Consider the following 144179-nt stretch of genomic DNA (forward strand, 5'->3'; position numbering starts at 1 on the left):
ACCCCAGCTCAAAGAAAACCTCACCTCGACCCTCTCAACGTAGGATATGCAGTAAAACGTATAGCCAAGTCTCAGAAATGGCTATCTTCCGAACCAAGTCTCAGAAATGGCTGGGACTGCCGTAAAAGCCAATAGTGGCTCCACGAAAGATGTACAAAGGCAGTATCCACAAATAACGTACAAGATCTGACAATGCGCTCAAACAGGCGCCAAAAGCATGTGCATAAAGTTGCAAGTGACTCCCACTTGCCAACAAATCACTCTCTCAAGAGTGTATGCAATGCATAACATAACTTGTCTAGGAAAGCATCAACTAGAATGGCATCCCATGTCAAATCTCTGATAAGAGAAGAATCTGTCTGTGTCAAAAGTCACTTGCAGCACTGAAACACCTGTAGCACGAGAACATATATGAACTGACTGCCCAACAGAGTGGATGCTCCCACTCAAACCACAACCATAAATATGGTTGTCTCGCAATCAAAATACATGCTCTCTGACCACATGAGAATCTCCCTGTAATCTGTACCTGTACCTATAACCTGTACCTGTTCCTGTAACCTGTGATCCGGGAATGCTGCTCGAATTCGCTCACACAAGAGCCATGTTACTCAACCACAATAACCTGTGCCTCAAACCACCTGCAAATACCTTGCAGATCTGCAAAAATGCTTCTCACAACAGGAAATTTTAAATCGCTGTTTTGACAGCCAAAACGTCAAAATTTACTGTTTTGAGCACAGACCCAAATACATAGTATTTTATTTTGCTCAGAAGGGCCGAATTAGGTAAATAAGAGTATTCGTTTACCCTATTCTGACGCAGTCAACCAAAAACCCTAAAATGAAGCACATGCAGCACCTCTATCTGTTGTCAAGCTCTCTCAAGCTTCCATGGTTGTGGTCCACTCCAGGTCGCAAGCTCCACTGCGCTCTGATACCAGTTGAAAGAGTGCGATAGCGGGAAGCAGGAGAGAGAGAGAGAGAGAGAGAGAGAGAGAGAGAGAGAGAGAGAGAGAGAGAGAGAGAGAGAGAGAGAGAGAGAGAGAGAGAGAGAGAGAGAGAGAGAGAGAGAGAGAGAGAGAGAGAGAGCAAGAGCACGCACGCACGCACCATAGCCACACACACAAGCTTTGAGGGGGAGAGCCAAGTGCCCCCTTTCTTCTTCTCTCGCAATATGCACTAAGGCACAATACACTTATGACTTCGTGTTAGTGGCTCACTAGTGTATATATGTACACTTAGGGTTAGGTGCAGTTAGTGATGGGCGGCCACATGGCCATTAAACCTAACAGGTGGCAATTCTCTCAACGTCTCATCACTACTGTCTTCTGTGACTTCCGTTCCTTGATCTCCATATAAGGATTTCAGCTCTAGATTTGCCATTTGTTGATCTAAATCAGCCTCTTCAATAGGCGCTTCATCCCACGTTTGGCTTCCTCCTTTGGCCTCTCGTACTAATTCCCATAACTTATCTGGCCAATTCTCGTTAACTTCTGGCACATGCTGAAAATTTGAGTGAGAGGATTCACCTGTGGAATTCTCTACTCGACGGTTATCTTGCTGATGTTCCTGTTCTAGCGTTTCTCTCAGGAGTGTCTCACTGTCTTTTTTTTATTGGCTTACGACTGGCGTTTCATGTGGCTTGACTTGCACTGGCTCAATCACCTCCTCCCTACCATTGGATTCCACTGACTCCATAGGCGGTTGAGGTATGATTCTTTCATGTACCGGCATTGCAAGTATTTGCTGCATAAGAGCTTATGCAGTCTCAATCATTTTCTTGCACATTTCCAATCTAAGATTTTCTAATTCTGCATTGGGATATGTCATCCACTGGCGTTTCTCTACACGAGCTTCATAAGCCTTTAGAATTGCTTCTAATGGCTCGAACTGTTTCTCTGCTAGGACAGACCCTCCAGAAATAGGTTCCTTTGGTTTCTGCTCCTTTGCTTTCTCTGGTGTAGGTATATACTCATTAGTAGTCTTTTCACTGGATGATTCCCTTGATTGTTGTTGTAAGCGCTCTTGAGCTTGTTGTCAACTCAACAGAAACAACCTTTAACCTTTGATGATACTGCACACGAACCTTGTCCTTTATAGCTTTCCTTACAGACTTGCTACGCAAGGGTTTTCTGTAGTCTCTATTCTCGTTTTCTTTCTCAATTTCTTTTTTCTTGTGACTACCTTCACTGGCACTCTTTCATCTGAATCTGAACTACTAGAAGCAGAAGGCAAAACTTCTACTATGTTAACCGTGGCTTTATCTTTCTTATCCGGATGTTGTGGGCAATCTTGGAACAAATGCTTTCTTCCGCAATCACCACAATATCCATGAGGTGCATTCGTGACATGTTGCGTAGTGCTATTAGTCAGTGTTTTCGTTGCCTGGTTGACCACATTTGCTGGACTGTGAGGACAATGTCTCGCTAAGCGATCACCTTGACATTGGAAACATGGACCTAATACTCTCTAAGGTTTTTGTTGCTGCGCATAAGGTCTCTGTGGATAGACAGCTGGTCTATGGTCACCCTGATTAGTAATAAACATTGAAGTCCCCTGACCTACTGCAAACCTTCTCCCTGTGAGGAGCTACTAGCTCTCACGTATGCACCACTAGAGGCTGGTGCACTCTCTTCTGGCTCATAGGATTCTGATATCATATCCTGATTTGTCTCATAAGTCAGTTGATAACCATATCCTTCCTTTTCATAGTACAGCTGAATAGGTACTAAGGCGTGCTCTTTTGGATACTCCTCATTACACACGTATCTCACTAGTGTCTGGTCATCTCCTGGTAAGGGAGGTTAATGTCCCAAAATAGGTCTCGGTCTCTCAGCTCTTGATTGAGCATTGATCATTCCTGACGCGTATCTAGGTGGTGGTGGTCCAGTTCTGTTTAACACATACTGAGGATTAGTCGCTACGTTAGGCTGGTACTGGGGATTGACTTGGTATGGTCGTTCCTTGACTTTCCCTCTAATATAATAGAATTCCTCTGTAGTATGATTTTTATACTTATTCTCTATTGCACACCACTTCTGTCTAGACGTGTGTTGAGGCAATGCAGGACATTGATGTGTTGGATGATCTCCCCCACATGTCATGCATCTTCTCATTTGAGGCACTCTCTGATTTGCAACTGCACATTCTGATTCAACTTCTTCATGAGTTCATCAGCCAGTTTCTTTGTATCCATGGTAGGTTGAGACTGATTCGACCTGACAGACTTGCTATCACTAGACATTGATCTAGAGTCTTGGAAAGGGGTCCCACTATCTTTAGAAGCTTCTCCATAGATTTGACAATTATCTACTAGATATATAGCTTCTCTAGTTGTTTCGTCTAAAGTAGTGCACTTCTTCAAATGAAGGTCTTTTTGAAGATGTTCATTCCTAATGCCTTCAATGAACAACACCACTTGGCTATCTTCTTGCGGTTTTTCCCTCGGTGGGCATCTCTCAATGCATTGCTTAAATCTTAAAGCAGCTTCGCAAACTTTCTCATTATCTTTTTGTCGAAAGGAGTGGATCTGCGACACAGTATTGTGCTTGATATCCCTCATAGAAAACTCTTCCACAAAACCTTGCAGGAAAGCTTCTATGTTCACATAGTCTTCTCTTTTTAAAGGTTGAAACCATGTTAAGGCAGTCCCTTCAGGAGTCAGCCCAAATCCCTCGAACTGAATATGTGGATCCGTTATATTCTCAGCTCGCAATTCTTGTTTGAATGAAGCCGAATGAGCGTGTGGATCACCTGACCCATTATACTTCGATGTCATGCACTTTGCAACTTGAGATGGACGCAATGGTCTCAGCTCAGGAACAAATCTTCTCATTCCAGGAATAGCCATAAATGGTTCTTCCCTCATGATTGGCATTGGAGCTCTATGCGCAGCTCTATGTTCCTCTCTTATAGGAGCTTCTGGCATTGGTCGCTCTCGTGGGTGTGGTATTGATGACCCTGTAACGGCCGTATATCCACCTCTTATCATCAACGATCTTGGTTGGAGGCTCACTCCTGCTCCAGAATCTGAAACCCTCGGTGTTATCGACCCTATCACATGTGCTTCTTCCACCTGACTAGGAATTCGGGTCACCCTATCCATGAAACTTACTTCTTCTTTGACAGGTGACTTCACAGATATTTGGTCTAAGTATATGATAGAAAATGGCTCACCCAAATAGGTTAGCTTTTCCATGTCTGTCAAATGAGCATGCCTATACTCGTGACCATTTGTATCGACCAATATATGTCTGGCTCTGATCTCAAATTGATAGGCATACATGTACATCCGCTTTGGATCCACTAATTCTCATGGATGCACATCTTCCCTCATATAATATGTGGATGCGGCAGGAATAACTAAACGGTATAGCCCAACCTTAGGATCGTCCACCACAATTCTTTCCAATTCCTTGATGGAAATGAATTTGGCTTTGACATCATTCTCTAATGGTGGTCTCTCCAAACCCTCATCATTCTTGTCTTTGGTCTCTATCATTCTAATAGGGTCAACTAGGTTAGGATATTCCGTCTCAATATAGGCAATTCCATCATCATCATAGTAATGATCCTCCCTAAAATACGCATTAACTTGTTCCAGAAAAGTACTCTTTCCCAAGTCTTCTCGCACATAATGAAGATTGTTACTGTCCAAATAGATACGTGCCCCTTTTGGGTTAGTGAACAGATACTGTAGAAGCATCCTTGGTCTCTCCTCGTGAGATCTTGAAGTACCAATTGGCCCCATCTCTCCATGTAAGTCCATGCCTGGGATTCTCTCCATAGAATAGGAATAGTTTATCTCAGATGATGTGTCTGAAACCACTTCCTCGTGAATTGCAGACAAGTGTTCAATCTCTGCCTGATTGACACTCTCTTCCGTGGACACCTGGCTCACTTGGTCTCTAGAAAAGTTTCCCCCCGATCTATATCCCAGTCCTAATCTCAAGTACAAGAACAAGAACAGATCTGGAAACCCAACCTATTATCTGAATTTCTTGATGGTGGCTGCTTCTGACGCTCACTTCTCAGCTTGTCAACGTCGCTCGACTCCTTATCTGTAAGAAGTCAATGATTATCCACTATACGACTTACTGAGTTTTGTTAGTAATCTCTTGCAAGTAATTGGACCGACTTAGTCTACTTTACAGTAATGTTTACACATTTGAGTCCTTCACCTTGTGTGATTCAAGCAATTCCAGTTTCTGTGTTCTCACTTTAGACTTTTCAAGTGGTCTCTGTGTTTTTATACCTTATACATGTACACACCTCAAGCTGCAGGGCAATTTGATTAATTTTGTACAGTGTCAGGGAAAAATCGTAATTTTTTTCTGACCCTTAGCAAAAAATATCAAAATAGCACTTTGACTTCAAATATGTTCTCTATAGGCCCTAAATACCTTGTGGTACAAGTTTGAACAGTTTTGGACAAAACCATGATAAAAGATTAAAAAAGTCGCGATTTTTTCACTTTACTCTCAAAACAAATTCAAAATCAACTTTGACTTGATAGAAGTGCTTGGTGTCTTACAATTAGCTTATGATATAAGTCTGGGCTCAAAAAATGTGTCTGGCTTGTATTAGGCAAAAAATCACGATTTTTTATCCATGTACAGCTTTTATCACTTTTTCTCAAACTTTGCCACTTCCACTGGATTTACCCCTCTTTCACGAGTACATTCACAAAGTTTCACTCCAAATGGATTTATGGCTTGAGTCTTAGCCCAACTTTAGCAAATTCTTGACTGAAAGCCAAAATTTTGACCCTCTCTCTCACCAAAATGTCCAATTTTGAATTTGGCTTAACCAATGTGTTTCTTTAACTCTCTGGAATGAGGATATCAAGGCTTGATCTTAATTAAAACTGTTTTGCAGAGATTTGATAAAAAATTGCATTATTATTTTTTTAACCTTATCTTTTCAATATACAACTTTTTTGCAATTTTACACTTTGTGCAGGTTAAAGACACTATTGCAATTACTATGAGCACCCCCTAGCCAAGCTTTGTTCAAAGGATAGTTTTAACAAGCTATTCTCCAACTTGCCAAACTCCTTTTCTGGCTCTTATATACAATGTATTGACTCAAGCATCTTGAAACTTTGCACACATGCATTACAAGCCTAGTAAAACAATGTGGAATAGTCACAGTTGCAAAAATATGTCTGCTTCACTGCTAAGGTAAAAAATTGCAATTTTTTATCACAGAGGCTAACCAACAATTTCTTCAACTGACTTGTTCTAGCACATTCATATACTCATTGTATGCAATCAGAATATTATTTCACACAAAATACTTGCAAAATACCCAATTTTCTGTCTTTGGAACGTTTTCTTAAATTATGGTCTTGACACCTGATGGTCTCAGTTTTATCTCAAGGCAAGCTCAGCCAAGTTTCTGATTACTTACCCTACTCCTATGAACAAGAAGAAATCGTCTCTAAATGGTTTCTATCTACCTAATCTGTTTTTTTTTTTGTTTTTTTTTAATGTTTTTTGGTTAGCGCAAGTTTCAGTGATCTCGTTGCTTCCAAAGCTTTGCACTAATCAAAAACTCTTTTACTCTACTCTTTCTCCTTACTCTAACACTTCACAAACTTCAAGCAACGAGAACCTCACCGCTATCACTTCTAAAACCAAGGAATCCTCGGTTTCTCTCTAACTCTAACTTCTAACTTTTGACATCTACAACCTATGAACTCACTGTGTTGGATTCAACTATGGTCACTCTAGTTTAGGTCTTCATTCCCCGGCAATGGCGCCAATGTTGGTGGGTCCCGCAACACAATACCTATCACTCTCCTATGACGGATTGGAACCTTCAATCATAAAAATGTCAATCTAGGAAGCAAAGCGACTCAACTAGGGCATGGAGGCACGCCAAGAGGTTGTCAATCTCTTGTTAACCATATAGTCTTTCCTAAATGATCGCTAAACTCATCTCAAGCATCTTATCTGCGTTTTCGCTACTTACACTGATCTCTCGCCAACGAGCGTTTCAACAAGCTAACCTACTCCAAATCAAACCAAACTCAACCGGGACATCCTAGACAACATCAGACACCTACCTCGGACATAATATCTGCAAAATACTGCCTAGAGAAAATCACGATTTTTTTAGTATGAAGAAAATGTAGGTCACCAAAACTGAAACTGGTTTGACCTAAAAGGTGCTCCTAAGCGTCGGGATTCTACAGCTACTTCACACAACCAATTCTGACACTCGGATAGAAAAAAATCTCACCTTGAAGCTTGCGGTTGGAGGTGCTCGATTCATTATGTAATGCTCGCGATGTTGACGTCCACGCGTAGCTCTCGACGTCGCTAACTCGATGGTGCTCTCAGATTTCCAAATGATGGAGCGTGCGGTGCGGTGCAAGCTCATGAAAATACACAGTGCAAGAGAGAGAGTAGTTGACACAGTAATCTTATCTTCTCTTGTTGAATTATGAAAAAAAAAGACGTCCTTTCTAAGACTACAATATATCTTTTATACCCCAAAGACTAGGGTTCTCATATGTACATGGGGTTTTGACTCAAAAACTTATAAAAACTGAGTCACTTTGACCTGACAAGTCTATCTTACAATATGGAAGCACTTCGGCCCCGTAATCCGCTTAAAAAAGCTAAGAGACTAATAAATGAAAAAGTTTAATACATTGGAAAAATATTGTTACAAGGGTTTAAGCTAGAAGGATGTAGGCTAATATTAATATGTTCTATGTTGTCGCTGTTGCAGAACCTTGCAAAAGTATCTTTGTTGATTCTCCATTTCTTTTTTTAATAGAAATAGCATTGTGACATACTATTATTCTATCATACTCGTAACTATTCTTAAAAAATCAATAGTCACTTAGATTTCCCTATCCCAGGACCTTCCTCCACCCTCAGCACCTAAGCCCCTCCCCTCGTTCACCTACAACTGCTGCATGTGCTCCCCCCTCATCGTCCCCTCATCGCGCCCTCCACCCTTGGCACCTCCCCCCAATTGTCCCATCATCGAGTTCTCCATCCTCGGCACCTTAGCCTCTCCCCTCCTCCGCCTACAACAACTATGGCTATCCTTCCGCCTCTCGTTGCCCTTAATGCCAGGTGGAGAGAGAGAGAGAGAGAGAGAGAGAGAGAGAGAGAGAGAGAGAGAGAGAGAGAGAGAGAGAGAGAGAGAGAGAGAGAGAGAGAGAGATTGATGTAAGCTAACAAAGGGGGTATCTTTGACAATTCTCCATATCTTTACCCTTGATTGTGTAACACCGATTCTAGGCTATCTGAAAGGAGAGACATACCACTTGGCGATATGCTATTGAAGGATATAAAGGTGAGGCAGCACTAAAATCAAAATATGTTACGCCCGCAAACCTTATTGCATAGTCAACTTTAAAAAGCAAACAACTTATATATGTCGCAAGCAGAGAAAGCAGGAACACGGTAAAGCTCTGCGTTGGTCATAAACAAGCAAAGACGACAACGGCGCTACAGGGCAACGAGGGGAGGTGAAGGAAAGCTCTAGATTGTGAGAACGTTGTTGAAAGCAGGGTAGAAGTTATGCTGAGCAAAAACATGGTAAAGCTCTATCAAGTAGAAACATTGCTGAAAGTAGGGTAGAAGTCTGTAGTTATTAGTCTACAGTGGATGTGAAATGGGTGGAGGCAGAAATTCAAACATGCCAAAGGATATAAGCAGTCACCATTTATGCTCAGATATAAACAGATACCATGCTTATAAGGAGCTTCAAAAACCTGGTAAGAGACATGATGTGATAGAAGAGGATGCTGTTGAAAGCTCTCCTTCCAGAAGGGATTGGGAGGATGCAACTTGCTCAATCTGCATGGAGTTCCTCACAATACGATGCTTCTTTACTGTTGTTTGCATGATAAGGGCATGGTCATGAAGCATTGAAATGATTTCAATAGGTGAAACAAGAGGACTTCTCTCCAGATGCAGTCACTTTTGCTTCCATTCTTAAAGCTTGTGGCAATATAGGAGCAGTTGCGGAAGGAAGACAAATACATGATCAATTAGCGAGAGAAGGCTTGTTTGAAAACGATAGTGTGCTATCAATTACATTAGTTGATATGTATGACAAGTGTGGTGAGCACACCAAGGCACAACAAGTCTTTAATGAGCTTCCAAGTAGAGATGTAACCACTTGGAATGCTCTGATCATAGGCTATTGCAACATGGCCATGTTGAGGAACATGGAAATTAGAGGATGAGCTAGAAACTCATGTGGTAATAGTTCAAAAGGGTTTGTTAGAAACAATAAATGTGCTTGGGAGTGCATTGGTGGACATGCTTATCAATTGTGGAACACTTGGAATGACTAAAAAGTGTTTGACAATCTTCATGTTCAAGATACAATCTCTTGGACTCATTACGAGATATTGTCAGCATGGACATGTTGAAAGAGCACTTGAATTGTACAAATAGATGGTAGGACAAGGTCTTTCGCCTAATGCAGTGACTTTTGCATGTCTTTTGAAGGCTTGTAGCAACATTGGAGTAGCTAAGCAGGGCGAGTCTTTCTACAACTCAATGAGAAACCACTATGGCATTATTCCAACTCTTGAGGATCACACTTACATGGTTGACCTTTTTGGCCAGGCAGGCTTCTTTGACAAGGTCACGGATGTCATTGAGAGGATGCCATATCTGAATCATCTTGCTTTGTGGTTTGATTTATCAAGTGCTTTGCCAGAAGTGGGGAAATGTGTAGCTTGGAGAAGTAGCTTGGTGGAGAGCGTGCAGTGGCTTATGTCTGTTTGAGTAATGCTTATGCAGCTCCATTGGCATGCATGAAGATGCACACAAGACACTCTCAAAGGCACAGCAAGTCATCAAGTCCTAGACAAGTCTTTGGTTAGAGATGTGGTGTCTTGGAATGCTTTGATTGTAGGATTTTATGAACATGGGTGGTTATAAGGAATCATTTCTTTTCTATAAGCTGATGAAGCGGGAGGGTTTTTTTTATTAGTGTGATAACTTTTCTTTGCATTCTAAAAGTATGTGGTAGTAAAGGAGCATCTGAGTGAGGTGAAAAGATACATCATGATCATGTGGGAGTTGAGGAGATGTTGGGAAAAGATAGTACGCTTGGTACTGCATTGGTGGATATGTATGCCAAGTGTGGTGCCTTAAGGAAGGCTAAGCAAGTTTTTGACGGGCTTCCATGTCAAAATCTAGTGTCATGGAATGCATTCATTGCAAGATATTGCCAACATGGGCATTGTGAGGAGGCCCTGGCTTGCTTTGAATAGATAAATCTTGAGGGCATTTCTTATGATGCAACGACATTTTCTTGCATTTTGAAAGCTTGTGGTGATATAGGAGCAGCTGAGAAGGGTGAAACAATACATGCTGAGGTTTTTAGAAGGGGTCTATTACAAGAAGATGATGTGCTTGGAAATTCATTGGTGGATATGTATGCCAAGTGTGGATTACTTGCAAAAGATCAACAAGTGTTTGATGAGTTTCCATTCCGAAATGTAGTTTCTTGGAATGCATTAATCACCGCATATTGTTATGAGGAGGATTATGAAAGTGTGTTGAAGTCTTTTGAACAGATTAAACACGAAGGTATTTGTCATGATGTAGTGACTCTTATGTGTACCTTGAAAGCCTGTGGTAATACTGGAGCAGTTGAAAAGGGAAAATTTCATGTTGAGATTGCTAGAGAGGGCATTCCAGGAAGCGTAGACATTCTTGGAAGTGCACTCGTTGACATGTAAAGATTTAGTCTCTTGAATTGTATTAATTGTCGGATATTGCCAACATGGATATGGTGAGGAGTCTCTGAGCTGTTTTGAGCAGATGAAACGCAAAGGGCTAGTGCTAGATGCAGTTACGTTAACCTGTGTTTTGAAGGCCTGGAGTAGTATTGGAGCAGTAGAGAAGGGCCAAATGTACATTGAAACTATGAGTAGAAGCTACGACGTTGTCCGATTTTTAGCATCACACTTATATGGTGCATCTCTTTGGTCATGCAAGGCATTTTGATAAGGCTGTCCATTATAAGGAGCTACCTTTTTCGTGTTTTCTTCCAGCGTGGTTCTCATTATTGAGCACTAGTATGCAATGGGGAAATGTGGGGCTCGATAGATTAGCCTTTGAGCATGTAGTACACCTTGTTAAGAAGTCTCTTGTGGCTAACAGTTGTATGGGTAATACTTATGCAAATTCTGCCATGCATGAGGATACCAATAAGCTTGAAGCTATTACAATAGATTTGGAGGCAAGAGAGGCCACTTAATTATTGGTGTTATCAGGTAGTTTGTATTGTAAAGTATTTTACCAGTACACCTACTAAGAAACCTGTGAATAGATGTTGTACAGTTTTGGACATCGTCACATACATGCATACATACTTACACATACATACAACTTTCTGGTAGAATCATGTTCGGATGTTGGCATCACTTGAGATGCCCATGTATCTTGAAATCCAGTTGTATGTAACATTCCGGCGAACATATGCACAATTCGAAGCTTAAAACATGAATATTGCAGGTGTTTCTTCTAAGGATAGAGTGATACAACTTTCAAATTGGTTTTTAGCTGGTGACCTTGGTGACAAATGTATGTAGTACTACCCAAGTCAATGCTCTAGATCATTCTTGTTGCTTGTACATTAATGGTGGCCTCCTTCAACATCATCTCACAGCCTGCTCTCACATATATGACCTCCTCTTTGGACATGATGTAATTTGCAGCTTTGTACTTGACAAACGAATTGACATCTTTCAGAAAGCCGTATCACAGGTCGACACCATGATTCCCTCCATCGAGCAAAGCTTGTATGTTGAGGTCTTGCGATTTCAACAGATGACAAGGGGCTGTGAGACACTGGATGAGCTGCTCCATTTGCCTTCCAAGCCGCTTGCCTCCTTGGCAAGTGGCCCCAAAGTCACTGTCATTCTGAACCATTAGGAACGAAGGACTCTGTGTGCACAAATCGAAGCCTTGCAAGCTCAAACACTCCCTTTCCATCAGCTATGGGTGCTTGCATTCAACATCTCACTCGCCAACTCTTTGCGAGAGAGGGTGCATGACTTCAATGACTCTCGCATTTCTTTTGTAGAATCGAATTATGACTTCAAATACTTTGGCAGATTTCAGCTCGCTCTGCAATCAATCAATGATGCAGATCATGTGTACGTTTTGGATGATTTTATGATACGAGGAAAGAAGATGCTGGAGATTTTGAACATGCCGTAGGGACAAGCAAGTATAGCAATGTCGTGCTTGGAAGTGCAGGCCACATTCTCCCCTTAAGTCAGGAAGACTACAGCTTTCCCAATTACCACAAGGATCGAATTCGAGAAGCTCGCCTTTGCTTGCTAGACCCTATGTGCGGGATCGATGTGGTATAGCATGTCATCCAAGTACACTTCTTGACAAGCTCTTGGTTTCTTCTGGCCATCAAATCCTCTTTCATATGCACCACCTCAATGTAGGCAATTGCGTTCTTGGCCCTACAACTTTGTGTCATAAGCAGCTCCTCTGCTGTGGCTCGTCGACCATCAAATCCTCTTTCATCTGCACTAGCCTTGCCGGCCCTCCCCTCCCCTCCCCTCCCCTCCCCTCCCCTCCTCCCTCTGAACGTCCCAGCCACTTTCGCCCTTGGCTCGGCAAATCACACCACCACAACCTGCTCCTTTTCTACGGCTCGCCAAAAATTTACTTGTTAGTGAAATGGACCGACGAAAATTGTGCCTTGGAATGCAATTCTTTTTGCATATTTAGAATGTTGACCTTGAAAAGCATAGCACTTCAACTCTACGCGTGCCTACTAAAACAAAATCTCTCGTTGAGAAAACAAATGCTCGCCATTGTTATACAAGCTAGCTACATGCTTGTAGAAGGAAGAGGCAATCATGATAAACACGCAACTAACCAAATCCATGGCTTTGGACATTGTGCATGAGATATACTCAGGTGTACGGCATAAGAAGCTCAATGAATATATGTTTGTTGGTAGTGTCCTAGTTTGTGCACATGGAAAGTGTGGTAACGTTTTAGAAGTAGAAAGTGTGATTTTTGGATTGTAGGATGTTGACATTATTGCTAATTTGGAGAAATTGCATGCTACCTAAGGACTACAACAAAGAAAAGGAAAGAAGCACAAGAGAGGAATCCCACAAGCTAAGGGATGATGGAGGAGAGGCAATGACAGCAGACCGGTTTGATAAAGAAGGGACAAGTGCGGTGGTTGGTCGAAGGGATGACATCAGATAATGGATTGAGATTGATTCCTGTTCTAGCAAGGGCTAGTAGAGACATATCTTACCTTGCAATGCTTTCTTCCACGACAACTAGAAGATCATAAATCAATACCAACTCAAAGGTAACGAGTTCTTACTTGTGAGTATATTCTTTTTAAAAGCAAGTGTCTCCAACACTGGAAGAGAAGCATAAGTGCGGCTCTAACACTAGAGACAATGAAAGCGACGGGGGAGGGGCACGCTCCATACGAGATTATTTAAATGTGGAGGAAGCTATGCCAACTCCACACCATACGTTGTATGGCCTTTTCTTTTTTTGATGGGCAAGCTTTCATTGGTGTTGCGAGGGCATTGAAATCTAGGAGCAGACGTGAGAAGAGATGTTACAAAGTCTCGGATGCAAGCTAGGGCACGTTGCAAAAGATACGCCAATAACTTGCTGCACATATATATAACATCAAAAGAAAAAATGGTGTTCTAAGTTCTTCAAAAGTATATATTAGAAAGTATAAGATACTATATACAATGGATAATATCTATATGAAGCCTCGAGGGTAGGCCACAAAATGATTAAAAAAGGTACTTAAAATTTTTGAGCTTCATATGTTTTTTCATTATTTCATGAGTATTTTAATCCATTAAACCATGTACACATAAATTTATCAAGACAAACAAAATATCATTTCCCAAAGTGCTCAAATAAAAACATTTAAAAGTTTATAAATGGAAGTATTTCAACATTTGTGAACAAAGAGTTAAAAGTGTATCTACATCTTAAATCTGTTTATTCGTCGCTCTACATAATAATAAACCCCCTGATTACCCCCCCCCCCCCCTCTTCCCGACGCTCGAAAAAAACAAAATCCTGGTTATGTCCCCCTCTGCCAAGCCTGCCTCGTCTGCCCCTCTTGCGCAAAACTGCCTCCTCCTACCAAGCCTGACCCGGCCCTACCCTCTCCCCTTCCGCCTACCCGGCTGCCAAACACTATCGCCCCCCTACTCCCTCTGATCTACGCCATCACGAGAGAGAGAGAGAGAGAGAGAGAGAGAGAGAGAGCCCTCGCCCCTACGGATCAGAGAGGCGACAAAACACACACACACACACACAGAGCCCTCGTCCCTACGGATCAGAGAGGCGACACACACAGAGAGAGAGAGAGAGAGAGAGAGCTCGCCCCTACGAATCAGAGAGGCGACACACACACACAGAGCACTAGCTAGCTAGCTAAGTCAGTGCCGCCCTCCTTCCGCAAAAAAAACAAGCTAAGTCCGTGCCGCCCCTCCTTCCTCAAAAAAAATGGCCGCCGGATGGGGGCCGCCGCCCTCCCATTCTATTTTTGAAAGAAGAAAAAAGAGCTGCCCTGTACACAGCAAGAAAGCATCTTTATTTGATTTCCAAAGAAAACAAAAACGTGCGCTAAAGATGCTTTCCAAAAAAAACAAAAGCGTGCGCCCCTAGGTACTCGTTTAAAGTTTAAACCATCAAACAATCAGGGCACATTGAAGCGAAGCAAGGGCAAACATGGTGGATGCAGGGCACATCATCCCCTGCTTCCCCGACCAGGTGGCCCTGTGTTGCCTGGCAAGGCTACCTGCGGGGGGCAAGGAGCGAATCCAACTCTGATGTGTGTCCAAGGCCTGGAGAAAGGTCTTGGGGAGGCCCCACGGGCCTCGCCTCATCATCTGCGTGGGTTCAAGGCAGAGACTTGTGACATATGCAAGATGGTTTGTATTTGATCCGGTGCTGCGCCACCTTCAGCCCATACTTGCCCCATCGCCATCTCCTCCTATTAAGCCAGGACATACCTATGTGGACAATGCCGTTCATTAGAGGGTGTTTGCAGCAGGCAGCAGCAATATGCCGCAGTCGACGTGTGTGATAGCCTTGCTTGGCTCACATACCTTTTGCTTGGAAATGGAGGACGCAGATGAAGTGGAGGGCACCAGGTACTTGTGGAGGCAGTGCCCGCCCATGATAGAAGGGAACAGGTGGGATTTCTCAGCAGTGGAGGACGAAACAGGGCACTTCATCTATGTGGCGGGCGGAAGATCCGTGAGTCCTAAGGAAACAATTTGAACTTGTCATGGCACAGAAACGGAAATGAAGAGGACCTTACTTAGGAGTGCAGAGCGGTTCGATGTGAAGAGGTGGCGTTGGGAGAGGTTGCCAGACATGCATAGGGCCCAAGCCTCTGGCAGGCCACGTATGCTATCTGATGGCCGTTTCTGCATTAGTGCAGGAGTCCCCTTTAGGAAGCCTATGACCCCGGCACCCGACGATGGGCTGTCGTGCACTGTCCCCTTATCCTTGATATGGGATTGCATGACACCAGGCCTCGTGTCCCCCTCAAAGATTATTACTATTTCGTCCACTTCTCTGGAGCAGTTCATCAGCTCAAGCGTGTTTCTCTTTCAGATTGGAGCCATCCCGAGACTATCGGAAATGTGCCCATCCCTGCCGACTACAACGATCCAAAGAGAACACACCTTATTGGAATGGGATGTGAACTCTTTGTTTTTTTTCAGGAGTCCCTTCTTATTACCTCACCGTTTGTTCTTCCCCTGCGTTGGATACACCTTCCTATCCCTTTCGACGCGAACTCGATGCGCTTGTATGCTCACTGTGTCTTTGGGGGTCTTCTGCTTACCAAGACCACATCTGACGATGGATATAGTCTACGCATCAGCGTGGCTGACTTAAGAAGCCACTTTCTGTTTTAGTGGGGTTTTTTTGCAATGCTATGATGGAAAGCGATTGGATTAGTGTATGCATAAGTGTCTGAAGTGAAAGCGTCTGTGAGCCACAAAAGACTAATCTATGATGGACTTGAGAAGTCTTTATTAAATTAAGATCGAACTTTGCAATTTTAATGTTGTTCATAAGTGATTGTAAGACATTGTGTTGATGTCATCTTTTGTCTTCTTTTGCCCTGTTATGATGGACTTATGTAGAGGGAGTAGTATTGTTTCGTAGTCGTAGTTAGGTATGTATGCATGGTGAAGTTGATAATCTTGCACTTCCGATTTGGGCAAGCAGTGAAGTTAAGGTCGCATGCTATCGACTTGTCAAGTTTATGTCCTATTTGGTTATGTGTTGCTTCATTCTAGGTTTACTGTACTATTTGTCAGGATGCTTAATTGTCTTGAGTTTGCGCTGCTGTAAAAATTCTGAGTCCCACTTCCCCCTAATTTTTCGATTGCAGTTTTTTAAACGAAAGTGGTGCTCTCAGGTGCATCTCCCCCCCCCCCCCCCCCCCCCCAAACCTTGCACACGTACAGGTACTTGCAATTTTAATGTTGTTCATAATAAGTTATCCTCCATCGGTAATGCACTGCTCCTCTCTAGGTGTCTCAAATGTTATGTATGGATGTCCATATTTCACCTTATCTAAAAAGCCATCTTACTTTAGGTCCCAAATGTAGAAAGATGTAAACGTCGCTGCTTTCACAGGACTCGTGCCAGATCCTGATCTTTCTCGCTACCTGCTCTGCCTCTACTCTGCAGGTTAGTACATGACCTTCACATCAATCTGTTTATGTCCTCTTTTCTGTATTATTTTAAGCAGTTATTAAGTTAAGTGAATCTTCAACATATTGAGTACCATTACAGTGAATTTGTTGTTGAATGTTAGTTGGCACAGGTTTTAGCTGATGACTTCTGTGACTTATTGGATACGATGGCTGTCTCTATTTCGTTTTATTGCCTTACGTTTGCACATGGGTCTTCTGAATGTAAACTGCAATTTTAATCTTGCTGTTAGGGGAAGTATATACCGATCACTTGTGTGAATCACTGAATACCATGGCTGTGCTTAAAATCATCTTACTGCCAGCTGCAAGGAGACTCTGGCTCAGACATCTCGATCAATTATAGGTTCTTGTATACTCTCAGTTTGTTCTGCATGTTTAATGACAGCTTTGAAACTTTGCAAAATCTATATGGTAAGTCAGTTCACCCGCTCGACTCTTTCGATTATTGTTTGCTCTTTTGTTCTAGTTTTCTTTACTAAATGAATGTTCCCTAGTGTGTTTTAGCTTCTACTTTGGCCTCAAACTTCTTACTGCTGGTGGCATGCATAAATAACGTGGTGTGTGCAGCTAGTGTGACTGGTGATATCTGTTTATCCTCTGCTGCTATCTAATTACCTGGTTATAAATTTTGGTTGTATATGTGATGTTTTGTGTGGGCTTGCAAGTTAAACTGCTTATATACAGGCTCATTCAATTGGCAGCATGTATGTCCACTTGAGTGGCCTTTACTTTCATAGTTGTATTCATACTGCATCATGTGTCCAGTCTTGAGAATTCCTATGTTTGTCTATAGCTTACATCAGGTTTTGGGAGTTTGCTCTGTTTTATGTATGGGCCATTGTAGAAATCCAAGTTTCTGTTTGCTATTCAGTTTTAGTTGTATGTTGCTGTATAGGATTAAGTCTTTACAATTTTTTGTCCTCAGCGTGATTAATTTTAAAATTGGATTTTCACGTAGTTCTCTTTTAGAGTTTATTTTAAATAGGCCCCTGCCATTTATTTTGCTCAGTCATGTATAAGGCATTTTCTAGTAGATTTTGTCCATTTGAGATAAATTTAAACTTGCTCTTGCTTGATGTTTTTTTTTTTTCTTTTCCTGTTTGTATTTGTTTTCTATGGTTGTCTCTTGCTACTGTGTGAGTGTCTTGCTTGTTTGTTGTTTGAGTGGCCTCTTTGTGCGTTCTGTGCTAGTGGTTCTTAAGTCAAATATAAGGCCATATCATTCAATGTGTATAGGGGTTAAAGAGGGTCAAGAGACACTCACATAAAATCTCTTGTGCATTGTGTCTTGCTCGAGGATTGCGAGATGCATGGAAAGAGTCGCAAGAGAGGAGAAAAATGAGAGGGGCTAGAGGATGTGAAATTGGCCCGTTGAACTACAAAAGGGCAGTAAAGCCATACTTTCACCCAATAATGTTGTCTAAAACTTTACCTACACTTTAAAGACACAAAGCTAAAAAATTCCACAGGAAGCTAGGATGCTCTTGTACCTAAACTATGACACCCTGTAGGCTCCAAAGATTGGCGCCCCTTGCGGTATTTCTTTAATATTAACAGAAGGAGAATAAATGGCCAAGGTTACAAAGCTGTCCCAAACCTAGTGAGAGTACAACTCACATTCCTGGACCAATTTCGACAACATTTTTGCAGTACGAAGTACCCTGGTCAAAATTCCCATGCTAGAGGTGTCTTCCCACACCTAATTGTGCACTTTTAAGAACTTGGTGAAAAGTCAGTTTCTGTTTTTATGTGTCCAAAACGCTCCAAAATGCGTGTGCACTTTCCCTACAGGGAAGCTACTAGAGCATAATGGCACCAAAAATGATCGAAACCCTAAACATGCAAAATTACACTGCAGGCTGTAATTTCTTGTTTTTGGCTCTGTTTTGTGTTTTAATCACACTTGGAGGTAGCCCTTAAGGTCCTGCACACTATAGGCTACTTGCCCTTTGATTTACTCAAGATTTGATGCGAGAAATCTTGAAAAATCAGCTCTCTCTTCGCGTGTACCTGCTTTGGAATTGGAGCTAGCAATTCCGGTACTTGTTCAAGAGGCTCTTGCCTCAACAATTAAGCATTTCCCCACAACACTGTATGTCACCAGGTGGTGTATTTTTACAGTTGCTTTCTCCTGGATTTATTTATTTAAATAAATAAATACTTTCTTTTCTTTTTCTTTTTCTTGAGCTGTTGTTGCTTTGCCATCCCCCATTGATTCTTGGATTAGGCTTGGACAGTTGCATGGCCAGTTGAGGTAGACCATTGGGACACTGGACTAGTGAGCCTTGAAGTTGGCATTGGTCAGCAAAACTAGCACTGAAGCTTGACAAGCAGTCTTGTGAAAGGGTACTAAGGTACAAGACAAGTTGACTTGTCAAAGTGTACTAGACAAGTTTGGAAGAGACTTGTGAAAGTGTACAAGAATAGTGGGTCAGGACAGTGAGCTTGGCCACTGGGAATATACTTCGAGTGAGCTTGGCCGGAGAAGAAAGTGGCACATTGGCCACCAGTGAAAAAGTCACTGTGCATTGACTACATTACATTTCTGCATGTGGTCAGAGTGTTGAAAGCTAGTCAGAAGACCAGTGGGAATGCAGAGGAAGCAGCTCCTAAAATTTAGGGACTTGCTATTTTTGGACATCGAAATGTTTTCGCGTCATTGTGTTCAGAATGTCCTGAGGACCGATAAGTTACTCTGCTGTGAAGTCTTTTGACCAGCAGGTTGAGATATTTTTAGACCGGAACCAAAAAAGTGGAAATTGCACACATGTGTGCCACTTGGCACAATTTGTGCAAATTTCCAAGTCTGGAGGAGGGGGGAGCGTCGATATTCAGCTGGGAGCTTCATTTTGCAGCCCATGGTGGATTGTTGCAGGTACCAAAGCTATTGACATGCTCTCTTGCCTGCTCTCTATGTACTGGAGGTTGAGCTGGTCTCCCTCTAGGTCACCTACTCCTCTTTTGTCAGTGGTAATGCCCCACTAGTGGGCTAATCAATTGACCTAATGTATGGAAAGTGTGGGAATCATGCTGAATTTGCTGAGGCAAGAGCCTCTTATAATCAGGTATCGGAGTAGCTAATTGCTACTCCCTTACAGGTACTCACAGGTGCTGAAAAACAGCACTGTTTGGCTGCTGTTTTTCAGCTGATTCGGGCCTGTTTTGTGCCCAGAAGCTTACCAGACTTGAGGGGCATCAAGCCCAGATCACAGGGGACAGTCCAGAGACTGTAGAGGTGAACTTACAGGTGAAAACATGGCTGAAAACAGGGCTGTACAGCCAGCTGTGCAGAAATTACAGGTGGGTATTTTTGCTCTAAATTGATCTTACATGTGCCTGGTTGTGTGGGGAACCCCTCCAGGTTGGATACAGGGTCTTTAGGTGCTCCCAAAGTACGGGAACAGTCCGCTGCAGTAAATTACAGCTTGCTGTAATTTACTGTTTTGAGCTCTTTGGAGAGGTATAGGAACAGTGAACAGGACTCCTTAGCAGTATATTGTTTGGGGCAAGTTTTAGTGCAGTTATGTTGTTGAAATTTTGCTAGATTCCTTGTAAGGACAGCTAGGAGCTTAGGAATTCACCAATTGTACTCATCTTTTTAATATAAAAAGAAATACCGAAAGGGGCGCCAGACTTTGGGGCCTACTAGGTGTCGAGCGAGGAAGTGTCAAAGACGGGCAGTCTGTCATTGGCAGTGGGCTATTATACAGGAAAGTTTCTCTCTCTCTCCATCTTTGGATTTGTTCAGTAATGTGTGTATTTAAAGTCTAGGTAATATTGATAGACCACCGCTTTATGTGACCATAGACCGGTTTTATGGTTCCATCGACGGGATTTGAGTGCTTTTCTTAAAGACTCAGACATGGACAGTTTTGGGTGAAAGTATACACACACTTAGAGTATCTTACAGGTGAGAAAGATTACGATATCTTTCTCTGGTTACAGGATTTTCTATTAGGAGAGAGAGATTTGCAGCTATGGCAGACAAAGGAAAGGGTAAACTTCCTCCAGAAGAGAGTTCCTCTTCTACCAGCCGACACCGTAGGGATACAACAGGTGCTCAGGTGTCAGCATCTGCCAGAACAGAACATGTGCCACAAGCAAACTTGCCAGCTGAGCTGAGGAACAGGAGCAGGAAGACCTGTTTCAGGCACAACTTTTAAGCATGGTTGGCACATTTCAAGAGCTTGTGAAGAATCCCAGGATACAAAAATTTTTCAAGTCCAAAAAGGAGTCGTCACAAGCTGAATCGTCTCTGCATGCTGTTAGAAGAAAGCAAGAAGAGATTCTTGACAAGCCAGAGTGTGTTGAAAAGACACCTGCAGTGGCAGCTAGTCCAGTGCTAGAAGCTACATTGGCACAGGATCCTGCAGTGAATGGTCAGGGCAGTAATGTGCAGCAAGTTTTGTCGACCATTTCACCTTTTACTGCTGCCCAACCTGGATACTTTGGAGGTGGGTCTATTTTTCAAGCCATGGCAAGGCAACCCACCAGTTTCCCAGGTTTTATGCCAAGAGGGTCACCAGGGATGATGCCCACAGATGCAGTGAACCCTCGTTATGCAAGTCTAGGGACATTACCAGGCTTCCATACTACTTTCAGTCCAGTATTGACGCCTGCAATCCAGCGTCACCGCGAAACGTTTCACCCCTGAAACGTTTCATATGCGAAACGGGGTGTTTCACCCCGAAATGTTTCAGCCCCAAATCAGAACTTACTGAAATGTCTACCGAAACGTCATTAAATAAACCATTACAATTACAAAAGATACATATATATGCATGTACCAACATAGATACTTTCACAAGATACAACATATATGTGCAGAAAACGGTAGAACCATGCTTAAATTCATTATTCAACACACAATCAAGTAGTCAAGAATTACAATTTCTGAAGCATGATCATAACTTAAAGAAGTTCTTATTTCATAATTCATGTCTCCTGAGTATATCACAAGAGTCAAGAGACAAAAGTTAAAACCACAATGTCCTGGTCAAGAGTCCTCAAGAGTCAAAACTCTAAAACTCGAAAGCCAAAATCCATGCCTTGAAGGATGAAATTAAGATACAACGTATAATCTGAAAAATAAAAAATAGACATTCGTTTGCTTTGAACATCAATCTCCGGACTCCGGAGTTTACTCAGATTCCTCCGAATGAGAAGAGGCCTCACTCTCACACTCAGAAGGAGTGGGAGTAAGCCGCCTAGAGCTCAAAGGACCTGCACCTCGAGACCTGGAACGGCCTCCTCGTGCACGGCCTCTACAAGGATGAGAACTACTTGTGCCAGCATCTGTTGCTCCTTGAAGATTGCGTCTAGTAGTTGAGCGAGTTTGTCGAGAGTATCTCATCATTTCCTCTCGAATGAAATCATAAACATCATCCTCGATAGTGTGTGGTTGAAGACTTGAGACATCAGCAGGGTTAACTTTAATATGTCGATGATCAACTTGCTTTGGAAGCCTCTAGTAGTTGAGCGAGTTTGTCGGGAGTATCTCATCATTTCCTCTCGAATGAAATCATAAACATCATCCTCGATAGTGTGTGGTTGAAGACTTGAGACATCAGCAGGGTTAACTTTAATATGTCGATGATCAACTTGCTTTGGAAGCCACGTCACACCGCCCAAATCATCCAAGCCTCCGGTCTTTTCAAGTACTCGAAGGTTAGCATTTACATACGCCAACTTATCGAGTTGTGGGGTGTTGAGCCTACAAAGAAAGAAAGTGTACATCATCAATGATCATACATCATCAATAAGTACAAAATATGAGTCATGACACTGTACATGATGACACATGAAAAGTTGAGATTCAGAAGATGATTGTTTACCTATTTCGATCTTTTGTATGTATATCCCCCATATACTCCATAGTCGTTCTGCACCGGAGGAGCTTACTTCTTGCGAGAGAACTCGCAAAGCCAAAGATTGCAAGGTGGGATTAAAGCCCCCAAATTTCTCCCACCATGAAACAGGGAGTGCCTGGTTTTCAGCATCCTTTGCTATAGCACGACCAAAGTTACCCCTATTTCCTGATTGTACATTATAAGAAGATCATCAGTTACATAAATATGATCTTTTTTATTTTGATACACACTCTGGCATTATTACCAAATACTACCTCTATATTCCAGAAGATCTTCCTCTAATTGATTTTGTACCACGCCATTAGTCCTATAGATCCTTTCTACATACGAATTCCACCGAGATAAAAGCACACGATCAAATCTTTGTGGCTCACTCCTCCATGCCGGATGTAAGATATGCGCTACACAATGTATGGGACGCCTATACCACCTCCATCTTGTGTCAAATATTTCGAGAATCTCTTCTACCCTACATAGAGAAGATGACAAAAGAAAACATAGTTTTAAGATATACTTGAAAGTGATGAAGTGCATAAATGGATATGTGAGTTTGAATTTTGACCTTTCACGACTGAGTATTGTACAATCATGTATTGCACGCCTCAATCTATCCATAAACTCATAGAGAAGGCCCATGGTAGATCCTTCACTATCACATACGCGCAACACACATACGATTGGAAGAAGGGCTTCTTGAAGAGCATCAGCTTCTCTCCAAAACTCATTGTTATTAATGATGCCATCTACAATTGCCATAGCAGTAATTGAGGTAGACTCTGGCCAATCTATCCATGTCTCGTCGACTACCATGCGCCTGAGGCTATCCTTGCACTTCACCAATCTGGAATATGAACACATAATCTCTATTAGAAGTGAAAGATATTAGAGTTATGAATAGCAACTAGTTCAATTTAAGAACATGGTTACTCACCAACACAATACAATGAAGATGTAGGAAAATTGGGTTTTTGCTGGCTTCTTTAGGACCCACTTGCAATGGTGAGTGAATAAGTTTAGAGCAAATGTCTTACGACGGATAAAGTTGATAAGCAATAAAGCTTTAGTAATTATGCTAGCAACCCATGGAAGCTCTGCAATGTCCTCCATCATTAGGTCAATAGAGTGAGCTGCACAGGGAGTCCACACGATGTGTGCATATTTAGCTTCAATTAACTCTCCCATCAGCTTGCAATTGCTTGCATTGTTAGTGACCACTTGAACAACATTCTGTGGTCCAACCTCCTCAATTGCCTCACTTATGTGGCGGAAAATTAGCTCCCCTACAACCAATTAAGGTATACAATGTACATTAGGTTAAGTAGCGAGTAAGATATCATCTAGATTCTACAGACAACATAGAAAAGGCACGTTACTTTTAGGGTTCAACCATAAATAGTCATACCAGTAATTCGGACACCAGCCTTTGAAACATCGATGGCTCGTAAGAAGGTTGTTCCAGTGCAGCAAGCTACTAGGATATTTAGGAGATGACGCTTCCGCACATCCTTCCATCCATCGGAGATGATGGTACAACCATACAATGCCCATGACTCTCTATGCCCATTCAACATGTCATGTACCATGTCAACTTGACGTGTCAATCTTGTAGTACGAAGAGCCTCAGAGCCGGCAGGAGTAATTGACGCTCCAGCAGTTGCTGCAGCTGAGATAGCATTTACAAATCGCTTGTATGCCCCTGTGCGTGCAACATTGAATACTATGTTGCATTGATAGAAGAATCGCTCCTCAGCAATTTCTGCCTTCTTTTTCAAGCTAGGAGCCCATACCTCTTCCAATGTAGCTATACGTCCAGTGCCACGTGCCCTCTTTTTTCCTCGTGTAGCATGTTGTTCCATTGTTGTAGGAGCTTGAGTATCTTGTGTTGCACTGGTTGAAGGAGTACCGGTGACATCCATATTTGAAGCTTGCATTGTCTCCTAGAGTAACAGTGTCAACATTTGGTAGCAAGGCTCTTCGGTTGCTAGTAGTGGCTGTGGTAGGCACTGTATTCGGTGTAGGCAGAGGACGATGCGAGGATGCAAGCTTGGCTCTCTCTCCATCCACAATGGCTTGTAATTTTTCTTCAGAAATATGTGCTTCAATACTTCCTGAGATGCTAATATACCTTGCTCTTTCACCCCCATGTGCAATCCACAAGTCTTCAGTAACAGCTTTGTATGCCTCTTTTCCCTTACTGCCAACCCAAGCATAGTGTGCCTATAGGCGGGTCACACCTCCTGTCAAGACATCTCCACAAAGCTTACATACTACACGCCTTGAGCTTGACTTACGATATTTTGATATGAAGATTGTAGATTCCCATGGGTCTCGGTCAATAACTGGTTGTTTTCTTGAGTGTGATGCCATGATGATGGAACTAGTAAAAAGCTGCATTAGAAAAAACAGTAAAACTTAGTATATATGAATCGTGATTCATGATTCATGGACCAGGAATCATAACAGGAGACATTAGACTTGAGATAGAGAGACCGAGACATGTCACATGTCACATGTCACATGAGCGCATGAATATATTGTACATGTACGATGTGCCATGAACATCTGAGTCCTGACTGTTGACATAATAAGCACACATGTCACATCAATCATGATACATGTGACTGTTGACAATGCTTGACATCATACATGTGACGTGTGTATTGTATGTGACGTGTGTGTGAGAGGATACAAGAGAGAGAGAATCGAGATAGAGAGAGGGGAATTCTGATTGAAATTTGACAGTGGAGTCGTGGATCCATTGTATACATGGGTGTGTCTGTGTGTATGAGAAGAAAGAGAGGGAGACTTGCCCTTGGTGACTAACCACCCACGCTTCAGCCGATCAGAGAGGCAGGCAACAAGCTACGAATCAAGGCCCAAGTGGCAAGCACACGGCTGCACCAATCTGCTAACGCGCACCAACTTGCAGCCTGTTAAGTTGAAGTTTGAACTAGCGCGCACGTGTGACGTGTCTACGTGTCTGAGGCCTCAAGCTCGCAGCTGTAACGCGAATATTCAAGCTGGCTGCTGTAACGCGAATACCCAATAAGGCAGCAGCACGTTGGAACTTCGAGCTCGCATGCGATTAAACGATTCGTCAATCACGTAACTTCACGTTAGAATATGATGTCCTAATGTCTTTATTATATGGTTATAAAAAGGAGTCGGCTGCAGCAGAACCAATTTAAAAAAATCGATTTTTTCACTAAAGCCAAACGTTTCACCTGGGGGTGTTTCACCCCTGAAACGAAACGTTTCAGCATTTCACGTTTCACCCCCAATGAAACGTGTTTCACGGTGACGCTGCTGCAATCCTAACTACTAAGGCTGGTCACTCTCATCCTAGTGAGCCTGTGACAGCTAAGACTGGTGAGATCAGTGCAGAAAAGGCACCAAAGGATTTACCTTACTTGATGCCGCCAGTCTATGATCACTTGACACCTAAGAATCTGAGGCCTAAAGACTATAAGGAAGGTGGTCAAGCAGTGAAGTTTGATACATTCAGTGGTATGCAGGATAAGTTAAAGGCTTTGACCTTTATCCAGCAGTTTGATGCAACATACTCTGGAGGTAACTTCACAGAGTCTTCCAAGGTGCGGAAGGCAGCTACTTTTCTTAAAGGCAATGCGTTACAGTGGTGGACCTCACTGTTGATGCAAGGACTAGCACCTGCTACTTGGGTCCAATTTAAATAGCAGTTCTCTTTTGCTTGGCTCACAAACACTTTTGAAGTGGATGTCATGACAGCATGGCACAAGTTGATGCAGCTAATTGTGCTAACTTGGAAGAGTACAATAAGAAGTTCTGGGATGCGCTCTTGCCAGTAATTTCTTACAGAACTGTGCCACTGTTAGAGCAGATAGAGAAGTAATGCTGTCGTTTGCCTAAAGAGATCAGAGAGTTCTGCATTAAGACCAATGTTGCAAACATGACTCAGATGATTGAGAATGCAAACATGGCTAATGCATTGCTGCAAGGAGGTTCAGGAGGATTTAAAGGCACTGCAAAGAAGGAACCTCAGGGCAAACAGAAAACAGGGGCAAAGAAGGATTTTCCAGCAAAGAGCTTCTTTGGAAAGAAGCCTTTTGGCAAAAAGAATTTTCAGCTAGGACAGTCTCAGAAGCCATTTGGTCAAGGCAAAGGACAGAAGAGAGTTCTATGGCAAGACTTATGAAGAGAAAAGAGCATTGATGCAAGCTGGAAAATGCTTTATATGCGAGGAAAAAGGGCATATTGCTGCTAAATGTCCACAGAGGCAATCTAAAGATGCGGAGAATAAGGATCAGCCTCCTAAGAAGAAGACAATGCCGAGTGCAGGATTGGTTCCTCACATGGTTGGTGATCAGCCATGTACTGATGCATTTGAATTGTGCAAGATCAGAGATTCTACAGTGCTCATTTTCTTTGATCCTGGAGCTCGTGCAAATTTTATCACTCCGGCATTGACAGCCAAGTGGGGATTCGTCCTGAAGAAATGGGACTTGAAGGACAGGCTGACTTAGCATGCCCTGGGCATTCCGTACCTGTCACTCCCATTCTTGGCAAACTCCGCATGCACATACAGACTTATGTGGACACAGAGGAGTTTTACATTATGCCCTTGGAAGGATGTGATGTCCTGTTAGGCATGCCATGGTGTCATAGAAAGCATGCTGTACTGGATGCCTTCAACAGGAAAATCACACTTGTACATAGGGATAGAACTCTCACCCTTGATGTAAAGCTGAAAGGAGAGTCTATTCCAGTTATATCTGCTTCTGCTATCACTTCTGTAATGAAAAGACATCTTTCTGCGTACTTGGTTTTTGCAAAGCCTGTTAATGAAGTTGAAACTAACTTGTCTGCACTAGATGAAAATAGAAGAAGTTTCTGGATCAATTCAATGAATGTTTTTCAGATTCTTTACCAGGAGAGTTACCTCCTGAGAGGCTGGAAGATCATACTATAGATCTTATTCCCAATAGGCCACCGTACAGGGTTAGTGCAGCCCAGCAGAAAGAGATAATGACACAGGTCAATGAGCTTTTAGAGAAGGGTTTGATACAGCCTAGTAGCTCACCTTTCTGTTCACCTGTGTTATTAGTACAGAAGGAGGACGGTTCATGGCGAATGTGTATTGATTATAGAGCCTTGAACAAGAATACGATCAAGAATAGGTTTCCTATTTTGTGCATAGATGACATTCTTGATCGGTTGCAAGGAGCAGGACTCTTTAGGAGGATAGATTTGAAAAGTGGATACCATCAGATTAGACCTAGGCCTGAGGACATTCACAAGACTGTTTTCAGGATTACATTTGGTCTATACGAGTTTCTAGTGATGCCATTCAGATTGACCAATGCTCCCGCCACTTTCAATAGAATGATGGACAGAACTTTTCGTCCATACAGAACCTTTGTTGGCACATTCTTTGACGACATGATAGTCTTCTCAAAGAATGAAGAGGAGCATAGAGACCATCTTACTACAGTCTTTGGAGAGCTTAAGAGAAATAGGCTGCTCATTAATGGTAAGAAAAGTGAATTCTTCTTGGAAGAGATTCACTTCCTTGGGCACATTGTTTCCAAAGATGGTGTCAGGATGGATCCTGCTAAGATAGAGGCAATCATTTCATGGCCAGATTTGAAAACTGTACATGATGTCCGCACTTTTCTGGGCCTATGCTCTTACTACAAAAGATTTGTAAGGCATTTTGCAGAGATTGCTTCTCCACTTCATGCGCTAGAAAAGAAGGACATCAAATGGAAATGGACAGATAATGAAAGAGCAGCATTTAGATGCTTAAAAGAGAAAATGACTACAGATCCAGAGCTTTTTTTGCCTGATTTGTCTAAGTCATTTGTAGTGCAGTGTGATGCATGTGGCAACAGTATTGGTACTGTGCTAATGCAGAATGGCCGAGTAGTGGCATACGAGAGTAGAGTACTCTCTGACGCACAGAAGAACTACCAGATCTATGAGAAAGAATTGCTGGCTGTTATCCATGCACTTTCCAGCTGGAAGCACTATTTACTCGGTGCTGATTTTGTAGTGCAAACGGATCACCAGACTCTCACATACTTTCTCACACAGACAAAGTTGTCAGAGAAACACATGCGCTGGGCAAATTTTCTGTCAATGTTTCATTTTCAGATAGTGCATGTGGAAGGCAAGAAGAATGTGGTTGCAGATGCTTTGTCTCGCAAACCACAAGTGTCAGCTGTTTCAATTTCATATCACCATGAATTGGAAGATATGAAAGAGCAGTATGCTACTGACGAAGATTTCTCAGGGATTTATGAGTAGCTGATCAGTCATCATCACCATGATCATTATGTCCTAAAAGATAGCTTTATCATGATGCATGGTAAGCTATGTGTTACAAAACAGCTAAGGCCAAAGGTTCTAGTAGAAAGTCATGCGCCACCGTATGCTGGGCATCGTGGAATAGATGCTACTGTGAAAGCAGTAGAGACTTTCTTTTATTGGCCAGCTTTGAGACGTGATGTTGATGCTTATGTCAGATCTTGCCTAGTATGCCAGAAGGTCAAGTATGACAGACAAAAGGCGCCAGGTTTATTGCAACCGTTGCCGATTCCGGATAGGCCATGGGAAAGTATTGCCATGGACTTCATCTTTGATCTTCCAAGAACATCTTTTGGGAATGATGGAATCTGGACAATCATTTGCAGATTCAGCAAGCAGGCACATTTCATTCCCGTCAGAAAGAAGATTAAGCCAAAGCACATGGTAAAGATTTATATGCAGAATATCTTTAAGTACCATGGGATGCCACAGTCTATTGTCAGTGACAGAGACCCAAGGATGACTAGCCTGTTTTGGAAGGCAGTGTTTGAGAATATGAGTACTACTTTCAAGTTCTCATCTTCTTTTCATCTACAGACAGATGGACAGTCTGAGGAAGCTAACTCTATTGTCTTGGATCTGCTTAAATGCTATGTCTCAGAACACAAGGCATCATGGGAGTAGTATTTGCCATCGGTTGAGTATGCTTACAACAATACAATACATTCTTCTACTGGCAAAGCACCTTTTGAGATAGTGGAAGGTGGAAAGAAAGTGCCTCCCACATTGCATACAAAGGACAAGATTTTTGAAGTTGATCGTTATGTGGAAGGATGGGAAGAAGCTTATAAGAAAGTGAAATATGCCTTAGAGAAATCACAGGCTAAACAGAAAAGAGCCGTTGACTTGCATCGTCGAGAGCACTTATTTGAAAAGAATGATTGGGTCTTGGTTCGTTTTGAAAAGGCACGTCTAAGAAAGAGAAAGGGTAAGGAACGGCTGTTTCCTAAGCTGAGTATGCGTTACTATGGCCCTTTTCAAGTGTCAGGCAAGATCAGTGATGTGGCATACAGGCTGAAATTGCCTCAAGATTGGAAGATCCATAATGCATTCCATGTGAGCCTGTTGAGGCCTTTCATTGGAGATGTGCCAGAGGACTTGGTCCAAGAAGAACAGTCTGAGGTTGAGGAGTTAGATGAAATTCTGATTCCTGAACAGATTCTGGCACATAAGGACAGGAAAGTCAAAGGTAAAGTTGCACGAAGATTTTTGGTGAAGTTCAAGAACTATTCACCAATGGATGCCAAATGGATGGATGAGGATGAATTGGCTGATTCACCTCAGATTTTGCAGCTTTACAAAGAAGCTTTCCTTCTGGAATCTACAGTGACATGAAGGCTTTTTGAAGCCATGTACATTATTGTACTTTACTCTTGTATAGTACACTCGCTGTTTATGCTTAATGTACAGAAAATTGACATAAGATGTCATTGAATGAAATTCAGTGCTTTGAAGTTGTACTTGTGACACTCCAATTGAATGAATTATATATATATACTGTGACCTAATAGTACGGAGACATGTGCTATCGCCTTGGTTGCGTCTAGAAGTATATATGAAAAGGCTCCAAGAAAACATATTTGTATATTTATGTGAGGCTTGAACTTGGCATGACACAAATGGTAGTGGGTTTCCTATCATCGCCCGGTGTTATGTGTTAGCAAGTTAAATCATGCGATGACACTTTTCAATAACTTGGGGAAATCTTGTTGTCGTTCTGTGTCATCAGAGGCATGAGTGGCATGCAATCGAGGTCGCTTGCAATTTTTCAAGAGGGGGTGTGTCACCAGGTGGTGTATTTTTACAGTTGCTTTCTCCTGTATTTATTTATTTAAATAAATAAATACTTTCTTTCTTTTTCTTTTTCTTGAGCTGCTGTTGCTTTGCCATCCCCCATTGATTCTTGGATCAGGCTTGGACAATTGCATGGCCAGTTGAGGTAGACCATCGGGACACTGGACTAGTGGTTTGCCTGAGCCTTGAAGCTTGCATTGGTCAGCAAAACTAGCACTGAAGCTTGACAAGCAGTCTTGTGAAAGGGTACTAAGGTACAAGACAAGCTGACCTGTCAAAGTGTACTAGACAAGTGTGGAAGAGACTTGTGAAAGTGTACAAGAACAGTGGGTCAGGACAATGAGCTTGGCCACTGGGAATATGCTGGGCAGTGAGCCTGGCCGGACAAGAAAGTGGCACATTGGCCACTAGTGAAAAAGTCACTGTGCGTTGACTACATTACATTTCTGCATGTGGTCAGAGTGTTGAAAGCTGGTCAGAAGACTAGTGGGAATGCAAAGGAAGCAGCTCCTAAAATTTAGGGACTTGCTATTTTTGGACATCGAAATGTTTTCGCGTCATTGTGTTCAGAATGTCCTGAGGACCAATAAGTTACTCTGCTGTGAGGTCATTTGACCAGCAGGTTGAGATATTTTTAGACCGGAATCGAAAAACTGGAAATTGCACACATGTGTTCCACTTGGCACAATTTCTGCAAATTTCCAAGTCTGGAGGGGAGCGTCGATATTCAGCTGGGAGCTTCATTTTGCAGCCCATGGTGGATTGTTGCAGGTACCAAAGCTATTGACATGCTCTCTTGCCTGCTCTCTATGTACTGGAGGTTGAGCTGGTCTCCCTCTAGGTCACCTACTCCTCTTTTGTTAGTGGTAATGCCCCACTAGTGGGCTAATCAATTGACCTAATGTTTGGAAAGTGTGGGAATCATGCTGAATTTGCTGAGGCAAGAGCCTCTTATGATCAGGTACCGGAGTAGCTAACTGCTACTTCCTAACAGGTACTCACAGGTGCTGAAAAACAGCACTGTTTGGCTGCTGTTTTTCAGCTGATTCGGGCCTGTTTTGTGCCCAGAAGCTTACCAGACTTGAGGGGCATCAAGCCCAGATCACAGGGGACAGTCCAGAGACTGTAGAGGTGAACTTACAGGTGAAAACAGGGCCGTACAGCCAGCTGTGCAGAAATTACAGGTGGGTATTTTTGCTCTAAATTGATCCTACAGGTGCTTGGTTGTGTGGGGAACCCCTCCAGGTTGGATACAAGGTCTTTAGGTGCTCCCAAATTACGGAAACAGTCCGCTGCAGTAAATTACAGCCTGCTGTAATTTACTGTTTTGAGCTCTTTGGAGAGGTACAGGAACATTGAACAAGACTCCTTAGTAGTATATTGTTTGGGGCAAGTTTTAGTGTAGTTATGTTGCCGAAATTTTGCCAGATTCCTTGTAAGGACAGCTAGGAGCTTAGGAATTCACCAATTGTACTCTCTCATCTTTTTAATATAAAAAGAAATACCAAAAGTGGCGCCAGACTTTGGGGCCTACCAGGTGTCGAGCAAGGAAGTGTCAAAGACAGGTAGTCTGTCATTGGCAGTGGGCTATTATACAGGAAAGTTTCTCTCTCTCTCCATCTTTGGATTTGTTCAGTAATGTGTGTATTTAAAGTCCAGGTAATATTGATAGACCACCACTTTATGTGACCATAGACCGATTTACTGTACATTTCAAGAGAGTAGCCCATGACATGAGCATCACAGTGTAATCAGAATAGGGAGGGGTGACCAGTGAGTGCGGAGCATCACTGCACATGAGACAGGGGAGAACGTAAGCTTTCCATTAAAGCTTCAAACCTGAAAATCCACCATTAAATGAAGAAGGAGTTGCTCTTGAGAGCATAAGCAACCCCCAGCTTGAAATCGAAATCTCTTTCTGGGTAAGTGTGTGCTTGCGGTGCCACTTGGCAGCTTTTAAAGCATTTCTTGCAATAGACATTCTAGTCAAAATCTTCTAATCTACAAAGAAATTGGTATCAATCCTTTGGTGAAAATTGATCCGCTCGTCATTTCGGACAAAATGACGTGAACACATTTCATGGCCAAAAATAACAACTCCCTAAATTTTAGAAGATGCTTCCATTGCATTCCCATTGATGATCTGATCATCTTTGTAGACTGTGTAATGAAGCCCATGGAAGCAGAATCTATCATCATAGATGCCTCCTCATCAACCATCATATCAAAGAGAGATCTCCCACCAAAATGGCCAAGAAGAGTATAGCATGGAGTAGGAGCAGAGACTGGCTGTGCAACCGACTGAGAAGCTGTAGTCACCGGCTGAGCAAGGACAAAAGCTGTAGCCACTACTGGAGCAACAGGCGCTACTGGCATGGGAGTAGCTGGTCGTGGACCATGTGCTCGAGAAGTAGAAGTAGGGGCAACTTCTTTGAAAACAAAAGATTTCACCAAAGCCTCAACTGCCTAATCATTAAAACTGTTGCTCTCTGACGAAGACGCTCTTTCGCAGCATACATCTCTGGAGTGATGTGAGCATCTCCATCGCCCAAATACAGATTGTAACCGGCCCGTAGGGCGGTAGGCGTTGGCTTTCACCCGAAATTCTTTACTTTAAACACACACACAGAGCACTTTGCAAAGAGAACCTGCGGCGGGAGTTAACACTTGAATACACACATGGCTCGGAAGCTAGAATGCTCCGAGCAGACGCCGACAACCTGTAGGCCCCAAAATTGGCGCCCCTTTCGGTATTTCTTTATTCTTTAGGAGGGTAAATTACAAGGTAAGGTCCTGGGAATCCTTCACGTGTATCCACCTAGATACCATTTGATTTGGCCAAATTTCGGCAGCATAACAGCCCCAAAACTTGCGCGAAACCAATTCCCCTGCTGGAACTCGCTTGCACTGTCGTATACCCTCTGATTCCTGTCCAAAAACAGTAAATTCAGCACGCTGTATTTACTGGTTTTTGCCCTGTTTTCAGCCCCAAACAGTCCCCTAACTGTCCTTTGCCAGTGGGGCACGATTCCCAATGATCCTGGCGTCCGTATGGCTGAAAAACAGTCAAATTACAACGCATACACAGCGCTGATTTTGCACCTGTACGGTGAGGTTATGACCCTCACCAGTGCCTGCTTTGGAGCAGCAGTTAGCTACCCCTGTTCCTGCTCAAGGAGGCTCTTGCCTCAGCACAAAAGCATGAACCCACACAACTGTACATCAGTCAAATGAGTAGCCCTCTTGTGGGGCATCACATAACTGCACGTAGGGGAGAAAGAGAGCAGTATGTAGCGTGCGGGGCATCACTCCCGTCACCATACTGTGCATAGAGGGCAAGGTAAGCATTCCATAGCTTCTGTACCTGTTGCAATCCGCGTGTGGCTGAAAATGGCGCCCCCTTTGTTGATATGCAGCTCGTTTTTGCCTCCCAGAGTGGCAGAATCGCTCACAAGCTGACACGTCGCCCAGTTTCCGAGTTTGGGCTTTCCCTGCTAAAAATATCTCAACTGGTGCGTCAGTTGACTTCGCGGCAGAGTTGTAAAGTGTTCCCCTAGTCATACCGAAGGTAATGACGCGAACACATTTCGTGGCCCAAAATAGCAGTTCTCTAAATTTTAGGAGATGCTTCCGTTGGGCTCCCACTGGTCCTCTGACCATCTATCCTCATTGGGACCGCATCCAAAAATGCAATGTGGCCCAACTGTCGGATACTTTTTGTTGGTAGTCCCACCTTGACTTTATGCCTTAATTGAGTTCACTTCCTAGTATCCACCAACTTGCTAAGTGCGACGGGGGGACCTATATGATCTTGCTCTGAGCCTAGACATCCTCTTACCATACCAATTCCAGTGCCGACCACTTCCCGTCTGCGGGTGAATCTACCGTTCACATTGGCCATACAATGTCCGACCGTTTGCTACTTCAAAAAGAGGGTCTCAAAATAAATAAAATAAACCCCATTGGAAAGAAACCAACAACCAAGGTTAGCAGTTGCCACATCTCTGTGACATGGTTAATAACTGCCACGTCCTCGTGACATACCCCCCTCTTGAAATCGCAAACGTCCTCGATTGCATACCATAAATACACGCCATTGATGATCTTGTGCTATTAACACTCTTTTATCATCGCATGTATCCGCAAGAAAGGTCGTGACATACATAGATACAAATGACTTAATGAGGCCTTCATACTTTTGCCATTTCCATCTATGGCACTGAATTCATATGTACATTTGATGTACTAGCTCTATCATTACCCCTCCTTTGCACACGTTGGGTTGGGGCATAAGTAGGCTGTAACCCAAAGGCTTCAAGGTAAAGCTGCAATACATTTGGTGACTCTGACAGTTCATGCTCTTCCATCCACTTTGCATCCATAGGCGGATAGTTCTTGAACTTCACCAAATAGCGTCTTGCAACTTGTCCTTTAACTTTTCTGTCCTTATGTGCCAAAACTTGCTCAGGTACCAGGATCTCATCAAGTTCCTCAACTTCTGGCTGATCCTCAACTGGCATATCTTCTGGCACATCACCCACGAAGGGTCTTAGAAGACTCACGTGAAACGCATTATGAATCTTCCATGCATCAGGCAATTTCAGCCTGTAAGCCACATCGCTGATCTTGTCAAGCACTTGAAAAGGCCCATAGTATCGCATGCTGAGCTTAGGAAACAGCCGTTCCTTGCCCTTCATCTTCTTTAACCTGGCCTTTTCGAACCTTAAGAGAACCCAATCACCAGGTGATAGTAGCAATTCACGACGGTGACGATCAGCAGCCTTTTTCTGTCTTGCCTGAGTCTTCTCCAAGGCAACTTTAATCTTCTTATACATCTCATCCATGTTCTCAACATATCGATCTGCCTCAAAGATCTTGTCCTTTGTGTGCAAAATGGGAGGAACCTTTTTGCCGCCTTCAACAATTTCAAAAGGTGCTTTGCCAGTAGACGAATGCACCGTATTATTGTACGCATACTCAAGCATAGGCAAATACTGTTCCCACTTGCCCTTATTATCTGACACATAGCATTTCAACAGATCTAAGACAGTAGAATTGGCCTCTTCTGACTGTCCATCAGTTTGTGGATGAAACGAAGACGAGAACTTGAGCGTAGTACCCATGTTCTCAAACAATCCTCTCCAGAATAAACTGGTCATGCGAGGATCACGATCACTGATAATCGATTGTGGCATACCATGGTACTTAAACACATTGTACATGAACAAGCGTGCCATCTGATCAGATTTTATCTTCTTCCTGACAGGGATAAAATGGGCCTGCTTGCTGAACCTGCAGATAATGGTCCATATACCATCATTCCCTGTTGGCGTCCTTAGAAGATCAAAGATAAAGTCCATAGCAATGCTTTCCCATGGCTTATCCGGAATCGGCAGTGGTTGTAACAACCCTGGTGCCTTTTGTCTGTCAAACTTGACCTTTTGGCAAACTATGCATGCTCGCACAAAGGCATCCACATCTCTCCTCAAGGTAGGCAAATAGAAGAACGTCTCTACCGCTTTAACTGTTGCATCAATGCCACGATGCCCTGCATACGGTGGGACATGACTCTCTTCCATGACCTTATGTCGCAGTGGCCTAGTGACACAAAGTCTGCCATGCATCATCATAAAACCGTCTCTGAGGAGGTAGTGCTCGTGATGTTGCCCCTCTTGTAACTGTTCAAAGATCCTTGCAAAATCTTCATCAGCAGTATATTGTTCCTTCATGTCATCTAACTCATGATGATAAGGAATTGACACAGCTGAAATTTGTGGCTTTCTTGATAACGCATCAGCCACAACATTCTTCTTGCCTTCCACATGCATAATCTGGAAGTGGAACATGGAAAGAATGTTTGCCCATCGCATATGCTTTTCGGATAACTTTGACTGTGTCAAGAAGTATCGCAAGGTCTGATGATCTGTTTGGACAACAAAATCAGCACCTAAGAGGTAGTGCTTCCAGCTAGAAAGCGCATGAATAACGGCCAAGAGTTCTTTCTCATAGACTTGCATAGTCCTCTCTGGCCCTTGCAAAATTCGGCTTTCATATGCTACTACCTGTCCATCTTGCATTAGCACTGCTCCGATGCTACTGCCACACGTGTCACACTGGACCACAAATGACTTCCTGAGATCTGGCAAAACAATAACTGGATCTGAAGTCAACTTTTCCTTTAAGAGACTAAAAGCTGAAATCTCTTTTTGGGTCCATCTGAAAGTGACCTCTTTCTTTTGCAATGCGTGAAGAGGCGATGCTATCTCTGCAAAATTTCTGATAAACCTTCTATAGTAGGAACACAATCCCAAGAAGCTTCTGACATCGTGCACAGTCTTCAAGTTCGACCTTTGCGGGATCCATTCTAACACCATCCTTTGAGACTATGTGGCCCAGAAAGTGGATCTCTTCAAGGAAGAATTCACTTTTCTTAGGATTGACAAGTAACCTGTGACTGCGCAGCTCTTCGATCACAATGGTCAAGTGACGCCTATGCTCCTCTTCATTCTTCGAATACACAATCATGTCATCGAAGAATGTTCCAACAAACTGTTGATGCGAGCGGAAAATCCGGTCCATCATTCTGTTGAACGTGGCAGGAGCATTTGTTAGCCCAAACGGCATCACTAGAAACTCATAAAGACCAAATGTCGTTCTAAACGCAGTCTTGTGCACATCCTCTGGGCTTATACGAATCTGATGGTACCCACTCTTCAGGTCTATCCTGCTGAAAATTGCAGCACCCTCTAAACGATCGAGAATATCATCAATGCGAGGAATAGGAAACCTATTCTTGATGGTATTCTTATTCAACGCACGGTAATCAATACACATGCGCCATGAGCCATCCTTCTTCTGCACTAGGAGCACTGGGGAGCAAAAGGGTGAAGAACTAGGCTGAATCAGCCCCTTCTCTAATAACTCCTCAACCTGGCCCATAATCTCTTTCTACTGCGCCGCACTAACCCTGTAGGGAGGTCTATTTGGTGGGCTATACCCTGGCACCAAATCTATCCGATGGTCCTCAGGTCTCTCTGGCGGTAATTGCGACGGTAATGAATCAGAAAAATAGTCACTAAACTTTTGCAAAAATGCTGACCTTTCTTTATCTAACACAGATAAATTTGACTGATCCCTATCTGAGACATCACGTGCAAAAATCAAGTACACAGAAAGATGATTCTTTATTACAGAAGTGATAGCAGAAGCAGATACAATAGGGACTGACTCTCCTTTAAGCTTTACATCCAAGATGTGAGTTTTGCCCCTATGCTGTACAGTGATCTTTTTGTTGTAGGCATCCAAGACTCCATGCACTCGGAACATCCACGGGATCCCCAACAAGGCGTCACAACCTTCCAGCGGCATGATGTAAAACTCTTCAGTGTCCACATACGACTGAATATGCAGACGCAGTTTTCCAATGATGGGAGTAACACACTCTGAGTGGCCAGGACATGCCAACCCTGCCTCTGCGGTGTACCCCATCTCTTCAGCTTTGATGCCGAGCTTCATAGCTAACTCTGGTGAGATAAAGTTGGCTTTGGCACCTGGATCAAAGAAGATGAGTGCCGTCTGATCCCTAACTTTACCCCATGCCCTGCATAACTCACTGGCATCTGTGCTGGGCCTGTCACCCACCATGTCTGGCACTAAACCTGCCGTGGGTTTAGGATTCTTGCCTTTCTGGTCTTCTTTATCCTCTGAGTCAGCTGGCCTTTTCCTTTGTGGACAATGGATAGAAATATGACCAGGCTGCTCGCATATAAAGCATTTGTTTTCAGCCATTAGGACCTTCTTTTCCTCGAGCGACTTGCGCACAAAAGGCTTCCTTTTCTGTTTCTTTGCCTGCGCTCCAGAAGTCCCAGCTGAATCCTTATCTTTGGTGGCCTGTTCTGACCCCTGTGACGCATCAGGAGCCGTCTTCACAAAGGGCTTCTTCGCTGAATTTTTCTTTTGTTGCCCTCCTTTATCACTGCTCGGAAATCCACTGTCCTCTCCTTTCAACAGGGCAAGACCAGTGTTCGCAACTTCCATAAGCTGAGTAAGGGTAGCCACTCTATTCTTTGTACAATAATCGCGAAGCCCTTTAGGCAACCCACAACAATACTTCTCTATCTGCTCTGTCAGTGGCACAAATCTGTAGGAGGTCACTGAGAGTAATGCTTTACAAAACCTCCTATTGTACTCCAGCAAGCTCTTGCACGAAGCTGCCGTAAGCTGGTGCCAATCTGTCAAGACATCGGCTTCAAATTCATTTGATAGCCAAGCAGATGCAAACATTTGCTTGAAGTAAACCCAAGTGGCGGGTGCCTGTCCTTGCATTAACAATGTCGTCCACCAGGTAAGCGCATTGTCCTTGAAGAAAGTGGCAGCTTTCTTGACCTTCGAGGCCTTTGTAAAATTCCCTCCCGCATAAGCTGTATCAAACTGCTGGAGGAAAGTGAGTGCCTTTGTCTTGTCCTCGAAACCACTGAAGGTACTGAACTTTACTGCTGCACCACCCTCTTTGTAAGCCTTCGGCTTCTCTAGTGCCCCCAAATTGTCATACGGAATGGTCTGCAACATGGGCACTGTACTAGGCATGATCGGCACGTGTTGGCCATTCACATTTTGCGTCAGAGGTGCGATATCTGGCTGCTGTCTAGAAAAACCAGCCATGCCAAAATGACCCTGTGGCACCCCAAACTGGCCCTGGTTGCCGTGGAAACCTTGCTGCATGCCGATAGTACCATACATGGGGTTTGGCATGATGCCTTGCATACCCCCGAACACTGTTCCTGGTATGTACGACTGACTTCCAGACGCATAACCAGCCATACTTTGGAACACTGATCCACCCGCGAAATACCCAGGATGTACCGTGGGTGGTGGAAAAACTGAGTGCATAGCCTGGTATCCAGCTCCCTGTCCATTCAAGACAGCATGCTGGCTCTGAAAGGTGGCGGGCTGAACTGGCATAACCTGTGGAATAGGCGTTCTAGCCACCTGTTCAAGCACGGGAGGAACCTGCTTTGGAGCCCCCGACTCCGCAACATGCGAGTGTTCCCTTTCCTCTTGCGCCTCATGAAGTACCTGGGCTTGAGCTTCAACAAGCTCCTTACGCGGCGTAGGTTGCCTATTTTGATGTTGCACTGGTGGCGCTTGCAAGAATTCCATAAACCTCGGATTTTGCACCAGCTGCGAAAAGACATTCACCGCGGCAACTAACTGAGTCTTAAACGCATCATCCTCGAGTTGCCCTGTCATAAAGCCCTGTACTACTGGAGGGACATTCACGTTGACAGGAGGTACAGACTGACGTGGCCGTGAGCTCTCGCCAATCTCAAAAACCATAGGAATCTCCTGCCTGTCCTTTGGAGAGGAACCCTCTTCCATAATTCCCTTCCCCTTGTCGGTCATAGTGTAATCCCCGCGTTCTTGCAATGTGTGTCTTTACCCTGAACAATCCAGGCTCACTCTTTGAGGAAAAAGTGATTGATATCCCGGCAATGGAACCATGTAACCGGCCCGTAGGGCGGTAGGCGTTGGCTTTCACCCGAAATTCTTTACTTTAAACACACACACAGAGCACTTTGCAAAGAGAACCTGCGACGGGAGTTAACACTTGAATACACACACGGCTCGGAAGCTAGAATGCTCCGAGCAGACGCCGACAACCTGTAGGCCCCAAAATTGGCGCCCCTTTCGGTATTTCTTTATTCTTTAGGAGGGTAAATTACAAGGTAAGGTCCTGGGAATCCTTCACGTGTATCCACCTAGATACCATTTGATTTGGCCAAATTTTGGCAGCATAACAGCCCCAAAACTTGCGCGAAACCAATTCCCCTGCTGGAACTCGCTTGCACTGTCGTATACCCTCTGATTCCTGTCCAAAAACAGTAAATTCAGCACGCTGTATTTACTGGTTTTTGCCCTGTTTTCAGCCCCAAACAGTCCCCTAACTGTCCTTTGCCAGTGGGGCACGATTCCCAATGATCCTGGCGTCCGTATGGCTGAAAAACAGTCAAATTACAACGCATACACAGCGCTGATTTTGCACCTGTACGGTGAGGTTATGACCCTCACCAGTGCCTGCTTTGGAGCAGCAGTTAGCTACCCCTGTTCCTGCTCAAGGAGGCTCTTGCCTCAGCACAAAAGCATGAACCCACACAACTGTACATCAGTCAAATGAGTAGCCCTCTTGTGGGGCATCACATAACTGCACGTAGGGGAGAAAGAGAGCAGTATGTAGCGTGCGGGGCATCACTCCCGTCACCATACTGTGCATAGAGGGCAAGGTAAGCATTCCATAGCTTCTGTACCTGTTGCAATCCGCCTGTGGCTGAAAATGGCGCCCCCTTTGTTGATATGCAGCTCGTTTTTGCCTCCCAGAGTGGCAGAATCGCTCACAAGCTGACACGTCGCCCAGTTTCCGAGTTTGGGCTTTCCCTGCTAAAAATATCTCAACTGGTGCGTCAGTTGACTTCGCGGCAGAGTTGTAAAGTGTTCCCCTAGTCATACCGAAGGTAATGACGCGAACACATTTCGTGGCCCAAAATAGCAGTTCCCTAAATTTTAGGAGATGCTTCCGTTGGGCTCCCACTGGTCCTCTGACCATCTATCCTCATTGGGACCGCATCCAAAAATGCAATGTGGCCCAACTGTCGGATACTTTTTGTTGGTAGTCCCACCTTGACTTTATGCCTTAATTGAGTTCACTTCCTAGTATCCACCAACTTGCTAAGTGCGACGGGGGGACCTATATGATCTTGCTCTGAGCCTAGACATCCTCTTACCATACCAATTCCAGTGCCGACCACTTCCCGTCTGCGGGTGAATCTACCGTTCACATTGGCCATACAATGTCCGACCGTTTGCTACTTCAAAAAGAGGGTCTCAAAATAAATAAAATAAACCCCATTGGAAAGAAACCAACAACCAAGGTTAGCAGTTGCCACATCTCTGTGACATGGTTAATAACTGCCACGTCCTCGTGACACAGATACTCGTCATCCTCATCCAGCAAATCTGAGTGCATCTAAGGAAGATGCAGCAATGGCTCTCCAGTGACAGGTGTAGACATTTAAACTGCCTGAGGCATCTCCTCAAGAAGAGAGCCTTCTTGGTGTGGAACAGAAAGATCTCTGTCGTTGGTATGTTCTGACATAGTTCCCTTTTTGTTGTTGAAGTATCCTGACAATTGTTAGATTCTTTATCTCCAGATGCTTCGCACCCTGCTTACAGGAATTATATACACATGTGCACTGGCCTTTGGTTCTGGGTTAGCCACCGGTACACCTGTTGACAGGGACTCAGGCACACATAGGGTTTGTTTCAGCACTTTGCCCACCCGGACCTGTTTTGGTCCACCTTGGTTACTTTCTGGTCATTTTTCCCCATATTCGTGGAGGTTTTATCATGCTAGGTCGTGGGTGCTTGGGGCTTGCCCGACCTCACCCCTTTTCTCATATATATGAGAGGGGGTGCTCCACTCTCCACTCCATCTTGAACCAGAGCAGTTCATGCCATCTAGAGTTATTGGGCTTGCCAGCCTTTCCCCCTCTCTTGTGTCTCTTGTGTTTTCTCCATTATCTCTTTCCCTCTCCACCTTCGGTTGCTCACTCTGACATGGTATCAGAGTGTAACAGACTTGGACACTCCAAGTCAAGAATCAACCGCAACAGCACCAAATAACCACTTCAAAACAATTCACAGATCACAATAGATTTGGACTGGCCCGGCGGAGTTCCGTGCCTAGAGATATTGGCCCCAAAGACTGGCGCCCCTTTCGGTATTTCTTTTTATATTAATCAATCATCAAAGTACAAAAGAGCGGTTAGGGTTTCACTCTCAGACTCTGCGTCCAGATGCTCTGAGAAGTGAGGCCCTCACCACTAATTTAAAGGTTACAAGGGATGCCCAAAAGGAGAGCCCCAAAAGCTTCAAATCAAAAGCAATTGCTCTCTCTCTCTCACAGAGAGTCAAAACATGAAATCAAAAGCATTCTCTCTCTCTTTCTCATTTAAGTAGAGAAAAAGCGAAATTTGCGTCGCTCATCATTTTCCAAAAAATATAAAAAAAATAAAAAAATAAAAATAATCCGCCTCCGCGATTTCCGGAAATTAGGGTTTTTGGCAAAAATTAGGGTTTGCAAGAATTTTAGGGTTTCTGGCAGAAATTAGGGTTTTTGCTGTCCGCCACGTCATCACTTTGTGACATACCCCCCCTCTGAAAGCATTGTAATGGACCGCGATTACGCCTGCAAAACCGACAAAAGCCATAAACCGTCTTAGCAGACACTGACTGTTAGTACCTACGTACTAGGAACACACATCTAGCACATGTACAAAATCGACAGTCACATCACACGACATCACAGGACATCACCAGACATCACAGGACATCACATGACATTCAACATTCATTCGGATCTTAGACCATGATTTATCGGCAATGTAGCTAGCAATCACATCTAGGTCCAATCGAGACCTCATCGATGTCCGATTGACTAACCCCTATTGCAACCATGTCTATTCGAGATCAATCAGACCAAAATGCTGCAGTCATTTCGGCTATCAGTTCCTGCACTCACAAGAAGTCAAGAAGAAATCAGTATCATAATCAGGAATTCCATTTCATAAAGTCATCCAACAGAATATTGTCAGCTCTCAGTATCCCTGAAGCTCAAAGAGACACCAGTGACTTTAGTATCAAAATCGAGGCATCTGTTGACAAAGGAGTGGAGTGACTCCCCTCTTGTGCATCCCACTGCACCAGATCTTCGGCCAAGTTGAGTTTCTGGGTTCCGTTTGGAGTAGACTATGCTAAACCAAAACATCGAGGTAAAGTTTCACAATCCGAGGAGTATCTGCTAGGTCCTCCTCCTCCATCCACTTCGCATCAAATGCAGGAAAGTTCTTGAACTAAACCAAGAACCGCCTTCGGACTTTACCTTTCTTCGTATCGTTATGTGCCAAAATCTGTTCAGGAACAAGGATCTCCTCGTTTTCTTCCACTTCGGGTTGCTCATCAGGCTCCCCATCATCAAGCACATCACCCTTAACAGGGTTCAAGAGACTCACATGCAATGCATTATGAATCCTCCAAGTATCTGGCAGTTTCAATCGGAAGGAGACATCATTTATCTTTTCAGTAATCTGGAAAGGTCCGTAGTATCACATACTAAGCTTTGGAAAAAGCCTCTCCTTTCCCTTTTTCTTTCTTAGACGTGCCTTCTCAAAAGTAAGAGCACCCAATCATCCTCCTTTAGTTTCCAGTCGTGACGATGGCGATCCGCTGCCTTTTTCTGTCGTTCTTGAGACTTCTGTAAAGTCTTGCGAACCTTGGCAGAAGCCGTATCCAAATCTCGCGAATATTCATCCGCTTCAAATTTCTAATCTTTCGTGCTCAGGAAGGATGGAACCTTCGCAGCAGTTTCAACAATCTCTCATGGCGTCTTCCCCGTCGAAGAGTGTATCGTGTTATTGTAGGCAAATTCCACCAAAGGTAAGTTCTTTTCCCATTGAGTCTTCTGATGCGAGATACAAGACTTCAATAAATCTAAAATCACTTAATTGGCAATCTCAGATTGCCCGTCATTCTGCAAGTGGAACGATGACGAGAACTGCAACCGCGTGCCAATGTTCTCCCAAATTGCCTTCCAAAACAAACTCATAAATCTGGGGTCTCTGTCGGAGACAATCGTCTCAGGCGTGCCATGTAATCGGAAAATCATCTTGATCATTCTGTATTCTCGGGAGATAAAAAAAAATCAAATCCATTTCAATATTTTCCCAGGGGCGGGTGGGTATGGGTAAAGGCTGTAACAATCCTTGTGCCTTATGCCTTTCAAACTTGACCTTCTGGCATACCAAGCAACTGCGCACAAACTCTTCCACATCCTTCTTCAGTCTCCACCAAAAGAAATCTCTGTCTACCCCTTTCATGGTGGTAGCAATGCCGCGGTGACCCGTAAAAGGTGGACAGTGGCAATCAGTCATAACCTTTTCCCTCAACGGCTGTGTAACTCACAACATAGTCTTTTTCATCAAGTAGCCTTCCCGAAGGGAGTATCCAGCTACTGTCTCCCCATCCCGTATCCGTGTGAAAATATCTGCAAAACCTGTATCTGTGGCATACTGATCGACCATATCCTCGAAGCTCCTATGATGTATCGCGGAAATAGCCAGAACCAACGGTTTCCGAGACAAAGCATCTGCCACCACATTCTTCTGTCCCTGCACATGGACAATCTGGAAGTGGAACTGTGACAAGATGTTCACCCACCGCATCTGCTTTTCCGAAAGTTGCTTCTGTGACAAGAAGTAGCGCAAACTTTGATGGTCTGTAAAGACAGTAAAATCCGCTCCGAGTAGGTAATGCCGCCACTGAGTAAGAGCATGGATAACCGCCAAAAGCTCTTTCCCATAGATCTGTGCTGACATCTCCGGCCTAGAGAACAAACGGCTCTCGTGAGCTATGACATGGCCTTCTTGCAGCAAGACCGCGCCCAGACTACGACCACAAGCATCACAATATACTTCAAATGACTTCTGCAATTTCGGCAAAGTCAAAATAGGTCTCGTAGTCAATTTCTCTTTCAATGTCCGAAAGGCAGTCACCTCTGTGGGTCCCCACGAAAAAGGTACTCCTTTCTGTGTCAAGGTATGCAAAGGGGAAGCAACCTCTGCAAACTTTCGTATGAACCGCCTGTAGTACGAACACAGTCCCAAGAAGCTTCTAACTTCATGGACATTCCTCAAATCGGGCCGATCACGGATAGTCTCTATCTTGGCCGGGTCCATTCGCACTCCTGTTGTTGACACAATGTGTCCCAAAAAGTGTATCTCTAGTAGAAAAAATTCACTTTTCTTTGCATTAATCACTAACGTGTGATCTCGTAATGCCTGAAAGACTTGAAGCAGATGATCTTTGTGTTCTGCCTCATTCTTGGAGAAAACAATGATGTCGTCAAAGAAAGTGCCAACAAATAGCCTGTACTCTCGAAAAATCCTGTCCATCATCCGGTTAAATGTCGCAGGAGCATTGGTTAAGCCAAAAGGCATCACCAAAAACTCAAATAACCCAAAAGTCGTCCGAAAAGCTGTCTTGTAGACATCTCCTGGTGCTATCCTGATCTGATGATATCCACTCTTCAAGTCAATCCTGCTAAAGCACGAGGATCCCTGTAACCTGTCGAGTATATCATCGATCCTAGGAATCGGAAATCTGTTCTTGATGGTGATTTCGTTGAGAGTGCTATAATCGATGCACATTCTCCAAGATCCGTCTTTCTTCAAAACCAACAACACTGGAGAGCAATACGGTGAAGTACTAGGCTGGACAAGACCCTTTTCCAAGAGGTCTTTCACTGAGTTCATAATCTTTTCATTCTGTACTCGACTCACACGATAAGGTGGCCGATTCGGTGGCGTGCTTCCAGATATCAGATCAATGGTATGATCTTCAGGCCCTCTCAAAAGCAATGGGCATGAGCGTGGAGAAAAAAAATCTTGGCGTTCTTTTCTTCAGGTCAAAACATATTCAACCTTTATCCATCGTTCAGTTCTCCCAAAAGAATGAGTAAGAAAACTGAAGTTCATCAAGTACAATCTCTAAGCCCTTCATTTATCAAAGTCGCTTTCTCGGCCCGGTAGTCAACCACGGCGTAGTTCTTGTGGTACCAAGGGATCCCGAGTAGAACGTCACTCATGTGCCCGGAACACCCCTGTCATTGCAAACGAAGTTTGCCAATGCTCGGTGTAATGGCTGCCAGTTGAACTACCTCCGCCTGTGGCGTCAGTCTGTCGGGCGTAGTTCCAAATCGAGTCGCCAATTCCAAGTGAAAAGAAGTTGGCCTTGGCTCCTTCAAAAGAGCTTCTTGATCCTTCGCTTTGCCCTGAAAGCGGCAAAGTTTGTACTTTCATTCATTAGATTCGGTGCAGGTCCCACGCCATGTGGTACCAGTTCTGCTTTTCTATCTGCCTTTTCTGCCACATTCCTCAGCTGCTCTCGAACTCTCAGACCTGTCGTCGTTTTTATCATGCTGTTCTTTTTATCAGGGCACTTCGCGGAAATATGTCCATGTTCCCCGCATCCAAAGCACTTCCCCTCTCTGATGAAGCGAGCTCTCTCCTCAGGAGTAAGCTTGGGTCGTGCATCCTTTTTTTTTCTCTGGGTTGCTCTTTTTCATTCTACTTTCATTCCCAGAAGTCTGTCCGGCTCGTTGTGTCAAGGCCTCATCTGTGGGGTAGGTCAGACTGCCAGAGTGAATGGCAAAGCCCCGCTTTGCACGACTCAACTCCTGAATAGAAGCCGACTTCTGTTCCAAGCAGTGATCTCGGATCTCTGTAGGTAGACCCAAGGTAAACCGCTCAATCTGTTCTCTGAATGATATCTTCTTGAATGAAGAGGTGGGTAGAAAAGAGCTCCAGAATCTTTCACAATAAGAATTCACTGTATCGCTCTTGGTCATCCGGAGATGGTTCCAAGCAGCTTGTATATCTCGCTCAAACTCTTGAGTCAACCAAGAAGAAATAAAAAGCCTCTTTAATTTCAGCCATGTAACTGGCACAGTCTTGCTTAATAGAAACGTGGACCACCAAGTACGAGCATTCCCCTTAAAGTAAGAGGCAGCTCTCCGAATCTTGGAGTGCTCTAAATAGCGTCCTCCCGCGAAAGCGATGTCAAACTGCTGTATAAAAGACAAAGCCTTTGAAGCATCTGAGTATCCTGAAAAGTATCAAACTTGATCGAGTGGCCACCTTCCTTAAACTCTCGGACTTTCTTGCTTTTATCTTCGAGAAAGTCATACTGGTTGGCTTTGTAAAAACTCTTCTTGTTCGCATAAAACTTTCCGTCATCGGAATCTGAGCTGTCTGTAGACGAGTCCTCAGTAGAACTGTCAGTCTCTGGGCGAGATGTAGCCTTCTTTGCCTTTTTCTTGCCCGTTTCGAAGCTTTGTGTCTTGCTTCGCTTTTTGCCTTTTTGTGTCTTCTTCGCTCTAATCCGAGGAGCTAGAAGAACTGTTAGAAGAAGAAGAAGAAGAACTGAGTACTCCTTCAAATCGAACACGCTTCTTCCGTTTCTTTGCCTTGTCAAATGTCAACCGACGACCCAAATATCCCAGGAAGTCAGTGCCTTTCTTCTGCTTTTTGCCGTGCTTTTTTGGCTTTCTTTTGCGTGTCAAAAAGCTGAGCAATCCGTGCATCAACCACGTTCTCCAGTTCCTTCTCCGTATATTTCTTGGAGGCAGAAGGTTTCTTGAGAGCAGGTTTCGGGAGTGGTGTTGTGGTTCTCTGCCACTCCATCTGTACCTCTTTCAAAGAGGTCTGGTTCATATATTTTGCCATCTTCGGGTCCTTGGCAAAATTGAGCATCATCTTTGTTGCATCGCTGATCAACTGGCGACGCTCTATCTCTCGCCGCTCCGCCTAAGTAGGCCCAGGCGGGCCATACTCTCTGCCTGAATCTTCGTTGTGATCCCAGCCCGCATCTCCAGATGCAGAGGGAGTCGACTGATCATTGCCTGAAGCCATAGGTGTCGCGGAAAAAAATTCGGGGATCGGATTTCCCGTAGAAGAGAAATCGGCCGTGCTCTGATACCACTGTAACAGACTTGGACACTCCAAGTCAAGAATCAACCGCGACAGCACCAAATAACCACTTCAAAACAATTCACAGATCACAATAGATTTGGACTGGCCCGGCGGAGTTCCGTGCCTAGAGATATTGGCCCCAAAGACTGGCGCCCCTTTCGGTATTTCTTTTTATATTAATCAATCATCAAAGTACAAAAGAGCGGTTAGGGTTTCACTCTCAGACTCCGCGTCCAGATGCTCTGAGAAGTGAGGCCCTCACCACTAATTTAAAGGTTACAAGGGATGCCCAAAAGCAGAGCCCCAAAAGCTTCAAATCAAAAGCAATTGCTCTCTCTCTCTCTCTCTCTCTCACAGAGAGTCAAAACATGAAAGCAAAAGCATTCTCTCTCTCTTTCTCATTTAAGTAGAGAAAAAGCGAAATTTGCGTCGCTCATCATTTTCCAAAAAAAATAAAAAAAATAAAAAAATAAAAATAATCCGCCTCCGCGATTTCCGGAAATTAGGGTTTTTGGCAAAAATTAGGGTTTGCAAGAATTTTAGGGTTTTTGGCAGAAATTAGGGTTTCTGCTGTCCGCCACGTCATCACTTTGTGACACAGAGCCTCTGGCTTGAGGAGAGGCATCGCCACTACTCGGGAGGACATTCCAGAGGATTCTATTGTGAAGACCTGCTCCAACCTCAACTTGCGTTTTCTCTGACACTAGCGTTATGCGTTTTTATGGAGATCTGCGTTTTGTATGAGTAATCCTCTTCTGCAACTTTCCTCTCCATCACCCTCCCTCCCTCTTCCCTATCGCCATTTTTTTTTTGGCACTCCTATGCAATAGCGTTTTTTCACAGCCCTTGAGGCCTTGCGTTTTCTTGCAAGAGGTAGCCCACTTTGACCTTTTGTTTACCTTCCACTTCAGCCCTCCTTATGCCTTGCCCTTGGACCGCCGGAGTCCCCACTCCTCGCCCCTTGGCCTTCCCGCTTGGAAGCTGAACCATCAAGTGACTTTGCCGGTGATTCCTCGACACATCCACTGCTTTTTTTTCAGCTTGTTTTGGTGCATTCACAGTCCTTATCTCTTACTCTCAGCATCCAGTGATACCCTCACGTGGTGGTTGCTCAACCTCTACCCCCGGTGGAGTTTCTAGCACCCTCCTTGCTACGTTTTTTCGGTGTGGACAGCACCTCGACATTGCTTGATCGGCATCCTCTCGCGTTCCCCTTGCCTCTCCCGTCACTTACCCTCTTCTTCACTGTCATCTGGCGATATACCTTGCGCGGTTCTTCACATCTTCTACTTACTTTTGCTTTTGATTACACACTTGGGACTTCTTTGCGGGTTTTTCTTTGTAGATATGGCAACTTCTCCAACCATGCCCATCCTTCCTCCTGGCGAAAAGCTTGACGGCTTCAACTCTGTCGTCTGGAAGATGAAGATCACGGTGATGCTTATGCAGTTTGATCTTTGGGACTAGCTCAACAATCCTGCCAATGCCGTGTGTCCCGGCCTTGCTCCTGCATCTGGCGTTCCTACTTCACCATCATCAACCACCACTTCTTTTGGTGTGGTTACACAGGCTAGCTCATCATCTGTTCCTACTCCTTCTCATGGCACTGCTTCTGGCAGATCAGGTATTGTTGTTACACAGGCTATGGTGGATCAGTGGAATGTGAACCATCATAGAGTTTACTCCTTACTCATCAACTGTGCGGATACCGTGCTGACGTCCTTATGTTCTCACACCACTGCACATGAGGTATGGGGTTTCCTTTGCAACATGTACGGGGTGAAGACACCCGGAAGGATCCTTGCTTTGGAGAAGTCTTTGATGGACCTACAGGCCTCACCATTTCCGACTATCCAGGACTTCCCCGCATGCTTCTGCTCCGTGATGAGCTAGCAGCTTGTGGTCACTAGATTTCTTCCGAGGGCGTGGCAACTCTGTTGCTTCTCAAGCTTCCCGCTGCTTATGATTCCTTGTTCCAGTCTCTTATTACCTCTACTCGCACTACTCCTATCACTCGGGAGGAGCTCTTACCCATTGTGGAGCAGATAGCTTCGCGCATTCAGGACAGAGTCTCCTCAGATGCCTCTACGGGTATTACAGCCTTGGTGTCTACATCCAGTGGGGGTGGTGGTGCTTCAGGACAGTCTGGACCTTGTTCTACACTTTCTAGGCCTGACATCACTTGTACCTACTGTGAAAGAAAGGTCATTATGCAGCAAAATATTATAAAAGATAGCGGGACCGCAAGAAGGATGTAGATCCTGAGGATGGGACAGATTCTCGGCAGATGACTGTCACTGCTGTCTCCGGCTCTTCTGGGGGCATCTCCCTCTAGTTTCCTCTACATTCTTCCTTCCTTCTATAACAGAGATCCTTTTGACTTGTAGTCTGCCGATTTCCTACCTTGGCAGCCTATGCTTTTGTGTCAGAGTGCTCTGCTTCAGGGGGGGTCCTGTCTCTTCCGTTTCTCTCTTCTGCTGACCTTCTCCGATGAGCTCACCGCTTGTCTTCCATCTTTCCCTTATATATATCCTCTTCCGCGACTTGTTCCGTTGGTGGCCTCTCCATCAGCTACCTTGTGCGACTTGATCAGCTTGCCCTAGCTTTGGTCATCATCGAATTGGTGCTAACGGTTCGTCGTGTTGTTTGGCTGGCGCTCTCATCCTTTTCTCTGGGATTTACATCTACTCCAAATTTGCCAGGCGTCTTGCATCTTCCTCAGCGACTCCGCATCTGTCGTTGAGGGGAGGTGTTAGATTCTTCATCTCCAGATGCTTCGCACCCTGCTTACACGCATTATATACACATGTGCAATGGCCCTTGGTTGTGGGTTGGCCACCCGTATACCTGCTGATAGGGACTTCAGTCACACATAGGGTTCGTTTCAGCACTTTGCCCGCCCAGACTTGTTTTGGTCCGCCTTGGCCACTTTTTTGTAATTTTTCCCCATATTCGTGGAGGTTTTATCATGCTAGGTCGTGGGTGCTTGGGGCTTGCCCGACCTCACTCCTTTTCTCATATATATGAGAGGGGGTGCTCCACTCTCCACTCCATCTTGTACCACAGCAGTTCATGCCATCTCGAGTTATTGGGCTTGCCCGCCTTTCCCCCTCTCTTGTGTCTCTTGTGTTTTCTCCATTCTCTTTCCCTCTCCACCTTCTGCTGCTCACTCTGACAACAATAGAACTGTAAACCGACTGGACAAAAGTCACAGGCGGTGATCCCAAAACAATAGAACAACCAACAACATAACAAATCAATTTGCACTACAATAGAGCTAGAGCGCTTTGAGTGGAGACGATTGGCCCTAAAACTTGGCATCCCTTGCAGTATTTCTTTATTCCTTTAACTGACACACACTTGCTCAAGATACAAGGTAGCTCTGCTCTCTAAACTGGAGAAGCAAGCTTTGAATATGTTACAATTGGTCCAAGGCCTCTCTTTTATTTAAGCCAAGCTAGAAAAACAACTCCAAAAAGCCAAAAAGCTTGCTTTCTGGTCGCTTTTGGTCCAAAAACTTGCTTTTCAATTGTTTTTGACCACTTTCGTTGTTGGATAGAGATCTCTAAAAATCTCACAATGTGCTAGGAATTTGACAATGTTGTAGAAGACAAAGTTGATCTCCTCAACAGAAGCTATATTTTGATGCGAACAAAATTTCATTATGACAACTTTCAAAATTAGGGTTAGGGTTAGGTTTCGTCTGCTGAAATTAGGGTTTTTGCTGCCACGGCATCAACTTGTAACATCGATGACCGCCATAGACACCCATTAGCTTTAGGAAGTTCTCTCTCTTCCCTCCATCTCTCTGACCTACTGTCTCTATCCTTTTTTCTTTTTAGTCACCCTCCATGTCACCAGCGTGTGACTAGTATCTATCCTTTTTGTTGATTTCTTTCTTATTATCTATTTACTTTCACTTTTTGGAAACACCCCTCGGGAAATCTAACTGCCCTGCATTGCATAGCTAGTGTGGAACTGTCCAGAGGGAGTCCAGGCCTGAGGGCAAGAGAGCACTAAGGTTGGACCAGGACTATGGTTAGCCAAGTGGGGTCATTGACTAGCCAAAGTGGAATCCTTTGCTACAGAGGCTACATTTCAGTTTTGGATGTGGCCGCAGTGTACAAAGAGGGTCGGATGACCTAGAAAGATACAATGGCAGCATCTCCTAAAATTTAGGGAACTGCTATTTTCGGACCTGAAAATGTGTTGGCGTCATTACCTCCGGAATGACAAAGGGAACATTTTCTTACTTTGCCGTGAAGTCAACTGGGCAACTGGTTGGGATATTTTTAGGCGGCAACCCCGAAACGGGAAAATGCTTGTAAAAGTGCCAAGTGGCACATTCTGGTGCACTTGCCTTATGCAACAAGAAGTGGCGCTGAATTTGAAGAGGGGAGAGCCTCATTTTCAGATTTTGTCACAGGTTAAGAGCTATGGAGTGCTTGCTTTCCCTCTTATGCACAGTGCGGTGCCAGGAGTGATGCCCTGCACGCTACGCACTGCCCTCTCTCTCCCCTTTGGCAGTATGTTATGCCCCTCTAGTGGGCTCTTCATTTGACCAATGTACAGTTGTGTGGGTTCATGCGCGATTGCCGAGGCAAGAGCCTCTTGCACAGGTACTGGATTAGCTAGCGGCTAATCCCCCCGCAGGTACAGGTGAATTCGGAGAGGTTTCACGCCAGAAATCTCGTCCGATTCAAAGGGCAAGTAGCCCTACAGGTGCGGGAGCTCGAGGACTTGCTAGGGATGCGACCGGCACGCGAAACGGAGCCCGAAACAGTGAATTACAGCCTGCTGTGTATTTTTGCAGGTTTAGGGTTTTGGCCCTAAACGGACCCTAATACCCCCAGGAGGTTCGGGGACGCAAGGGGACCACTGTACAGGCGATCTGGCGCATTTTCAGGGCTGAAAACAGAGAATTCAGCGTGCTGCAGTTTCTCGCCAGGTTTTGCAAAGTGCCCGTATGCGTCGGGAAAGTCAGTCAATGCGTGGGAATACTGACCGTGAAGGGTTCTAGTACAGTTATGCTACCGAAATCGGGTTGGAACAGTGGAAATTCAGCCGAGTTTGTGCAGGGCGGCTTGTAGGGAACCACAGCGTTTATTCCCTCTTTTGAACAATAAAGAAATACCGAAAGGGGCGCCTAAGTTAGGGGCCAATCTGGTGTCTGTCTACTCATACAGGTGCAATCTAGCAGCCTGTATCCCTCTCCCCTTTGTTGTGTCTTGAAAGTACAGGTAAAATAGACGACTAATAATGGGTGAAAGCTAAATCAAGGTTTAAAGTAAAGTCTACCGCCCTTTTTGGATTGAACAGGCCGGTTTCATGGTTCCATTGCCGGGATTAAATCACTTTTTCCCATAGAAGTGAGCCTTGGTCAATTTTGGGCTTGAAGACACAGGGGATCATAGACCAGACACAGGGAATTGCAATTATGGCTGACAGACCAGATGATGTGATTGAAGAGGTTTCCTCTTCACAGGGTCAACAGACACATGAAGTGGGTGAGTCCTCAAGACCACCACAGACTGATGATGATATATTCAGGACCCAGTTGGCTACTGCTGTGGCTATGTTCACACAAGTAATGCAGAACCCAAGGTTTTTAGCCTTTCTGCAACCTCCTGTTCCGTCTCAGCAAGTTGGGTCACTGGATCATATTCAAAAGCCTGTTAAGGCTCGAGCACAGGTGATTCATACTGCACAGTCAATGGAAACACCTGTACACTTGACGGAGAACATGCAGTCTCCACAACGTATGCCTAAGGTGCAAGAACAGGTGGCTGAGATGCCAGTCTTTCAAGCTGTACCAGTTCAGCCCGCCACCTTTCAACAGCCTATAGCTGGTTCTAATGGGCAGGGAAGCAACTTACAGGCTATGCAACAGGTCTTCCCACTACCTTCAGTACACCCTGGCTATTTTGGAGGTGGATCGGTATTCCAGAGCATGGCTGGTCATGCACCTGGAAATCAGTTTTATACGCCAGGAACAGTGTTTGGGGGTGCTCAAACGATGATGCCTAACCCCATGTACAGTGTCATGGGTATGCAACCAGGGTTTCAAAGCACTCAGGGCCAGTTCGGGATGCCACAGGCAAATTTTGGTATGGCTGGAATTACAAATCAGCAGCCAAATATGGCATTTCCAGGTCAAGTTAATAGCGGCCAAGGAACACAGATGAACCCTAATAGTGTTCCCATGTTTCAGTCACTTCCATATGACAATTTAACGCCGCTGGAGAGGCCAACTCCGTACAAAGAAGGTGGCAAAGGTGTGTCATTCACGACCTTTACAGGGTTTGATGACAGGAAGAAGGCTCTTTCATTCCTCCAACAGTTTGATAAGGCCTATGCAGGGGGAAACTTTACAGAGGCTTCAAAGGTCCGCAAGGTAGCCACTTTCTTGACAGGGAATGCGGGACAATGGTGGACAACTTTATTGCTTCAAGGGCAAGCTCCGTCCACATGGATTTACTTCAAGCAGATTTTTGCAGCAGCATGGTTATCTGATGACTTTGAAGCAGATGTCATGACAGAATGGCACCAGCTAAATGCTGCCACTTGCAGAAATCTGGATGATTACAATCGGAAGTTTTGGAAAGCTCTACTTCCAGTAACTTCCTATAGGTTTGTGCCATTGACAGAACAGATTGAAAAATACTGTTGTGGCCTACCCAAAGGATTGAGAAAATACTGCACGAAGACAAAAGTCACTACTTTGACGCAGCTCATCGAGGTAGCAAACACTGGCAATGGTTTGCTCAAGGGAGAAGATTGTGAATTTAACACTGGCGTCAAGGCAGGATCAGGCAAGAAAAATTCAGCCAAGAAGCACGTTCCCAATGAGGCTCCTAAAGGGACTCAGGAGTCAGCCAACGCAGGGAAAGACAAAGCTACGGCTGAATCAAAAACAGGACCAGCAAAGAAATGGAAAAGACGTTTTCCTCGCAAGTCAGAAGAGCAAAAGAAGGTCCTGAGGACAGAGAACAAATGCTTTATATGTGAGCAGCCTGGCCACATTGCCTACAACTGTCCTACAAAGAAAAGGCCAGCTGATTCTGATGACAAGGAAGACAAGAAAGGAAAGAAGCCCATGGCTGGTCTAGTGCCAGATATGGTGGGCGACAAGCCAAATTCAGATGCAAGTGAGCTTTGCAGAGCATGGGGAAAGGTTAGGGATCAAACAGTGCTTATCTTCTTTGATCCAGGTGCCAAAGCCAACTTCATTTCCCCAGAATTGGCTTCAAAGTTGGGAATCAGACCTGAAGAGATGGGGTATACAGCAGAGGCAGGTTTGGCATGTCCTGGCCATACAGAGGCTGTGACACCCATCATCGGAAAGTTGCGTCTACATATCCAGTCCTATGTAGATGCTGAAGAATTTTATATCATGCCACTGGACGGATGTGATGTGTTGTTAGGTATTCCTTGGTTGTTTCGTGTACAGGGAATCATGGATGCCTACAACAAAAAGATCACTGTACAGAGCAGGGGAAAGACTCACATTCTGGATGTAAAGCTTAAAGGGGAGTCTATTCCTACTGTATCAGCTTCTGCTATTACTTCTGTAATGAAAAAGCATCTTTCTGCGTACTTGGTTTTTGCACGTGAAGTGTCAGATTGTGATGAATCAAATTTATCTGTGCTAGATAAAGAAAGGTCAATGTTTTTACAACAGTATAGTGACTGTTTTTCCGATTCATTACCGTCTCAATTACCGCCAGAGAGACCCGAGGACCATGCGATAGATTTGGTGCCAGGCTGTAGCCCACCAAATAAGCCTCCGTACAGGGTTAGTGCGGCTCAGCAGAAAGAGATAATGGGCCAAGTACAGGAGTTGTTAGAAAAGGGGCTGATTCAGCCCAGTTCATCTCCATTCTGTTCTCCAGTGTTGTTGGTGCAGAAAAAGGATGGCTCATGGCGTATGTGCATCGACTACCGTGCACTGAACAAGAATACCATCAAGAATAGGTTCCCTATACCTAGAATTGATGATATTATGGACAAATTAGAAGGAGCAGCTATGTTTAGCAGGATAGATCTAAAGAGTGGGTATCATCAGATCCGCATTAGATCAGAGGATGTGCACAAGACTGCTTTTAGAACGACGTTTGGCCTTTACGAATTTTTAGTGATGCCCTTTGGTCTCACAAATGCTCCTGCTACGTTTAATAGGATGATGGACAGAATTTTCCGTCCACACCAGCAGTTTGTTGGTACATTCTTTGATGACATGATAGTCTACTCAAAGAATGAAGAGGAGCATAGGCATCACTTGGCCATTGTGTTCAAAGAGCTACGCAGTCATAGGTTGCTCATCAATGCAAAGAAAAGTGAGTTTTTTCTGGAAGAGATTCACTTTCTGGGACACATTGTCTCAAAGGACGGTGTCAGAATGGATCCTGCAAAAGTCGAAGCGATCAAGTCATGGCCAAATTTGAAGACGGTGCATGATGTCCGAAGCTTTTTGGGACTATGCTCCTATTACAGAAGGTTTATCCGAAATTTCGCTGAGATTGCTTCACCTTTACATGCTCTTCAAAAGAAGGCAGTCACCTTCAGATGGACACAGAAAGAGATTTCAGCTTTTAATCTCTTAAAGGAAAAGATGACTTCAGATCCAGTCATTGTGTTGCCAGATCTTAGGAAGTCATTTGTGGTCCAGTGCGACGCCTACGGTAGTAGCATTGGTGCTGTGCTAATGCAAGATGGCAGGGTAGTAGCCTATGAGAGCAGAATTTTGCAAGGGCCAGAGATGACCATGCAGGTCTATGAGAAAGAGTTACTGGCTGTGATTCATGCGCTCTTAAGTTGGAAACACTACCTGCTAGGTGCAGACTTTGTTGTCCAAACGGACCATCAGACCTTGCGATACTTCTTGACACAGACAAAGTTATCTGAGAAGCATATGCGATGGGCAAATATCTTGTCCATGTTCCATTTTCAGATTGTGCATGTAGAAGGCAAGAAGAACGTTGTGGCTGATGCCTTGTCAAGGAAGCCACAAATTTCAGCTGTGTCGATTCCTTATCATCATGAACTTGATGATATGAGAGAACAGTATACAAATGATGAAGATTTTGCAAGGGTCTTCGAGCAGCTAATGGATAGACAACGTCATGAACACTATCTTCTTAAAGACGGGTTCATGATGATGCATGGAAGATTGTGTGTCACAAAGCCATTGCGACGCAAAGTTATGGAAGAGAGTCATGTCCCACCGTATGCAGGGCATCGTGGTATCGATGCTACAGTTAAAGCGGTTGAGACATTCTTCTATTGGCCTACATTGAGAAGAGATGTGGATGCCTTTGTGCGAGAATGCCTAATATGCCAAAAGGTCAAGTTTGACAGGCAAAAGGCACCAGGGTTATTGCAACCACTACCTATTCCAGATAAACCATGGGAAAGTATTGCTATGGATTTTATCTTTGATCTTCCGAGAACGCAGACAGGAAATGATGGTATTTGGACCATTATTTGCAGATTCAGCAAACAGGCTCATTTTATTCCTGTCAGGAAGAAGATAAAGCCAGATCAGATGGCACGCTTGTTTATGAGCAATATTTTCAAGTATCATGGCATGCCACAGTCGATTGTCAGCGACCGTGATCCACGCATGACAAGTTTGTTGTGGAGAGGCTTGTTTGAGAATATGGGCACTACGCTCAAATTCTCTTCGTCATTTCATCCTCAAACAGATGGGCAGTCAGAAGAGGCAAATTCTACTGTCCTAGATCTGCTGAAGTGCTATGTGTCAGAGCATAAAGGAAAGTGGGAGCAGTATTTGCCATTGGTGGAGTATGCATACAATAATACAGTGCATTCATCAACTGGCAAGGCACCTTTTGAGATAGTTGAAGGTGGCAAGAAAGTTCCTCCCATACTGCATACAAAGGACAAGATATTTGAAGCAGATAAGTATGTTCAAGACATGGATGAAATGTACAAGAAGGTCAAAGTGGCCTTAGAAAGGACTCAGGCAAAGCAAAAGAAAGCAGCTGATCGTCACCGTCGTGAAGTGGTATATTCACTTGGTGATTGGGTGCTTTTACGCTTTGAAAAGGCAAGGTTAAAGAAGATGAAGGGCAAGGAAAGACTGTTTCCAAAGCTCAGCATGCGTTACTATGGGCCTTTTCAAGTATGCGACATAATCAGTGATGTTGCATATAGGCTGAAATTGCCTGACAGTTGGAAGATTCACAATGCGTTTCATGTGAGTCTTCTCAGACCCTATGTGGGTGATGTGCCAGAAGATATGCCAGCTGAAGATCAGCCGGAAGTCGAGGAACTTGACGAGATCTTGGTCCCTGAACAGATTTTGGCACACAAAGAAAGGAAAGTGAAAGGCAAGGTTGCTAGGCGTTACTTGGTAAAGTTCAGAAACTATCCACCAATGGATGCTAAGTGGATGGAAGAAGGTGAACTTGCAGAGTCACCAACTGTGTTATCACTTTACCTGGAAGCCTTCGATTTGCAACCTACCTTGACCCCTTGAGTTTCAAAGCTAAATGGATTGTCAGTGTGACAATGGCTTCTGAAACAAATGATGTACAAGGTATTTAAAGTGAGCTCAAATCAAATACCTGTTACATGAATGTTAGAGCTGTACAGATTGTCAGTTTGGCAATTGCTCTTATGGAATGTCCAAAAGTTTGGTTAGTGCTATAGAAGTGAGTATTTCTTGTCAGTTTGTCAAGGATACAGTGATTGCTTCTATTGAAGAGTACATGTGTAACTGCATTCTTAAACTATCGGTTTGGGTATGCTCGAAAGTGTTACAGGATCCAACGTGTACTATAAGACAGTGGCAAAATGTGCAGCTACCATTTTGTCATTGGAAAGTTAGTGACTCAAAGCAATGGCAGAGTGCGAAGCTACCACTATGTCATTGGGACAGGGTTCACACGCAGGCAATACATGAGTCAACAAGGTGTTGAATACACCAGGGTTGACAATGAGCATGTATGTGTCGTACATGTGTCGACAGGTGTTGAATACATCAATGTTGACTAGGAGCTTGTACGACATAGATGCAAACGAGGACGTTTGAGATTTCAAGAGGGGGGTATGTCACCAGCGTGTGACTAGTATCTATCCTTTTTGTTGATTTCTTTCTTATTATCTATTTACTTTCACTTTTTGGAAACACCCCTCGGGAAATCTAATTGCCCTGCATTGCATAGCTAGTGTGGAACTGTCCAGAGGGAGTCCAGGCCTGAGGGCAAGAGAGCACTAAGGTTGGACAAGGACTATGGTTAGCCAAGTGGGGTCATTGACTAGCCAAAGTGGAATCCTTTGCTACGGAGGCTACATTTCAGTTTTGGATGTGGCCGCAGTGTACAAAGAGGGTCGGATGACCTAGAAAGATACAATGGCAGCATCTCCTAAAATTTAGGGAACTGCTATTTTGGGACCTGAAAATGTGTTGGCGTCATTACCTCCGGAATGACAAAGGGAACATTTTCTTACTCTGCCGTGAAGTCAACTGGGCAACCGGTTGGGATATTTTTAGGCGGCAACCCCGAAACGGGAAAATGCTTGTAAAAGTGCCAAGTGGCACATTCTGGTGCACTTGCCTTATGCAACAAGAAGTGGCGCTGAATTTGAAGAGGGGAGAGCTTCATTTTCAGATTTTGTCACAGGTTAAGAGCTATGGAGTGCTTGCTTTCCCTCTTATGCACAGTGCGGTGCCAGGAGTGATGCCCTGCACGCTACGCACTGCCCTCTCTCTCCCCTTTGGCAGTATGTTATGCCCCTTTAGTGGGCTCTTCATTTGACCAATGTACAGTTGTGTGGGTTCATGCGCGATTGCCGAGGCAAGAGCCTCTTGCACAGGTACTGGATTAGCTAGCGGCTAATCCCCCCGCAGGTACATGTGAATTCGGAGAGGTTTCACGCCAGAAATCTCGTCCGATTCAAAGGGCAAGTAGCCCTACAGGTGCGGGAGCTCGAGGACTTGCTAGGGATGCGACCGGCACGCGAAACGGAGCCCGAAACAGTGAATTACAGCCTGCTGTGTATTTTTGCAGGTTTAGGGTTTTGGCCCTAAACGGACCCTAATACCCCCAGGAGGTTCGGGGACGCAAGGGGACCACTGTACAGGCGATCTGGCGCATTTTCAGGGCTGAAAACAGAGAATTCAGCGTGCTGCAGTTTCTCGCCAGGTTTTGCAAAGTGCCCGTATGCGTCGGGAAAGTCAGTCAATGCGTGGGAATACTGACCGTGAAGGGTTCTAGTACAGTTATGCTGCCGAAATCGGGCTGGAACAGTGGAAATTCAGCCGAGTTTGTGCAGGGCAGCTTGTAGGGAACCACAGCGTTTATTCCCTCTTTTGAACAATAAAGAAATACCGAAAGGGGCGCCTAAGTTAGGGGCCAATCTGGTGTCTGTCTACTCATACAGGTGCAATCTAGCAGCCTGTATCCCTCTCCCCTTTGTTGTGTCTTGAAAGTACAGGTAAAATAGACGACTAATAATGGGTGAAAGCTAAATCAAGGTTTAAAGTAAAGTCTACCGCCCTTTTTGGATTGAACAGGCCGGTTTCACTCCACGTCTTACCTTCCTTAAATCACCACATGAAGTGCGCATGATCATGGAACTATTTTCAAATTTTTTTTGGTAAGATGTAGAGTGTGTAAATCCAAACGAGTGGACCTTCATGATTGCAATTGTCACCAGTTAATGACGTGGCAACTGAAAACCTAATTAGGATTTGTTGAAACCTCAAAAACCCTAATCTTTGAAAGATATAGATTGGAATTTTGTGCCCTAAAAGATAGCTTTTGTTGAGCAGATAACCTTGGTCTTCTGCATCATCATCAAATTCCTAGCAGATTGTGAGATTTGTAGGAAATCTCTGTTGAACGGCGAAAGTGGTATAAAACAACTAAAAATCGAGGTTTTTGATCAAAAGCAACAAAAAAGCAAAGTTTTTGACTTTATTGAAGTTGTTTTTATAGCTTGGCTAGTATAAAAGAGAGGCTTTGGGTCCAATTGGAACATGTTCAGAGCTTGCTTCTCCAATCTAGAGAGCAAAGCCACCATTGTACCTTGAGCACTTGTGTGCTAGTTGATAAATTAAAGAAAATACTGCAAGGGGCACCAATTTTGGGGCCAATCATCTACAAGCACTTGGGGGTCTTGCAAGTGTGTGCGCAAACTATCCTCTATTGTTCTGTCGTTGGTGGTTGTTCAAGTGTTTTGGGGTCACCACGTCCAATCAGTTTACAACAATTCAAGCATGCAATTCAAGCATGTTGCGTGCTTGCTGAGAAATCAGATGAAAGGTTTTCAGTGGAAGGGCGAAAAACTAAGATTTTGCCTCTAGATATTGGTTGATTCTTACATGCTGATGCAAGGAAAAAGGGATATGATGTGGATGGATGTGCTGGTAACATGCTTGCCAATTTGTATGGTAAGTGTGGGAGCATTCATAAAGCTATAAGTGTGTTTGTTGGGTTGTCCAATCATAATGTTGCTCTATCGAATGCATTGCTCTTGGTTTATGTTGAACAAGACGATGTAGTTACACCCTTGTGCTTGCACAAAGTAATGCAGGTTGAGGGGGTGAGTCCTGATGACCAAAAGATATCTATTTGCTTTGCAAGCATGCAAGATCAACCAAAAAGTCTCTCTGGAAATTAGGAGGGCACTACATGCTGATGCTTAAAGGATGGGCTTGATCTAGATGTTTTCTTGGGTAATACTCTCGTGAATATGTATGGCAAGTGTGGGAGCATTGTAGATGCAGAGGATGTCTTTGGTAGCTGGTTGCCTTGACTTTGATGTTGTTTGTTGGACAGCAATGCTTTCTGCATATGGTGAACAGGGGCTTACGCAGAAGGCGTTAAAGTTGGATCTAAAGATGCAAGGCAAGTAGATGATGGGAGATTGGTAAGTTTAGTGCAATTGCAACCAGGCAAAGAAACTGGTACTTCGGTACCTGCAGGCAGATCCATTTTTACTTCTAGCTTCAGGCACGAATCCAAGTGTACTTCTGACAACAGCCTTTATATATGCTTACAAAAGCTACACAAGCACGGCGGATGTGTGGGCCGTATTTAGAGCTTGATGTCGTATCTTGGAGTGCATTCAGAGCTGGTCATGCAAAGATAGAAGTTTTGCATCAAGCTTTCTAACTTGAGTGCATGAAGCGAGCAGGTATTGAGCCTAATGACGCGACATTCTTGTCCCTGCTTTATACTTGCATCCATGCAGGACTTGTAAACCAAGGGGTTGAGTTCTTTGAGCCAATGAACAAAGAGTATGGTATAATGCCAGTGAACTGGATGACGGAACAAAGATTGCAGTGAAGAGGATAGAGGCCTGTGTTGTGAGTAATAAGTGGTTGAAAGAGTTCTATTCAGAGATTGCGGTGTTGAGGAAGGTAAGGCATTGGCATCTTGTTACTTTGTTGGGCTATTGCATTGATGGACGTGAATGGCTTCTTGTGTACGAATACATGTTACTGGGAGCAAAATTAGCCAGCACTTGCTGAGTTGGGTCCATTAAACCTAAAACAATGGCTGAGCATTGCACTCGATGTGGCTTGTGGCATGGATTATTTGTGTGGGCTAGCTCACCATAGGAGCTTCATACACAGATTTCAAGCCCTCCCTCCGACATACTGCTCGGGGATGATTATAGGGAAAAAGGGTCCAGGTGAAGCTGGTTTTAGAGGAGAAGAACTCCATTGAGAGAAGGCTGGCCGCGGTACCTTCAGATTTCTAGCACCAGAGTATGCAGAAAACTCAGGAATCTGTTTAAACTTTAGCTTAGTGCTATTGCTTTAATGGAATGGGGCATGGCAAGGTCTGTGATCTGGAATGGGGCTGACATGATGTGTGTTTGGAATGGTTGAAAGTAACTGGATGGGTGAGGACAAAGTCTGATAGTGTGGTTTTCGGCGTATGAGCAGTAGCAGTGATGACTTCCTAAAGGCCATCCATCTGGAGCTGGAGCTTACGACGGCAGAGGAGAGCCTAAAGAGAATCAATGAGCTTGCAGGGCAGTGTACATCAAGGCAGGCCTGGGAGACCAGATATGCGCCACTCCCTGAATGTGCTGCTGCCGTTGGTGGATCAATGGAAGCCCAAGGCCGTGGAGGGGAGAGATCGACGGCGTCAATATGGGCTCCATTTATCTGGACATGATGCTATCGCATGCGTTCAAGAAGTTTTATGCTTTCAAGGGCGCCCCCTCCTCTTCCCGTTTCTCCTTCTCACTGCCCTTCCGCACGTCCTACCTTGGCTTCGCCAACTCCTTCACCTCAACCTCCATCGAATCTCTGGCAAAGAACAACACCCATTCATTCTGAACGACGGGTTTATGAATAAGCATACATGAATGCGTGTATGTCAACGATTGTCACAGAATTGGAAGCGTACCGACGAAATAACACAACACAATTGAAATAATTGAGAGTAAAGGGATAGAAAAGTAGACGACACAACACATCACTGGGACTGGAAGATGACCAGTCCCTCCTTTTCAGAGTATAATTATTTCTGGGTGTTCTTTACAAGCACACGAAGGTAGACTCTTTAGTGTCTGCTTCTTTATCTCAGATCAACCATCTGTATCTTCTCTCCCTCTTGTACAACAGAGAATGGTTCTCTTTGCTCTTTGACTTTATTTGGAACTCTCAACAACTCTCTCTCTCTCTCTCTCTCTCTCTCTCTCTCTCTCTCTCTCTATATATATATATATATATATATATATATATATATATATAAATATATTCTCATCTTGTGATCAATCTTTGCATCGGTTAATGATTTACTTGCTCTACTAGATGTTCCAGATCTAGGTCAATTGTTCTAGGTCAATTGTTGGCATTTGATGTAAAGATGGAGAGATTTTAGGTCTTCTTTCAAAGATGAGCAATTAGGTTTAAAACCCTAATTTTGCAACATTCCTATGACTTCTAAACAGTTGACCTCAACAGTAAGTCTTAATCTGCAAACAACATATGAGTTAGCATGCTCACTAACAGACATGTCCAGGTGTCTCAAGGTGCATTCACAAACATAAATACAAAATGCTATGCACTATTCTCTTTGAGATTGATTAGTCTCTCAAAGTCTAGAAGCAATCTTCCTTTGGGTGCTTGAACCCTTTCTTCTTTCTATAGCAGAATAATTATTTTTAGATACACTCTGTATCTCCATTATCGTTCAATTAATTCATAAGTCTTGCTATCAAATGCTTCCTTCACGATGTAAACTAGTCATCCAATTCAAAACGTGACACATCAGAAACATTTGTTCTAGAATGTCTTTGGCCAATAAAACATCATTCGTAGTAACTTCAAATATTTACAATATTAGAGTTGTAGAAACCTAAGTTTTTGTAAAATTCCTCAGATTTTTAAACAGTTGGCCTCGATTATAAGGCGTTAACATATCTGCTCATTAAATCTAAATAAGTTTCCAAATCCTTCTTTGTCATCCATCGGGCATTGAGAGGGGAGTAATTCTTAAACTTCACCAGATGCTTTTTGCTTTCAATTCTCGTTCTTGATGATGCACAATCTGTTTAAGAATAAGCAATTCTTTTGTTTCTTCTACTTCTGGTAGATCTTTCTTTCATTGGCTTTGTTGGAGGTGATTTAATATAAGGTTTCAAAAGACTCATGTGAAAGGCATTATGATTATTTCAAGTAGCACGTAAGTCAAGTCTAAAAGAGACTTCATTGATCTTCTCTATGATCTTGAAAGGATCATAACCCGATTTGAAAGTTTTAACTACTTTCGCTTTCTTGCCTTTGTGCTTCTTTAGACGTGCCTTCTCAAATTTGAGAAGTACAAACTGTTCAAATTGTAAATCAACCTCGCATTGATGTTTATCTGCTTCATGTTTTTGTTTCTCTTGGGATCTCTTAATAGTAGCTTTAACCCGTGAATAAGTTGTATCAATATCTCGAACAGATTCATTTGTTGTAAAAATCTGTCATAAGGATAGGTGGTAACTTCGGTTTTCCATAGACAATTTCAAATGGTGTTTTTTGAGGAGGCATGTACGATGTTATTGTATGCAAATTTTACTAAGAAAATATACTTTTTGTTTTCTTTAATTATTTGTAACATAAGACTTCAACAAATCCAAAATTATAGAATTTGTGATTTCACTCTGTCCATTTGTTTAAGGATGATAAGATGAGAAAAAATTTAGTTTGAGTTCTCAAATTCGTGAAAAGAGCTTTTTAAAATAAACTAGTCATTCTTTGATCTCTATCATTGATGATAGACTTTGGCATTCCATGATGCTTAAAAATTTGAGCTAGAAAAACTTTTGCCATATGATCTGCTTGAATTATTTTCTTTACATGTATAAAATGTTCTTGTTTATTAAAACTGTCAACTATAGTCCAAACGGCATTATTCCTAGCTTGTGTGTGAGGAAGATTCATTGCCACACAAATTGCTTGATTGTGATATAAATATCCATCTCGTAAAGAGAAAGATGAAACTGTATGGACCGACTTAGAGAAATCAAAATCTTGGTATAAAGTAAAGGTAACTCTGTAAAATCTTGGTGATATGCAGTGGTTATTGCATTCACTTGAGGTCTTCTAGATAAAGCATTTGCAACAACATTTCTACTTACAATAGTGTGTAGGATCTAAAAGTGAAACATGGACAAAAAATTGGCCCATTGCATCTGCTTCTCTGAAACTCTCTTTTGAGTCAAGAAATATCGCAAACTTTGATGATCTATCTTTATCAGCAAATCATCACCTTGAAGATAATTACCATTAGTTTCTTCTCATAAACAAGTGCATATATCTCATGATCTTTTAGTCTCTTGCTCTCATAAGTAATTGCATGTTTATTCTGAATAAGAGTAGCGCCTAAACAATCTCTAGATGCATCACAATGCACTTCAAAAGATTTTTGTAAATCTAGAATAATCAACATTAGATGTTGACTAGCCAAAAACTTACGATGTTCAAAAGCTTCCTTCTGTCTAGTGCCCCATCTGAAAGTAATGTGCTTCTTTGTGAGATCATAAGGGGTGAAGCAATGTAGGTAAAATTGGAAATAAAGATTCTGTAGTAAGAACATAAGCCAAGAAAATTGCGCACTTTATGTACTAATCGAGTTGTAGGCCATTCAACAATTGCTTTAACTTTAGCTGGATTCATACGAATGAGGTTGGTCCAAATAATGGATCTCCGAGAGGAAGAATTCACTTTTATCTGTAATCTGTTTGTCCTCAATTCTTGAAACACTATGTCCAAGTGCTTCTTATGTTCTTCTTCTGAGTTTGAAAAGATTAGGATATCGTCAAAGAAGAATGCAGTGAACTTAGAATGGGGTATGAAAATTCTATCCATCATTTGACTGAATGTTGTAGGAGCGTTAGTCATACCAAAAGGCATGACTAAAAACTCATACAATCCAAAAGTTGTTTTGAAAGCTGTCTCATGTATACTTTCGGGAGGAATGCGAATTTTGATAATATTTACTCTTCAAGTTGATGCGATTGAAAATGGTAGCTCCTTGCAATTTATCCGTGATGTCATCAATGCTTGGAATAGGAAATCAATTCTTTATGGTGATTTTGTTCAAGGATTGGTAATGTATGCACCTGCAAAAAGATCCATCCTTCTTTTGTACAAGAAGTACTAGTGAACAGTAAGGGGAAGAGCTAGGTTGAATTAAACCCTTCTCTAATAGTTCACAAACCTGTTTGCAAATGTCTTCTTGCTGACTAGTACTAACTCTGTACGGGAGTTGATCGGAGGTGAATTGCCTTGAATCAAATCAATGGTGTGATCTTCAGGTCTTTTAGGAGGTAATTCTCTCGGTAATGCATCGAAAAACAATATTCAAAATGTTTAATGAAAGTGTGACGTTCTTTATTCAAAACTGAAAGTGGATCTTGATCTCTAGAGACATCTTGCCATTTTGCAAAAACCAAGTACGAAGAAACAACTTTCTTTATTTTCCTTTTAACAGTTGCATGGTTGACCAATGGCATATGCCAATCTCTAGCGTTAGCTTGGATAATTACATCTTTCCCTTTGTATGATACATTAACGGTCTTATCCTCATACTTTGGATGAGGTTTAACTCTACAATGCCAAGGCATTCCCAAAATCACATCACATTTACTGATAGGAGCCAAAAGAAAATACTCATGATGGTTGTACTTGCCAAATCGCAAGTTGAGTTTTCCTTTACTAGGTGTAGAATGTGTTGTCATTCTTTCAAATGTAGAATCTGTTCCAATAGGAGTGCCAAATCAGTTTGGAGTGATTCTCAACCGTTTTGCTACATTGGGTGATATAAAATTCTTTGTAGCACCGGGATCAAAGAGTACTAAGACCTTCTAATTGTTCAAGGTACCCTATCCGTTAAGGCGTTTTCGTAATTTATCTGTGGGTAGAGTGTTCCCTTGCACAAGGGAACACCTTCTAATTGTTCAAGGTACCCCATCCTTTAAGCCTTGCCTTAAAAGTGCAAGATTGTTTCTTCTTCAGTTCCATCTTTGAACGCTTGAGAATTGCTTTTGACTTTTCGCTTAAATTTAGTGAGGAAAGATTATCGGATGATGCACTAGAAACTATTGGAGAGTGGTTGGTCTTCTCACTTTCCTCTGAATCCAAAGGTTCTTTTCTCTTCCTTTTCTTTGGATGAGAAGGAGTCTTCTGTTCTCTAGGATCCTTGAATTGTAACATGTGCATCCTGTTGAGACTCTTGCATAACTTGATGTTCTATATCCTGTACTGGGATTTTTTGTACTCCTTATGGAACTTTTTCAGGACGTGCTTGAGGGGTTGTTGCAGTTGCAGTCCTTGCAATGGATGCCTGGCCCTACTCTTTGTGCTCTCCCTGATTGCTGGGTTGCTTGAATTTTCATTTTAGGTTTGTTTCTCCTCACCTCAGACTTGTAAAAAATAAAATCTGCATTCGTCAAGTCTGGTCTTTGTTGCAAAATTAGGGTTTTTAACCTAATTGCTCATCTTTGAAAGAAGACCTAGATTCTCTCCATCTATACATCAAATGCCAACGACTGACCTAGATTTGGAACTCTCATGCCGAAAGCTTTCACCTGAAACCCATATGTGGGGTATTACTCTCTCTCTCTCTCTCTCTCTCTAGAATTGAAAAGCTGCAACTATTCTCTCTCTAGTTCAAAAAGCACAATAAGAACCTCTCCCTAGCTTTTCAAAAGCAGAAAAGCTCGTATGAGTAGTTAAAACAAATTCGTAATTTCTAAAAGGGATTACGGTTTGAAAAAGAAAAGCAAGAACATTAAAAAGACAGACTAAAAAGCAACAAAACAAAAGAAGAAAAGAAAATAAAACTCTGTATACCTTCTAGAAAAAGTTACAAAATCCACTTGCATTGACACAAAGTCCGAGAGATAGATTGCATAGGTCTTTCTACACAGTTGCAGAGAAGAGAATTGCGATATGGTCCTTGGAGCATATAGCATAGCAAGTAAATCATTAACTGAAGCCGTGATTGTTCAAAAGATAAGGATATAGAGAGAGTTATTGTTGGGAGTTCTAGATAAAGTATCTGTTGTATAGGAGAGAACGAATATACAAATCATTGATCTAAGATACAAGAGTGGACATAGAAGTGTCTGCATTCGTGTGCTTAAAAAGAAGAGCCAAAAATAAATGTACTCTAAAAAGGGTAGACTGGCCATCTTCCAGTCCCAGTGTTGTGTTGTGTCGTCTACTTTTCAATCCCTTTACTCTCAGTTAATTTAGTTGTGTTGTCTCGTGTGAAGGTTGCTGCAACTTGTCATTCAATATGCACCATTTCTTTGATTTGTCTCTCTTTTTGTGTGAACTCACTTCGTCAAAGTAGAATCGAATCCTCTCCTTGGTTTTAGACTCGTTCTCATCAAGGTTCATTTTTGGATTGCCCTTAGGCTTGGTTCAGACGAGGCGGCACCTCTGTGGAGCTTTTCAATCTCTGTGGAGCATTTCAAAAGAGTCTTGAGTTGGCAAGAGCTAATTGGTTAAGGGCAGAAACAGTTTACAAAAAGTAGCTTCCGCCTCATAATGCGGCCCACACCGTGTCTAGCAAAACAAAGCAACAATTTCCATATTTAGGGATTGAGCTTTCAACCTATGTTCTAAATTAAAGACTTTGCCGTTGTGTTAGCATGTCCGGTTGTTGACTTAGTGTAGTGTGAATTATATAAGTTTATGTGCAAACTTGGAGGTTGTTTGTCTGAATGTGCCCTTAGTGCTTACTACCCTTTTTGGCAAAGTTAGAATCCAAGATTTATTTATTTTTTATTTCAAAATAGGGTGATTGGTTGCAAATAATCATGCTCATTGTGTCATTTACACAACGTTAGAGGTCCCTCATTTGAGGGCAACGTAGGTGCTACACCAAGAAGAAGCATTGGTACTCTCTCTCTCTCTCTCTCTCTTTGGGGCATAATTACAAAATTAAGTTGGTAGCAAGTTGACGTTTTATTCCCGTCTACTGTACAAAGTAGATGTTAATAAGATGAACAAGTGATAACAATTGCGTCGACAGACCCCTGCACAACTGGCAGCTAGTGGGTACCAGTTTGTAGAAGCTCCACTGTACCGGCAACTGGGAAACAATGGGTAAGTTGTAGGGTACATCAACCAGGGCAACTGGATAATTTGTACAAATTCAACACGTTTGCTTGGTCAAAATGTAAGACATGTGTGCTATGTATCTCAATTGAATAGATAGCTGGAAAGTTTCATACAAGCAAAGTCTTTTTGGCTTGCCTTTTGGGCAGAGTCTTAATGTTTCCTACCTTTTTTGGTTTATTGAGAAATAATTCAAAAGTTCAAAATATTTTCGGGAAAAATCCATTTCTTTCAATGATTTCATTTTCAAGACTTGACAGCTTGTTTGAAGAACTTCTCTCAAAGTTACTTGAGAACTTAGCACTGAGCAGATTTGTGATTGGCTAATGGTCATGATGAGGATGAGGACTATGAAGAGCCAAAGAAAAAAAAGGTCAGTGCATCTCAAGTGACACTGTCACTTGTCTCAGATCCGCAGTATATTCAATTTTCATGTGAAGATCCTTGTGTACCTATCACACACTTCTTTTCATCAGCACTCATTGAATTATGGGGTCTACAAAACATAGCCCGTGCTTCAATCCCAACCCAAAACTTGTCCTTAGAAAAGATATACCAATTCTTGGCATCCTTCCCCACAGACTTTAAGCCATTTTCTGTCGATGATCTTCATGTCCTGCTAGGGTCTAGTGATGTCCCAAGAAAATTTGACACTAAAACCTTTTCGGGCAAAAGTGCTGAGATCACATTAGTGGAAAGTCAGAGGCTGTTAGAGTGTGATCATCCAACGTATGAGGCCAACAGAAAAGTACTTTCCATTTTATCCTACTATTTCCTATTTAGAGAACAACTTACAGAAACCTCATAATGTAAAAAGATCACTTCACTGGATGTGTGTGACGCACTGTACCGCATGGTACACAAGAAGCCTTATGATTTTCGAAGCTCAGGTACAAATACCTGGTCAATGCCTGCAAAAGCTATCGCCTGGAACAACAAAGAAAAGCTAGATTTACATGTTACTCCACACCTGCTATAGCTTGGCTACTGCATAGGGCATCTCCTACTCAAAGGCATGCCCACCAGGGAGCTCAAGAGAAAAGGAAGTCCCAGTCACTTAATCAAGCTCGACTGATGCGCGCAAAAGTGGTGGCCAATCGGCCAGAAACTTTGGCACCACTGCCATATTTAGAGTCGCACCTCACTCCACCGCACACTCGTCCACACCATCTCCGCACACTTCCATTTCATTGCACATCACACACACCCCCACTTCAAACATCACTGCACAATCACACTCACTCGACACTATTCACATTGATCCTAGCCCACCGCATGAGCACATAGTTCACGAATCTTTCACCACATCTGTTTCCATTCCCACCTGCATCACACCATCGGATATAGTTCTAGAATTTTAAAAATCACAAGTTTCCACTACCATCACACCAATCTTCACAACCACACACACTCCACCGACCTTGGGATCCAGACCGCTTATTCCAGAGGGTTGCTCCCATGACACTTCATGTCCACATTTTCTTCCAAGTGCAGGATGCATCACCCCAAAGGATGACTATTTAGCAAGAACAGGTCATGTGATTGCTACGGCACGTGCAGCGATAGCTGCCATTCAGTCCCATTTTGGTATATTAGGACACACTCACAGGGATCACATTGTACTGTATGAATCCCTGCAAGAACAACTACACATGGATTGTGCACAAATCCATGAGCTACAGACTTTAGCATTCGACGCACAACACGTGGTAGCAAGGCAGGAGGCAACCATTCGCAATCTGACGCAGCAATTGGATGCTGAGAGGGCACTACGACTTAGCCTCTCCACCTTATACTCTCACCACACCACCATCCCTCTCCCCTCTCCCCACCACCATCTTTGCAGCCACAACCACTGTACTTGGTGTTGTTGTCGCATGTCTGATCAGTTTAAGTTACTTGAGTTCAATATCTCTTTGTTTTGGGACAGAGTGAGGTAGTGAGGGAGAGGCTTCAGGTGTATATTGCACACAGAGCACCCCACCACTGAGAGAGAGAGCACATCGCACCATATCCACTTTTCATGCTATAGCCTATGTCACTTTTTGTCAGATTAAAGGAGTGTCTTCATGTTATCTAATATGCGCAGATAGTTTCATACTTAACTGAATTGTTAATAAGTTTTGCGGACTATATTTGGCCACATGAAGAAAGCATTTCAAAAAGCATTTCAACCTACTTGAAACTTGCCCTAATTCTGTTTCAATTGGAAAGGGCTGTTTTAAACGTATTTAGAGATCCTGCTTATGCTTAATTGATGAATGGTTTGTCTCATTATTGTTGAGCATATTGACTCCTTAATGGCCTTGAGGTTCGTGTAAAACTTATCTTTCTTGCTTCACGAGCTCCTTAGGTGTTTGAGTGCATAAGAGGTAGATTAAATATGTTGGGGTAGCCTGCCCACTTAACCTTGGTTGTAGACATCATATATAGCTTTCATGATCCTCTCTCTCTCTCTCTCTCTCTCTCTCTCTCTCTCTCTCTCTCTCTCTCTCTCTCTCTCTCTCTCTCTCTCTCTCTCTCTCTCTCTCTCCGTGTTTGCCTACGTCTCCAAAGCAATGTCAAAACTCAGCTCACAGAGCTTCACATGAATGTATGTTCCGGGGGGGGGGGGGGGGGGGGGGTTAATGTGTGGAGGCACATATTCTTACTTGGGTTGTACACGCATTGATGGAAATGTCATCATATTTGGCCAATACTATACTTGATGGAGTTGGTGGTTATCACACACAATCTTTCTTGGGTTGTACATGCATTGATTTTGTTGATGGGGATGTCATCGTATTTGGTCAATACTATGCTTAATGGAGTTGGTGGTTATATTTTCTCGTGGCTGCCTATCATGGAGGAGAGAGAATGAGAGAGAGAGGGTGGGCACGAGAGAGAGGGAGGGAGGGGAGAAAGAGAGTTGAATCTGAAGGCCCCAAGATAGAGCAAGAAAGGGAGAGAGCGCACTCTTGGTAGTGGGAATAGCGATGAGGTGTGCAGGGATCACCAACGGGTGTGTGTAGGGAGCTGGTGGTTATATTTCCTTGTGGTTGCATACACATGATGGAATTGGTGGTTATATTCTTTTGTGGTTGCCTACCATGAGGAGCGAGAATTAGAGAGAGCTGACACACACACACACACACACACACACACACACACACACACACACACACACACACACACACACACACACACACACACACACACACACACACACACACACACACACACATTCTTTCATATCCTGAACTTCATGCTTCTCCTTCATTGTTGAGTCTTGAATTAAACTTTCTTTGGCCTCTATTACATTGTCATCCTGCCACACTAAAGCTTGTAAAGGGGTTGTATCCATAACATCATCAACATTTACTATCACTACTGGAAGTTTTCTTGCAGGTGTCTTGAACTCATCTCATTTGTTATTGACTTCACATGCCTCAACATACGTTTCAATTCTTCATTTTTGTCGGTTAGTTGGTTGTACCAACTCTTCTAGCTCCATCAACTGCTTTGCTTTAACAAATTCTTCCTCTGGTAAAGATGTAGTCTTCAAAGTCAACCATGGCTTTTTAATAGCCTATTGTGTTGGCTAACCAATGGTTTTCCATATCATCTTGCCTGTAATGACTAACTCATATTTTAGCAACCCAAGATCAACTTCAGTCTTTAACATAACATCAAATCCTCAACATTATGTTGCTAGAATGAACTCAACGCTTCCATCCTCTTTTCCGTAATCTATTGCTAGCTTTCAACTTCACATTTTGCACAACCAAACACTGCTAAATTTGAATTAACAAGTATCAATAACTCATCTGTCCACATTCTAAATGCATCTAAAGATTTATTGCTTTTGACTTGCATTTTCTCAACCACTTCACGATGATACCTTAACTCATTCTTCTCCTTCTCGTGTATCTCGTGTTGCTCATGCATAACTTTCTATAGGCATTCTATTTTATCCATCTTCTCTCTTATTGCGCCTTGAAAAATTGAAACTCTTCTTCTCTCATCTTGCAACTTTTTGAGCTCTTCAATCTACATGTCCTATTGGGCAAACAAACTTCCCAACATTCCATAAAGCCAACAAAACCTTCTGATCTGTTGACTCGCTTTTGCCTCTAGATACATCAGCCTCTTGTTGAATTTCTTTTAATAATCTGCATCACATCCTCATCTAAGGCCTTTCCAAACTTGGACTTAACACTTTCTTCTCGGATAAGGGGTGAAAACGCGCTCCCAGTTTTGGTGACTCTTTGACGTCTGCCAAAGTACCCATTGGAAAAAGATTTGGCACATCCTCTAGGGTAACTTGAGGTGTTGGTGTACCTCTCCCCAACTTTGAATCCAATAGAAGATGTTTGATTGGGTTTCCTCTTAGACTTGCTAGCCTTGCAGATGGTGACTGTATATGCTTGTGTCTAGATAGAGCCGCTAAGTAGGGACCTATTATGCGCTTAATAGTAGTGTTCCTCTACCCTTCAATCCATCTAATTCTCTCATGCAGATGGTGAGCCTAACTGATTGCCACTCCCCTTTGTGTTGCATGCAAAGGCGCATATGCTTTTCAACTCATATAATCAAACTTGATTAATATGCAGATCTTTTCCAAATACCACTTAAGTTGCGCTTTTGTTACCATCTCTAGTCCTTTTAAGCTGGTAATAGACTCTCACCTTGGATGTTGGTGGACCAGATTGAGCTTTCATTTCTACAACAAAAACTCCTTCTACCACATGGTGGCCAATGTTATTTTCAAACACATCCTTGCTTGAAAGGCTGTTTGAATTGTAGTGCAAGTGGTATTTGATGCAACCTTCAAATTTGAAAATGGCCTTCCTCGATGTACAATTTGGCCATAATTAGGCCTATAAGTGAGACATACCACTAATCTCTGCATGTTGTTTCCATGTCAGCTTGTCACTTCTCCCGCTTAACTCGTCATGTGGAGGTAGATGGGGTTAAGAGAGCCTTTGAAGAGGCTTTGAGTTGGGACCAAAGCATGTCCTCCCAGAAGTTGCAACAGTGGTCGCGCACCTCGATATGGAGGAATTTGGGAAAGGACGCGCAGTCACCCCACTTGAGGTGAAACTTCTTCATCTTCCTTGAATGCCTTGAAGAGCTCGTCGTCGGGATCGATTATGCTGGTTTCTGGAGGCACTTCGAAGACTACCATCCTTGAAGTAGTGGCTACTGATGGTGTGGAAGATGTTGCCGCCAACGTACTTGAAACCTCCATTTTAGATATAATGGGTAATCGATGCTGATTTCGCTTGTCTCGAGTTGAGAAGATCTGAAGTGTTGCCTGTTTGGGTATTACTTTGATTCTCCCCCCCCTTTTTTTTCCTTCTTTTAAAACTGTGGCTAGATTTGTTGCCTGCCGACACTGCGATGAGCTTGTGAAGCGTGAGGGAGAGAGTGCCGAAGTGTGTGTGAGTGTGTTGTGAGCGAGCACTTGTGTGTGTGTGTAAGGCTACCCCACACACACACACACACACACACAGAGAGAGAGAGAGAGAGAGAGAGAGAGAGAGAGAGAGAGAGAGAGAGAGAGAGAGAGAGAGAGAGAGAGAGAGAGAGAGAGAGAGAGAGAGAGAGAGCCTGTGTGTGTGTGTGGTGTCAGGTAAGGAGGGTGCGAGAGAGAGAGAGAGAGAGAGAGAGAGAGAGAGAGAGAGAGAGAGAGAGAGAGAGAGAGAGAGAGAGAGCGTGTGTTGTGAGTGTGTGTGTGTTTTGTGTGACAACAGTAGCGTGAGGGAGGGTGGGTGAGAGGGAGAGGGTGAGAGAGAGAAAGAGAGAGAGAGAGAGAGAGATCGTGTGGTGTGTGTGTGTGAGGGAGGGTGAATGAGAAAGAGGGGTGTGATTATGTGTGTGTGTGTGTGTGTGTGTGTGAGATAGTTGTGTGGGTTCTGTTAACCGCCAACCATCAATTTAATAAAAAAATAAAAAAATATTATTGGTAATTTTAAATCGATGAGAGTGAGAGAAAGATCGACTCAAGTGTGTAGAGAGATTTGGAAATCGAGGCGAGAGAGAGAGATAGCTTTACTCATTAAAACAAGGTGAGGAACTCATAGTGGTTTGCCTCAATGTGTGTACACGTGTGTGTGTGTGTGTGTGTGTGTGTGTGTGTGTGTGTGAGTGAGAGAGAGAGAGAGAGAGAGAGAGAGAGAGAGAGAGAGAGAGAGAGAGATGGCATGTGTTCAAGAAAGAGGTTCTTTGTGTGTGTCTACGTGTGCATGTGCACACGTGCACTAGGACCCTAGGATGCTCTCTATGTTAGTGAGGAGCTCTATCGCCCTATGGTGCTCTTTATGTTAGTTAACAAGGAACCCTATGGCCCTAAGGTCATAGGGTGGTTAACATGCCTTAGGTAACACATAGAAGAGAATTATGTACTAATGGCTCTCTCCTAGGCCCACAAGGTTCTCTCTGTGTTAGTGAGGAACTCTATGGCCCTATGGTGCTCTTTATGTTAGTTAACAAGGAACCCTATGGCCCTAAGGATAGGGTGGTCAACATGCCTTAGGTAATACATACAAGAGAATTATGTACTAATGGCTCTGCACTAGAACCATGTGGCCCTAGGGCCATGGGGAGGTCTCTAGCAAGAAACTTCAAAAGTGTGGTCTACAATCAACACCTTATGACCATAAGGTCACTAGCAAAAAACTTTGGATTCTGTTTTTACAACTTCAAAAAAGAAAACTAAGCCTCTTAGGCTATAGCATAAAGTTTTTAACACTCCTAATTAGAGTTCTTTAATATTTCTTTGGAGTTTTGGATAAAGCTTCTTTACAAAAGTTGTTGGCATTGATGTGCCGAAGCCCTATGCCAAGTTTGACCTTCATCCGACATGTTTCCAAAAACAAGATTTTTTGCTGTAGGGGTTTTGGCCTTGACCTTTTTGAAGGTTTGATGTTAGGGCTATGTTGGTAGACCTAAGGTCTATTTGCCTGTAAGTTTTGGTCAAGTTTGGTTGCCTATGTTGGGTGTAGGCAATGCCTGCGTGTTTTGCGATGTGTGTGTGCATCCGACCCCTATGTGTGCCCATTTCGACATGCAACCTAATAGAAGTCTTCTTTAGTAAGCAAGGAACATACCTCTCATATCTGGTGTAGAGGGGTGGTCTATGCAGGCCGCATGAAGCTCTCAAAATCCGTATGCAGAAAGCTCTCTCTCTCTCTCTCTCTCTCTCTCTCTCTCTCTCACACACACACACACACACACACACAAAGGAAAACAATAGAAATGAAATCCTAAGAGAGGCTCTAAGTATTCATACCGTGGTTCTCGACTCACCTTTTGAACAAACTTCATAGTTAGTCTTACTTCATGTGTTAAATGATATACGAGTCAAAAAACTCTGAAAACAGACACGGTATGGCCAAAATCAATCATTTTTGCAAAACCTAGCCTTTGTAGTTAAAAAGACGGTTTCCGCGTTTAACCATTTTTGGTCATAACTTGATCATCCAAACTCCGTTTCTGCTTTTGGTTGATCGTGTATCATCTTGTCATCTTGTATATCAAGCTCGTGTGGGTGGTTTTTTTTTTAAATTACTTAAAAAATTCCAAAAAAGATACAAAATAGTTAAAGTAACTAAAAACTCTCTGTATGTACATATGTACAAGTATACTCACACCTAAGGGCTCATTTCTAGCATTTGTCCCTCGTCTTTACTCATCACTAAACTTTAGGACATAAAGTCAAAAAATCAAAAAATTATAGGAAAAATTCAAAAAAGAAAACAACAACGAACATTTTTCAAGAATTTTCATGAGCACAGTGCCCTTTGCCTATTCTATTGATGTCATCGTGGGTCCGCACATGTATGCCTCCTAGTCGGAGTCCTCCTGAACGAAAATGGTCCAAGGGTGTAGTGTGCATGGGAGTAAAACAACGTGTCTGTGCATGGCCATGTAATGTGGCCCTATCATGCAACACAAAAAATGCATGGAAAAAAGTTATACAGTGCAAGAGGCGGGTCTTAAGCAATTGTGCTTAAGGGCTTTGGCTAATGAGGTTATGTTGGTGTTGAGTCAAAGAACGGCTACCATGAAGTAATTTCTGAAGGATGGTGGCACGTTCCTTTATGCTAGGTGGTGGTTGCTTGACTGAATAACATTGTTTATGCCGCCACTGCATGTTGATTGGTTGTATGTGTGGCTTCTTACAAGCCAAATCTGTCGTAGCGTTCTGTTTTGGAACCCATGTCCAAGTTCTGCGTGGTGTGAGGATGACGGGTGGCGGGTGGGGCTTCGACTCCATCGTGCGAGGTTGGTCTTTAGTGTTGTATGCCTGTGTAGATATTTGACGTACCAATTGTTTGGGAATCCAGATGCGATTAGCAAGCATTCGTAGCGTACCTTTGGGAACCCAAATCTATTGTGTTGAGGAAGTCATACGTTGAGTTGATATGCTTGGCGACTTTGATTTAGTTGATTTGACCTTTGGTAGTAAACTTTGGGTGTGAACGGGTTGTGTTGGATTAGATGTAACTGGTTGTGGTTGCTTTCTTACCCATTCATATCTTGGTTTATGAATAGGTGTGTGATGGAGTGGCGTCTGCCTGATAGAAGTAGTAGCATTTATACTTGAGGCAACTGAGGATGTCTTTGACAAGACTTGTACTGAAGGAAGCTCCAAAGTAGGTTGAGCATTTGTGTCCGTTGAAGATAATTTGTCCTGTTTTGACAAATCTTGGGATATATCCGGGTGGTTAGAGATTGCCAACGGAAGTAGATACAAAGTGTCTTCCAGAGAAGAAAAATCAATACTCCGCACTCTGTGTTCAGCTGTGTAGAATACTTGGTTTTCAGCCCAATGTATATAAGCTCTGTATTTCTGTTGCCACGATGTTCCCAATATAAGTTGGTTGTAGGGTGACTCCGATGGTAGAACAAAGAAGTTGTGAGGACACGGAGATCCCTTGACATACACCATTAATGTCACATACCCTACAACTGTACTGACAGTGCCATTGAAGCCTGTAAACTTGCAAATGTAGGGTTGTAGAATCAAGCTCGAAATTTTTTGGTAAAGATTCCAACTCATAGTATTAAGATGGGCACCTGAATCCACTAATGCATGTAATCTGAGTTTACTTTTCCCTAACTCTGTTAGAATATAAGGATCTAGATTGTCTTCATCTTCTACGATTGTGGGTAGCTGACAATGACGTGCTACTTTGTGTCGTCTGAAGCTTTCTAATAGCTATTTTCTTTTTGCCGCTCATTCTTTCGCTTCTGCTTGAGTATAATGCGTAAAGAGGTTTTGCAACTATTGCATACATGTAGATAAACTTCTGTAATATCCACAATGTCCCATGAAAGATTGAACCTGCTTTACATTAATAGGTCTTGGCAATTCAGCAATAACCTTGATGTTATCCATATCAATTGAAATGCCATTTGCCGAAACTATATGTCCCAAGATTTTTCCTTGTCTAGCCATAAATACACACTTCTTTGGATTCAAACATATACGATATGTGCGACATTTGTTGAGCACCTTCTTGAGATGATCGATGTGACAATCTCTTAAGAGCGAATGAACACACAAATCATCCATGTATATTTCCAAGAATATTCTTAGATAATCTTTAAATGCATGAGACATTAGTCGCTAAAATATGGCGGGTGCATTCGTCAACTTAAAAGGCATTACCAAAATGCAAATATCCCCCACTCTGTTGCAAAGGCTGTTTTATGATGGTCTTCTGGCTTGATTGCAAGTTAGTTGTAGCCTAAAAAACCATCCAAAAAACTGTAGGTTTGTTTACCAGCTACCCTTTCCAACACATGATCAGTGATAGGAAGAGGATAGTGATCTCTAATGGTAGCCGCATTTACCTGTTTAAGATTAACACACACTCTCAATTTACCATTTTTCTTTGGTACTACCACAATGGGTGATACCCACTCCGTGTTTTCGATCTCATAGATAATTTCAGCTTCCCTTAGTTTATCAATCTCTTCTTTTATCTTTTTCGCAAAAGTTTCATTATAGGTATAAGGACGTTTTCTGCTTGGCTTTGCATTTGATTTTAGGGGAATTGAATGTTGACAAATCTCTGGATCGACCCCTTTTAAATCTTTGTAATACCATGTAAATATATCCTTATATTCCTTTGATGTCTTTATGAGCAATTCTTCTTCTTCCAGCGATAGATCGGTAGCAATATAAGCCGGTTTAGGTTCTTCTCCTGGCTCTGCCAAATCTATCTTCTTAGCATCCTCAGGTCCATCATAAGATTTTCTCGGTTCACGCTTTCTCATTGGCTGCTCAACAACCAATCGTCTATCTTGGATTGTATATTTCTTGTAATGAGAGGGTACACTTATAGCATCCTTATCTTTATCACTCTCGTCACTACTCTCCACTTCCGTCGTCCATACCTCTTGTAAGGTCTTTTTGAGTTCTCTAAACTTCTTTTTTCGCTCGACTTTCGTCCAAATGGGTTCTTCCTCAACCCTTTTTGGTTTTCCCTTAGTGTCACTCTTGTTTTTGTTTTCTTTGTTTGGTTTTTTTTTTTCTTTTCCCTTCTGTAGAGTGCATAGAGTATAATCCAGATACCTTGTCCTTAATGCAGTCATAAGCTCCAACATATCTTAGATATGTGGTCTTTCCCTTCAATAGAGGCATAGGATTAACTCGTAACCCTTTCTTATCTCTTCTTTCCCGATATCTCTTTTGTCTGCGAGGTTTTTGATTGAAAAAATCATAAAATAACTCTGGAGCAGGTTCTTCGTCACTCCCTTGCGTATCAGATTTCTCATCGTCAGCATTCAGATCGAAGTAGTCAGTCGCATCATGGAACTCGTCATTACAGTCTGGCTCCAAAATATCAACCTCAGCTTGACTTTCATTTAGACTTACTTGTGAATCAGTGCTCGAGTCCAAGTCTCTAATAGAAACTTCATGTGGAATTCTCAAACATTGCACTGACCGTTCTAACTCCTCTAAGGTTTCATTGTTAAGCTCGGTTTCATCCTCTTCAAGAATGGTACTCAACTTGTATAATGAACTTATGTATAGTCCATTCTCATCACAAAACTTTGTAGGAGTCACTTCATTGACACACACATCTAAGGTGGCCAATATCTGTGTCCATTCAAGTGGTTCCATCTACTCTTCTGGAAAGGGATCAGGTACATAGTATGGATCTTCAAAAGATCTTTCCCTTTTGCATTCTTCCCTCGTAAGGATTTCACAATCTGAAGCTCCACACATATCCATAAATGAGCTTTGGAACTGAGCCAAGCAGGCACTTCAGATTCTTCACCTGTAGCGGAATCAAAATCTTCTATTGGCGTTCGGTTCACATCTCGATAGCTGTGATCTCTTAAGTTTATTCTAGTGACATTTCCCACATGCCTTAAGTAGATATAGTCAAAAACCCCAGTCCTGAACCATCTTTAATTGGCGCATGAAGGGTCTCCCCAGAATAATATCATAATTATTCTTGGTACCAAAATCTACAACAGCAAAGGTGTGTTCATATTTAATTCCACATGATGTCACTACGACTTGTTCCAGAATTCCAGATGCTTAAGTCTGGTCTGACGAAGAGCAGGTTTTTCCCACTTTTCCCATATTGCTTTGGTGGCAATGGCAACACCCGCACCACTGTCCAGAATGGCCGTGGTTTTTACACCCTTATATTCTATTGGCAGTGTGGTATTCCCATCTTCTCCTTCATAATAATCTCCCACGTTATTAATAGAAACTAATGGGCATTCTTTTGAGGCGTTTCCCAGTCCTCTATTTCTCGTTCTATGGTCTGTATAGGATGTTGTATACCCATTTTCTCTAAACACTTTCCCAATTCTCTCCACATATGAGGTCTAACTTTAAGCAGTTCGGCTATAGTCATTGTGCATTTCACAGGGGTAGACAGGAATTCCTGTAATCCTTGCGAATCCAAGACTGGCTTGTTAGTTCTCTTTTGGAAAGGTAGTACCATAATGTCCGATCTTTCCTCATACGGTCCCATGTAGGGTGGCAATTCTTTCAATGTCGCATCCCTACTTTCTTCCGTGACTTCTGTTCCTTGATCTCCATATAAGGATTTCAACTCTAGATTTGCCATTTGTTGATCTAAATCAACTTCTTCAATAGGCCCTTCATCCCATGTTTGGGTTCCTTCTTTGGCCTCTCGCACTAATTCCCGTAACTTATTTGGCCAATTCTGGTTCACTTTTGGCACATGCTGAAAATCTGAGTGAGAGGATTCTCTTGTAGAATTCTCTACTCGACACTTATCTTGATGATGTCTCTGTTCTAGCGTTTCTCCCAGGAGTGTCTCACTGTCCTTTATGGATTGGCTTACAATTGGCGTATCGTGTAGCTTGACTTGCATTGGCTCCATCACCTCCTCCCTACCATTGGGTTCTACAGACTCCATAGGAGGTTGATGTATGATTCTCTTATGTATCGGCATTGCATGTATTGGCTGCATAAGAGCTTGTGCCATCTCAATCATTTTCTTTTTTCAATCTAAGCTTTTCTAATTCTGCACTGGGATATGTCATCCATTGATTGTCTAACGTTTGGCGTTTCTCTACAAGAGCTTCGTAAGCCTTTAGAATTGCTTCTAACAGCTCAAACTATTTCTCTGCTAGGACAGACCCTCCAGAACTAGGTTCCTTTGGTTTTTGCTTGTTTGCTATCTCTGGTGTAGGTATAGACTCACTAGTAGTCTTTTCACTTGATGATTCCCTTGATTGGTGCTGTAAGTGCTCTTGAGCTTGTGTCAACTCAGCAGAAATAGCCTTTAACCTTTGATGATACTGCGCACGAATCTTGTCCCTTATAGCTTTCCTTACCGATTTGCTATGTGAGGACTTTCTAGAGTCTCTATTCTCGTTTTCTTTCTCACTTTCCTTTTTCTTTGCTTGGGCTCTAGTGACTACCTTTACTGGCACTTTCCTTTTTCTTTGCTTGGGCTCTAGTGACTACCTTTACTGGCACTTTCTCATCTGAATCCGAACCACTGGAAGCAGAAGGCAAAACTTCTACTATGTTAACTGTGGCTTTATCTTTCTTGTCCGGATGTTGCGGGCAATCTTGGAACAAATGTTTTCTTCCACAATCACCACAATATACTTGAGGTGCATTAGTGACATGTTGCATAGTGCTATTAGGTACTGTTCTCATTGCTTGGTTAACCACATTAGCAGGACTATGAGGGCAATGTCTCGCTAAGTGATCACCTTGACATTGGAAACATGGACCTAATACTCTCTGAGGTTTTTGTTGCTGTGCATAAGTTCTCTGTGGATAGAAAGCTGGTCTATGGTCACCTTGATTTGCAATAAACATTAAGGTCCCCTGACTTACCGCAAACCCTTCTCCTTGTGAGGAGCTATTAGCTCTCACCTGTGTATTACTAGAGGCTGGTGCACTCTCATCTAGCTCATAGCAATCTGGCATCATACCCTGATTTGTCTCATAAGTCGGTTGATAACCGTATCCTTCCTATTCATAGTACGGTTGAATAGGTATTAAGGCATTCTCTTCTGGATATTCCTCATGACTTACGTATCTCACCACTGTCTGGTCATCTCTCGGTAAGGGAGGTTGGTGTCCCAAAACAGGTCTCGGTCTCTTAGCTCCTGGTTGAGTATTGATCATTCCTGGCATGTATCTAGGAGGTGGTGGTCCCGTTCTGTTTAACACATACTGAGGAGGAGTCGCTATGTTAGGCTGGCATTGGGGATTGACTTGGTATGTTCGTTCCTTGCCTTGTCCCCTATTATAATAACATTCCTCTATAGTATGATTCGTATACTTATTTTCTATTGCACACCACTTTTTTCTAGGCAACTGTTGTCGCAATACAGGACATTGATGTGTTGGATGATCTCCTCCACATGTCATGCATCTTCTCATTTGAGGCACTTTCTGATTTTGTAATCGCACATTTTGATTTAACCTCTTCATGATTTCGTCAGCCAGTTTCTTTGTATCCATGGCCGGTTGAGACTGATTCGTCTTGATAGACTTGCTATTGCTAGACATTGATCTAGAGTCTTGGGAAGTAGTCTCACTATCTTTAGAAGCTTCTCCATAGATTTGGCAATTGTCTACTGGATAGACCGCTTCTCTGGTTGCTTCATCTAAAGTAGCGCACTTCTTCAAATGAAGGTCTTTTTTAAGATGTTGATTCCTAATGCCTTCAATGAATAACACCACTTGTCTATCTTCCTGCGGGTTTTCTCTAGGTGGGCATCTCTCAATGTATTGCTTGAATCTTAAAGCCGCTTCGCAAACTTTCTTGTTATCCTTCTGTCAAAAAGAGTGGATCTGTGACACAGTATTGTGCTTGATACCCCTCATAGAAAACTCTTCCACAAAATCTTGCAGCAACGTTTCTATGTTCACATAGTCTTCTCTCTTCAAAGGTTGAAACCATGTTAAGGCAGTGCCTTTAAGAGTCAGCCCAAATCCCTCGAATTGAATATGTGGGTCCGTTATATTCTTAGCTCGCAATACTTGTTTGAATGAAGCCGAATGAGCGTGTGGATCACTCGACCCATTAGACTTTGATGTCATGCACTTTGCAACTTGAGATGGACGCAATGGTCTCAGCTCAGGAGCAAATATTCTCATTCCAGGAATAGCCATAAATGGTTCTTTCCTCATAATTGGCACTAGAGCTTTATGCGCAACTCTATGTTCCTCTCTTATAGGAGCTTCTGGCACTGCACGCTCTCGTGGGTGTGGAATTGATGACCGTGTAACGGCCGTATATCCACCTCTTATCATCGACGGTCTTGGTTGGAGGCTCACTCCTGCTCCAGGATCTGAAACCCTCGGTGTTACTGACCCTGTCACACGTGCTTCTTCTACTATTTGGTCTAAGTATATGATGGAAAATGGTTCACCCATACAAGTTAGCTTTTCCATGTCTATGAAATGTGCATGCTTATACTCGTGACCATTTGTATCGACCAATATATCACTAGTTTCAATCTCAAATTGATAGGAGTACATGTACATCCGTTTAGGATCCACTAGCTCTCGTGGATGCACATCTTCCCTCATATAATATGTGGATGTGGTAGGAGTAGCTAAACGGTATAGCCCAATCTTAGGATCGTCCACCACAATTCTTTCCAATTCTTTGATGGAAATGAATTTGGCTCTGACATCATTCTCTAATGGTGGTCTCTCCAAACCTTCATTATTCTTGTCCTTGGTCTCTATCATTCCTATAGGGTCAACTATGTTAGGATATTCCGTCCTAATGTAGGCAATTCCATCATCATCATAGTAACGATCCCCCCTAAAATACGCATTAACTTGTTCCAGAAAAGTACTCTTTCCCAAGTCTTTGCGCACATAATGAAGATTGTTACTGTCCAAATAGATACATGCTCCTTTTGGGTTGGTGAACAAATACTGTAGAAGCATCCTTAGTCTCTCCTCATGAGATCTAGAGGTACCTATTGGTGCCATCTCACCATGTAAGTCCATGCCTGGGATTCTCTCCATAGAATAGGAATAGTTTATTTCAGATGATGTATCTGAAACAAATTCCTCGTGAATTGCAGACAAGTGTTCAATCTCTGCCTGATTGACACTCTCTTCTGTGGACACCTGACTCACCCGGTCTCTAGACAAGTTTCTCCCCGATCTGTATCTCAATCTTGATCTCAAGTACATGAACAAAAATAGATCTGAAAACCCAACCTATTACCTGAATTCCTTGCTGGTGACTGCTTTTGATGCTCACTTCTCAGCTTGTCAATGTCACTCGACTCCTTATCGGCAAGAAGTCAATCATCCACTATACAACTTGCTGAGTTTTGTTAGTAATCTCTTGCAAGTAATTGGATAGACTTAGTCCACTTCACAGTAATGTTTACACTTTTGATTCCTTCACCCTGTGAGATTCAAACAATTCCAATTTCTGTGTTCTCTCTTTAGCCTTTCCAATTGGTCTCTATGTTTATGCACGTTAGACATGTACACACTTCAAGCTGCAAGACAATTTGATTAATTTTGTACAGTGTCAAGAGAAGATCGCAATTTTCTCCTAATCTTTAGCAAAAAATATCAAAATTGCACTTTGACTTCAAATATGTTCTTTATAGGCCCTAAATACCTTATGGTACTAGTTTAAACAATTTTGGACAAAAATAGGATAAAAGATGGAAAAAAATGCAATTTCTTTCACTTCTCTCCCCAAAAAAATCCAAAATTAACTTTGTCTTGGTAGGAGTGCTTGGTGTCTTACAATAAGCTTATGATATAAGTTTGAGCTCAAAATAATGTGTTTGGCTTGTATTAGGTAAAAAATCATAACTTTTTACACATGTACAGCTTTTACCACTTTTTCTCAAACTTTGCCACTTCCAATGGTGTTACCCCTTTTTCAAGAGTACATTCACAAAGTTTCATCCCAATTGGATTTATGGTTTGAGTCTTAGCCCAAATTTCAGCAAATTGCTGTCTGAAAGCCCAAATTTTGACCCAATCTCTCACCAAAATATCCAACTTTGAATTTAACTTAACCAATTTAACTTAATTTAAAGTTGTTTTTGTAGAGATTTGATAAAAAATCGTGATTTTTTATCTTATCTGTACAAAATACAACTTTTTTTGCAATCTTCCACTTTGAGCAGGTGAAACCCACTATTGCAATTACTAGAAACACCCTCTAGCCAAACTTTGTTCATAGGATAGTTTCAACAAGCTATTTTCCAACTTGCCAAACTCCTTTTCTGGCTCTTACATACAATGGATTGAATCAATCATCTTAAAATTTTACACACATGCATTACAAGCCTAGCAAAACAATGTGGAATAGTCACCGTTGCAAAAATAAGTCTTCTTCACTTTGCTGAGGTAAAAAATTGCGATTTTTTACCACAGAGACTGACCAATAATGATTTCTTCAACTGACTTGTTCTAGCATATTCATATACTCATTTCAAGACTCTGTATGCAATCAGAATTTGATTCACACAAAATACTTGCAAAATACGCAAAATTTTCTATCTTTGGAGCGTTTTTTGAAATTATGGTCTTGTCACCTAATGGTTTTAGTTTGTCTCAAGGCAAGCTCAACCAAGTTTCTGATTACTTACCCTACTCCTATGAACAAAAAGAAATCATCTTGAAGATGTCTCTATCTACCTAATCTATTCTTTTGCGTTTTTACGTTTTCTTTTACGTTTTTTGGTTAGCGCAAGCTTCGATGCTCTCATTGCTTCCAAAGCTTTGCACTAATCCAAAAATTCTTTTACTCTAACACTTCATAAACTTCAAGCAACAAAAACCTCACCGCTATCACTTCTAAAACCAAAGAATCCTCGGTTTCTCTCTGACTCTAACTTCTAACTTTTGACATCTACTACCTATGACTCACTGTGTCGGATTTGACTATGGTCACTCTAGTTTAGGTCTTCGTTCTCTGCAACGACGCCAATTTTGGGGTGTTTTCCCACTACACAATACCTATCACTCTCCTATGACGGATTGGAACCCTCAACCATAGAATGTCAATCCAGGAAGTGAAGTGACTCGACTAGGGCATGGAGGCATGCCAAGAGGTTGTCAATCTCTTGTTGACCATATAGTCTTTCCTAAATGATCTCTAAACTCATCTCAAGCATATAATCTGCGTTTTTGTTACTTACATTGATCTCTCACCAACGAGCGTTTCAACAAGCTAGCCTACTCCGAATCAAACCAAACTCGACCGGGACATCCTAGACAGCATTAGACAGCCTGGAGAAAATCGTGATTTTCTGAGTTTGCAAAAAATGCAGGTCACCGAAATAGAAACTAGTTTGACCTAAAAGGTTCTTTTGAGTGTCGAGATTCTATAGCTGTTGCAAATAACCATTTTTGACACATGGATAGGGAGAAATCTCACCTTGATGCTTGCGGTTGGAGGTGCTCGATTCTTTATGTAATGCTCGCGATGTTGGCGTCCACGTGTAGCTCTTGACGTCACTATCACGATGGTGCTCTCAAATTTGTAAATGGTGGAGCGTGCGGTGCGGTGCAAGCTCTTGAATATACACAATGTAAGAGAGAGAGAGAAGTTGACACAGAAATCTTATCTGCTCCAAAATAATAATGACTTAACGTGTTCTTTCTAAAGTTACAAAAATGTCTTTTATACCCCAAATACTAGGGTTCTCATATGTACATGGGGTTTTGACTCAAACTTATAAAAACGGAGTCACTCTAACTTGACAAGTCTATCTTACAATGTGGAAGCACTTTGGCCCCGTAATCCGCTTAAAAAGCTAAGAGATTATCAACTGAAAAAGTTCAATACAAAGGAAAATATTGTTACAAGGGTTGAGGCTTAGAAGGATGTAAGCATTAATATATTCTTTGTAGCCGCTGTTGTAGAATCTTGCAACAGTTGCTTTGCTCTATGTATGAAGGCAAGCATTTGTGTGGCATGAAGAGCATACATACCTTCCACACATGCCATCTGATGGTAGCTAGCTTCTACCGTACACTCACACAAAATGGAGTGTATAAAATCACAAGGGCTAGCAGACACAACTCCATCATAGCCATGGAGACCACGAAAAGCATCATACACACATCTGAACTGCACATGATATCTATAACAATAAGTCTTGCGCTCTCGCAAGAAGTGCACAAACCATGGCTAATAGTACTTAAAAGCACGCTGATCAGTGCAAATCTCAAGGTGGGCTCTCTGAAAGGACTGGTATAGTTTCACTAGCATCATCTCAAGGAAACAAGCACCATGCTTGATGTACAACTTCCTGCCCACTCTCTATCTCAATGCTTTTTTGTAGTCTAGCAAACCACGACAGTTCTCCTCCCAAAACTGTGGTATAAAATCTCTCATCCTATCATCCAAGTTATGCAAATGACGAGGTGCATGTCCACTATCTTCCCAAAGGTCCTCACCCTTGTCAATACGCTACCTCCTATCACTATCCTCTCGCAAAACAGAACGACAAATGGAGAGGATATGGGATGTAGCACGAGAAATACCTAGAGCTTGAGCACAAGGTTATCTCTTTCACAGGGTTCTAATGATGATGCATCCCTTTCACAAGGTTCTAATGATGAAAAGGAGTTAGAGTTATCTAACTTCCTAAAGCAATTTCAAGATGTTTTCATTGCTGACATCCCTAGAGAGTTGCCTCCAAAAAGAGGGGATGATGATCATACCATAGAGCTTCTACCAAGAAGTTCACCTCCAAATAAACCTTTGTATAGACTCTCTCGGACTCAACAAGAGAAAATTTTTAGGAAGGTAAATTTGAAATGGTAGAAAAAGGCATGGTAAGGCCTAGTTCTTCTCCATTTTGCTCAACAGTTCTATTATGCAAAAGAAAGATGGTATCTACCGCATGTGTGTAGATTACCGGACACTAAATAGAATTAGAATCAAGAATGGATTACCTATACCCAAGATAGAAGATCTATTCATTAAGTTACAAGGATCTTCTTACTTTAGTAGAATTGACCTCAAAAGTGACTATCACCAAATAAGGATAGTCCCTGAAGATATTTCAAAGACCACTTTTCGTACTACATTTGGTCTTTATGAATATCTTGTTATGCCCTTTTGTTTAACAAATGCACCAGCAACTTTCAATGGTATGATGGAAAAAATATTTAGACCTTATAGAAGCTTTACTGGAGTATTCTTTGATGACATAATCATTTACTCCAAATCCCTTGAAGACAACAAGCAGCATCTCCAGATATTTTTTCAATCTTTGAGAGATAATATGCTTTATGTTAATGCAAAGAAAAGTGAATTTTTCTTAAAAGAGATTCAATATTCAGGCCATATTATCTTTGAATCTAGTATCTGTATAGATCCAAAAAGGTTGGAGGAAATAAAAGGATGGCTTCAACCAAGGAATCTACATGAACTAGGGAAGCTTTATTGATATGTGTGCATAATATAGATGCTTCATTGAAAAATTCTCACTTATAGCAAGGCCTCTACATGACTTAACTAAAAAGAACATTATGTATGGACTCCTAAGGAAGAACAAGCTTTTGGGACACTCAAAGGTAAGCATATCTCTCAACGAGTACTTATATTGTTGGATCTCACAAAGCCTTTTGAGGTCCAATGTGATGCTTGTGGCGGTAATCTTGGAGTAGGTTTGCTTCAAGAAGGACATGCCATAGCATATGAAAGCAAAAAATTGCATTCCAATGAGAAAACTTCGGGCATTTATGAAAAAGAGCTTCTAGCTGTCTTACATGTCCTAGAAACATGGAAGCATTATCTCCTAGGTACTCCATCTATTTTGTGTACGAATCATCAAAGTCTCAAATATTTATGATGCAAACCAAGCTATTTGACAAATAATTGAGGTGGGCAAATTTTCTTTCTCAATTTAATTTCCATATTGCTCAAATAGCAAGCAAGCACAATCAAGTGGCCAATCAAGCACAAATAGCAAGCAAGCACAATCAAGTGGCCGATGCACTTTCACGAAGGCAAAAAGTAAATGTGGTAACAATAGCAACTCACAATGATCTATCTTCTATGAAAGAGGAGTATGTTATTGATCTAGATTTTAAAGATGTCATGTCAGCTATTGTATTAGGGAAGAAAGAAGAACCATTTAACCGACAATATGGTTATCTTCTCTATGACAATAGGCTAATTAATGGTGCATGAAGCTATCCATCTTCATGGCATCAATGTGGCTTTTGAACAACACAAAGGTTGTATTGTAATCAAGTCTCTCTGATGGAAGAATTTATAATACATAGTCCTTTTGGAGGGGGGACCGGGTCCAAGTAAATCCGATCCTCAACTGTTGTCAATTTTGATGTTTCTCTCTCTTTCTCTTTCCACAAGTTACTACGTTACATTCATAACCAAGGAAAACAAACATTCGTTCCCAAATATCAAAAGTAATTAGATGAAAGTATATCTTGAGTATTTTTGGATATTTCTATAATTTTGGAAGGGGTGAAGAGGGAGTGGTTTGATGGAAGTGATTATAGGGAGGTATGGAGTGTGTACATGTGTGTGTGGAAGCATAGTTTGAAGCTATGGAGATGAGGGTGAGAAGGGAGAAGGAATTTGCAAGTTTGAGAGACAAAGAGATAGAGGGGTGAGTGTGGTTGTGAGTGTGAAGAAGGAGAGGAGAAGAGTAGAGAATGACTTATGAAGGTAGGATGTGGGTGGACTGGGATCCACCATAAATTCGATAACAATTCATAGCTACCTCCAAAACTCATGAAAAAATTTAAGCACAAAGTTCAGCTCATAAGGCACAACTTTGTAGTTTACGTCATTTTTAAATTTGAAATAGCCAAACATAAAAAATTGAGCAAAATCATGTGTTTTTTCTCTTTACAAAAGTCTTTATGTGACTCCTCTTTGGTTGAACCTCCATGTGGCTCCAAGAGTGACTGCCTCCATGCATCATAGCATGACATAGGCCATTGAAGATACTCTTTGCGCATACATGCATGGATGATGATTATTTATAAAAAATAATATATATACAAGAGGGAAAACAAACAACCTAGTCCATTGACTTGTGATGGAATCTATTAGGGGAAGAGTGGGATATAGAAGAGCCACTTATCTTGGCAGTTTAAGGAATTAGTTTAAGCCTAAGCAAGGTTTGACCACTAGGCTTGAGTCGTGGGCTAGTAGGCTGGAGTGGATTTAAAAAAAACCTTTTTTGCATATTTTCTCCCAAAAAATGATAGAGAATTACCAGATTTGGTTGGAGGTAACTCTCCCACCAAAAAGTGTCCTCTTTTCAATTTTTAAATCTAAAATGGTTTTCCCTCCCCTTATTCCTATCCCATCTCTCTTTTCTCGCTTCCCTCCACCCAACAGTTGAGTAGCCTCTTTATTTCTCTTTCTTGACCTACCAAAAAGCACAGATCTACTCTTCCAAATCCCATTCTCTCTCTAAAATGCCAGCAACCTCTCTGTATCTCCCACCTACTTATGTAGGCTCTACCTTCCCATTTATCTCTCCACCACCACTTTTTCTCCCTCTCCCTTCATAACTACCCTCAACCCAACATTCGCTGCCATCTTGTGCTGACAAAGAGGATATCCTCACTCTACTTTTATACTCTCTCTCTAAAACGGGTTTCTATCTCTCTCCTCCCCTATCTTCCTCTTTCTTGTCAAAGATTTGTACTGATTAGCCTTGTCTCTCTCCATGAGCTCCATCTCTCCCTCTCCAGTACACCTGCAGCAGGTGACTACTCCATGGCCGGTCTCCCCAAATTCACTCTTCTCCCATCTAACTCCTCTTTAGACTATCTAGCTCTCTATGCTTTCTCTTTCTTTTCTCTCTTTTCTTGCACTATATCCTTGCTGTCATGTCCCTTCAAGACATCACCAATGCTCCAACAAAGTTTCGCCTGCATGTGAACATTGATAGGGAGTATGCCACATTGAGGAGTGCACGTATTGCTCCCAATGTGGAAGTCATTTCTCAACTGCAAATGCAAGGCTGCAAGGCACTTGACCTATGGATAGATGGTGGTATCTATCCTACAGATCTTATTACACAACAACTACCCCCATTTCATAACCTCACAACCCTTCTGCGGTTTATAGGAGATGGCTTCAATGGTTTGCTTGGCTACTACAATAGGCTATGGAGTGTAAGTATTCATCAGTCAGGAAGGTGTATGGAACTACAAGCAAAGTATGACAAGCTCCAAGGGACATCCACTTCAGAAATCAAAGAGCTAAGAAAGGAGATTGTTGATCTAATTTCGGAACTCACCAAGCAGACTGCTGACAATGATATGCGCCTCAACAATTACATTAGGGTGACTGAGAACTATATATCCCTACAGATTTCGGCAAGGAACATGCATCATCGCATTGATCATTTAACACATCTTCCAATGGGATGTGCACTCGGGACCCGCAAACGTAAATGTGTGGATGTGCTTGCCAAGAAAGGGGGTGCATTGAAGCATACGATGCGAGTCACAAGGTTAGTACTGATTCTTGCTTGTTTAGATGCTTCATGTATTTCCAAATTTTACTATGCTGACACATGTCGCTTTACAGTGTTCTTGTAGGGTCAATGTTGGGGATGGAGGGTGCTGGCTCAAGTACCAGAATGGGAGTGGGAAGGATGTGCTCAGATCTAATGACATCATCACCATGTTGGAGCAGCTGTCACATGAAAAAGGTCATGAAACCTTAAGACAAAAGTTCTACAAGGAGCTTGTTGGTCTTGCCACACCTCAATTAATGTTGGAGACATGTGATGCAGTAGGGATTAGCCAAAAGGGGTATGAAGCAGTATATAGAGTGATAACTTTGGTGCATCGGGCCAAGGGTTTAATTCGGCCAATGCTTCCCACTCCTTACAGCATTTCTATGGCCAAGATTTTTGCAAACTCAGAAGTTGCAGCATTACTTGGTGGATATAGGTATGTGAATGATTGTATGCCTCTTCCAAATGAAAAGTCCTTTGAGTATAATTAGTTCAATAATGTCTACATTGGTACAATAAAGCTTCAACAAGCAATGGTGCAGTATTATGGTGTGACACGTGAAGAGTGTAATGGAAAATTAATTTTTGTATTGAAGTTAGATAAATGCCAAGTGGTGAAGGGGCAACGTCTTGAAAGGGTGATTTTGACACTAATGAATAGAGCTCTTCAAGGTCAAGAGATGGAGCAGCCGCTAGAAGGGAATGAAGATGATTCTATGCCAACTCGAGGACAAGAATGCTTTGGTGTTCTTCAATCAGAGAAGAATATATGGTGGTTGGCAACCTTCACCCTCTTCAAATAGACACATGAATCGTTGAAGTGGTATCTACATTAAACAAACATTCCATCCACAATAGCCCAAAAATCAGAAGGAAAAATACTACATGTTTTAGGGGTTGGGAGTTTCGAGGTCGAGTGGCACATGGCAGGTGACTTGAAGACTTTGAAATGCATGTTTGGATGCAAGTTGGGTGCCACCACGCTGTTTCCTTGCATTTATTGCTTGCATAGTAGAGTGGAGCCTAATCATCCAAAGAAGGGTAGCAAAGGACGAAAAAGAGCAGGGCGAACAAAAGTAGGCAATGGCAACTCCCCAAACCAGAATGATTTGACCTCCACAAAATCTGCAGCTCACTGGTTTCAAGGAATTTTAAGTTGCGACAGGACCACCCCCCCAGTCGTGACATAGATGACCACAAATGGGACCCAATACTACAAATTCCTTTGACTAGGGTACACATTTGCTCTTTGCATGCTCGCCTTCGCATACTGGACAAGCTTTTGAAACTTCACATTAACGAGAGGCATGAAAGGTGCATTCAAGATTTGGAGGCAGTTCTTAACAGCATAGGTCTACATGGTGGAACGGTTGCTCTCCACAAGGACCCAAAGATCTCAGGATCGTCCCAAAACAATCCAGGTAAAGTTTGTATGGGTGGCCCCAAGGCAAGACATTTTCTATCAAATCATTCCAACTCAAATAGTCACATTGAATGGGAAGCTTGGAAAAAGATATGTGATGTGACCACATACAGAGGAAACGATGCACAAATTGGTTTGAAGAGAGCAAAGGTGTGGGAGGCAGTGGATGGCATGGTGGTCTTATTGGAAAAAGCACAGCTAAATGAAAATGAGGTTAGTTGGAACTTGCCATTGAAAAATTCACTTGATGCATGGTAGATGCCTGGGGTGAGACGCATATCACACATTACATGGTAGGGATAGCTTTTAGCACAAGCATTGACATAATTGTTTGATTATTTGTCTGATTGTGTGCAGTGTTCATGGTTCTGCAACATATTTTTTATGCTCATGCAGGGTACTTTTTGGAGAAGTATGGCTCCCTAGCATTATGGAGCACTCAGGGGATGGAAAGATCTCACTATCAAGCGAAAGGGGCGTACTTCAAGAACACACGACATGATGGCAAAGTGACGAAGAGCAATGCCTTACACGAGATGTTCAATTGGTTCTATAGGAACTTGGGTGGCCGAAAATGGCAGCGTTCTCACGGGAACCGTCACACTTTGTAGAGTAGCGAAGGTGGTTTTCAAAACACATGCAAGAGCGTACAGTGAGTCGGGCACGAGAGATGCACTACATCGATGGGTGCTAACAAGGTGAAGGTGTGGCTCACAATGGGTACCTGTCGCATAGCGGCATTGACTACCAGCGGGCACATGAAAGCCCTTTATTTTAAAGTCAACAGCTTATAACTCAACTATATAAGTGACCTTCTAAAAACTTAAACTCACTTCATTCTCATTGTACTTGAGTGATAGAGAGCTCTCTCACTAGCATCCAGTGCACACCTGCACTTGCATGGCCCACGTTAGACAGACGACACATGTTGCATACCATCCACGTGACATGCAGCGAACATCAGAAGAGGAGGCCGCACGGCAACCGCAGCAAGGGGAAGGCACGATTGGTTTGGCTACCCAGGGCCAAGGGGAGGGCACTGAATGCCCGTGGGATAGCCACCACCCACTTTGAAAGTGCATTTCATATGGGCCACCCACGGAGGAGTAGGCATGGTTCCTCGACCTTGAGCCTAATGCCGAGGGGGAGCACAACTTTGAGAGCGCCCCCAACTTCAAAAACCTAGGTGGGCCCTCTGCTGACTTCCTATTTGCAACCAAGACCCCTTTTATCGTGCCATTATCTGCAACACAAGATCAAGGTGAAACAGTCCCAGCGGAACAGCCAGTAGGAGTAACCATTGACTAGGGGAAAGGGGTGGTACAAGAGGGGGATAAGAATGCAGATCAGGAAACCCCGCCCATCCACATACGTCAAAGAGGTGTAGGAAGGCCACTCCCAGCGAGGTGCGTTGTCTTAGACAGGGTGGTTCACACACTGATGATAGCCCCCCTCGCTCAGATGAAGCTGACACACAGAGGTTGGACATAGAGAGGAAAACGAAGGAGGATGCAAATGCTGCGTATGCTCGAAGATTGCAGCAAGAAGAAGAGAGGAGGAAAACGGAGGTGCAAGGAAACCCAACTACCACAGAGCAAGCTGAGAGAGAGAGAGAAAGTGGCAGCCAGAAAGAAGAATAGTGAGCGGTGCAAGAAGTATCGCAATGACAGCCAGCCATGGGAGCGCCAAGCACCACCCCCACCCCCTCCCTGTTGCTAAACGCAAGTACAAATTTTGATCAGGCACAGTGGCCTTGCAAGAGATCAAGAAATACCAAAAGTTGACAGAGCCCATCATTCCAAGGGCTCCATTTGCAAGGGTGGTTAAGGAGATAATGGAGAACATTGGTGACAACGTCACCAGAGTCCAAGCAAAGGCCTTCATGGCTTTGCAACATGCCACCGAAGACTTGGGAGTGGGTCTTTTTCAAGACAACATTTTGTGTATGGCACATGCCAAGCACGTCACAATAAAACCTGTAGATATGAGCCTAGCCATCAGGATTAGACAAGAGGACTGTCTCCACAAACAGCACTAGAGGATATATTGTAACCACTATAAATGCTTATTGAAATTTTAAGTCTATTTTTCTTGTACCTGTTTTTTGCATCACTTTGTTTAATTAATGATGTTAAGTAACATGTCTATCTAGCATGCCATCATCAAGAGACCCGGGGATATGGCGGCATACACGGGGATCTTGGAGAGAAGTGTTTAGGATAAGTGTCGTACAAGAGACGCGGGGGGCGGGAAAACTGGGCAAAATTTGACGGGCCTGTTTGGGCATGTCGGGGCCTATCTAGCATGCCATCATCAAGAGACCCGGGGATATGGCGGCATACATGAGGATCTTGGAGAGAAGTGTTTAGGATAAGTGTCGTACAAGAGATGCGGGGGATGGGGAAACTGGGCAAAATTTCAGGGGCCTGTTTGGGCATGTCGGAGCCCCGACATGCCCAAATAGGCCCCTGAACTTTTGCCCAGTTTCCCTGCCCCCCCTCGCGTCCAAAATTCACATTCAGGACACTACAATCACGTACAACACCACCTTAATCACATAATTTTGAGCAAAAAACCATTTTACAGCACATCACAAGAGCCAAGAAAATTGTATTCATGAAAGATGGAATGTATACAAGAGTCCTGAGCAAGATTGTATCAAAATTTCTTGGTTACATATGACGTAGGAAAGCACGCAGGGCCTCAATCCTCTCCTCTGACACATCTTCTCTTCCTACTCTCTCTTCTATCTTTGCCAAATCCTCCTCACCACTTCCCAAGGCAAGCGCACATGTTGCAAGGAGGTCTTCATTGTAGTGGCCACCAAAAGTGAGGAATGTTGCTTCCCTACTCACAAGAATACACTTATTGGCATTCAATGTAAGGGGGTCATCATAGAGGCATGCACTAAGGGCCTTGCATTTTGCCAACTCCACCATTGCTTCGCTTGAATAGTCGATGTGGATGACTCGCATGACATCTGAGTTGAAGCATGGGAGGTAGTGCCACAAGGAACTATCGCGTCCAATGGATGTTGACCTTACGCCACCCTTGCGGCCTACGAACTGGTCCACTTGGATGGCAGTCTGCAACACAAAAAGAGTAAATGGAAAGATAGCACAATGCAACCATGCAAGATGCACTAGTGTAGGATGCAAATTACTGAGCTTTCATCATCATTCTCCACAAGGGATGGTCTTGCAATATTGATGCTCCCAAGCCTCTTCGCATCAGCATGTTGCACAGTTAGTTTTCTATGTGGTTGGAAGGCACTTTCTGGTTCCAGGCTGTACTCCTCTTCAACACTCTTTATGGCTACAAGGTCTTAAGGAGCTCATGTGATTGTAGGATATGTAATCAAGCTTGCTTGAGAGAGCACCATCTTGTTGAAGGTCAAGTTTTGTGCATGTGGGGGGATCTGTTGAGGGCCCCGCCTCCACATTGGCAATCTGGGCTAGGGTTGAAAGCGCCTCATCCTCTCTAAAGCCCAATGTCTTGCATAAATCATCCAAGAAAAGGTACTCCACCCCATCTATGATGATAAGGAGAAGCCTCTCCACGTCCAACTTTGGCACGGCCTCCACCACATCATCCCCTTCAATCGTCACATCCATGTCTTCCGGATGGGTCCCCCCCTTGCAACATGACTAGTGCCATAGAGGCCTCTTGCGCATCTGACAAAAGTTCCTCCTTGTCATCACCCACACGCTCAGTTACCATGGCTGCCTCATGCAATTTCTCTTTTTCTTTCTTGGCAGGCCAACTTCCTCGGCCCTCGTGCAATAGCAAGCACATGGTCATATCCCACCTTGAGAACTGGTTGCCCATGTTTCCTTCTACAAGGTCCATGATATCCTCGTCTTTTTCTTCACAAAATCCCCGGCTTGTCAATCCCTTGATAAATCATGCCAAGCAAAACCTAATGTTCTTGTCCTGCCTATAGATATACTTGATGTAGTCCAGAGGAACCCATCTTTCAAGAGAATTGGGAAAGACTACAGTATACTTCTTGACATGCATATGCATGTACTCCAAAACCTCATCGAAAGACTCCATATGAAGTTGTGCCGTGGACACCATGTCGATATGGCAAGAAAACATGGGGGCGTAGACCAAGGGGTCTAGCCCGCACTTCTCTAGCAGCTGGATCAGGGCAGTGTGTGTGCTAGCCATAGCATGTGCATAAGGGTGATGCGGCAAAGGAGGAGAAGGGAGCGATGTGCAAGAGCTTGTGGGTGACTTAAATGAAGTCAATCTAGCTAGAAGTCACTTTTATAGCTACAACTTATGATTTTGAACGTCAAAAATTTTAAAAAATATTAAAACCCTAATTAACTTGAATTCACACACTTAAACTTGGTATCATCAAAAAATTAAATACACCTTGAGAATTTCATGTAGACATTTTGAAATGCTTGAAAATCCTATGCAAAGGAGAACAACTCGTTGAAATATAATTGAAATTCCCAATATGTTTATGTGAAACGGTTACACTTGATAGCAGACCATTACAAAAGGCTAGGTTTGCTTAACAAATATACATCGTGGGAAATGGATTTCCTTGCACAAAATGGTGCTCTCTTTACATTTTCGCACCGGAACGTCATCCACTACAAAAGTGTAGTCTGCCTTTAACCCTAGTCGGAGTGCCAAATACTTTCGCAAGTTTGCCAGTGACCAATTATTGTTGACAGCAAAGTCCTACACTTCGTCACCCTGCATGCACACATGTAACTCCACTTGCTCTGTATTTGTCAAGTCTGAATTCAAAGGCTTCCATTGACCAACATTTTGCTTCCACCTTCTGTAAGGAAAGCTGATGGACAATTATCGTTTGCTAATGTCGTAGCGCACGACAATCTTCTCCTCAACTACACAACACCTTATTGTATCACCGTTGTGTTGCACAACCTTTGAATTCCATGTGCGTGGTAGAAATTGGCTTAAGGCACTCTCTCCTTTTGCAGTCCACATTGTTGGGGTCCGGTGTACCTCGCATGCATGAAACAAATGGACAAACATGTTCAAAGGTAAAAACATAGCAAGTGTGGCCATGTGGGAACCATAGGTGCACTTCATTGCATTTTGAATATCAAAAGCCACCCTCCTTTTGAACTCAACCGATACCTTGTCAGGGATTTGCCATTTAGGGCTAACAAATGACGGTGTGGGAATTGGCTCAACCTTTCCCCATCCACTTCTTGAGGTTGACACAATGTAGGTTTCCCCATAGAAAAATATTTCTCGTTCAAGAAGCTCAGACGTCGATACTCCTGCATACACTAACTTTCCAAACTTTGTGTGCAATGCCTGGAAGGAATCTGTGAGTGCCTCGAAGGGCTCCCATTCAACAAAATCTGATGGAAAGATGTCTGTTGCAATAATAAAAAAACACAATATTGATTAAGATACGCTTAACCTAAAACAAGACAAAAACCTAAGCTCCCATCCTCAAGACCAAAGGATATGGCCCTCCAATAGCCTTGAATTAACTTACAATTTGCTAGATATCGGCAGCGTTATCCTCGGGAAGTTTCAGTTGTGACGCTTTGTACACATGTTGAACCTTCACCATTTTCTTGTCATCCACAGAGTGCTTTAGCTCCAATATTCTTCCTTTCCAATGGTGGATGTGAAGTCCAATGTGGCGACGAGGGACCTTGTGAGCGTCTTTAGTGCTTGGTCGCATAGTGACCCACATCCACTTTGAGAATACCTCTGTAGCCCATTGCCCATCACCACCTTGGCCATGACTACTACTGAAAGAATTAATTATAGATCGAGGCCTATGATTGAGAGATGCCGACATATTGGAGCTACTATAATCTTTGCCCCTTATGATAGAAGGAAGCAAGTCAATGATAGAGAAGAAAGCTATGGAAGCAGTGTAGTTGGAGATGGAAGGGCTGTGGCTGGAGAGCAAAGCTATGGTGCACTAGGTACAGCTAGAGCTTGGAGAGACTTTAGTTGGAGAGGGGGAAGGACTACATTGAAGAGGTATGTATAGAGGGATTGGAAGTACAAAAGAGCTCACCATAGCCAAATCTACTCCAACAAGTGAGAGAGGAGGGAGAGGAGTGAAGAGAGAAGAGGAGGAGTGTGGAATGGAGAGGAAAGAGACCCACAATGTAGAGAGAGAATGAAATTCGTGCTGCAACTTCTAGAGAGTGGAGGAGGGAGATCTTGGAGGCAAGTGAGAGTGGAGAGAGTGGTGCTAACAACCATAAAGATAGAGAGAGAAAGAATCCCGTTTTTTGGATTTGTGGGGGCAAAAAGAGATAGTGGAGGGAAGAGGGTAGTGCCAGATCTGGGGAAAACTAGAGCCTTTTTTCAAAATAAATGGGTAAATACCTTTTGGAAAATAAGTGTTGGCCTTTTTCTTATATTTCTTTTATATATAGGAATAAAAGGGTCCCCTGGTATGTAGGCTTTGACTCCTACTTTTGAGGGCCTGCCCAACCCAATATTTTAGACCACCCGGTGCCTCTCTATTGGCCCTTTCCTTAATCAGCCCTTAGCCACTCTGCCAAGATCAGTGGCCCCTGTTTAGCCCACCCTTCCCCTAATGTAGGATGATGAGCTCATGGCGTCTACAAATAGAAAAATAAAATAGAAAAAATATTAAAATATAAAAGTAAAAAAATAAAATAAAACAAGAAGAGTCCCTCAATTATTGATAGGTGATTGTGAATTCTCTTTATTATGGGAAAAATGAAAGTAAAAGCTAAGGAAACTTTCCTTGTGAGAAATTCTTGAGGGAGTAAAAGTCTTTTTGTGATTTTTGCTAAAGGGATGTCATACCAAACTTAATGGAAGCTGGAGTGAGAATATCCAATGATGAGATATGGGCATGGATGAATATAGCATACATATAAAATAGTATAAAACTATTAAGGGTAATAAAAAGTGCAAAGTAACTTACTTAGGCCTAATAAAATTCACAATATAGCTAGGTCAAGGTAACAAAAAAATATTTACATGCAAAGAATGGGCCATGATAGCTTTTTGGCTTTTTCTTTTTCTTTTTTTTTTTGAAAGTAATTGGTAACACACACACACACTTATGTACAATAGGGAGAGAAGGTGAATTGTTCAAACCTGTGCCTTGGGTAAAATATGTTGTTTCTTTTGAAGATAGCCTACCCAAGACATTGGTTTTATTCCAATGATGAAGGGCCGTAGCTTCTTGTTCCAAAATTGAGAAGCCAAAAAAACGACTATCATTTAGTCCTCTTCCTAGATGATGGTACATTCATGTACCATCAAAAGACCTCTTTTGTAATGCAAGTGGCGGGAGATTGATCTCAAGTTTTTCTTCTTCAAGTGGGTCCTTCTTCTTTTTGGCCTTGGTTTCACTTTCATTTGTACTACACACATGAACCAAGCAACAAGACTTACATGATGTTGTAGATCATGTGGGAAGATGTGACTTAATTAAGGCTATAGCTTGTATCTATTAATCTTCTTAGAGTGTTTCTTTCCATTCAAATCCATGAGTAGTTAGTAGCTAGAATTGAATGCTTTCTTGAAAATGTATGGACCTTGCCATCTAGTTTCACTTGACATCAAAACTTGTTGTCGTGTCGATTTTCATACTTCAGCATTAAATCCCCTTCTTTGATACTCTTGTCTTTCATTGTAGCTTTGAACTTATCTTTTGGTTATGTAGCCTTTCTCCTGTAGCACTCGTAGGCATGCTCTCTTTTCCGCTCTAGCTCTGCTAAAGTGAGAAGTTGATCTACCCATGATTTTTGCACATCTTGCATATCTTTACCCATAAGACGGATGGTTGGAATGTTTAGCTCACTTGGGTGGAAAGCTTCTTGGCCGCACACCAAGTGAAAAGATGTGAACTTTGTTCTATCTTTGTAGGTTGTCTGATACACCCATAAGGCTCCATCAAATCTATAGCCACTAGTATGTAGAGTTTACCATTCTTTGTCCGGGGTAGACGGTTTGTTAGGAAATTGGATATTTTCTTTATAGCACAACGTATTTATTATAAAGAAAAGAGTATTGTATTAAGAGTGTTCTTTATGAGAGAAGAGAAAGTACTTGGATGGAGTCTGCATTAAGAACCTCATCGCTAGTTAGTTTAACATGCAAAATAACTTGTGTAGAGAGAAAGAGAGACATCAAAATCGACAACAATTGAGGACCGGATTTACTTGGAGCCGGTGCCCCTTCCAAAAGAACTTTGTATTATAAATTTTCCCATGAGAGAGACTTGATTACAATACAACCTTTGTGCTCTTCAAAAGCCACTTTGATGCCATGAAGATGGATAACTTTTGTGCTCTTCAAAAGCCACTTTGATGCCATGAAGATGGATAGCCTCATGTACCATTAATTACACTTGATGAGACCTCTATCCCAAGACCTCAAATGAGGTAGATGTAGAGGAAGAAGAAGTATTTCTACCAGAAAGAAGTACTCTTGCTACTTACATATACACATAAGAGCAAAGGTCTTGCCATAGCTAGCATAATAATGTAGTAGAAGAAGAAGAAGAAGAAGAAGAAGAAGAAGAAGTTGTGCATGCTTGTGAGTGTAGCACTTGCTTGGATTTGCACTCCATATACAAGTGTTGTTGAGGTAGACTTCTCCAATTCTCACACTTGAGAATGAGACTTGCATAGTGTGTACACACACACAATGAGAGCCCCTTCTATCATCGAAAATCCTCCTCTCTTACACTAGGTATAGCATACTACAATGCTATTGGCTCTTGCCTTAGACTAGCCAATAAGATTGCTTGATCACTTTGGCAAATGTGTTAGCATTGTGAAATATGTCCTTCATTCTTTCTTGAAGAGGGTGAGACTAGCCACTTAGGCATGTGATGCATAATTCCTATTGGCTCTCAAAGTGGGCTATCCGATGAGGTTCAAACTTGTGCAAAGACAACTATACTCTATGCTTGACATGTGTCCTTTATGCCTTGTAAAGGAGAGGCCTCTCACTCATGTGAGAGTGAAAAGTACACTCTCCTACAAGAGGGGGTTTGAAAATTGCAAGTGGGGGGTGCCACTTGCCCCCACTTGGCTCAAAAATAGCCTTAGGGCCTCATTTAAAAGGCTTTGGAATTAATAAAATCATGCAAATGAATTTCTACAAGTAGGTAACTCAATATTCTCCTAGAGCTAAGGTAATTAAATAATTAAAATAAAATTTACGATTATCTTTTTATTAAATTAATAATAAAATATGGGTAAGCTAGTAGCCCCCTTGCTTAAGCTAGCAGGCCCCCTGCTTAAAATAGTAGCCCTCGTGCTTAAGCTAGTAGGTCCCTTGCTTAAGCTAGTGGGCCCCCTGCTGGCTTGCTTAACCTAGTGGCTTTCTTATAAGACTTTTGCACTATCCTTTGGAGGCATAATGATGCTCACCCTTAGGTCATTTCAAGCATCATCAAATTCTTATTGTTCTTTGTACACCGTCTCTCCTCTTAGCCCTCTCTAGGACTGAGATAAATCTAATAGCACATTTTTATATTCTAACTCTTGTTCTCTTTATCTTCCAATTTTAAATTAATGACCAACTTAAGATGAGAAAATCATTTGACAAAGTTAGATATTAGATTTTATGACATTACCTCTCCCTTGACATCATAGTCGTTCTCAATTATGAGGTAGAGAAGATAAAGTTTGATCATTAGTCCATGAGATCTTAGTGGGTAGAGGATCCCTTTTAACCCGTCGACGTCATTCCACAGTGGGTGACTAATCCACTTGGAGCTTCAGAGACTAAGCTGACTCAAGCATGTCTTTCATGGAGCCACATATCATCTTTTTAGAGTAGATTGGCAAAGTCTACTTGATACTGGGGATAATGTTTATGTCGCAAGTACGATCATTAGTATGCATACTACTTTTAAAAAACATTGAAACATTAAAATGCATAGTCTAGACAAACTTTTGATTTTCATTAAGTACTTACATCGTTGATCCAAGTGAGTCATCATAAGCCTTGACAAGGTTCATGCTATCCTTAAGTTTAATGCCTTGCATCCATTTAGCATCTTCAAAAGGATAAGTCTTACATTTAATAAGATATCAATAGATAATCTTAACATTTCTTAATACCTTGTCTTCATGTTTTAGAATGGTTGCGGGTTGAAGGACCTCTTCTTGACCTTCAAATTTTGGTGGATCTTCAATCATACATTCTTTTGGTGGCGCTCCCTTGTAAGGTTTTAATAAGTTTACATGAAAAGCATTGTGGATGAGCTAGTGATTGGACAACTTCAATTGATAAGCTGTTTCATTTTATGGACATAAGTACTTGGAATGGTCCATATTATCTTTTTGCTAATTTAGCATAATACTTTTGATGACCTATAGGTTGCCCTTCCCGGCTTTTGCTAGATGTATACTTCCATTGAGGCTTAGGAAACTTGAGCAAAACCCAATCATTTGTTTTGAAGATCAAGGCTCTTCTGTGCTTATTAGCAGTAGCCTTTTGTCGCTACTAGGTGATGGATATAACATCTTCAATCTTTTAAAAGGATTCTTTTAGATCTCGGCTATACTCATGAAAGCAGCAAAGATCTTCTCATGTATCTTCAATAATAATGGGCTTTAAGACCTTTTTTCAATAACCTCAAAGAGTGTTTTTCCAATAGAAGTATGAACGGTATTGTTGTATGCATACTCTATAAGAGGTAGGTACTTCTCCCATTGGTTACATTGATTTACTTATGTAACATAAGCTTTTAGTAGATCAAGGATTGTGGAGTTGAGTATGTCACTTTGACCATCTGTTTGTGGGTGATAGGCCGAAGAGAAATTTAGCTTGGTGCCAAATTCTCAAATAGACCCTTCCAAAAATTACTAGTCATTCTAGGATCTCTATCTAAAACTATGGATGTAGGCAATCCATGATACTTAAAGACTTGAGATATGAAGAGAGTTGCCATATGATGTGCTTTAATAGTCTTTTTGACAAGTATAAAATTAGCTTGTTTACTAAACCTATTAACTATTGTCCCTAATCCTGTATTCCCATGGATAAACTTGAGTAATCCAACGATAAAATCCATGGATATACTTTTCCATGGGAATCAGGGATTGGCAATGGTTGAAGCAAACCAGGTTTCTTTCCTCTATCATATTTTGTCTTTTGGCATACAATGCACTGGGAGGGACCTCAAAGGGATTTGTGAGATCCGGTAATATAAGTACTGGTTGAGAGATAAGATTTTCTTTTAGTGTCTCAAAAGGTTGTTTCTCCTTAGGAGTCCATATATACTTAACATTCTTTTTGGCTAAGTCATGTAATGGCCCTGCTATAAAGTGAGAATTTATCAATGAAGCGTCTATAGTATGCACACATATCAATAAAGGTTTGTAATTCATGTGATTTCTTGGTTCAGGCCATCCTTTGTGGATCCATACGGATACTAGATTTAGAGATAATATGGCCTAAATATTGAATCTCTTTTAAGGAAAAGTCACTTTCCTTTGCATTAACGAAAAGTTTATTATCTCTCAAAGACTGAAAAATTGCTTGGAGATGCTGCTTGTGCTCTTCAAGGGATTTGGAGTACTTGTGCTCTTTAAGAATACTCCAGTAAAGTTCCTGTAAGGTCTAAAGATTTTCTCCATCATGCGATTGAAAGTCACTGGTGCATTCATTAAGCCAAAGGGCGTAACAAAATATTCATAGACCAAATGTAGTACAAAAATCGATCTTTGGAATATCTTCTTGGACTATCCTTATTTGGTGACAGTCACTTTGAAGGTCAATTCTACTAAAGTAAGAAGACCTTTGTAGCTTGTCGAATAGATCTTCTATCCTGGGTATAGGAGATCTATCCTTCATTGTAATTCTATTTAGTGCTTGATAGTCTACACACATGCAATAGGTACCATCTTTCTTTTGTACTAATAGAATTGGTGAACAAAATGGAGAAGAACTAGGCCTTACCATGCCTTTTTCTACCGGTTCATTTACTTGCCTCAAAATTTTCTCTTGTTGAGCCTGAGAGACTCCATAAGGAGGTTTATTTGGAGGTGAACTTTCTAGTAGAAGCTCTATGGTATTATAATCATCCCCTCTTTTTGGAGGCAACTCTCTAGGGATGTCATCAATGAAACCATCTTGAATTGCTTTAGAAAGTTAGATAAATCTAACTCCTTTTCATCATTAGCACCTTGTGAAAGAGATGCATCATCATGAGCACCTCGTAAAGGAGATGCATCATTCATAGAATCTTTGACAAAAATCAGGTAAAAAAAAATTAGAACTTTTCATTGATTTGTCAAAAGCTGGACTATGTACAACGAGTATAGTGTGACACATTTCATTTGAATCTATGTACATTTCCTTTTGTTGATACTTGAAAAAGATTCTCGTCTTAGGAAACTTCATATTGGCAGCCATGTGATCTAGCCATGGTGCCCCTAAGATTACATCTTCATGTTTGAGAGTCATCAGAAGTATTGGGAGTGTCACTCCCATGTCTCTCTAATGGTGGAGGTTCTTTATTTGTAGCTTTACCTTTCCTCCTTGGTGAGAATGTATCACCAATTTGTTGTGGAGGATCTTCATGAGTTTTCTCTTCATCACCCAAAGAGGTTCCTTTTTTGAAAGTCTCCCTTGGAGGCCTCATAAGATCTCTCTCTTGTTGGGAAATTGGAAGAATACCATCAGTTTATAGTTGATGTTGGACTTCCGCTTGTAGAGCGGGTTTGCCCATGGCTTGTTGAAGCCTAGACACAAGATAATTCACAAGCCAACATCCATCATTAGTAGCACCATCTCGTGCTAAATCAAAGTTGTCAATATCAACTCTACTCTCTTGATTATTTTCAGCCATGCTAAGCAAACTTAAAGAGTTCTTATCCTATAACTCCAACCTTTATAATCTTGCTTATGACCTCTCTTCTTAACCAAGAAAAGATTAGCCTAATGCTCTGATACCAATGTTAGGAAAATGGATATTTTCTTTATAGCACAGTGGATTCAGTGTAAAGAAAAGAGTATTTCATTAAGAGGATTATTTATGTGAGAAGAGAAAGTGTTTGGATGGAGTCTACATCAAGAACTTTACAACTAGTTAACTTAGCATGCAAAATAACTTGTAAAGAGAGAGAGAGAAACATCAAATTTGACAATAGTTGAGGACCGGATTTACTTGGAGCTAGTCCCCCCTCCAAAAGGACTTTGTATTATAAATTCTCCCATGAGAGAGACTTGCTTACAATACCAATTTTGTGCTCTTCAAAAGCGACATTGATGCCATGAAGATGGATAATTTCATGCACCATTAATTACACTTGATGAGACCTCTATCCCAAGACCTCAAACACGTTCAAAAGTGGAGAGAGCTAGCGGGGATTGAGGCAAATGGAGAAGAAGAAGAAGTACTCTTTCTACTTACATCTACACATAAGAGCTAAGCTCTTGCCATAGCTAGCATAGTAATGTAGTAGGAGAAGAAGAAGAAGTTAAGCATGCTTGTGAGCATAGCACCACTTGCTTGGATTTGCATTCCATGGGCAAGTGTTGTTGAGGTAGGCTTCTCCAATTCTCACACTTGAGAATGAGACTTGCATAATGTGCACGCGCGCGCGTACACACACACACACACACACACACACACACACACACACACACACACACACACACACACACACACACAATAAGAGACCCTAATACATTCAAAAATCCTCCCCTCTTACACTAGGAAAAGCATAATGCGATGCTATTGGCTCTGCTTTAGACTAGCCAATGAGATTGCTTGGACACTTTGGCAAATGTGTTCGCATTGTGACAAGTGTTCTTTATTCTTTCTTGAAGAGGGTGAGACTAGCCTCTTAGGTGTGTCATGCTATTGGCTCTGCTTTAGACTAGCCAATGAGATTGCTTGAACACTTTGGCAAATGTGTTAGCATTGTGACAAGTGATCTTTATTCCTTCTTAAAGAGGGTGAGACTACAGTCTTAGCATGTGATGCATAATTCCTATTGGCTCTCAAAGTGTGCTATCCAATGAGGTTTAAACTTGTGCAAAGGCAACTATGCTCTATGCTTGACATGTGTCCTTTATGCCTTGTAAAGGAGAGTCTTCTGACACATGAGAGAGTGAAAAGTCTACCCCCCTACAAGAGAGGGTTTGAAATTTGCAAGTGGGAGGTGCCACTTGCCCTCACTTGGCTTAAAAAGAGCCCTAGAACCTCATTTAAAATGCTTTGAATCAAATAAAATAAAGCAAATGAATTCCTGCAAATACCTAGCTTAATATTCTCCTAGAGCTAAGGTAATTCAATATTTGAAATAAAAATCACAATTACCTTTTTTCTAAATTCATAATTGAATCTAGGTAAGCTAGTAGCCCCCCTTCTTAAGAGAGCAACCCCCCTGCTTAAGTCAGTAGCCCCCCTGCTTAAGCTAGTAGGCCCATTGCTGACTTGCTCAACCTAGTGGCTTTATTAAAAGAGTTTTGCACTACCCTTTGGAGGCATAAGGAACTTATGCTTATCCTCTAGTGTTGGAGGAACTTCTTTTGAAAAATGATGTACTAGCAAGAAAGAACTCATTACCTTTTTCTTGATAGTCTTTCGTTTTTAAATTGATTTTTGGTAGTGCTATGTGTTTTTTCAAGTTTGTAGGCTCTTAATTTTGTTTGAATCTTGTATTTAGATTTAGGAATAGCGCTTCACCGGTGCATTTTGTAGGACACCCACTAAAGAAGACGCTTGAAGCCTCGATCAGGAGGTGCACGAAGGATCCCTTTTTTTATCCGTCCGATGCGTAGCTCTGTTTTCTCTGTCTTTCTCAAAGTACCGTGCAACCTCTCTCGCTGTGCAAGCCAGGGGCGTGATTGCAAGTCAGCGAAGGTCGGGGAGGGGAGGGTCTTGGGCTTGGGCTTGCAGGCGATTGGGGAAAGGGTGGGGGAGCGCTGGATTATTTTTTTTTCTTTGGGGGTGGGGAGGATCGGAGGAAGAATCTCCCCAAAGTAATGAGTGTCTTTGTAGATGACCGAGTAGTTAGGAATAAGTAGTACGTCGAACTGTTTTTGGAAAAAAATTTGATTTTAGAAGGGCATCTTAGGTAGATGCTGCGTGAAATTGGTTGGCTGGCCGAAAAGGGCTCTCTCTCTCTCTCTCTCTCTCTCTCTCTCTCTTAAAAAGACTGTGCATAGACTGTCGGAAAGTTCTCTCTCCGTCGTTGCTTGTGGTCTCTCTCTCGTCATTGCTTCGCGTTGCATGGTGCCGTAGGCTTTTCATCCAGAGTGTCTCACGCATGCGAGGACTTACAGTCTCTCTCTCTCTCTCTCTCCGCGAGAGCACAACTCTGCATGCGAGTCTGTATGAATCTCTCTCAGAAGCCCTAAAGCAGCCTCCTGAATACGAAGAAAAGACGGAGGCAGAGTAGCAGGTGGTGACGGGAGCACGAGGCAGCAGCCTCATATGTGTACATGCTTTGTTTTTCTAGGGTTCAAGGGAGGGGGGAGAGATAAGATGGGTGCAGGGAGGCGATGAGAGAGAGATAGAGAGAGAGAGAGAGAGACGTGTGTAGGGGCTATGGATATAGTGTTTGTCTGCAAAGGAGGGAGAGAGGAAGAATATTCTTCATTATTAGATTTTCTTTAAAATGCCGCCGTAAAATCGAGTAGGAGACATTATTGTAGGAAATAAAATCGAGATCTAAGTATTCTATGATAAATTGAGATCAAATCAAGAGTCAAGACCATGGCAGATATTGATCTGAGGACTAATTCTAAAGGAGTGAGCATGAATTATACTGCCAATTCAGGCTAAAGGAGAAGATAAGGTTTGAAGTAGAGGAACTTGGCAAGTTGTGACTCGTGAGCATGTGCTCTGCACGATCAGCGTTGTGTTGACGATGGACTCGATTCAATGAGGGCAAATGGTCAGGTGTGTCGGGAGCAGCAGTAGACTCGATCACGTCTCGTCATGATCTGAATACAAAGGCGATCAACAGTATACATACATGTCGCACTGCAGATTGACTTGAACTATTATTGTTTGGCCGGCGACAATGATGCCAACCTAGTTTTATAAATTTGCCCTTGCAGTAGATATCAAAACAATGGCATCTTCTGTGTAGCGTAGATTGGTTAACTTCATGTTGATCAGAGGTTGGCATGAAGGATCACGTTGCATGCATGTTGTGAGGAAGATAAACTGTGTGGGTTTTTGAGAGCAGATCGTTAAGAGGACGGCTGTGGAATCCTCTGCACAACGTTGTGCAATTTCTTGGCAGGCTCCTCTTTCTTGGTGGCAATAGGATGCATTTCCCAGGCGTTATATCACGATGAGAAGCTACTATTTTTGGTTAGCCAATGATATTGATAGATGTCATTGTAAGTGATAAATTATATTATATATTCATAGATATAACCTCCAATGGATAGATGCCAAGTGGCGTGTCTCTCCTTCCAAATAGCCCAGGAACATTCTTATTCTTATACAATTAAGGGTTAAAAAATTGATGGAGCTTGAAGGAATGTATAGCTTCTTTGCATGTTCTTGCTGCAGATATCTGTTTCCGATAACATTTTAAAGGCTGTCGCTCTGCGTAGCGTGAGCAGCAAGGCGACTGTGTTTGCTGCATGATGCAGAGATTAGGTCTTGAACTCAGCTTAGTATATCGCGTGCATTCATGATCAGCAGCAATGCAGGCGTACAAGTCCACATCGTGGTGACGTTATTGCAGTCAGATTTGGCTTTTTGTGTGGTGATTGATGGTGTGGGCAACGAAATTTTTGCATGCAGCGGTAGCTAGAAATGTGGCTTGTAACCCTATGCTTCATATCTTCTAGCAGAACAATATTATGCGAGACAATTGCCCCGATCGAGCTGTATGTAATTATCGGGGCAAGATTATCATCTGGCAAAACTATTGCAGGAGCACAGGAAGCTTTTGCCAGTTTCCATGGGGGGAAAGAAGCTCTTGTCCCAGTCTCTCTCCCTATAGTGTTCAACATTATGAGCTACTCCTTCTCGCACTCAGACGGGACTGCATAGCTAGGTGCTGGTTAGGGCTGGCAGGGGACTATCGGCCGCACCTTGCTAGGTATAGGGTCCCTTCCTAGTTATACTAGGTCATGATGTCTTAAATCACAACGTGGGAATAATTACATTACAGTGGGAATGTGTCAACAGCTTCTTCTCAGTATTGATTGTTTGGCAGGGTATAATTATTGACTGTCTGGAATGCACTATATGATCAGTACTGACTGTTTGGCCTGATTTATTAGGTGAACCGACAAATAATGCACTACCATGACACAGACACTTGCAGGGACATACTGAAGGGGGCCTTCATGTTGCAATTGATGCTCTTGATTTGACCGTGGTTTTTTGATGGTTGCATGCATGTCATGAGGGATGCTCTAATTAATCTCGATATGCATCATTGTGTCTATTACAACATTACGGAGCTAAATTGATATATGAGGCCTCAGATGAATCATAAATGCCAAAGAATTTGGCAGCATTTGAAGAGTTAATGACATTGATCGATGTCACTGTAATTTTGTGGCAACATATATAACAGGAGCTTAATTGATGTATGGGCCCTCAGATGAATCATGGATGTTGCAGAACCTGAAGATCTAGTTGATGCCATATTAATGCATGTCAGACATGAGCAGTCGACAGAGGCCAACCCTATGAAATCAAAGAGGTCTTGTAGAAGACTGTGCGGAATGAATGATAATCCTCTTTTTGTTCACATGCATAAGCGGAGGACCAATTTCTAGAGTCTATACTCGAAACAAACATTGACAGGCAACTATATTGTGGCCTTGCACAAGCTGGTCATGATTTGTACAAGACGTAGAAGACATAGCATTAACCATGGACGCATTCTAATCAAATTGCCTCTATAAGCTGGCGATTGTATTTTTCACTTGTGCTAGTTTTACACGACTGAACTATATAATTGCAGCAGCTAGTGATTACTGAAAGGATAAGCCCACTGTTTCAGATTATAATGCCAATGGCACCAACAAAATTGCTCGAGCTATTCCTGTTTTTTTTGGTGGAACCGGGTGAATGGAGTATGTTACAGACTTGATTTGACAAAGGCTAGGCCAATCCGATCAAATCAAAGAGGTCTTGTATAAGACTCTGTGGAATGTATGATAATCCTCTTTTTGCTCACACGCGTGGGAGCAGGACCAATTTCCAGGCTCAATAATCAAAATGAACATTGACAGGCAACTATGATAACTAAGATCATGAGTGCTTTTGTGTTATCTGTAGTTGATGGGTCATCGAAGATCTGCAACGATGCGGGCGTACAAGTAAGGCCAGGACATTGTGGTGACATTGGCTTTTTGTGTGGTGAATGATCTAGGCAGTTGAATTCCTGTATATACAGTCCTAGCTGGAAATGTGGCTTGTAGCCCTATGTTTCAATATATCTTTTAGTAGGACATTACGCAATGCAAGTGTATGCAAACAGTCAGTACTGTAGTCACAAAAAGGTTTTGCCATCTTGTATGTGGGGAAAGCAACTCTTCAGTATTGACTATCTGACATGCACTGTATATGTATTGATTGTTCGGCATGATTCATGCAAATAGGCCATAACTACAAACTCATGAGCTAAATTGCTCTTCTGTTTATTTTGAGTTATTAGCCGTATTTTATGCACTTCAAGCTTGGCAACATTGTTTGTTGGGAAGATACAGATCATAAGAGTTTCAAATGGATCTTCTTTCAACATGATTTGAATATGAGTCAACAAACATGGATGGATTTACTTGATTTTGGTATTCAATATAAACCAAGAAAAGACAATCTAGTAGTTGATGTTTTGAGTTGTAAAAGCATTCTTGCTGCTACTAGTGTTCCATCTACTACAATTCTTGAGGAAGTTTGTCAACTTATACCTCAAGATCATAACTTCTCAAGAAGTTGTTCCCTTATAAACAAGTGAAAAAATAAAAGGCTTCCATATAGAAGATGGAGATCTGTACTTTAAGAGACCGCTTTGTATTCTTAACACTAGTTCCGAAATTGGACATTCAAGTGTCCTGTTTTCCTACCAGATTTTTGCAGATTTTTGCAATTGTTTTGTGAAGCTAGAAACAAGGTTTCTAGCTCTTGCTCCTACTGTAGGTAGGTCATGAGGCAAATAATATAAAAAATTATTTTCTATGTCAAAATACCTGCTATATTAAGAGATTTAAGATAAGCTCTAAGGTTGAATTTTTCATCAAAATTTGAAGCTGTTTCCTTCAAAATCTCATGAAATGCTTATAACTTTCTAAACAAATTGTATTTTTAATGTTTGTAAATGCAAAGTGATGGATAACACCATCACAACACAAAATGTTAACCTTTAGATTCTAGTTTCCATGCTCATTTTGATTTATAGACAAAAACTTGTAACTCGAAAGATGCAGACAAAGAGGCAAATTTGGACCTTCCAAAGCTCTTCACTACAAGAGGTTGTGTGCTCTTGTGACGCTGTTAGCGACGGAAATACACTGGGTTTTTATAACCCCCGGCGTCGCTAAAACCGTCGCTAATAGCGTCGCTATAAGCGCCGCTATATAGAGACGCTCATAGCGACGGTCATAGCGACGGTTATAGCGACGTTTACACAGAAGTCTATAGCGACGCTCATAGCGACGCTCCAGAGCCATAAATAGCGACGCTCGAGAGAATTTTTTTTTGGTGACAGGGCATTGAATGCCCTGTCACCCATCAACCATATTGTACTTGATTCACTTTTTAAAAAAAGTGCAAGGGTAGATAATAGACCCAAAATAGTCACCCACAAGACGCATTGTTTGCAAGATTGACAAGCGTAAAATTGACAATTGTACACATCATAGGCAAAATGAATTGATTGGCAAATGTAATAATGACAATTGTACAACATCATAGGCATAAAGAATTGATTAGCAAAATGAACTGCGGTGACAAATGTAATAATATACATGGTTCAAAAAGACGTATAAAATCCGTCTCATGATACATAAGCTATGAGAAACCCTAAACTAATGCTATCTAGCTACGGCTAAATTGACGTCGTTTAGTCAGACGTCTCATCGCGTCCAAGCGGCGTATTTGTCGGATTCTGCAAAAAAAGACAATAAGACAGCTTTCAGTAAGTATAAACATATAACGACATTTATAAAACAATACAAAAAATAGAAAAGAGTAAACCCTAATACTAACCATTCCGTCGCGAGAACTGAGAATGTCCATCAGGGCGTTTAAGCCCTTCCTGCCTGCGTACTCGCGCTCGTACGGTGTGGGATCACGTCCTGTCATCGACCACTGTCAAAACATACAAAGAATTCATTATGTTAGAATTAAAAAACTCATAAACCCTAAACTATCGAACATAAAGAGCAATGCGAAAACACTTACAAAATCGGCCTCAAATGATGCCCATCCACCGCTCCCCAAGTGGTGCGAGCTCCCTGCCTCTACTCGCGCTCTGGTTGCATCCTTTTGTTGCTTCCACTTGTCGGGATTCTCGCGCGTTGCTTTCTTCGCATTCTTCCAATCTTCTTTGGCCAGCCAATCTGGCCTGTTCCACTCATGCTTGATTGCTTTTTGCACTTCGGAACGCTTGTGTTTGCAGTATTCGCGCATTCGAATCTTCATCAGGTCTTCATTGAAGCGCTTATCCCGTGTTGGAATGGGAAACTCATCATGAAGTATGCTGATAACTCTGTTTTTTAAATCACTTGGTACTTCACTCCATTTGTTTAGTATGTAGTGTTTAAACAGCTAAGAGCAAAGACCATGCATGCGCGAAATCACCTTCTTGCCGTCATCATCCATGATGATGTCGCCGCTGAAGTCGACGGAGTAAGGCAAGCCCTCTGGCCGGTGACGCGTGAACCTGGGTGTCCCGGCAGGGGTCTCTAGCGGCGTGTCGATGGGGGTACGGACGTCAGGTGTCTCCACCGGCGTCTGGGCCCCGAAGCGAGGAGTGTCGAGTGGGGTGGCTCCTGGCGGAGTAGGTAGAGGTGTGTAGCTACTAGGAACAGTCAGCCGTGCAAAACCTGGCGTAGATGGCGATGCTGTGACTGGAGTGGGGGCGGGCAAAGAAGGGGAGGGTAAAGAGCCTCGTCGAACAGGAGGCGGTGTGGAGGCATCGGTGGCGGAATCTCCACAACAACCGCCACCGCCACCACTAGAGCGCCGGTGTCTAGACGAGTGTGAAGCTCGTCTCGTCGACGCCGAAGCTTCGGAGCGCGCCGAATGCTCCGAAAGAGAGGGAGATGCGGATGGAGTAGGAACGCGCAATGATGCACCAGAGCGATGACGCTCCACGTACCACTGTCTCTGTTGCGGTGACAAAGAAGAAAGAAACTCCTCATCATCCATACCTGCATTAAACACACGAATATTTAAACTTAATATTGAATGAATAGAGTAGACAATGACGCAAAGACCATTAAATACAATGACGTAATGACGCATATAAATACAATGACGCAATGAATTGAGTGATAGAAGAGGCAAGTCGAAAACTCAGAATTTTCAATCAAAAGATGTGAGCGCGAGTAGAAAAGAGCGTTATACACCATGGAAGGTACTTAGAGAGCCAGATCTTTTACAACACGGAGCAAAATTGTTCAAATACAATATTTGTGGCTTTAAGAGATCTCTTTCTCATCCTCGCATAACTTAGCATAACTTCCTATATCTATATAGAGCTCTCCGTTTAAACACATATCCTCTGTTTCATTTTGTAGCTCCTCTGCATGCACCCCATATAGAGAAGTAGCATCTTGATGCTCGTCTGGCACCACCGTAGCGGCTTCTGATTGAGCATCTTCTCTGATCTCCTCCATTGATGCCGTTGTGATTGGCACATGGTAGCCTTCATACGTCCTTGCACTACGAGGGGCTACCTCTATGACATACCACCAGTTTGATGTAGACTTTGTAGGATGAAATATTACCTGCCAGAGCCACATAACTTACATGAGAGCTTTCAAGCATATAACTTGTAAAAGGGGGATGTTAACTATTTACATACTTATTTGTTCACAATGCTCAGGTAGTACGAAAGTGTCTCTTAGGTCAGTCCATTTCTTAGTAGAATCCACCTCAAGAAAACCAGACTCTCCTCTACGCACAGTAGCGTTGCGACCCTCCATGATTATCTTGAACCATTGCACGTCGAACAAGTCGACAAAAAATCCTCTGTAATCGATCCTCAAAATCTCTTGCAGCGTGCCGAAGTAAGTGAGTTCCGCTACCACAGGATCTGCATCAGAGGAACGTCGTCGACTAGACTGTTCACATTTTGCCATGATTCCACAATCTTGAGTAAAACGATTTTTGTCGATTCGTTCCACCCTAAAATGTCGACCTTTACACCATGCTGCTGTGTATGACTTATACTACAACGAACAAAGATTATGAGTGGCCGTTCAAACGTTTAGAAATAAAGTCACTAGCTAGTCGTACATTGCAAACTTACCTTGGTCGCGCAACCCCGAGAGTACTCCCACTCTTCCTCAGTCACTTCGTCACCGCATTGTTGTGCGCTTTTCAATTGGTTGTGCAACCATCTTAAGCTCATGAAGGTTGGTAGGATCTCCAGAACCGTCGGATAGTGCATCGGTGGTCGTCTTCCCCGTCTCCACTCGATTCGTGCCCTTTGTCGCTCTTGCTTTGCATCCTCATATTGTGAAATCCACTTTTGCATCACTGGATTGTGAAGCATGCAAAATCGGTTGATTTTAGCCTCTAGATCTTCCGTCATCTTCTTCTCAACACTGAGATTGCACATGACAATCCCAGATATGCACTCATCATCTATGGTTCGCCATAGCGTGTCCCGGGCTTTATCAAATCCGTCTAGCCACTCTCCAATGTACACTAGGAACTCTAATACCAACCAACCTTTTGCCATGCTACCCTCCGGACGTGCCTTTTGACGCACATATCCCTTAAGCGTTTTCATGAAACGTTCTAAGAAGAACAGCCATCTGGAATGAACTGTGCCAGCTATTTCCACCTCATCAACTATGTGAACAAGAAGATGCACCTGAATGGTTAGCATGGTAGTAGGAAAATGTTTCTCAAACATGCACACAAGCTCCGCAACATTTAGTTTGGCGAATGGTATGGAGTCTACGTTGATCTCCTTTTGTGAGATCCATTGCACCAGCTTTGCAAGTTTGTCGATTGTGTTACGGATGTCGAGAGACAAACATCCCTCAATGGCAACCGGTAAAATAAACTGTAAAGTATGTGCAGCAATGATATTAAAGTCCACATTTTATGCAATGATATTATAGTCCACTATGAACGTACCTGACACATTTTATGCCAATCGTGTGACTTCAAACCGGTAAGCTTTCCTTCTTTAGTAAAACACGTTCGGAGCGAGTGCATTACGCCAGTGGGGGTCCGCAAAGATCGAATGGTCTCTTTTACTTTGCGTTCTTGGGCTCCTGTGAAAATCCATGGTGCTTTAGGGAGTTTTATCGATCCATTAGACGCTGTTTGCGGCCAATATTGCTCCATACGATCCACATTTCTAAGGTCAACTCTGGCTCCCAAAGTATCTTTCTCCTTCTGCTCTAATCATGCTTGTGCAGACATCCTTGGTGGCTCTCTTCCCAAAAAGCCGTCGCGTAACACATGATTCTCTGGAAGATACGCTTGATGACCTTCGTAGATTTGCTTCTTCAGTGAGGGCGCCCTACGTGCATTTAGTCTAGGTCCACATGTGACACATGCTCTGTATCCGCTTGTTTGAAGCCCTGCATGTATACACATGATAATAGATCAACTATGGGAAAAAACAAGATTTACAGTGTCTGAGTGAGGAGTGTCAATAGATCACCTGAGCATTGTGTTAGCCCGGGATAGTCATGCATGGTCCACATTAGAATGCCTCTGATCAAAGCATTCCGTCGTCCTGTGTGTCGGCTCATATCCACCACCTCTATGCCAATCCACAATTGTTGTAGCTCTTCCAATAGTGGATAAAGATACACATCCATATTCTCCACTTTATATCGCCCTGGCACAATCAAGCTTAGCCATAGGTACCCCTTCTTCGTAGTGAACCACGGGGGAATGTTGTAGTTGACGATGACAACGGGCCATACACTGTAAGATGTTGATCTTTGACCAAATGGATATACGCCATCCATAGCCAGGCCTAAGCGCAAATTTCGAGCTTCCCTGGCAAAATCCAACCATGTTCCATCTATATGTTTCCAGGCTGCGCAATCTACAGGAATTCGTAGCACACCATCCGAAGATTTATTCTCCTCATGCCATGATGCTAGGGCGGCCATGGACTTACATTCGAAGAAATGCTTGATGCGAGGAAGCAGAGGAAAATATCGCAAAACCTTTTGTGGAATTTTTGTCCCGTGGAGATCTACTCGATATCTTTCGGAATCACATTTCGGACACTTCTCCATGTCTATGTATTCCCCTCTAAAAAGAATGCAATCATTAGGACAAGCGTGGATAGAATTGTAATCCATCCCCAAGTTTCGCAAAATCTTTCTTGCTTCATCTCGGGAATCTGGCATCACATTTTCAGCTGGTAGTATGTGCTCTTTAAGCAATCTACACAACATAAAAATACGATACAGTCGTGTAAAAATCTATCAGATCATTATACATTTAGAGTTTTATTAAAGTAAACTAATTGTAATAGATCACCTGAAAAGCGCTGTGACGCTAGTGTCACTCCATCCAAACTTTGCCTGCATGTTGAGAAGAACCAGAAGTGCTTTTAATCTAGACATACGTGCTCCATTATACAATGGCGTATCGGCTTCACTTTTCATATCATCATAGATAAGCCTTTCTGAATCCATGATCGTCTCGATCATTTCATCAATCTCGGGCTCAAACATTGCCTCGTTGGGAATGTGCTCTGCATGATCATCCCCCGAGTTGTCAGAGGCTACATCTTGTGGCCTCACATATGCTGCTTGACCAAAGCGCCTGCGAACACGTCTATTGGATTGCAAGATTGCTGCTTGTTGGCCAGCGTCAGAGTTCGACGAGTTATAATTGGCAACAACTTGATCTATAATAGATGGATCGAACTCGCCAAATTCACGAACGTGCTGCAAAGAAACACGTCTTGTCCGTCGCACAGCATGCTTGCATTGATTACAAGGACATAAGACCCTCGTTGAGAGATAGGTGTTTCAGTTGGACGGTCCCACATCCTCGTCACTACTCATAATGAGGATAAAAATCTTATAACCTGGACAACAAATTTTATATTCTATTGGCATCCTTCGTCTTATCTCTCTCTCTCTCTCTCTCTCTCTCTCTCTCCACCTCACATTCTCTAGTCATGTCCAATCCCCGCACACCTCGGTCTAGAGGTGCACGGAGATCAGAACCACCGGGTTATAATCTCGTATTTATTGGTCAATACCTATATTTGTGGGTACAAGAAATCTACAGACCCACGTCTACATAATACTGCATGTAGTAGACAAAACCCCTTTGCCTCTTCTCTAGCTGTAGCACTTCACAGCATCTTAATATCTTTTCACAGTAGATCTTTTCATTGTTCGTCTAACTCTAAACCCTAAACCGTAAGTAATTCTTGCGTGGACTCGATCTAACGTAAATAAGCGTAAATCTAAATAAACGTAAATCTAACTAAAAATAAACCTAAATCTAATTTAACGTAAGTCTACATCTAACCTAATCTTTAACGTCTTTTGGGATAGTTTCCTACGACGTTAAAACTCTCTTCTTCTTGTGTGTGTGTGTGTGGGTAAACCTAAATAAACCTAAGTCTAATCTAATATAACATAAATCTAAATCTAACGTAAATTATGTTATATTAAAAACAAAGAACTAAACTAACAGGGATTATAAGAACCTTAAAACTGATTTAACACATAATTTTTCACATAACTCGGCAAGAGTTGGCATTCTCATCACTAAAGATGTGAGAGTTAACTTCCGGCGGTGACGCTGCCTCATCTCCATCCACATCTGACGACAGCAATTGGCCCTTTGGACCGTTCTTCCTCTTGTTACTAACTTTGAAGTTGCTGCTGAATGACTAGAGGTTGTCTAGATGGTCATTGTCGGGGATGTAGTGACTCTTGCCGCCCTGAAGATCCACCTTCTTCCCTATCTTCTGAAGACATTTCACCAGTACTTTTGGATCGACAGAGCCCACCATGAGTGAAGGCAGCAATACTCTATATTCTATTGAGGGCTTTCTTCACCCGCTTCATGCAGGCATCGCAGTCTATGGAGACCTAAATCTAATCTAATATAACATAAATCTAAATCTAACGTAAATAAACGTAAATCTAACTAAAAATAAACCTAAATCTAATCTAATTTAACTTAAATAAACCTAAATCTAATTTAACGTAAGTCTACATCTAACCTAATCTTTAACGTCTTTTAGGATAGTTTCCTACGACGTTATAACTCTCTTCTTCTTGTGTGTGTGCGCGTGTGTGGATATGTGTGCCAATAAAAAGAGATAAATGGTATAACCTTTCTATCACCCATGCCAAGTATGATAGATTGGTTATGCCATTTTCCTCTTGAATAATAGGTCTTGAGTTCAACTCCTCGTCGGCTAGATCTTTAGGTCTTTTAATTTTAATTATTTTCCTACGACGTTAAATTAGTTTCTCTCTCTTTCTCTCTCAATGTGTGTGCGTTTTTTTGTTTATGCATGTTTTCTCTCTCTTTTCCTCTCTCAATGTGTGCGTTTTTTGTTTATGCATGTTCTCTCTCTCTTTTCCTCTCTCAATGTGTGCGTTTTTTGTTTATGCATGCTCTCTCTCTCTCTTTTCCTCTCTCAATGTGTGTGTGTGCATTCTTTGTTTATGTATGTGTGTGTGCGTTTTTGTTTATGTTTGTACTCTCTCTCTCTCTCTCTCTCTCTCAAAAACACTATGTGTGTGTGTGTGTGTGTGTGTGTGTGTGAGAGAGAGAGAGAGAGAGAGAGAGAGAGAGAGAGAGGGAGAGAGAAAGAGGGGAAGGGAACATGAGAGTGAGGAGAGGGAATGAGCATACCTGGCTCTCCTTCCTCTCCTCGTGTGTGTGTGTGTGTGTGTGTGTGTGTGGAGAAGAAAGAGAGAGAGAGAGAGAGAGAGAGAGAGAGAGAGGGAGAGCGTTACCTGCTCCTTGCTTGAGGGCGCCGAAAAACTCAGATCTGAGATCTGAGTTTTTGGAAGCTCTCTGTTATTTTTTTAGCATAGCCGACGTCGCTATGAGCGTCGCAAATTTACTTGTAAATTTGCGACGCCCATAGCGACGTCGGGATTTTTTTTTTTGAGCGTCGCTGTGTGAGCGTCGCTAATATGAATAGCCTCTTGTAGTGCTTCCCAAATTTTAAGAATCTAACATTTAACTCAAGGACTAAGAAAAAAGGTTTTAACTACCCCAAATGTGTTCATACCATGTATCTTGATGCAATTGGTTGATATTCATAAAAAAGTTTGAGTTCATCAAAAATTCTAATGCTAATGTCTCAAGAACTCAAAAGCAAAAATTTCAATGTTTGCAATTTTTAATTTCTTAGATAAACCATCATTCTTATCTTAAAAAAACATCAAAAATTGTTAAGTTAAGTTCCAAATGGATAAAATGACTCCATATATGATGGTGATAATTGAAAAATATACTAAACATGTGTTTTATTTTTCCAACAAAATTACATCTTATTGATGTACCTCAAATAAAATGGGAGTACATTTCAATGGATTTCATTACACAAGTTCTTACATCCTCAAGCTATGATTCTAGTTATGTGATAGTTGATATGCTTACAAAGATAGCTCATCTTAAAAAAGATAAGCTACTTGGCCAAAAACGTAGCTCATAATTTTATAAAAGGTTGTGGTGCATTTGCTAGAGGGTCCTTTGGATCTAAAGGATGCTCTACATTGGGCCTTCTTGCATCTTTCTCATCTTGATTCTAGCATCTCTTCTTCAAGGCATGTACTCCACCATCAACATGAAGCCGATATTTCTGCTTTGTGCTTATGATGTGGATGAGGCGCCTTAGACGTGAACATTAGAATTAGCGTTCTCATCATCAAAACTAAAGTTATCCATCATTGAGTATATAATGAAGGTGAGCTCTCCTTAACGTCCAAAGCTGTTAGTAGTAGCTCATAAGGGTGTTGGAACCTCAAGTAAGAAAAGATAAATCAATGTCTTCCCTCTACAGTCTTGTTCAAAACAGCCGTTCTTTATGGCATTGGAGAAGGATCTTTGGCCTTGGAAGGACACTGAGCATAAGAGCAATGACAATAAATATATATTTTGGAAATGGTATTTTTTTATTAAGACATCTTGACATGGCAACTCTTGAAGGGCCAAAAATTGCGTTCATTTCTTGCCTAATGTTTGTCCCCAAGTGCCCAATGTAATTGTGGGTTTCTCATTCTTAGGTGAGAATCCCTTCCAATAAATGCTCAAAACATCCCAAGGCTTAGGGCCAACCCGTCATTGGAAAGCTTATCCACTACCACTTATAAACCTTGGTCCCCCTAACGAGATAGATTGGCTTCCATAGTAGTAACTAGATTAGCCACCATGTTCTCTCTACATTTGGAGAGAGACGTTGGTGGCATCCTTATAGCAATCATGCTTTAATCTTGCCTCCGAGCTACCTTGTATAGAGTTGTGGCATAGCCGGCTTGGCCATATGAGTCAAAAGGAATCGGGCCTATGCCTCATAAGTCTCTTGGGAGGGCATTATACTTCCTGACTTTCATACATGACATACTTGTAAGGTGTGCATCTACCTCTTAAAGAGGAAAGACGAAGCCTTTAGTGTCTTCCAAAAGATCCTCGCCATGGTTGAGAACCAGCTAAGCAAGAAGCTAAAGGCCTTGTGCACGGACAACTTGGCGAGAATGTATCCTCTGAGTTTAAGAACTTCTATAGCAAGCGAGGTATTAGGAGATAGTTTACCATGCCGTATACACATGCTTAGAATGGTGTAGCTGAACGTATGAATAGAACTATTCAGAAGAGGGTCACGTCTATGCTATGTATGGAAAATATTCCTTACAACTTTTGGGGAGAGGCTATTATTGTCAAAGTGGGCAATGGAAGGAGAGAGGAAAGAGACAGATGGTACATGCAAGAAAGAGAGAGAGAGAGGAAACAACACTGGTGCTGAAAGGTTGGCAAGCCTGCTAACTCTAGATGGCAAACTCTACATGATGAAAGACAAATGAAAGAGGACACCCCCTCCTATATATAGGAGAATAGGGGGAAAGTTTGGCAAACCACCTTGAAAATAAAACCTAGACCTAATAAATGACCCTCCAATATAAATGGGAGAATATGTGACCAAAACAGGTCTAAAATGGGCAATGTGTTGAACAACATACTTGAGGATGTATCCTCTGAGTTTAAGAACTTCTGTAGCAAGCGAGGTATTAGGAGATAGTTTACCACACCGTATTCACATGCTCAGAATGGTGTAGCTGAACGTATGAATAGAACTATTCAAAAGAGGGTCACGTCTATGATATCTATGGAAAATATTCCTTACAAATTTTGGGGAGAGGTTATTATTGTCAGAGTGGGCAGCGGAAGGAGAGAGGAAAGAGATAGATGGTCTTGGGGTATAAAGCCCAATGTGGTCGCCCAGGTAAGTGGGCGGGCCGCCAGGTATGTACACATGTTCTTTTGTAAAAACCTAATAAGAAATCACTATGCTCTACACATTACAGTAGAGCGAGTTCACCATATCGTCGTGCTCTTCTTCTCGCACTCTCTCTCGCGTCGCACTTCCGCTCGTACTCCTTCAACTGGTATCAGAGCTCAGATCGAGGCTCGGGGCAGCACTGCAGGAGGCTAGAGTCACCAGCTCAGATTGGAGTGAAATTCGACAGGCAAAGACACGGCCCCAAATCTTGTGGGAGAGCTCGTAGGGCTTGGTGTGCTCAGAATTTCATTCCGAGGTCATCTCGGTCACTGTTCGGCTTCGACAAAGTTCTGCGCAGGCCATTTTCGACTACGTGGTCTCAGCGGGTGCAGATCTGACTCTGCAAATTTGGGGTTTTCGGCCTACGACTCCAGGTGCTGAGGATATCGACACTCCCAGAGTGTTGATTTGTGGCTGTCTACACATTGAAGGACGGCTCACAGTTCTTGGAGGCGTGTCACATACGACACGGGCGCATCTACACACAGACTATAGGCGACATCCACTAGTTCATCAGGTAGCTTGTGTTTGCTGCTTGATATTCCAGATTTCATCCTGACATTGCAGGTACTTCCACATGGGATGTATTGTCAAAGATGATGTATGTTTGTTGAGGGTTTGCTGGCTGTGAGTCACGCAGCAAACAACCGCCGCAGCGGTTACAACATACAGTGGGAAATTTGTGGACGTATGACTTTGTGGGAAGTCTATGTACTGTCAGATTTACTGTAGCCTTTGTTGAGGGTCGAGTGAGGTTTTATTGAGCTGGGGGATTCTCGAATGTTGAGATCCTTTAGGTGATACAGGTCTTGGAGCGATCCCTCGAGCACCCTTAGATAGGCAGCTAGGATGTATTGACTGTGAGTTAGACAGTTGGGATTGCATCTTTGCTTTACTGCCGTTGAGGCATTGTCACAGTCTATGCTTATAGGACAGTGACAGGACAGTGAGAGACAGTACAGGTGCAGGACAGGTTTACCCGAAGCTTACAGTGTCAGAGAGACAGTGTTTTTTGAGCTGTTTTTTGGTCTGTTTTTAGTACACCAGATCCATTTTACAAAGGAGACTCTGCCAAAATTTCTGCAGAATTTGAAGATTTCTTGGTTCATTTGACAGGTTGATATTGGTTCAGAGGTCAGTTTACAGGGGAAACTCTGCCGAATTTTTCCCAGAAAAGTAAACTACTGTGAAGCGTAGCTATGGCTGGATCACAGGACACTGCTCTTTACAATATCAAGAAGCTGGATGGAACCAATTTCCCATTGTGGAAGAAGCAGATTTGGCACGTGTTGGTACAAAAGAAGCAGATAAAACCTATAAAGCTCAAGGGGATAAAACCAGAAGATATGGACGAAGATGAATGGAGTGAAATGGATGAATTGGAACTTTCTACCATTATGCTGACTTTGGAAGAAACCGTTTACTTCAATGTAGCAGACGAGATGTCGGCTTATCAAGCATGGTTAAAGCTGAGTGATCTTTATGAGAAGCAGAGTGCAGCTTCACAGGTATACTGGCTTAAGAATATTGTTGACTTGAAGATGAAAGAAGGGACATCTATGTCCAATCATCTGAATGAATTCAACACAATCTATAGTCAGTTGTCAGCTCAAGGTGTCAAGTTTGATGAACCTGTTAGAGCTATGTTCCTGTTGATCACATTGCCAGAAAGTTGGGACACTTTTTGCACAGCTTTGAGTAATTTTGCACCTCTAGATGGTTTGAACATAGCAGGTGTAGAAGGAAGTCTGCTTACTGAAGAAACAATAGAAAGACAATGGACAAAGGCAAAGGAACAGCCTTAGTTGTCAGGAGAAGGACCAAAGAAAAGTACAAAGGTGGAAAGATGAATCAGTCTCGTAACAAGTCCCGCAGCTCTAAAGGCAAGAGTGACATAGAATGCTACCATTGTGGCAAGAAGGGTCACATGAAAAGAGACTGCAGAGAATGGAAAGCAGAAAAAGGCAAAGAGAAAGCTGAAGACCATGGTGAGAACAACAAGTCCTCAGTGAATATTCAAGAAATAAATGTGACAAACACTGTTGCAGAGGATGACAGTCTAGTGTCAGGAGACATCTACTTCTTGAAGAATACGATGGACTGAGCTCTTCTTACAACATCTGATGGAAATGCACTGAGTGTCTGGATAATAGACTCAGGGGCATCACTTCATGTCTCTCCAAACAAGGAGTGGTTTACTTCTTATGTGACCAACCACTAAAGATCATGTTCGGCTAGGCAATGGGCAGACATGTGAGATCTTAGGTGTTGGAGATGTTCAATTGAAGTTTCAGAATGGCTCTTCTTTCACACTGAAGAATGTGAGACATGTTCCCGCAATTACAAAGAGCTTGATCAGCACAGGTTTACTTGATGATGCTGGCTACGTCACCATTTTTGGATAGAATATGTGGAAGATATCCAAGGGTTCTATGACAGTAGCACATGGAGTAAAGTCTGGAGGACTTTACATGATTTATGTATCAAATGTCTCTAAAAATGTAATCAATGTAACCGAGCAGCCGAACGTTTCTTTGTGGCATAGCCGGTTAGGACATATGTCCAAGAAGGGAATGGAAATCTTGCCTCATTCTGGTTATTTGCCTGGATTTTCATTTAATGATTTTGAATTCTGTGAACATTGTCTGTATGGTAAGCAAACACCGCAGCCACATAAGCATAAAAGCAGTAGAAGAGATACACAGTTGGCACTTGTTCATAGTGATTTGTGTGGACCTATGCCTAACCTATCTCTAGGGGGAGCTTCTTACTTTATGACATTTATAGATGATTACTCGAGGAAATTATGGGTTTACTTTCTCAAGCACAAGGATGAAGCGTTTAGTGTTTTCAAAACGTTTGACACTTGTGGAGAATCAGAGTGGCAAGAAGCTTAAATGCTTACGCACTGACAATGGTGGAGAGTATGTTTCAAAGGCCTTTCAGGACTTTTGTGAGTCAAAAGGTATAAAACGTGAACTTACTGCTCCTTACAATCCTCCTCAAAATGGTGTTGCTGAGAGGATGAATAGGACCATACAAGAGAAGGTCAGAAGTATGTTGTCTAATGCACAACTACCAAATGGGTTTTGGGCTGAAGCTGTATCAACAGCTGTTCATCTTGTAAATAGATCTCCTAGCAAGGTTTTACAGAAGGATTCAGTGCCAGAGATGGTATGGTCAGGCAAAATGCCCTCATACAAGCATCTCAGAGTCTTTGGCTGTGAGGCATATACTCACGTTCCAAAGGAATTTAGGAACAAACTTGAGCCAAAGAGTAGAAAGTGCATCTTTCTAGGCTATGGTAATTCTGGTGAGATGGGGTACATACTTTGGGATCCCGAATCCAGAAAGGTTGTCTGCAGCAATGATGTTCACTTTAATGAATCCAAATATCATTCTAAACCAGAGAGGGTTGAGGAGATTAGAAGAGTTGTCTTCCAAGAAGATGGACCTGCACGTGCAAGACAAAATGTTAGGGTTCAAGAGGAGCAAGGACAGGATAGAGTGGAACCACAGGTTGTGGCTGAGCCTGAGCCACCTATTGTGCGTAGATCTGGACGTGTCACGCGACCTCCTGATAGGTTTGTTCCATCTATGAATTATGTCATGTTGACTGATTGCAATGAGCCTTCATGTTACAAGGAAGCAGTGCAAATGAAGGACTCCGGGAATTGGCAATTGGCCATGCAGTCAGAGATGACAGCTCTGCATAAAAACTAGACATGGAAGCTAGTTAAATTACCACGGGGCAAAAAGGCTCTACCCCGTAAATGGGTTTACAGGTATAAGATCACCGCTCATGATAGTCAGCCAAAGTACAAAGCAAGGCTTGTTGCCAAGGGCTTTAAGCAAGAACAAGGCATTGACTTTGATGAAGTCTTCTCTCCGGTGGTCAAGATGACTACATTGAAATGCTTTCTTGCATTGGTTGCCATATTAGATTTGGTGTTGCACCAAATGGATGTCAAGACAACGTTTTTGCATGGTGATTTAGATGTGGAAATTTACATGCAGCAGTCAGAAGGGTTTGTTGAGAAAGGCAAGGAAGATTGGGTATGCCAATTGTTAAAGAGTCTTTATGGCTTAAAACAATCACCGAGGGCATGGTACCATAAATTCCACAAGTTTATGCTTTCTCAAGGCTACAAACGTAGTGAGTTCGATCACTGTCTATATACAAAGAAGGCTAAGGATGGCAGTTGGCTGATCCTTATTTTGTATGTGGATGACATGTTGATTGCTGGCAAGCACTTGGAAGAAATTTCAGCTTTGAAGTCAAAGATGGAAAAATCGTTTGACATGAAAGACATGGGTGACGCAAGTCATATACTTGGTATGCGCATTGAGAGAGACATATCAAAGAAGTTGATTTGGTTATCTCAAACAGAGTATATTGATAAGGTTTTGCAACGTTTCAATATGGAGAAGGGAAAGACATTGAGTGTTCCATTGCCACCATATGTGAAACTTAGCAAACAAGATTGTACTGTGTTTGAGGAAGAACAGGTTGAAATGGATAAGACTCCATATGCGTCTACAGTGGGTAGTTTGATGTATGCAATGATTGCTACTCGCCCAGACATTGCATTTGCAGTGGGAGTAGTAAGTCGATACATGTCAAACCCAGGCAAGAAACATTGGGAGGCAGTGAAAGGAATATTGAGATACCTGAAAGCTACAAAGAGTATGCGTATATGCTATGGGAGTCAGGAGCTAAGTGTAAAGGGTTTTACAGACTCAGATTATGCAGGTGACTTAGACAACCGAAGGTCTACGTCAGGGTATGTCTTTACATTGGCTGGTGGAGCAGTATCATGGCGTTCTAGATTACAAGATTGTGTTACTCAGTCTACTACAGAGGCTGAATATGTTGCAGCATCAGAGGCATGCAAAGAATCAATTTGGCTTAATCGACTAGTAACAAACTTGGGAATCAAAGAAGAGATGCCTGTGTTATATTGTGATAGTCAAAGTGCTATACAATTGGCTCGCAATCCAGTTTATCACTCAAAGACAAAGCATGTGGATGTGAAGTATCATTTCATAAGGGAAATGCTCAAGGATAAGAAACTTCAGCTTGTCAAAGTTCACACCACAGAAAATCCTGCTGATCTACTTACAAAAGGACTTCCCTCAGAGAGCTTTGCGCATTTTTGCAAGTAGTTAGGTGTAGGGTAGTACATCACTTCTCTACATCTCTTGTATATTAGCTTGTATAGTAGCTTCTCTCACACTTAAAGTACCACATTGGACTTTAAGTGGGAGGTTGTTGGGGTATAAAGCCCAATGTGGTCGCCCAGGTAAGTGGACGGGCCGCCAGGTATGTACACATGTTCTTTTGTAAAAACCTAATAAGAACTCACTATGCTCTACACATTACAGTAGAGCGAGTTCACCATATCATCGTGCTCTTCTTCTCGCACTCTCTCTCGCGTCGCACTTCCACTCGTACTCCTTCAGATGGTACACACAAGAGAGAGAGAGAGAGAGAGAGAGAGAGAGAGAGAGAGAGAGAGAGAGAGAGAGAGAGAGAGAGAGAGAGAGAGAGAGAGAGAGAGAGAGAGAGAGAGAGAGAGAGAGAGAGAGAGAGAGAGAGAGAGAGAGAGAGAGAGAGAGACAGGAGACAACGCCGGTGGTGAAAGGCTGGCAAGCCTGCTAACTCCAGATGGTGAACTCTACATGATGAAAGAGGGCAACCCCCTCCTATGTATAGGAGAATAGGGGGAAAGTTGGGCAAACCACCTTGAAAATAAAGCCTATACCTAATAAATGACCCTCCAATATAAATGGGAGAATATGTGACCAAAATAGGTCTAAATGGGCAATGTGTTGCAATCTTTCGATAGAAGAGTCGTCTCCTCAGGGGTATATAAGTTGCAATGTGATCTGCAGTTCCATGGCAGACACACAATATTGTACAAGAAGAGCTAGAGGAGATCCTGGGAAAGTCAACTTAAGGGAGCACTTCCACCATCGGGGTCTGGACAAAATATCCAAGAGAGAGCCTGCAAGTGCAAGTTGTGAAGACATGCAACATAAGAGAACTCTCCTCGTGGGAAAGTAATGGACTGCAGTGAGGTAAAGGACGGTTGAGAGGATGCATTGGAAAGAAGAACCGGTGATGTAGAAGTCATAGCCTTGGAGTAGACTAGCAAAGCAAGGAGCATCTATGAGGTCTTCACCATGCAAGTGGTGCATAAGACGTCCAAATTGCAAGTGGAGGAGCCGTTAGACCGATCAGAAGCAAGGAAGAAGCTCTACCAAGGAGAGGCAGGCATCCAGATGCCAAAGGATACTCACATCTAGGAGACCATGTCCAAAAGAAATGTATGACATGCCAAAAGGCACGGGTCTATCACACAAGAACCAATGAAGGAGGTGGATAGGGCAATCCCAAAAAGAGAGACAAAAATTGAGGGAGAGGGAGGGAGGGTTACTGAGGGAGAAGTAGCGGTGGGAAACACAGTGAGCCACATCCACATATGTACCTGTCCCAAAACAATCCCCGCATCTTCCCGAAGGCAAGAGAGCCATGGGGAGGGAAGATTTTCAATGTCATGGGAGATCCATCCAATATGCTAGAACCTATGTCATTAAGTCCTCATCTCAACGTTGGAGAAGAAGAAGCAAAGCTGAAATGCAATCTAAAAACAAACCATCAAAGCGCCAAACCAGTGCGGGTAGGGGGTAAAGACCTGTGAATCAGGAAAGGAATCTAAAGGAGCAGTGACCAGGAAAAAGGTTAGGTGTTTTCCATGCCAGAAAACAGAGCAAAGGGGGTTGAAAACGCTATTGTATACAGAGTATTCAGCATTCCACACAATGTCAGAAGGCACCGGATGTCGGAGGTTTGGGCAAGAGGACGGGTGGGGCATCAAATAACAAACCGGAAATCAGAGAAACAGTCCCAAAGCTGAGAGGGAAGTCCAACAATTGGTATAGACAGCAATGGAGAGCCTCTGGTGCCAAGGAGATGGAAGCTCCGATGGGGAAGAAGAGGACTCACGTTGAGCAAGGACCAAAACCAAAAAGCACAGGTATTGAAGACCTTTTGTGTGCAAAACATTGGGCTACAAGAAAAAAGGTAGATGTCCCAAAAATGCTGGCAGTGTAGAGGTGTGGGAGAGAGGCGCTATCCAAAGGAGGGGTAGGCAATGGAGAAGAGGCTTGCAGAAGGACATCAACTCCACAAAATGTTGGCTTGAGAAGGGAAAATGCTGGTGGACAAAAAAACGCAGGTGGTTGCGTAAAGATCCTTCGCGATGAAACTCGTCCAAAGAAGCCTAGAAGATGGCGATGCGTGATCAAGCACCCTTGAGCTCTGATACCATGTCAAAGTGGGCAGCGAAAAGAGACAAGAAAGAGACAAATGGTACACATGAGACAGAGAGTGAGAGAGAGGAGACAACGCTGGTGGTGAAAGGCTAGTAAGCCTGCTAACTCTAGATGGCGAACTCTACATGATGAAAGACAAATGAAAGAGGGCACCGCCTCCTATATATAGGAGAATAGGGGGCACGTCGGGCAAACCACCTCAAAAATAAAGCCCAGACCTAATAAATGACCCTCCAATATAAATGGGGGAATATGTGACCAAAATAGGTCTAAAATGGGCAATGTGCTAAACAAACCTAAGTGTGCTTGAGATCCCTGCGCAGCAGGTGTACGGGTGGCCAACCCACAACCAAGGGCCAGTGCACGTGAGTGGTGAGGAGCCTATAGACAGGGTGCAAAGCATCTGGAGATGAATAAATCTAACAATTATGATAGCAGTGCACATCATTAACATGTCACCTAGTGCTCCATTGGATTACAAGATTCTGTAGGAGATGTGGATAGGTGAAAATCCCAGTTATGGTAGATTGCATGTGTTTGGGTGTGACGTGTTTTCATATGTGCCTAAAGAGCTAAGGAAGAAGCTAGACCCCAAGTCACACAAGTGCATTTTCATTGGTTATGGTATATATAGGAAGATGGGTTATTGTCTATGGCACCTGGAATCTCGTAGAGTGATACATAGCTCACAAGTGATATTCAATGAGTCTAAGATGCACAGACAACCAATTAAGGAGGTTAAGTATTGCAGAGTACAATTTGAGGACGTAGTCTCTAGTACAATTACATAGAATGCTCAATCTACTAGTGATGCACCATCCACTAGTACTGCTTTAGTTACAAGTGGTTGGCAACTATATACGAAAGGGGCTTATATCTAAGAAAATTTTGTGGCTAAAGATATGGATCTGCTACTTGTAGAGTTATAAATTTTTTGGAATGAGTTTACCTCTCTAGCTATTGATGTTTTTTCCCTTTCCCCTTGACGATTGGTAGCACACTCATTGGAATACTGGGTGTGCAAGCAGTTAGCATAGGTTGACTTGTGGTGGGAGTTCTTTGAGTTGATGGCCAAGATGGCATTGGTCGCCTTTGTTTTTGGAACCCATATTTGTGTAGTTTTTACATCAAGTAGGAATCACTAGTACATAACCTATGACGAGGTCACGAAAAGGGTGCTCTAGCCACCTGTATCACCAAAAGGATCTCAAACTTGAGAATTCCCCAGCTCAATAAAACCTCACCACGACCCTCTCACGAAGGATATGCAAATATCGCATAGTCAAGCCTCAAAAATGACTATCTTCCAAACCAAATCTCAGAAATGGCTGGGACTGCCAAATAAAACCAAGTATGGCTCCACAAAGACGTACAATGGCAGTATCCACAAGTAACGTACAATACCAAACAATGCGCTCAAAGAGGCGCCCAATGATGCATATACACTGCAGTGCAAGTGACTCCCACCTGCTAGTATATCACTCTACTCCAGCCATCTGTACTTGTGTGAATCACCTGTACCTGTAACTTGTAACCTGTAATCTGTAAACTGTGATATGTAATCACGAAGCTGAAGGTACTCGAAGAAGATCCTCAGTGGGGGCACCAAAAATATGTGGGCGGGACGGAAACACACACAGCGCCTCTATAATCACCCGACGCACACACTTGGAACAATACACACACACACACACACACACACACACACACACACACACACACACACACACACACACACACACACACACACACACACACACACACACTATGGGGCACCACTAGGCTTACCCAACCCACCTGGCCGAGACAGGAAATACACAGATGGAGTGAGAGGAAAGAGACTACCCACTTGCTCACTCAACACACACACACACACACACACACACACACACACACACACACACACACACACACCACTAAATCAGCTCAAAGGAGGAAAATTTCTGATACATTAGATTCAATTGAGCTTGGCCTAACACCAATGGGGCAAGAGCTCACGCAATATGAATGAAATAAGCTAGATACATCATAAATTAGAGATTTTGCTCACAGGAGAAAGTTGCACAGCAAAAACAGCAGGAAAACAGTGAGGAATTTGGCAAAATGGAAAGTGCCATTGCGTCCGGAATGGCCAAAAATCCCACCCTACAATGTTCAAGTGCTCAAATCCGAGCTCGGATGAGCGATTTATGGCCAAAACAGGCTCCAAAATCAGCAAAAACTGATGTAGGAGCTTTTCCTCCTCCTCTCTCCACGTTTTTTCTGGTCTTCTCTCAGGTTTTTTAGTGTCCACACTTTTCTTTATCACTTAGGCACATTTTGGCCTTTTGTTTGGCCTCAAACGGATCCCAAACAGGCCAAAAGAAATGGCCACGCGGTGCATTTCTGTCACCCTTCTGCATCCGTCTGCACCCATGACACTTAACTTTTCTCAATTATGCATCCATTTGTCTACGCGTTGGACCCATAATCACGTGAAGTGGCCTCCAACTATAGTCCTCATGATGACCTTTCTGCATAATTCATCACTAAAATATAGCCCCGCTGTGTCCTCACTTACCCACGTGCAAGATTTGTCCCATTTGACCTCCTGACGCCACTAGATGCCATCTTACGCACATGCTTACCTCATGGTGTGGGCCCGCTGATAGCTTACTCGAGACGTTTTACGCCCACCAACTTCTCATTATTATAGAAAACCACATTGATACTCATAATAATGAAAAACGATGTACTATGTACACACTGTCCTACCTGTACACATGTGGGTCCCACGTAACCACCTGGCTCTGGAGAATGGGCAATTCTTTATTCGATGCACCATGCATGTGTATGTACATATGCGCAATCACTTCTTCCAAAAAACTCCTAACAGCGGCTATCCTATGAAACCATGGGGTGTCTAAAATGACATCTTGAGATAAAAGAGGAGCAACATAAAATTCCTCTGGCTCTACATAACTTTGCACATGAACTTGGAGCTTGCCAATCAGTGGTGTGACCAGCACTTCTTGTCCCATGAATGCACCCTGTTCTTCTAGAGGAGGTCCCATCTTGCTTGCCTTAATTCCCAACTTCTCTGCTAGCTCCCTTGAAATTATGTTGTGTGTTGAACCTTGATCCATTAAAATCAAAGCGTTTTGATCACGGATCTTACCCCACAGATAACACAATTGACTAGCATCAGGAAAATCTTCATGAGAAGTAGCTATGACATTGATTATCTTGGGAGGCTCCCATCATGTGTTGCATTATCGACATTCACGATAGGAGTGACCCGTCGTTCCACATCAAAAGTAGTGATTCTCTCTTTGGTAACACGCCATCTCTTCAGGTGAGAGACGGTTGCTTCCTTGATAGGTCTTCTGGGTAGCTTGCTTCTTCGCACTTGGCTTTGCATTAGAGCTACCATTACCCTTGTATCCCTTTGAAGGAGACTTTGACTTGAAGATCTTGTGAGCCACTCTTGTATAGTGGATCACTACAACAATAGTCTTGGGCCAGAGTGCCTGCACATAAGTGCGCATGTCCTCGGGTAAACTGGGACAGAACTGTTGCATCTTCTTAGTGAAATTGATATTTCTATAGACTATAGCTTTGAAAAATGTGTCCCAAAATTTCTCTATGTAGCTCTAGAGGGACTCACCTTCATGAAATTTGAGGCTAAGACAGGCAGTGAGTACATGATCCTCTGCATCATCATTAAGAAATCGTTTCATGATGGTAGTTCTACATGCCTTCCAAGTCTTTGGAGCTTCTCTTTGGGCATAGAGTGTTGACCACCAATGTCGAGCCAACTTTGTGAGATGCATCGTGACATTACGAAGCTTAGAAGCTTCGGTAAATTCTTCACCTCCAAAAGCCGCATCAAATTGTTGTATAAAAGTGAGAACTTTGTCTACGTTCCCATATGTTCCATCATAGGTTTGGAATGTGATGCTCTTCCCACCTTCTTTAAACTTACGAAGCTTCTTCAATCTATTCCAGGCATGTTGTTTTTATCGTGGATGCCTGTCTTTGCGAGATGATGTAGCTTCACTTGAAGAGAGTTTATCATCCGTCGATGTTGAAGAAGGACTAGAAGGAGGAGAAGGTGATTTTCTCCCCTTCTTATGGAATCGTCCATGTGAGCTACGACCACTTTTGGAAGACCAAGAATCATCACTAGAATCTTTTCTTCACCTCCTGGTACATCTCTCTTTGATGCGATCCTTCCTCCTACCTTGAGAAGGAGGTGCTTCATCCTCCTTTGGTATTTCTCCCTCCTCAAGAGCCTTGCCTTTACGGCTATTATGACCTTGTGGATGCTCCTTGGTAGCACCGTTGTCTAGCATAGGTCCATGCTCCATCATAATTTCTTCCATAGCTTTCGTATGTACAAGTTCCACACTGGAAGGAAGCCTTCGCGTGCTTGTCAACATTAAGTCCTTCATCATCAATAGGTTGTTGACAGAAGACTTAAGATGAGGATTAGCTTGAGCTTCTTGTAACTTGGCGAACAACAGCCTCAGTGCTTGCATGCTTTGTGCACTTTCCTCACCATCATGAAAATTGAAATTTTGTGAAGATAAACATGGCTCTTCCATATTGCTTATCCCACCTACACACTTGTGGCCTTGCCGCTGTGTGGTCTTCTTCAAAAAGAAGAGAGAACCTTATGCTCTAATACCAATGAAACTAAATTGGGAATAAACTCGGTAATTATGCGGAATTCAATTGCCTCTTTAGCAACATAAATAATAGAGGGAGAGAGGAAGCATAAACACAAACACCGTGTTAACCCACAATGGACGTTTGCCTTATTCTCACGTTATTTGAGTCATGGGCCGGGCTTGTCGGTCCCATTAGACACTTTGAGGATCATGGACTATATTTGTGAGGTTTTCTCAATTGTACCATTTTTAGGGTTAGGGTTAGGGATGGCTGCCCAAGTGTGAATGTCCATATGTGAAAGTGGCCAACTCCTACATAAGTCATTGTAATCCTAAAACCTCATTCTCTCAAGTGCTAATACAAAGTGCTCTTGCTCCTCCACTCCTTCTCTACTTGTGTTATTGCATTCTTGTGTGCGTTAGTGTGTGTGTGTGTGAGAGAGAGAGAGAGTGTGTGTATGTGATTGAGCTTGGCGTTGGCACGAGCGACGACGACGAGGTGGTTGAGCGATGACAACTAGCTTCTTCCTCTTTGTGGACATGGGGATCCTTCACGACGATAGCGTAGAGCGGTGAGTGACACACCCTTGTTCTCTTTGAGCTTGCTAGGTTTGCTTGGTTGTACGTTTGGAGCCTTCGTGGCTCACATACGATGTATGCGGAAAGTTCCTTGCATTGACACGTCTGGCAAGCGTACATTTTTTGCGCCGCTGTCGAGGATTTGCCCTGCACCAAGCTCGAGAGAACTCTCTCGCAGCTGCGTGAAGTCCTTTTTTCATTTCTATATGGGTGAAGAATGGCTGTGTGTGGGTGTTGACGATGTGGGAGAAGCATGAAGGTGCGTTTTGTTGTTTATGTGTATGTTTTTTTGTTAATCCGCTTGTGTTCTCATTGTTTTGCCAGCGTTTTTATTATTTTCACTAATCTCTATGTTAATCCGCTTGTGTTTTTTGTTAATCCATATGTTAACTTCTGTGTTTTTCTTAAATTTTGTGTGTTTTTCAATTTTTGTGTTAAACTCTTAAACCTGCGTTTTTACTGTTAAACTTGCATTTTTGTTAACCTATGAGGATTAGGGTTAGTGTTAGTGATTAGGGTTAGCATGCAGGGTTAGGTTTTGGTTGATCCTTGTACGTGATCGCGGCCTGAGAAAGCCTGTTGTACACGCGTGGCTCTAGGTAGTGGGCGGCTGACCCAAGGCCCCAAAAAGACAAGTAAACTCGCGGCTAGCTAGGCAAAAAAAAAAAAAAAAAAGAGTTAAAAAAAAACGCATATTTTTTGTCTCTGAATCGGTCCAAATTTGGTAGGAGTGTTTACCAACCCTAGAAACCTTATGGAAACAAACCGTATTGCGTTTTGACATTTCGGGTGTCAAATACATCAATTTTGGGGCCAAAAAGCAAAAAGCGACCCAAAAAAACACGTCCTCCAAATTTGATCAAATTTAATAGGCGTGTAGTAATTCACGAGTGTGTTTTGACGCACTAAGTCCCAAGTCAATCGGACTAACGGACTAAAATCTATATGCATCTGAGATTGGGCAAATCGTTGCCATCTAGCTCTCGGGTGCTTTCTAAGGCTTCCACTCGTAGAAGTAGGGCAGTTGTCAAAGCACCGTTGGAGCCTATTTTGGTTAGTCTAATAAGCTCTTTGGATAGGTGATGACCCTATTTTAAAGACTAAGTCTTTTTACGCATTTACGACCAAAAAATACAAAGAAGAAAACCAAGTGAAAAAAAAACAACTCAAAAGGCCAATATAGAGGCCTCCAAAGGTACTCGCCAACACTGGGACGGTACCCCACTCACATGTATTTACGCTCTAGCCGAGTGCTAGAGCTTGACCACATAGAGGGTCTTCAAATTACCCGCCTACGTTAGGTTCTGTGCCTTCGGCCGCCGGGACCCAAGGTAGCGTCATTCAAGACCCACGCCTAGCGGCAAGCGACTCTTCATCTGATTATGACGGGATGCAGGGATACCCCACACAAAACCCTGATAATCCTAATCAAGAAACACCTGCTTTGGCTCCACAGCCTAGTGGTAGTGTGTTTAGCCATCTGATAGAGACCTTTAGTCGAGCTACTCGCTCTGACCTTCCGCCCAATGAAGCGAATGAAGGGATGGGGAAGGTGAATTCACCATTCACGTCTTGTGTAGACCCGACACATCCTAGGAGTGTCCAAGTGGATATCTTACCCACTTCCTTTAATGAGGGACCTATTGAGCTACCACCATCCGAAGGGGATCCTACGATAGTAACCACTAGAAACGTGACCACATGGAGTGACATTGCATCCACATCAAGAGGAACCCCTAGTACACCTAATCTGGAGGGGTCATTTCTCAATGAAAATTGGGAATATGACCTTGGCACCGAGACCTTGACGGACCTATACACAGGCTATGCCTATCACGTAGGTTGGTTAGAAGTGGTACGTACTACATCTAGTACCACTAGTCTAGAGGAACAACGTCACGTGATTTGCAATGTCATCCATGGGCTTATACAATCTGAGAGACAAAATAGAGGGATGAACATACCTTCAATAGGTCTTATGCAATTCCTAGACACAGGTAAGAGCAAACAACCAACCCTGTCTCACAGATGGAGACTCCCTCAATGAGTCCCATAGATGAATGCATTTAGTTTGACCTTGAGTGGAAAAGCTGGAGACTGGTATAGGACTTTAAGACCCGAAGAGCGCACTCATTACCCTACTCTCCGAAGATTATTCTTGAAAGAATACATACGAGAGGGTGTGCTTTGGAGCATAGTATCTTAGCTCCAAAAAGCAGAACGTGAGGAAGGAGAGCCAGTGAGAGACTTTATCAGCCGTCCAAAGCATTTAAACTCTCGTTGTACCCCAAATGAGCGGTTCAACAATAATCAACTTCTCGATAGGTTTATCCAAGGGTTGCAACATGAAGAGATCTATAATGGCCTAGTCATTCGAGGCATTACCACGTGGGAAGCCATAACTGCAAATGCAATCCAGTTAGAAGACAACTTAATGATTGCAGGAAAGAAGGTGTCTTTAGAGACACTATCTCCCAATTCACAAGTGTCCGGACATGAGCCCATGACTATCAAGCCAATCGTTAAAGAGTAAAAGATAGCAGACATGACCTTGGAGCATCTCACTAAAGCTATCATGGCTATCCAAGAGGGTATGAAGGATAACTGTCCTCCCCCCAACAGTCATATGTATCCAAAAAGGGAGCAACAATGGTGCTCAGTTTGCTTGGGCCCACATAATACAAGTGAATGTCCAACCTTTAGGGCTAAGTTCAATAGGGTTTGCAATACTTGTGGCAAGTATGGGCATCAATCTAAGGATTGCTTGGTGCTTAAATGTATGCTAGCCAATAGATCACCTGCACCTCAAGTACCTGCAATAATGCCAGTCCCACCAGTGGAGCAATCATCTCAATTAGTAGCGCGGACCCAGAATGCTATTCAGCTTGTGCCATTACCACCTCCAGTGCTAAGACCATAGCCTCCACACCTAAGAGTTACCCCAATGAATTAGTTAGGTTGTGAGTCATCTAGCACATATGACTATAATGAAGAAGTAGACCACATTACTCCATATGGACTTGATACATTTGAGATGGGCCCCCCGTATTACATGGAAGATCCTTATGGACAAGTCAAGCCTGCTGCCTACCAAGTGTTTGCTTTTGCTCTAAGGGGCCAAAATATCAATAGCTTTGTTAGGAGACCACCTCTTCAATGCTACAATTGTGGTGGACCACATCCTGTAGCCAAGTGCCCAAATAGATTACAAAGGCGAACGCTACCCCGACACAAGCAAACCTGAAGAGCACATCTGCAATGCCGATATTCACATGCAATCGATGTGGTATAGATCATTTACTTGCGTAGTGTCCACATAATCCAAATGCACCTAAGATAACACAAGTGAATTTAGTTGAGGTTACCAGTGGGATACGAGAAACACCACCTACTGTATCCGCGAATATAGTCACACGATCAATGCTACAAAATCCCAACTATATTCTAGAAGAGAGAGACACGTCATCAATTCGCCAAGCAAGGAGAAAGAAGACACGAAGAAAGAGGTCGTTAAACGCTTCAAGCTCAAAACCTAGCTCAAAGACTAACATCGGGACCGGAGATGATCCTGTGTATATGAATGACCCCTAGGATGACTCAGATTCGACAGAAACAATGGCGACCAAAATCGTTACCATAAGGGAAACAACCAATGAAGAGCACCATGGGGGAAACTCCAGTGGAAATATGGTTAAGGAAAGCGATAGGGAATCGCAAAACATATGAAAGGAATTTCTAGAGCGAACACATACTGTAATGAAACCCCACGATAAGCCACAAGGGCCAAAAATTGAAAAACACAAAAAGAAGATTGGCACGTATCCTAATCCAACAGAGGAAATTGAACGAGTCCAACATTTAAGGGGTTTGGTGGAAGGGACCCAACAAAAGTTAGAGCCGAAACCCAAGCATATCAAGCTTTCGGACACAATGTTTCCCACACAAGTTCAAGCTCACAAGAACCACAAACCATTACCGATACCTAGTCTCATTCAAGAAGAGAGTGAGGGTAGGACATCGAAGAGTGAGCATACACCTTTCTTATTAGAAAGAATGTTTAGTGAGGGAATGCCTGACCCTATTGAGGAGGTGGAGATTCCGTCTTCACCATTCTCTTGTCACGAACCTACGTCTCAAAAGATGCCATTGAATGTTGCCAAGCTGATGGCTTTCATGTCCTCAGAAATCCAAACCACTATCATGTCCAAATTATACGGAGATCCTGAGCTACTCCTAGCATTTGAAGCATTCCTTAATGGAGAGATGCAGGCTGGATTGCCGTAGTTGGTACATATGAATAGACCTGACTTGGTAGTAAATGATGAGGAACATCTAGCGCCACAACCCGACCTAGAGGGACATGAGTCTGTAGTTGAAGTACCTGTCAATGAGTTGGGCCAATACTTTGAAGGTGATGAGTCTAATGCAACTCTACCCATCACTACCAAGGGATTAACTGTAAAGGTAATCCTTGATGGTGGGGCAGGAGTTAGAATTGTTACTAAAAACTATTGGGAACCAATGGGGAGACCTCACGTTCGAGTCAAATATTGTTGTAAAAATGGCAAATGGAACTATTGCTAAACCTATTGGGATGCTAAAAGACCTTAAGATCAAGGTTCTTAGACATAGAGTATGGCATACTTTCATTGTCATGGATTTTTCTAAGTGCCCTATGTCATACGAGATGATCCTAGGACGAACTTTCATGAGAGAGGCAAAGATGGTGCATGATTGGTCTAAAAATCATGTCTATCTACAATTCCAAGACTCTGTCATTAGAGTGGACCTTGTTACTGGAAAAGTACATCCTCTAGGAGGAAGAGCCATCATCGATAATCGCTCTGATACCACAGTTCACTCAGCCCCACTACAGTATTGTTATACTTGTAGGGAGGAAACAGACACTGGGGGGGACTCTCCATATATGGATGTGTTACTAGGCATGACCGAGTCGGACAACGTAGATTGGGTGCACCTCGCTGCAACTATAGATACTTGGGGAAATCGAGGCACGACTTGGGTGACACCCAAGGGAGACGAGGTACCACACCTTGCACCCTTAAACATGGTAAGTGCCATGCATATATCTGATTTGTTAGAATCTGATCCGCATCTACGATATCCGATTTAGCTTAATAGCCCCTATGGAAAAGTATTATATAATGCCTTATTGGACACAAGCGCTAGACATAATCTATTATCGTATGGCATGTGGTCAATTAGGGAAGACAACCTTATCGGAAGACACCATTCAAGTCAAGGGCATCAATAAAAAGACAACCAAGGTGTTGGGCATCTTGAATACTCCTATTGCCTATGATAATGGGGTTGTGGTGCAAGACTTTTTGGTCATGCCCACGGGTACTATGGAAGGCAATATCAACTTAGGAAGAACGTGGATGTCGGCAACCAGGTGCAATATTGATTGGGAAACTAGGCATGTCACAACACAACAGCCCACTCTAAGCCTTACCGCTCCAGAGATGATGCCCAAGCCACATGTTGTTGTGTGTGTCCCAGCAGCAGTTGACACTCCACAGTCACAAGTGGTAAAACCATACTCCATTGATCTTGCTAGCTCTAAGGCTTCCACCTCCATGATTGTCACCACCAATCTTGCTCCAAGAGTTGCAATTACTGTGAAACCAACTGAATATAAATGGGTTCCCAAGGCTTCATTGTCTAATTCTTCCACTTCTCCACCTAGTTCCAGGAAGAAGCCTCATAAAAAGCGTGTCCGCACTCGCAATTGTCCGATTACCTTGCATTGGGTCCCTAAAGTATTGCTAGAAGCCGAGGGCTACTATGATGGAAATTGTCGAATTTGGGTATCTAAACATCGGTCAAATCCTTCTCCACCTCCTGTGAGAGATCGACCATTAATTCCTGCCTTGACAATCCTTGTGGATGATCGTGGTAAAGGGAAGCTAGTTGATCATGATACGCTAGACCTCAAGTTCAGGCCGCTCCTTGAAAGCTATCCCTCATATCCATCAAGCTCAGAAAGAGGGGAGACATCGGAAGCTTCTAGTTCTTCATCAAGTCCACCCATTGATATCGAAGCTTCTCCAATATCCCTCTCTACCACTGTATATTCTTTGGAACACCTAGAGCAACCTATATGTTGCCCATTGTACATTTCCCATCATTAGATTTACTATTTCATGTTCGTTCTTGGGAGAGTACCTTACCATCATTGCAGCTTGGTATTGCACCTTGGATTATTCAAACATCGTTGCCAAAGTCACCCCTTATTACAAACTGGAACAATTGGTTTCAAAGGGTGACAACAACTTTTCAAAAGGTATGATCTACTTAAGGAAGGGGAGAGTCCTTCCTTCTCTCTCAACATTTTTTCCCTGACCTCTTAACTTCCAAATCTTAGGGACTGTATAGATATAGACTTATACTCCCACTAACCAAAAACCAAAAAATAGTAAAAGGAGCACGAGCAATCTAGCAAGGAGAGTGAACCCCACGAAACCCTGTGAGTAGCCCAAAATTATACTTCACATCATGCACAATGAAACAACACATTTGTGTCATTTTTTTGTTGATTTTGTCTCCATTAGCATAAGTTGTTTTTTCATGCTAAGATGCCTCTTGGAGGTATAGTTGTTTCTTGTGAATCCTTTTGCAGCTCGAGTAAACATGGAGATGGTTTTGACTACCGACACAAGAGAGATCCATTTGCTCATCCGCTTTACTTCTTCCTATTCTTTGGTTCTCTACCTTTACATTTCATGTTGCATATTGTCATTGTAGTATGGTAGAAATGCATTTAAATTATGTTGTTGTTACTTGCCAATTTAGATGCTTCCAGGTTTTTAGACCTATTGTACCTTGTTATGATTCACCACCTTGAGTTGTGTCTTATTAGTTTGGCTTTAAGTAGGTGTCATGACCTTAGGTTAACCCTAGTTACTTTATTTGCTGACTAAAGTTGGTAAATTGTTTATTAATGGTAGTGCCCTTAGAGTGCTTTACGCTATGATTGTCTAGTTTATCTCTAGCACTCCCTCATAAGTGGTGAACACAAGACTTTCGAGTCAATGTGCCAGAGCATTATGCTTAAGTTGGTACTTGAGACTACGAGTCTCCCAACTACTTTTGGCATATTCTTCATGTCACCTATTATATTTGCCAAGTTGGTTAATAAAAAAACGAAAAAAGCAAAAAGCTTCAAGAAAGAGTCCTGTACTCCCAGCTATCTTTTGGGAGCTCCCACAAGAGCTTTCCCCTGGCAAAATGGACACAAAATGACAATCGCGCATGTGTAGGAAGAGGGTGCAAATTTTTGGACAAGGAAAGGCCTGAGCACTTCAACAAGAAAAATTAAAAAACAAACACATCAAACACATACATACTTCCTTGCACTCCTTGTTATTCACTCTTATGTGTGTTATGCGATAAGATAACTAGTTCTCAGACACTGACAAGTAATCTTAGGACTGACTTCTTATTAATAGACCATTTGCAATTTGCGTAGGTAGCTCTAGTACTAGGTTTAGCCTTGGGTCATGCTTACTTTACTTAGAGATACTCTAATAGGCTCTGACTTGGGTTTGTGATTCACTACGAGTACTATTTATTGTTCTACATTGGCAATGTAACACATCATAATTTA

General features: G+C 42.6%; 1 long non-coding RNA gene and 2 pseudogenes across 2 annotated transcripts; 2 read left to right on the top strand and 1 right to left on the bottom strand.

Annotated features, from left to right (window-relative positions):
* The first annotated feature begins 15612 nt into the window (after positions 1-15612).
* Positions 15613-63977, top strand: LOC147421473 (uncharacterized). Of its 2 annotated transcripts, XR_015186762.1 has the most exons (3): positions 15613-16726; positions 61140-62045; positions 62149-63977. It is a non-coding gene; the product is annotated as an uncharacterized LOC147421473 (long non-coding RNA). The 2 variants fall into 2 exon arrangements; XR_015186761.1 differs by lacking the exon at positions 15613-16726 and having other exon boundaries at positions 58603-62045.
* Positions 16773-30302, top strand: LOC147421474 (uncharacterized; annotated as a pseudogene).
* A 71339-nt stretch (positions 63978-135316) lies between the features above and the next one.
* On the bottom strand, positions 135317-135904 carry LOC147421475 (uncharacterized; annotated as a pseudogene).
* Positions 135905-144179: the final 8275 nt, after the last annotated feature.

This window comes from Adiantum capillus-veneris, chromosome 27 (genome assembly GCF_014529385.1).
Source record: "Adiantum capillus-veneris isolate H3 chromosome 27, ASM1452938v2, whole genome shotgun sequence".
NCBI lineage: Eukaryota > Viridiplantae > Streptophyta > Polypodiopsida > Polypodiales > Pteridaceae > Adiantum > Adiantum capillus-veneris.